The sequence below is a fragment of the Nannobrachium achirus genome (genome assembly GCF_963921795.1).
Source record: "Nannobrachium achirus genome assembly, chromosome: 3".
In the NCBI taxonomy this organism is placed as follows: Eukaryota; Metazoa; Chordata; class Actinopteri; order Myctophiformes; family Myctophidae; genus Nannobrachium; species Nannobrachium achirus.
The window spans coordinates 19371292-19510116 of NC_137812.1; the positions used below are offsets into that span (position 1 = coordinate 19371292).

The 138825-nt window shown below is 42.7% G+C and overlaps 5 protein-coding genes across 7 annotated transcripts; 2 read left to right on the plus strand and 3 right to left on the minus strand.

Annotated features, from left to right (window-relative positions):
* Positions 1 to 23164: 23164 nt before the first annotated feature.
* vps37c (VPS37C subunit of ESCRT-I) lies at positions 23165 to 44068 on the minus strand. The gene is made up of 5 exons (XM_080722272.1): positions 43311 to 44068; positions 42515 to 42624; positions 37126 to 37297; positions 32623 to 32705; positions 23165 to 30967 (listed from the first exon to the last, which is right to left on the minus strand). The coding sequence occupies exons 2-5, from the start codon at positions 42605 to 42607 to the stop codon at positions 30293 to 30295; spliced, it is 1023 nt and encodes a 340-aa protein (XP_080578398.1). The 5' UTR covers positions 42608 to 42624; positions 43311 to 44068; the 3' UTR covers positions 23165 to 30292.
* Positions 44069 to 45296: 1228 nt separating this feature from the next.
* Positions 45297 to 71912, minus strand: LOC308281038 (uncharacterized protein). Its single transcript, XM_080721099.1, has 6 exons — positions 71792 to 71912; positions 50352 to 50442; positions 49632 to 49742; positions 48244 to 48300; positions 47447 to 47620; positions 45297 to 45932 (listed from the first exon to the last, which is right to left on the minus strand). Coding segments are annotated over exons 1-6 (543 nt in total). The 5' UTR covers positions 71794 to 71912; the 3' UTR covers positions 45297 to 45824.
* A 276-nt stretch (positions 71913 to 72188) lies between these two features.
* On the plus strand, positions 72189 to 83241 carry tmem176 (transmembrane protein 176). Of its 2 annotated transcripts, none has more exons than XM_080721298.1 (7): positions 72189 to 72323; positions 74515 to 74717; positions 75997 to 76107; positions 76906 to 76962; positions 78226 to 78372; positions 79407 to 79574; positions 82415 to 83241. In XM_080721298.1, the coding sequence occupies exons 2-7, from the start codon at positions 74595 to 74597 to the stop codon at positions 82472 to 82474; spliced, it is 666 nt and encodes a 221-aa protein (XP_080577424.1). In that variant the 5' UTR covers positions 72189 to 72323; positions 74515 to 74594; the 3' UTR covers positions 82475 to 83241. The 2 variants fall into 2 exon arrangements, with proteins under 2 accessions (XP_080577424.1, XP_080577425.1); XM_080721299.1 differs by having other exon boundaries at positions 79407 to 79523.
* Positions 83242 to 88809: 5568 nt separating this feature from the next.
* Positions 88810 to 95246, plus strand: tmem109 (transmembrane protein 109). Of its 2 annotated transcripts, none has more exons than XM_080721580.1 (3): positions 88810 to 89110; positions 91699 to 91819; positions 93459 to 95246. In XM_080721580.1, exons 1-3 carry the CDS (start codon positions 88841 to 88843, stop codon positions 93857 to 93859), a joined length of 792 nt encoding a protein of 263 aa, XP_080577706.1. In that variant the 5' UTR covers positions 88810 to 88840; the 3' UTR covers positions 93860 to 95246. The 2 variants fall into 2 exon arrangements, with proteins under 2 accessions (XP_080577706.1, XP_080577707.1); XM_080721581.1 differs by having other exon boundaries at positions 91699 to 91801.
* Positions 95247 to 113865: 18619 nt separating this feature from the next.
* LOC308280994 (uncharacterized protein) lies at positions 113866 to 132293 on the minus strand. Its single transcript, XM_080721036.1, has 7 exons — positions 132183 to 132293; positions 127507 to 127590; positions 125250 to 125285; positions 124444 to 124506; positions 124111 to 124245; positions 115438 to 115554; positions 113866 to 114214 (listed from the first exon to the last, which is right to left on the minus strand). Exons 1-7 carry the CDS (start codon positions 132285 to 132287, stop codon positions 114116 to 114118), a joined length of 639 nt encoding a protein of 212 aa, XP_080577162.1. The 5' UTR covers positions 132288 to 132293; the 3' UTR covers positions 113866 to 114115.
* Positions 132294 to 138825: the final 6532 nt, after the last annotated feature.

Below are 138825 nucleotides of genomic sequence, written 5' to 3' on the forward strand. Positions count from 1 at the left end.
GCACTGAACCCCTGGCTCCAGTGGAGCTGCTCAGTGAAGTGAGTTAGTCCACCCACCTGTCATCTACGTACGTAGCATTCTGCAGGATGAGGAGAGTGTGGATATCTGACATGGGAGAAGACCTCAAGAGGCAGTTGTTTGTAGCTACAGTGGATTCAGCACTGCTTCATGGGGCTGAGACATGGACCCTCACAGTGGAGTCAGTACTGCTGTATGGGGCTGAGACATGGACCCTCACAGTGGAGTCAGTACTGCTGTATGGGGCTGAGACATGGACCCTCACAGTGGGGTCAGTACTGCTGTATGGGGCTGAGACATGGACCCTCACAGTGGAGTCAGTACTGCTGTGTGGGGCTGAGACATGGACCCTCACAGTGGAGTCAGTACTGCTGTATGGGGCTGAGACATGGACCCTCACAGTGGAGTCAGTACTGCTGTATGGGGCTGAGACATGGACCCTCACAGTGGGGTCAGTACTGCTGTATGGGGCTGAGACATGGACCCTCACAGTGGGGTCAGTACTGCTGTATGGGGCTGAGACATGGACCTTCACAGTACAACAGGAAAGGGCCATGGATGGAGTCTACACACAAATGGCACTAGGTGTCACATGGACAGACCGCATCAGACATGTGGTCCTCTATGGGGACCTACCAGGGGTCACAGACCAGGTCAGAGACAGAGAGAGAAGGATGAGGATGGCAGGGCGCTGCGTCCAGCTCCCGGAAGTGGCAAGCAAACTGACACTATGGGAGCCAACCCAGGGCAAAGCCATGAAAGTCAAGCCACGCACCACCCTGGTAGATGCACTGCGTGACAGCAGAGCTAACAGCACTGTAGAGCTCAAGAACCTGATGATAGACAGGAGAGTTTGGAGGTCAGCGATTCAGGAGTCTAGAGTTGGTGTTGGCCAGACCACACTAGAGCTGCACTTTGCCGCTTCTATCCCGGATTTGAACCCGGTTTCCTGCATAAGAGCTGAAATCTTGACCATCAAATGTCTCCATAGAAGAGCAGAGAGACAAAATGCAACAGCCCCATTTGTATAAATTCTATTAACATACTCTACCTGACAGATTGGGAAAAATATATATATATTATGTTACATAGTGCCGCTTTAATTCTTCCTAGATGGTTTAACATACATTTTTTTGATTGATTATTTTAATTCCTAGACCCTTAATTCCTAGACCCTTAATTCCTAGATCACTTCCTGTCCACCCTCCCTTCCCTTTGTTTGTTTGTTTTGTACCTCTACCTTGCTCTCCATTTATGTACCCCCCCCCCCCCCCCCTCCTGCATGTCTGTCAATCCCTGGACAGTTAATCTGCAGCTGTAATCTGGAGTCATCTGTCATTGTTTCACTGGACGGGACATTTGCGTCCAGGCCAGATTATCATCTGATGGCGTGACCTGACAGAGGGAGGACAGCACACAATACATCTACTCACACACATACCTGTGACATGCATCACACAATGCATGCATGCCAACAGGATGAATGCAATCTCTCTCTCTCTCACACACACACACACGCACGCCCACACGCGCACACGCATGCATGCATGCACGCAGGACCAGAGTTAGAGGGAGGTTATAGTCTCAGAAATTCTACATATTGAGACGGTATTAGGATTGGTTGTCAACAGTATATCGTTGCTGTGCAGGCAGAGACCTCTTATCTCCATATTTTATTATATTTTTATTTTCATAATCTTTTCGTAAATGAATGCCAAACTTCGTCATACACAAAAATAGCCGATCTACAAGCTCAAAAATGCGTTCCATGTTGAGCTTGTATACATCTGCTTGCAGATCTGATGTCTTTGCATTTAAATTCTGAAAAGTAACAGTTGTGGAGGTTCCAGGTTCCAGCCTTCACCTTTGACCTCTTTACTGATTAAACATATTGCCTCTGTCGGGTGAAAACCTCACATCTCCGAACAACACGTTTTGAGCTTGAGCTGTTTCAGCTTTTGCTGTTTTTGAATTTAAATCCTGACAACCTAGGCCTTGTCAGGAGGTTTGGATATGAGGTTTCCACCAGTGTTGATTTCGTCGACTAAAACTATGACGAAAAATGTTCGTCGACTGAGTTTTTTCACTGACGAAAACTAAATTAAAACAAAATAAAAACTAAGCTGTGATGACTAAAACTAAGACTAAATATTGACAATTTGTCAACAAAATGAAAACTAGACTAAAACGTTAGGGAGAGACTAGTGCTGAAGAGAGTCATTTTATGTTTGGTTGATCTCAGGTGTTGCATGCCTAAAATAGCAGATCTACAAGCTCACAACGCGTCGCGCTGCGACGCAACCAAGTGTAAAATCAGTCATTATGATGCCATCAAGGCAAAATATATTTTTGTTGACTAAATCAACTGTAGATCATATGATATTTATTTGTCTAAAATTAGACTAAAACTAAAACTTTTCAGGTGACTAAATTATGACTAAAACTAAATTACATTTTATTCAAAAGATTATGACTAAAACTAAATCAAAATTTGTTGTCAAAAACAACACTGGTTTCCACCTGACAGAGACTATATTTATAATTGCACAGTATGCAGTATGTACTGTATGTTATGTATTTATATTTCCATCCTATCATTTTATCTGTCCTCTATAGTGCAATATAAATGTGCACCAATTCATTCACTTCACACGTTCCACCACTAAACAAGTTGACAGCTACTGTACTGTACACCACATTCTATTCAACACCCAGGCATTCAACCTGTATAGATGAAAAAAAATGCCATTTTCACTATTCATCATATGGCAAAGTATAGGTGGTTAAGCCCATCGACAATGACCCTGTCCCCTTGCAGGGAATGATAAAGAATCTTTATTTGGAAAGGAGAGAGAGAGCAGAGGAAGAGAATAGGAGGGATTACAGTCAACAGCATGGGCTCACACAAAGACGGTGGAGGTGATGTCTGTCAAGTGGCATCAGTCTAATCTGGGAAGCCATTGGGTAAAGAAAAGGGGACTTTTGGGGGGTCACTACCTCCTGGTTGAGTGGTGAACCGCTCCTATATCTGGCTTTGTCATTATGTACACTGTATGTAGGCCTACTGTATGTATGTCCGTCCCACATTGGCCAAGCTTCATGGGAATCTTAATGTAATTAACTCATAAAAGGCACCACTCACTTCACACTGGGTGCGATTTTTTTCTGTGTGTACCTGGCACAAAATATTTTCAGATGGAGGTCCATGGACAAATACATATTATTTTGATGGTCCTTGACTTGAAAATATTTGAGAACCACATGTGAAGCAAGCCTAAATAAGCAGCTACACTATAGAAACAAGCCCAAAAAACCTGCAATCCGCAAAAAACAATGTTTACAAGCGACTTAACAGAAAAACTTTAAGGCCAAAGTCGCTTATAATAAACAGACTTGGCAAACACCAGAGTGTGTGTGTGTGTGTGTGTGTGTGTGTGTGTGTGTGTGTGTTCTCGGAAAGTGTGTAACCTCTTCAGAGTAGAATGAACACTCTGGATTTGACTGCGTCGAAAGAGAGGGGGAGAGAGAGAGAACAGCGAAAGAAAATAATTCATGGCGACGGTGAGGAAACGAGAGAGTTGAGGGAGAAAAGAAAGAAAGTGAGAGAAGAGATGAAAGGAAGAGGGAGAGAGAGAGAGAGAGAGAGAGAGAGAGAGAGAGAGAGACAGAAATAACACAAACAGGAAGTTGGTGTCAACGGCACAGGAAGCCGCGCGGCTGCGAAAATCTCATACATTGTAACCACCTCCGACTCTCTCTCTCTCTGTCTCTGTCTCTCTCTCTCTCTCTCTCTCTCTCTCTCTCTCTCTCTTCCGAAATGTTTCCAGACTTTCCCCTTACCTGCTCCAACGCAAAGGCGGCAAATAAAACACTCTCTTTATTTACCAAAAATATCAAAGAATTTACAAAATTAAACAAAGAGTCACATTAATGACACAGTAATAATAGTATCCTGTAACAGTTTATCTTTACAAAATTACCCCCAAAAACATATAAAAGTATTAGTGCAAAATGAGTCATGCAATGTCCGGTGAACGTTGCATCAGTGCGGTCGTGGGTGTGTGGAATTTGTTTGGGGATTTATGCCGCTCTTGGTATGAATTTTGTTATTTTCTGTGAAACACAGATTGACATTCCGTGTGACTTGAATTGACTTGCACAGGTTCTTTGTACACTTCGGTGTTGAGCGGTTCTCACAGTGGGGTCCGGGGACCCGCAGGGGTCCGGGGACCCGCAGGGGTCCTTGCGTGATGGGGTTCCAGGGGCAGCCAGCAGAATTAATCAATATAACATCAACATCAGTTTAACCACTTTACACATAATATACATTGGCTATTTTCAAAGAGTTCTTGAGAAAACATGAAAAAATGTTACACATTTTACCAACAGAAATCTTGTATGGGGTTTCTGGCACAACTCTATGTGAGGGCCATGTAGCCCTGAACCTCTACTTTAATTTAAATCCCCTCACAAAAAAACACTGGTCTGAAGATAGCTGAGCCACACCGAGCCACACAGACTGTGGACAGCGTGCATCAAAACAGCCGCCCCCATTATTTTTCAATGAACGTACCCACGCAGGTGCGCGTTCACGCCTCGCCCGCCGCTCCGATACGCCACTGTTCTATTCAGTGCGTTGCCGCACGTTGAATAATGTTCACGTGCCGTCCGCAGCCGGTGTGTGCTAGGAATGGGACAATATGAAAATGTCAATTCATCGATTATTGTGACAAAAGAAATCACGATTTACGATATTATCGCCATAATCAATTATCCTGGGGCGGAACATTTGCCAAAAAATAGCAGATCTACAAGCTCACAATGCGTCACGACACGTTGTGAGCTTGTAGATTGGCTATTTTTTGGCGAAGACATTTGATAGAGAGTGGAAAAAAAGGCTGTATCAAGTACCGGTACGTATATTATAAGTACCTTTTATCAATTATAGAGAGTTTAAGTGGTACCGGATATGCAGCTCTGCAAATAAAAGGTGAATTGATCCCAGTGCATGACGGAGGACGATATCCCGATAAATTAAATCTCCACGATACGATTATCATGAGTGTTTTTTATGCTCCGCATAAGATGTCACAGCTTGGTCATTGACTGTCGTTAGAAAACAAATAAAGAAAATTAACAAACAAGGCTTCAGGCTGGTATACTCACTTCTGGCCAGAAGTTCTAAACATTAAATACATTATGCTCTGCAAGGGATCTGACAATGTCTTTGAGAGAATACTGAGGCTGTCGACAACGATGATGATGATGTTGTCTAGGGCCTGTCAGGGCTCCAAAAGGACCCTAACAGGTCTGTAACTCTGAGAGGGTGCAAATGGAACCATGTTTTATGTTTGGGAACACCAGTCTTCACCGTAAAGTTCTCAGTGTTAACTGAGTTAAGAGTTCAAATGTAACTCTGAGAGTGTACAACTGAAATCAAATGGACCCGTACTGGTCCATTTGGAGCCCTGATGGTCCCCAGACCCAACGTTGAGATCCAGTGATGATGACACGTCAGAAGTGACAGTCGAAGTCGCTGTTCCTATTGGACGAGGGCTCTCTGCTGTTGTTGATGGTCAGCCTCTCCAAAGCTGATTGGACGAAAGACAGGAAGAGGCGTGTCATTGTGCAGCACACAAACACTGTCCTCCTGATGTGTAATGTGTGTTTGTATTCTGAATGCATATTTTATATGTGGGTGAGGGTTTGTGTTTGAGTGTGTGTGTGTGTATGTGTGTGTGTGTGTGTGTGTGTGTGTGTGTGCGTGTGTGTGTGCGTGCGTGCGTGCGTGCGTGCGTGCGTGCATGCGTGCGTGCGTGCGTGCGTGCGTGCGTGTGTGCGTGCGTGCGTGGGTGTGTGTGTGTGTGTGTGTGTGTTTACCAGGGTAGGACAGTCTCTTGTCCGTGTCGTTGTTTTGAACTCCAGTTTTGCCTCTGTGGTAAGACACTGAGAGAAACAGTTAAAAGTCATTACATTGTAACTTAAGAAATGTGCAGATACCCCACTTATACTGTATGTTGGTTTGTTTACTGTTGAGTGAGAAAACAATGTAGCACATTAAGCTAATTATCTGGGGACCCCCAAATAATTTGTGGACCCCCCCCCCCCCCCCCCCCCCCCCTTCGGGCAGAAACCTATCTGCATACTTTTTGTGTTTTATTTCTAAATTAACGTCCTTGTTCATACAGAAGCACACACACAAAAGCATCAAAAGCAGCAGCACTATACGATCTGATCTTTGCTGAATATAGCATATCTACAAGGTCACACAACGCATCCCAACGTGTGTGTGTGTGTGTGTGTGTGTGTGTGTGTGTGTGTGTGTGTGTGTGTGTGTGTGTGTGTGTGTGTGTGTGTGTGTGTGTGCTCACTATACTTGTGGAGAAGACCTGTCCTCACAAGTATAGTAGTATTTCGTAGTTGTCGGGTGGAAACCTTGTAGATCTGCTATTTTCACTAGTTTTGTGTGACAGTCTTGTATGATGTAGCGGGGCTTTACTTTACTTAGAAACGTACACATTTGAAACTTGGAGATTATGAGGTTTCTCCCCGACAGTGACGATTTGAGAGATAGACATTGTGAGGCCAATTGTCTCGCAAGATTATGGTTAAACATGGTTTGGGGGAGTCTCCCACACACTACAAGACTGACAAGATTTCTGAAAGATTTTTAAAAGACTACCCTATCACACAAAGAATGTTTGTGTGTGTGAGTGTGTGTGTGTGTGTGTGTGTGTGTGTGTGTGTGTGTGTGTGTGTGTGTGTGTGTGTGTGTGTGTGTGTGTGTGTGTGTGCGCGCGTTGGACTCACCACTCTGGCTCTGTGTAGGTCCGATCCATCGACTCTGCCTGCGGTCAGACACTGTAGTAGAAACAACACAGACAATCAGCTGTGACACGTCAAGGGTCACAGTTAAACAATATTACACAAGAGGGTGGGCATTATCATGATTATCGACATGCCAGCCTCGCTGTAGGAACGAGCCGAAAGAGAGTTCCGTAGGCGGGTCTGAAGTGTGACCTTCGAGTGTAATTTTGAGATTATACAAGAGTTACCCTTTAAAAAAAACATGTCAACTTCATTTCATTGTAATTAAGACATTCGTTAGAAATGTGTAATTTCTTAATGCCAGATTTCACTACTATGTCCCTGAGCTTCACATGAAAACTGCTGGCGTAGCCGCTAACAAGGCATCGCCTACGGAAATGATAACAGCGAGTCGGCAACCGGCACAGATGAGTTCTTTGTTTGATGAGACCTCATTATTCACACGGGTAGAAAGCTATTTACGTGTTGTTTAAACTACTTTATCGTCACGTCACATGTTTGCAGGTGTACGAAAAAAATAAAAAAGTTGAATCATGGAGACTTCTGGAGGAATCCGTTGGCGTGCCACACTCCCGAGACATGGGCTCTGACCATGGGTTCTGACCGGGAACGCATCCGTGATTTTAACCACTTTAACCATTATGTTATGCTTTAGATCTACGAGCTTGTATTTCTGCTATCTTTCTGCTACATATAATTGTAGTGGTCCTTGACATGAAATGTTTTGGGAACCACTGATATAGAAATAGTTTTTCAGAAATACATATTTTTTTTAGGTATTTTTCAGGTCTTCATGTGCTAAAGAAGAGGACATTCTCTGTGAGCTTCTAAAGCAGCCGTTCACAACTGTATTTCCTTAATGGAGACTTCCAAGTTAGAGACAAAAGCTGTCCACGCTCACACATTAATAACGTTATTATTACCCTTATTATTATTATTATATATTTTTCCCCCATGCAGTCATTGAGCAGAGGGAAGTCTTTACCTGGATTAAAGACATTATCAGCAGAGATTCCTTCCTTTGTTGGAATCTTTAATCTGCTGCCACATGATCTTAATCTGAATATGAGACACTGATGGGGCCTCTACAGTAGACAGACTTCATGCATACTGCATGACTGCACGGGAGCATTTTATCTTTTCATTGCTGCCATGCATTTCCCGCCTGATGTTCCCCCAATAAAGGTCATATTTGCAGAAAACAAGTGCAAGTCTTGCAAGTAATTCCACAAACCATTTCATGGTCATTTTGCAGACATCAATGTATTATTCGATACCATGAAATGTTTGTTTTTTCCAACTCCACTCTGCGTGTCGTCACATTTTTGTGTCAAAACTGTTGAGAGTTGTGTTCTGCTGCTGCACTTGTGTGCCCATGCTTTTATACTGTAAGCGTGATCTGTGCACCGTTGCAATGCATGCAGTAATGTGCCTGCAAACATGCAAGAGTGTGTGTGTGTGTGTGTGTGTGTGTGTGTGTGTGTGCGCGTGCGTGCGTGCGTGCGTGCGTGCGTGCGTGCGTGCGTACGTGCGTGTGTGCGTGTCTGTGTGTGCCTGTGTACTCACGTCTCTTCTGGAAGGTCTTTAGCGTGGGTTTTCCGAAGCGGACCACCAGTATCACCACCACCAGTGTTAACAACAGACCTGTCATTACCTTGTAGCCCTCCCCCGTGTCACACTCCTCCACTGGAGACATTATAGAAAGGTACAATTAAATAAAATACAAATACAAATGTAAACCTTATACCAAAACAAATCTTGTTCTTCTGCCCACACAGGTCATGTCCTACTAGTATGAGCGAATAGGGGAAGGGGATCAACGTCACGTGATTCATTGTTTGGCCCTGGCAAAAACTCTCAAATGATATGATTGTTGGCAGAATCGTGTTTGAGTGTGTGTGTGTGTATGTGTGTGTGTGTGTGTGTGTGTGTGTGTGTGTGCGTGTGTGTGTGCGTGCGTGCGTGCGTGCGTGCATGCGTGCGTGCGTGCGTGCGTGTGTGCGTGCGTGCGTGGGTGTGTGTGTGTGTGTGTGTGTGTTTACCAGGGTAGGACAGTCTCTTGTCCGTGTCGTTGTTTTGAACTCCAGTTTTGCCTCTGTGGTAAGACACTGAGAGAAACAGTTAAAAGTCATTACATTGTAACTTAAGAAATGTGCAGATACCCCACTTAGTTTTGAATATTTGGCGGTCCCGTTTTCATTTTGCACAAAAAATAAATATGACGAAAAATAATAATAACTTTAAACGTAACAACGCGCACGTTCCGTAATGCAATCCAATTTTCATTGGATTGGATTTTCAAAAAATGGGTGTCTCAAAGATTGGGCGTCCCTGGCACAAACTCTTCTTAGATGGGGGTCCCGGGCGAAATACATAAGTTTGGAGTCATTTTAAGGTTAGTTTTTTGGGGGCTTTTATGCCTTGACAGGAAATGGGGAGAGAGATGACACACAGCAAAGGTCAGCGGGATCGGGACTCGAACGCGGGCCACGCTGTCAGGCATCAGAGCCTACAGTATGTGGTATGCGCCTGGACCGCTAGGCCGGCGGGCGCCCACACGCTTGGGTCTTGGGTTAAAAGTTTGAGAACCACTGTGATAATAAACCAACCTTTGCAGCGGACCGTCAGGGACGTGTCCCTGACCTCCCAGGGGGAACGGTCCCGGGGGGAAGGGTCCTGGCTGCAGCCCTTCCTCTCCTCACACACCTTTGGCAGGAGCGTCTGAGCTGCCAGCTTCTGAGCTTCCAGGGTCATGCCGTGGTCGTCACAATCACCAACGGAGTTATTTGAGGACAGGCAGCGGAGGCTGACCGTCCCCTCGCAGGGGCTGACCCAGTGGACAGTGAAGAACACGAGGCGAGGCTGTGGGGGCGGGGTGGTAGGACAGGTGACAGCGGGCGGCTTGTCTGTCTTAGGACAGTGACAGGGGCCGGTGGTGGTGCTGGGGGACTCTGTTGTGTTGGGAGAAGCCACAGTGGCCGGGGAAGGAGGTCTCGTAGAGGGGTGCGAGTCTGAAGCACGGAGAGAGAGAGAGACAGAGACGATTTACATTAAGGATTGGCTGATAAGCTGATTAAATTCACAGCAAGGTTTTGAATGTGTGCAACAATATTTATGTTGGACGCTGAAAAGCAATGGCAGCCTGTTCAACATTAGTAATAGATGACAGAACACGAGCATGGCCTGCTCTTTAAGTGTTATTATATGTGCCACTCATGTAACAATAGCAATCCCAAATTGTATGCATAAATATATTCACAGTAAAACTCTATATTGGAGTAAAAATATTTACTCCACAACACAAATGTCTCATTAATAAGATATTATTGTACCGTTAATACGACCACAGCATTTTAGTTTTCACAATACAGGTGGTGGTGGGGGGGGGGGGGGGGGGGTAAGTACAGTAAATGAGAATGTAAGTATTTTATTTTTGTATTCCTATAATTACCAAGAAGTGCTCTTGTAACATTATTGTAAAAAAACATTCACTCCCAAACACAGGGGAATATACAGTTCGTATCCTGTTGTGAGCTTGATGATCTAATACTTTCTGAAAACCATGACCAAATAATGATTTTCAACAGATTTCTTTATTTTTTTTAAATCTGTAAAGCAAGTCAAGTCTTTTTGGTTAAAATTCAAAGCAATTCTTTGGCAAGCGTCATGGACAATAATACAATCCTTAAGTAAGTTATTTCTCAATATTTCTGCCTACAGTTAATCTGTGTCTCATTTCGTGTTTTTTAATCAATCTCAAGTGGGGGACCCACAATGAAAAGCTGACAGACCTGCATTATATTCTTTCTACGTTGAATCTATATTTCACTGTAGATGAATAACCCTTTCACTAGCTCAATGTGTGTGTCCGTCTGTGACGTGATGTCTCAGCCCACACATCTGAATAAAGACAAAATATTAACCATGTGAATACTGTCCCTAATATTCTGCAAAAACAGACAATCTAACATATCTGTTATTTTTGGCAAAGAGATTTGGTGTTGAGGAAAATACTTGCCAATCTTGAACCATGGGGGATCCCAGTCTGAGTATATATGTTTTTTAGGAAACTAAAGAACACTGAAGTGTGAGGACTGTCTTTTTTTGGAAGTCGATGAAGGCCTGATTTATGCTTCAGAAAGGCACAGTATTTGTGTCTAGTTCTATGTCATACAAACACACTTTGTCACCAAGCATAAATCAAGCTTTAAGCTGTAGGTCTGAAACATATTTAACGTACTGTATGTGAAGGTGAATGCCTTGAGCTTTGCAAAGACGGTTTCACACATTGTTGCAATTCAAAACATGCCACCTGAAAGTCTTAATGGAACTCAGTGATTTCTAGCAGGAAATGACAAGATGACAGTGATGCTGTTTTCTACACTATAGCTTTCAAGATATAGCTGACAATACCTTCAAATTGAACTGAATTATAAGAGGCATTATTACATCCACAGTGACAAGTAGGCTAAGGGCATGTCATGTGCAGCACGGGCCAAGCACGTTTACTTACGTTACTTACAAAAACGTATTTTAATAACTAAAATGCCATTTTAACATATCTGTATGATAGAACATTGATTCTCAACCTCTTCTGGATCACTTGTAAATCTCATAAGTGTTTGTGCCCGCCCATCTGATCACTTAACACGGAAGCCGAATCCGAATGGCTGAAACGTGCATTTTCAAAGGATGTTTATTTGCGTTCCGGCTTGTATCAACTGAACTATCATTACTTTCCTATGTCATCAGTATCACGCTGAAAACTTGAAAAATACCATGATGATGATGATTAATGTTATATCATCATTAAAATATTTATGTTTTGCCAATTAGTTAGGGGTAGAGTAAATCCAATATAACTAGCGCCGCAGTTGTTGGAGGTCGTCTCCCTACTGTTCCTTTGAGACATTTACACACTGGTGTCAGGTTAGGACACCTGGTTAGGTTAGGGTCAGTTTGTAGTGCTGCCTGAATCTCAACACCTTAAGTAAAATGATCTCCCCTGCCAACAGGGGATTCCCACTCAGAGAAGAGAGTTAGGTGCTTGGTCTCTCACACAGGTTCAAAAAGTCATGGTTGGCAGCAACGCAACACATTTTGAGATTGTAGATGTTTTCGTCTAATCGATTTGGTGTAGAGGGGAGAAAGGAATGGACCAATTATAGACCTCTCTGGGGGTCAGCGAAATACGTCATAGCAAAAATAGTTGCTTTACAAGCTCACAGCAGTTGTAGATGTGCTATATTATCTTTAAACATATTATATTGTCATTTTCTTTTATTGTGTTTTATAATGTAGCCTAAAATGCCCAGAAAAGGGACACCCAGATTTAAAGTTTCTTTTAGTTTAGGTTAGTTTATTTTGGTCCCATTTCAGACAATGAATAGAATGCATACAGTAGTTATTAAGCACATTCAAAACTAGTCCAAAAAGGTCCAAAAAGGTATAGGCGGAAGCCGAGGCTTATATTGCCTAACCCATTTAAATAAAAAATATCAAATATTTTGCATATTTGAATTGACAAAACTGAAAAACTTTGTATAATTCTGTTTGCTAATCCAAGAACAAAAAAAGTGATTACAAAAGCATCTTGACTCACCGACTGTCAGCAATAAGAGAGTCCAAATGGAGACAGCGAGCTTTACTTCCATCCTAGAAGACAGCAAACAGACAGAATGACAGAGAGGCACAGAGACAGGCAGAGAGAGACAAAAAAGACGTACGACACACAGAGCACAACGCCAACGACAGGAAAACTGACGAGAGAGGAAATGTGCAGGGGTGTAAAACTTTTGCTGTTGTCTCCTCTTTCCCCATCTCCTCCCTCTCTCTCTCTCTCTCTCTCTCTCATTCTCTCTCTCTCTCTCTCTCTCTCTCTCTCTCTCTCCCTCCCTCAATGCAGTGAATCAGTCCAGCCCCGACCTACTGTCGCTGCTTTTGCAAAAGTGCAGATTTCCTCACTTCAAAGTGAGGTAGAGAGAAGAAGAAAAAAAGGAGAAAAATTAGAGAAATGACAAGAAGGAGAGGAACGAGAGAAGTGGGAGTATGCGTTGAAGAGAAATGCAAAATTCAGAGCGACCCTAAATTGAAATAAATACACTCTTTTGGAAGAACTTTGTGCGTCATGATGGGATGGGGTTGAAGTCAGAATGATGTCAACGTCAAATATTTATATGCAAAAACATACAAAATAGCACAAAGTGAAATTAAAGAATGCTGTATACAAGAAAGTGGATGAAATGTAATTAAATAATACATTATAAGTACAGTATGACCTTCTGTACATATAACCTGTTTTCATAGCAGAGCTGATAATTGTTCTTGTTCTTATTACTAATTTCATATTTCAGATATCATACTTCAGCTGTTAAAGGGTATTGCATCAAAACAGAAAATGTCTGTTATTTTTTTATCATATCTTTGATGGATATTATCTAATATCATTTTAATTATTGACTATCTAGAGACAATAATCTAGAGACAATTTGTGATTCAACACTATCATAAAATCGAAGTTGAATTGAATGCAATGTGGTTTGTTATTAACTGCTGGTCTATATAGAATGCAAACAAATAACTAAAAGTGCAGTATGTGATATTTATAAGTGTTAAATTGCTCTATATTCAGAAAAGAAAACGTTTTGCTAGTGTTTGTTCATAACAGGGGTCTCCATGTCTCTCCAGCTCTTCACTAAACAGAAAAAGACACTTTTGCACTTTGTAAATAATTAGATATGTTTGTATCCCAAGCCTCAACCTTCTCCTGTCAGTATATGTGAGCCTTTTCTGTCTTCTATTATGCTCATTTCACATGGCTTGTAAAATGGCTTGTCATCTCAATATCCATAAAATACTACACTTTTTGCTAAGATAAATTATAGTGTATATTTTGTTGTAACTGTAAAAGTAACTTGCTTGGGTTGTTTTAATTGACTGGAAATAACCTATTTTTTAGCAAAAATGATGTTACTTACACATCAGCATAATTCATGTGAAATGAATGGTTTTGTACAGGATTCAATTCTAACAAATCAGACTTGCATGCATCTCATATTAGAGATGGCTGACTTCACGTTATAATACTTAAACCAAGGTTATTAACTCAAATGAACGCAGACTAAAACTATCAACATCAGAGAACATGTTAGTTAAAGCAGCACTGTGTAACTCTACCTGGTTTCCTGCACAAGTGCTACATTTTTTACCATTGAGCTAATAGAGCCTGCCTGCTTGCTCAGGGGATAAATTGAATCTTGAACATCAGGGCAAAATTCCTGTCATGTTCTGTGTCTATAGGTGAGACATGATTTGACACTACATATCATGACAGGGGTGGCCATAGCTGAATGGTTAGGGAGCCCGCCTGGGGAACCGTTGTCCCAGGTTCAATTCCGTTGTCCCAGGTTCAATTCCAGGCCAGGCCAGCAATGTCGGTGTGTGTGCCTGAGCAAGATTCATAACCCCTAATTGCTCACGCGCTCCTTGTGGGCAGCAAATCAGCTGGGCTGAAAATACTTAATTTCCCTCGCGGAGGTGTAGGTAATTATTATTATTATTAGCAGGGAGGGAGAAATACAACCACCCCAATTGCATAAGTTATATTGTATTAACATACTCTACCATACAGATTGGACTTCATTAGAAAAAAGTTATGCAGCACCTTAAATACAAATTTAAATTAGGCTTTACAGCCTTTCAATATCTTTCAAAACGTATTGAAACTGTTTCCTGACAAATGTAACTAACTATAAGTAATACAACAATAACTAATACATCAAAATAAAAACATATCTAAAACTAAAAACTAAACTAAACAACCAAAACCACTTTAAATACTGAAATTGATTCTAAACTATAATAACCACTTGACTTGATCACAATGTGGTTCACTAATTGATCACAATGTGGTTCACTCATTTACTTATTACACTGAAATCATAACATATCAACACCTGCCTTCCAGTTAAGATGCAGGAGATGTACCTTCAGTGAGGTTAATTTAGCATAAATTGAACATTGAATATTTTATGTATCAGTTGTTCTACAAGTGGGGTTCCTCATAGACCGGCTGGCCACATGAGGGGTTTCTTGCCTTTTGGTTTTGTGGATTGTTAAGAAGCATGTTGTACCTTGTACTTATTCACTCAATTACAAAATAATTATTACAAAACAGAAACCACAGGATTATTGAATCGTCTATTTTGATAATCAACCACAAACAAACAAAATAAAAACTTTCTTTTTCTTTGGGGTGAGAAATACTTTTAACCATTCTAGCATCCCTATTTTGAGGCAAACTGTCAGTCCTGACGCATCACAACGCAAATCATTGTGAGCTTGTATATCGTCATTTGCCGAAGAGGTTTGGTGCTGAGGGGGAAAAAGCGAGCAGACCTAGTAAAGAGCCCTGTGGGATTGTGATTAATTAAGCAAACTAGCCCTTACCCGTTCAAAGATATGAGCTCTGAAATTATGTGCAGTGTGTGGGTTATGGGATGTGCACTGTGCACACAGTATATGAGGGATGGAAAGTAACTTTAACTGGTGCTTGCATGCTAATATGTAGGAGCATCAATGTAAGAAATACCCGTTCCATTTAACGGCTACAGAGATACTGTGTACCGATCTGCATGATTTTTGGACAACATCTGTAACAGGGCCAGACCCCCCCCCCCCCCCCCCCCCCCCCGCCCGCCTGCCTGCACCCCCCCCCCCCCCCCCCCCGTGTGTGTGTGTGTGTGTGTGTGTGTGTGTGTGTGGGTTTGTGTGGGTTTGTGCATGGCCTGAACAACAGCGCCCCTCCCTTAACATGTGTGGTCACAAAAGGTACTGTAGGCTAAATAGATATAGATCCACCATAAAAATGCTAATATACAGCATACGATTCGTGAAAGTGACAAACGGGCTTCACAGTTATGTCAGGTGTGTTCATATGCTGATGGTGATGCGATTTCAGATCAATTGCTCCAGCCACCGAGGAGAAACGCTGTGACAGACAGACAGACACTCACTCACTCACTCAGACATTCGCAAAAGTATAGTATAGATAGGGTTTAAGTGTTTAAAAAAGTTTACAAAGCAGGGAATATCAAATCAGTTGAGAAGCCACATACAGTAAACTGCTTATTGGTTTGCTAAAATAATACGATCAGAAAGGTTCACTGTAGCCTATTTTCAAAACTAAAAACATTTCCTTAATGGTATTTATCCGTCCACTTAATTTAAAGAATTGACAAAATGCAGAGAAATTACTTTTGGAAACCCGGAAGGCAAAGCCTCATCACATCATCACTTCACATCATTAGCTAAATACATGGTTTTAAAACGGTACAATCCTGAGTGTTACTGTAAGGCAGTGGTTCTCAACCTGTATTCTATTTTGGGGGGTCCCCAGATGATTAACTTAATATGCAACGTTGTCTCACTCAACAGTAAACAAACCAACAGTTTAAGTGTATAGGGTTTCTGCACATTTCTGAAGTGACAATTTAAGGACTTTTTAATACCTCTAAAATTACGAATAAAATATTGGTCAAATTGTCAAATTGTTAAAATAGCGAGGCGTTGTGAGCATGTAGATCTGCTATTTTCACAATAGAACCGTGTTATACAAAATGTAATGCCTCAACTCTTAGTGCTCGTCAGGGTGGGGGGTTCCCCAGTTAAAATATGATTATTTTGGGGGTCACGGCTTGAAAAGGTTGAGAACCACTGCTGTAAGTGTCTTGAGACAATTTATGATTCAGCACTATAATAACATTTAATCACTTCAATTCAACGTGGTTACTAACTGGTCTATATATATAACTAGCCCTTACCCGTTCAAAGATATGAGCTCCGAAATGATGTGCAGTGTGTGGATTATGGGATGTGCACTGTGCACACAGTATATGAGGGATGGAAAGTAACTTTAACTGGTGCTTGCATGCTAATATGTAGGAGCATCAATGTAAGAAATACCCGTTCCATTTAACGGCTACAGAGATACTGTCCCCCCCCCCCCCCCCCCCCAGCCCGCCCGCCCACCCGCCTGCACACACACCCGCCTGCCTGCACACACACACACACACACAGAGCTGGTTAAACATTTTGTCTCATGCTAGATGCAGATACTGTGTACCGATCTGCATGATTTTGGACAACATCTGTAACAGGGCCAGAACCCCCCCCCCCCGCCCGCCCGCCCGCACACACACACACTCCCCCCCCCCCCCCCCCCCCGTGTGTGTGTGTGTGTGTGTGTGTGTGTGTGTGTGTGTGTTTGTGTGTGATTGTGCATGGCCTGAACAACAGCGCCCCTCCCTTAACATGTGTGGTCACAAAAGGTACTGTAGGCTAAATAGATACACCATAAAAATGCTATTATACAGCATACGATTTGTGAAAGTGACAAACGGGCTTCACAGTTATGTCAGGTGTGTTCATATGCTGATGGTGATGCGATTTCAGATCAATTGCTCCAGCCACCGAGGAGAAACGCTGAGACAGACAGACAGACACTCACTCAGACATTCGCAAAATTATAGTATAGATGGAAACATAACTAAAGGTGCAGTATTGTGATATGTCTTCGTAACCAAAACAATTGTTTTGGTCAATAGCTCTATATTCAGTTGATAAGCATTGCTAGTGTGTTTGCTCAGTAGCAGGGTAAATCGGCTATTTTCACTGTTGTTTGGGTCCTGGAGCGAGAACATTTCACCCTTGTGTCTTGAGCTAAAAGGTTTGGGGAACCTGTCCTGTCAAACAGGACTCAGTTGAATGTTTTAATCTCTTTGATGCTATTGACGTCCACGCTGTTCTGAAATTGTTCTTCAATGTTTTATGTTTTTATTTTTCTGCTTTATTGTATTCATGTGTATTTTATTTTTTCTGTTAAGCACTTGTGCTTCATTTTCTGCTCTGTAAAGCACTTTGAGCTGCATTTCATGTCATGAAAGGTGCTATACAAATAAAGCTTTATTATTATTATTATTATTACTGTCAGAATACAGCAGGGGTTTCACAAAACCCCTCTTTTTGGCATCTGTCACTTGAATTAAGGTGCCTTGATTGATCAAGAAGGGCTTGTCAGCTCCCTTCATAGCTTCCCAAGTTGTCAAACCCCCCAATGCAATGCTTTGTTTTGTTTTCAAGTATACAATTACAGTAACACTCAGGACTGTGCAACAGGTGGAAAACCATTTTAAAAGCATGTAGTTACCTAATGACGTGGTTGATGATGATGCACATTTTATGGTTCACATTGCTTTCTGGGTTTTTGATTGATCAATATCATTAAGGAATGGTATTGAATATCGGTAATTCATTTCACAGTGAGTAACATAATTATGATGTAAAACCAAATGAGTTACTTACAGTTACAACCTATAATGCTATAATTTATTTTTAGCAAAAAAAGTAATATTTAATGGATGTTGATATGACACGTTTTACAAGCCATGTAAACTGAGAACATAATAGCCACAGAAAAGGCTCACACACTGACAGAAGAAGGTTGAGGCTCTTGGGATGCAAACATATATCTATTTATTTACAAGGTGCAAAAAGTGACAGTGAAGATTTTGGAAAAAAGAGGAGAGGATGTTTTGGTCCTCAGACCATCAGCAGCATCTGAATAAATAGATATATTTCTGCATCCCAAGAGCCTTCTTCTGCCAGAGTTCTTCTGTTCTGTGGCCTTTTTATTACTAGCCTCTCACAGACTCACACCTGGCTCTAACTTTGGAAAGCCTCGAGATTAAATGCAAACCTTTCTACTCAAATATACCAGAAATGACATTTTACGGAAACAAATAATTCACCTACTGTATAGTGAAAATAACAGCTCACAACGCATGTTGTGAATTTTTTGAATATTTTCCATCTATGCCATGGCCAAAAATAGGGCCACCACATTGAAAGTATAGTTAAATGAACGCCTGCAGAACAAGTCAGTAATTGACTTGATCTAACGTGAAACAGATATGGACCAGCAGGTCCCAAGTGTCCCTGCTTGGAGAGAAGTCTTTTGATTTCATTCATTGTATGACTGTGTGTTTTACTCATCTGTTTGTTCATAGACGACACTTTGCTCTCCGCTCTCTCCACACACTCTCGTTTTGTGTCATCTGTCGCCTCTGGGGTTACGGGGCCGTAGATACACTATGTGAAAGAAGCACACAAAAAAATCCCCTGAAGAATTTCACCACCTCTTCTTCTTCATCACTTCTCTCCATCGTTTCATGAGGACTGAATGAAATTTAAAAAAGAGAAGAATCCTGTTGATTTTGTCTTTGAATCGAACCAAACCTGACATGAATTCTCCATCTACAGATGAGCAGCAGTCATGTCATTAGTTTCCCCTCCAAATAAAAGTAAGTCTTCTACGGCTCTACAACTCACAGCAGTGTTCTAAACGTTCTGTTCCTCTTTTTGGTAATTTATGATGAGCTAGTTTTAAATGATTGTGTTATTAACGACTGCTGCAGTGTAGATGAGTGTACCAACATATAATATGTATTACGGTATTGATAAACTAGCAATTTGTGAAGATACTTTTCAAATTGATATTTTACAACATACAGTAGTAGTATAATCCAAACTATATACATATTACATAGCCTAAACAAACCTATTAAGCACCAAACAGTAATATCCTTTATAAATACAAATCTTAAAGGAGTAGTTCACCCCCCAAATGACTTTTTTTCTATTGATTACTCAAGCCATGGAGACTTGAGTTCAATAATATTTTTTGGTATTTGTCGCATTATTTAGACAAACATTTTATTGGGGTAAATTTACTATAATAAAATGTTTGTCTAAATAATGCGACAAATACCAAAAAATATTATTGAACTCAAGTCTCCATGGCTTGAGTAATCAATAGAAAAAAGTCATTTTGGGGGTGAACTACACCTTTAATGATAAAGATTGTATCATATCAAACATTTATAAAAAGTAAATATAAAACACGTTGAGATGCATCATGTAATTATGACCTTCCTTAATTATTGTCTTGACATTGGCCTTTGCAGCGGGTTACAAACAAATATACTGCTCAAAGAAATGAAGGGAACAAAATGTTCCCTTCATTTATTTGAATTTATTTGAGTATAGTATAGTATACTGTGGTACTGCTCAAAGAAAGCTCAAAGAATCAAGGGAACATTTTGTTCCCTTCATTTCTTTGAGCAGTTTTAGTAACCTTATGAACTCGCTACGCTGTGGTACTCACAAGGAATGTATAAAGAATATATTTAGTGTGTGCGTGAGAGAGAGACAGTACAGTATATCTTGTTCTGTGTCCGTATACTGTATAATCAATGCATCCATCCATAACACTATTGGACAAGGTCACACCAAAGTATCGAGTGAACATAAGTCTAGCCGAAGTCTCTTCAACAGGAATGAGGCAGTGCTAAAAAGAGCACATGAAGCATTTCAAATAACATTGTGTGTGTCACACATTGTTTATTAATCCTTAAATTAATAAACAATAACTGGATTTATGTAGGGCATATAACCCATTCTCTTTTTAATACACATCAGCTGTTGTTCATTATGATGTTATTTACATATTTGTCATAAAATGTTTCAATGAATTGAGTACAAAGGAACCCAATGAAACAAGCCATAGGCTTTCTTGGGTTTAAAATCCTCAATAGCAGACCTTGTATTGAACTGTACATTCCTGTACTTTTGTTTTGCAAACGGCTAATAAAGTATTCAATCAAGCAAGGTATGTCCCTGTTCAGGGGCTGCATCTTCCTCTGAGGAAGAATGACTGATTAGCCTTTGAAGGACGCAGCCCGTAACTTGGGAAACATTCATCTTCATGTTAGATTGTCTGTAGTCTTGTGTAGCCTGACAGCTATCCCTCAATCTCTGAGTGATACGTAGAGTCTGGAACTACACCCCGTGAAAGCCATGGAAGGAAGAAGTTTGTCATTTCCACTAACAAAAACGTATATTAAAATATCTTAACATATTTTCTAAATTTCCGTTTCTGCTAGGCAGCAAGTGATTTGAATTTACAGTAGGACAAATTATCACAACTGCAAACAACAGCACTTCCGTCTGAGACTGTATGGCAAAGTTTTAGAAAAGTGTGCAAGTCTAGTTTGTCGAGCTCAAGACAATAGTCCGTACGTAGGAAGCCATTCTAAAGTACCCATCCACACTAATTAAAGACATACTGTGTGCATAGTATACTATCTCCCAATTAACATAACTTGTAATATGACAACAGACTGAAGAACACAGCTTTTTAGATCAACTTCAGTGTTTAATTATTCACAACCCAAAAAATAAAAGAAGAAAAAACAAAACAAAAACAGCTTTTCAACAATCTACAGTCATCATATAATTCGTCACCATCAGAAGAACAGATAAATCCATCTTTGTTATATTTCCCTCTGAATAATATTAATGCTAGACTATATTAGAAAGTATCCCTTGTGCTTCGTCTAAAACACTAATACTAGGACTCCAATCTTGATTTCTTGCCTCTGAGATAGGTTGACTACTTGTCTTCCGTGGCTTGCGAGACCAGGGTTAAGTTCAATTCGACATGGAAGTACAAACTGTAATTAGCTCGCTAAATGATACAGAGCATTCACTCTCGGCTATTCCTTCATCGTTGGCACGTGACAAGTATCTCATGCCAAGTTTGATTTCTGTTTTGATATTTCTAATCCACAAAAAAAATAAAATAAAGGAAGTTAACCTGGCCCTACTTGTATGTGTGTGTGCGCGCGTGCGTTTGGTGCAGAAGGCAAATTTCCATAGTAAATTGATATGCAGACGATGCAGTAGTGTATAGCAAACTGTCTCAGCACCATATCTATTAATGAATGACATGACAAGAGAGCAAAAGGATGAGAAATAATTTCTGTGATTCTGGTTCCCGATTTGACTATTTTTTTTCTCCTCTCTCTCTTTCTCCTTCGACACCACTTTTTACATGTTCAAAAACGTAAGACAGTTATTCAGTGGAGAGACACATTAAATATACATTATTGGACAAGCTCATGACAGATGAATAGTTAATAATCCCAGCAATGCCACCCTTTAAGGAAGGATCTTAACATTAACGATAGAGTACCTCCTAAGTCCTGACGTCACTCATTCATCCCCTGGGTCGGGGAGGTTTTTCTCTATGGAGAGTATCATTGGGTCATCTTAAAAAACCCATTTAGGCCTAGAATTATTTAATGCTTTAACCATTGAAAAATAGCAGATACACAAGCTCACAGCGAACTTGTAGATCTGCCATTTTTGAAAAATCGCAAAGTCTTTGAATACATCTTTTTAAAAGCGACCATTATTAACTCAAATACAACATGGAACAACATATTTTGAGATGGGGGGGGGGGGGGGGGGGGGGGGGTCCTGCGAAATATCAAATACATGTAATTTTGGGGGTCCTTGACAGGAAAAGGTTTGAGAACCACTGAAGGATTTAGAAGACATTTATAGAATCTGGTCAAAAATATTCAAAGACTTGCACAAATGTTCACAATCTTTCAAAGCTTGTCTGCTATTTTGTAATAGTTTAAGCATAAAATAGTGGTTAAAGTGGTTCAAATCAAAAGTGACAGATTTGCGTTCAGATTTAAATGGCTTAAAATCGTCTCAAAAGCACTGAAACAAACTGTCTCTGCGATATTGTTGGTCTGTGTTGTTTACGATAGTCACTCATATTTGATACAGTATGTTTCTGGCGATAATGTATCCAATTCAGCCGGCGGCAGTAACATTAGCGTTTTCTCACCGTCAGAATCTGTAGTTTTTTTGGGGGGGAACAGTTCTTATTCGACGCAATATATATAAAAAGAATATATGGGGAATTCAGAATGTCGGAAAAAAACGTAACCCAGGTAGGATGTGTAAATGACATCAGACTTCGGCGCGCTCTCTCTCTCTCTTGGTTAGCATGGCTGTCACTGGACCAAAGATGTTCTTAGTGCAAAGATACTTCACTGAAAGTGATCACAACACAGTAGCATAAATGGGTGTTGCCTATCTGATACCAGAACATAGGACTGCATTACATTATTTGTCAATTCTCTCCAGCATTTTCGCACCTTGAGGTCAGGACTGATAAGTTTGCTTTGGTTTTCAGTAATGGGAACAGCCTTAGGCAAAATCTGCCAACATTCATAATAAGCAAACGATTTTCCACCAATCTTTTGTTCATTACGGTCCACGTTTAGGCCTAGAATTATTGAATGCTTTAACCAGTGAAAAATAGCAGATATACAAGCTCACAGCGCGGCACAGAGTGCCGCGCTGCGAGCTTGTAGATCTGCTATTTTTGAAAAAAGTCTGTGAAAATGTGTGCAAATCTTTGAATATATGTATTTTCAAAGCGAACGTTTGTAACTAAGATTTTGCTTCTGGGGGTCCCTGGAACTAAATATTTTGAGATGCGGGTCCGTGGCCAAATACATATAATTTTGGGGGTCCTTCACATGAAAAGGTTTGAGAACCACTGACATAGTAGTCTCTCAAGAACAGACCAACTGAGCTCCAGTTAAGTGAAAAGGACCTTTTCTTTGACGATGGCCGGCCAGATTGCTGACATAGAAACATAGGTTTTTCCAAAAATCTTAGGATTCAAAAGACACTTATAGAATCGGGTCAAAATTCAAATTTTCAAGATTTTTCAAAAATAGCAGATCTACAAGCTCGCAGCGCAGCACTCTGAGCTTGTATTTCTGCTATTTTTCAATAGTTAAAGCATAAAATAATGATACACAATATAGTGTACCCGTTCTGAATGGGTTAATGTTTGCTGTCAAACATGCATCAGGAAGTTGCCATCATTTCACAGCATTTAGTGACAAGATGTTGGAGGAAAACTAATCCAGATTGGCAGCTTGGGGCCTCTACCGAGTTCTTTCCACTGCCTTCCAGTGCAGACAAGCAAGTAAGGCAGCGTCAAACAGAGACAACCCCGAATGCATACAGGCAACCAGGACACCAGTCACCAGGGCAGACAGAAGCTTGTTCGAGGACAACTTTACAACGTGTTACTCCGTCGTCACTGACGGGGGTGTGATTGTGGTCTGCATAGAGTTGACACAAAGAGGAAAAGCACAGCTCTTGGCCTACATTAAAATGTAGTGTTAATTTAACTCGGTAAGGGTCCGATTTTAACACTCCCAGAGTTAAACTAACACAGATTCTACAGTGTACTGAAAAAAAAAGAAAAGGAAAAAAAGCAATAAACACATGTCTATCAACATTCTATATATAAGTGCCAATCTACTGTAAGTTGGTCGGGGAGACCCTAAACTTCAAAGTCTTAATAGAGAAAAAGCAAAGCGAAAAAGAGTGAATATGACATGCATCGTCATGAAAGAAAGTTGTACATTAAACATAAGACTAAAACTGGTTGACAATAAATAAAAAGAAAAACATTTGCAGATAGCATGTAGCTTTGTACCTGGTATATTCCCTTAGCCTGGCTAACGTCACACTAGACTGCATGCGTCCAGAACCCATACAGTGCATACAGCAGATGCTGCTTACATGCCGTTAGCGTCAGCCAGTCTAATATTACTCCCTGGCTTCTGAGCACATGTCCCTAATCGGCTTCAATATGTGGCTTCCCTTTCTACTCGTGCATTTCACACTCGCCGACAATTCAACTGTGAAAAGACAAAGCACTGAACTCCTAAATTCACAAGTCAGAGGTTCCCTAAAGTGGGGCCTGGTGGGGACTCCCACAGGTCACTGAGGGGTTTCCCCAAATTAGGAACCAAAATGGACCCTTACAGGTCTAACTCTGAAGGTGTACCAAACTGACCATTACGGGTCCATTTGGTTCCATTTGCACAACCTCAAGAGATAAGGGGGTCTGTGGCCTAAATTAAACAAGTTTGAGAAGTAACTGGAGTGACTCGCTCAGTCATTTGTGACCAACAGATTGTGAAAAGAAACGTCCAGATTGCCGGGACTGGATTTGCTGGGTGTGTGGACATTCTTGCTCGTAAGCGCAATACGTGTGTTGATTTTGGTGACCCCATGGCTGCTCCTCTATAGCGCCACCATCAGGCTAAACATTCAAACTGAATTAAAATCAATTAAAATCACTTATGTCTGTCTGTCTGTATGTGTTTGTTAGCGAGATAACTTGACATCAAACTGAGGGAATGAAGAGCAGGCCGTCCCTCTGAAGGGATAACACAAAGGCCAAGTTCAGAACTGAGAACGGGTGGGTGGATCTCGTTACATTAAGGTGAGAATGATCAGTAGGCTGCCCCGAGAACATGAACAACACTAGACTGCACTCTGTCGAGACCATCAACAGCACAGTAAGGGTTTACTTTGCACCCCCTGGTGCATTTGTTTCACCAAATAAGCCCCATTTTATGTCATAGAGAAAATAGCCGATCCACAAGCATACAACGTGCCACGCGAGCTTGTTTTTCTGTGCCCTCATATTAATGTGGGAAAATGTTTGTGTACTGGCACTTACAAGGGTATATCAATCTGTTTTAGGATAGTCGAAGAAAACTATATTCCTCAACACATTTCCTCCTGTGACTTATAACTGCAAATTGTCCAGATGAGGCTTTTAAAGTGAGGTTCCATTTTGACATAACATTCTCACTTGTCAGAATGTGCACAAGCAAGGATGTTCTAAAGTATTTCAATAAGTGACGCAACAGTTCACCAAACTAGTTTTAAATCAATTATAATAGAAATCCCCAAATTTAGATCTAACGTGACACGTCATGAGCTTGTATATCGTCTCTGTCGGGTGGAAACCTCATGTGTCCCAAAACTGTTCAGGATTGGGGGATGAAAGTAAGAAAGGCACCTTTTTTCCCACGCTCAAAAGACTCCCAAGCTAACACGTCTGTTTGGAGGATTCTTTAGGAGGCAACAGCCACACACGTTGACGACGTCATACACACGCCCGAGATGCCAATCCTTGAGTCGGATTTGTGGCACAGTCTACAGCCTGTAGGAAGTAGGGCTGTTGCAACTGGGCAAACGGAGGCGGTGGAGCCCAGTGTGACGCTGGACGCTCCCATGATGAGCCAGTCAGATTGCTGACATAGAAACATAGGTTTTTCAAAAAACCTTAGGAGGATTCAAAAGACACTTATAGAATCGGGTAAAAATTCTAATTTTCACGATTTTTCAAAAATAGCAGATCTACAAGCTCGCAGCGCGGCACTCGGTGCCGCGCTGTGAGCTTGTATATCTGCTATTTTTCAATAGTTAAAGCAGTCTCCCATGATGAGCCCCAAGATGCCAGACCTCAGCTCTGAAACACTGACCAACGTTCAACATCTGCTGGAACAATCCGAAACTGCAGTAGTGTTGCCAAAACCACAGACCTTCAGGAAAGGAAAACCGAACACTCCAACACCAAAGCAAGATGAACCAGTTCCAGTGGTTGTCCTAAGATAATCTGCACCATCAATTCCTGGTACTGCTTTGTTGCACCTCCTACATTACATTGTTATTATTATAATAATACCAAAATCAAAGAGGAAAAGTACAGCTCTTGGCCTATATTAAAATCTAGTGTTAATTTAACCCGTTAAGGGTCAGATTTGAACACTCCCAGAGTTAAACTAACACAGATTCTACAGTGTTATTATAATAATACCAAAAATAATAGGTGGACATTTGTTTGCGGTCAGCAGGGTATTATTTACCACCATGCGTGAACAGTAGATATGCCTTGAATTGAGAGGGCATAGAATTCTGGATGTAAGCCATGCTGACTCTAACATGGAAGAGACCATCGACACGATACCAATAGAGCTCGCAAGATCAAAAACAAGCCTGTTGTGGTCAACGCTGACCCCAGAGCTGCGGAGCTGAAACGGCAGATTCGGGAGCTGCGTGCGACGCTGCTGAATGCTTGCGTGGACGCGTGGCTCCTGTGTCGTCCGGGCCAGGAGACAGCAGCGGAGAACGTGTCAAAGCTTTTGGAGCAGTGGTCTTCAACTTTTTCAGGCCAAGAACCCCTAAGTTGAGAGAGATGAAGCAGGAACCCCCACAACCTTTTCAAAGATTCCATATAGTTTCATCGTTTGAGAGCACAATCATCAATGTATTTTGGTTTCTGTCAATTAGTTTTTTCAGATATTTAACCACTTGAACAGTCAATACTTAATAAACTTGACATTTCACTCTGTCTGCTCTTTTAGCCCCTCTACACCAAACCTATTTGCCAAAAATAGCCAATCTACAAGCGTACAACGCCTCGCAGCGCAAGGCGTTGTGAGCTTGTAGATCTGCTATTAACAGGTCTCCCGTTAAATTGAGTGTACCAATGGAACCAAATGGACCGGACTAGAGTATCTGTCCAGACCCAGGGTCAGTGAGCCAACCAGGCCAAGCTTAGTGAACAGCGGAGGAATAGGCTACCGCTGTAGGCGCTGGAAGCTCAGATGTCAAGACGCACGTGGCACACGACATCTGAAAGGGATTTCCAGAAACAGACCGATATCCTACAGCACACAACTGAGGAGACTGCAGCAGAGTGGCTGAAAGACACCCTGTGGGCTGTGACAAAGAAATAGCAAAAGCATCACATCTACAAGCTCACTTGTAATACTTTTGCATGAAGCAGTAGTATGATCCGAGTGGGGCATTCGTTTTCAAAAACACACACAAAGTTAAACAATGGAGATAAGAGGTTTCTGCCCGACAGCAACAATAAGCCAGTATTACATTCTAATATCGATTATCTTATTAATCGAAAAAGGCAATCGATAGAATAAATCGCTCTTCCAATACACCGTTACTGCTTGCCGTCTCCACCACTTCTATCCAAAGAGTGAAACCATTTGAAGAAATATTCCCGGGGCATCTACTTCCATTCCGTCATTGAATAATTGAGAACACATAGTCTACCACCAATATTTTAAATTACAAATTATATTATATTATCTATTATATTATCCTTTCGCTTTCGAAATTCACTCTACCGATGCTGAACGGATCACCAAGTCTAACATGTTCAGTCTTTCAGCTTCAACTGTACAAATACCATTACATTCCCATTGACGGTGTGAACTTCTATTTCCTCATCGAGCGTCAGTTTAACTGTTTCGTCATCGAGCGACAGTTTGTTCCAACAGGCAAATGTAGAGGGAAAGAAAGAGTGCGGTGAGAGAAGGCAGAAGAAGAGGGAGGCAGTGGAGAGAGGGAGTTAAAACAGAGCTCTGGGGACAAACGCTCGGAAAGAGAGAGCGACCCGACGAGGGAGAGTGGAAGTCGAGGAACGTCAGGGAATAAAACATAAAAATCATCCTAGGCTCTGACTGACTGCAGTTGATTCGGAACGCTGCTGCTCGAGTAAACTAAAGCCAATTTGACTACAGACTGTGCCGTCACTTCTATTCGAAACATTCAGCAGCAGCTAAATCTTCCATCTCCCGACAAACAGAGAAATAATGAGACCAGGCCACGGTCAATATCAACCCTCAAAATCAGGAAGGACATTTTATTTGGACAGATTTCATTTGAACCCGCCATCCACAGTGGCAGCAGGTGCATTACAATATTTATGCATCTGTCCCCGTGTTTACCTGCCAAACCCATTCCAGGCAGAGCAGAGCCGACAAGCAAAGCAGCCACAGTTTACAATCTGTCAGCATTGGGGCTGTGAAGGAGTAGTGGAAGTATTTTCCTGCATTCACCCAGCAGATGGAACCGGTGGTCTTCTGATTACCCAGACAGACCCACTCAGCTAAGGCCTCGCTACCGCTGTACTGACTAAACTAAACTAAAACCAAAACCTAACCTCTCCCTAAAAGTGACATTGGCAATAAGTGACAAAATCCTTTTATACTTTAAGCTGTACTGGTTTGATTCCAGAGAACACAGGATCATTCACTTTTACTTATACTGACATGAATGACCACATTTGAACTTTGACGTGAAAAAAAACTAAAAAAGACTCATTGTTGTTATGGTCTCCGTCGGGTGGAATCCTCATATTGTCCGAAACTGTTACTTTTCAGCGTTGATATTCAAAAATGGCACCAAAAGAAACCACATCTACAAGGTCAAGACTTTCAAGCTTGCAGATCTGCTACTTTTGACACTTTTGTGTGACGCTAAAATATGGAAATAAGAGCTTTCTCCCCGACAACAACGTTCAGGATTCCCACCCATTTTTACAGATGGATTTCCAAAACGTTTCCCGAATATTTAACCCAATTTACAGGACTATATAACAATCATTCAGCGCAATAACAAGTCTTTTACTCCTATGTGCACTGCCCAAAGACAGGCAGTGTAGCAACAATAAAGCATAGAATCTTGAAGATCTACAAGCACTTTGTGAGCTTGTAGATTTTTGTCAAATATATTAGGCTTCTTTTTATTAACAAAATCAATAACCAAAAACAATGCATTTTTTCCAGGACCTTCCAGGACCCTTGATCAATTCCAAACCTTTTCCAGTACTGAATTTTTTTTGTAATTTCAAAATATTTCCAGGAATTTCATGACCGTGGGAACCCTGAACGTTATGCTTAAACTATAAACTGTTGCACGACAGTGTTGCACGCTGTAAAATACAATAATCCACAAGCTTGCACCTCATCGAGACACATTGTGAGCTTGTAGATCTGCTGCACTTCTTCAGCATGCAACAAGCTATGAAAGGAGGGCTTTAGGAGGTTGCACTGATACAGAGGACTGACTGGAACGGTGACGGTGAATAACACGACTGAAGTGGACAGTTGCTCGTAGAGAAGTGGATTGGAACTGCTGCTCTACAACGATATGGTGTCTTAAAAGAAAATTCCATCTTTAAAAAGAGAACATAAATTAAAAAGATAAAACCGAAAACAAAAAAAAAAGTGTCAAGAAATGGGGAGTGCACTTTGAGACACTTGAGTGTTATAAGGAATTTCTGATTGCCAAATAGCATCTCACACACACACACACACACACACACACACACACGCGCACACAAACACTCGCGCACGCGGAAAGAGGGGAAGGGAGCAAGCAAACGGACTGGAGTGAATGTATGAAGGGCCAAAGACAAGGAGAGGAGTGTTCTTAACACTCAAACACAACACGACAACCTGAGACTAGTGTCATAGATGATGGACTGAGGGTAAGGGGGTCTAGAGGAGGGGGTCGAGTGTGAGAGAAGAGCTGATGATGGGGGCGAGAGAGAGAGAGCGCTAGTGCAGAGCTCAATGGCAATTTCAAGAGAGAGAGAGAGAGAGAGAGAGAGAGAGAGAGAGATGGGGAGAGGAGAAATAGTGCAACAGAGAAATAAGTAAAGCAAGAGACCCTCTTGGATGGGACAAACTGCAGACAGGGTGGGAGAGGAGGAGGGGGACACAAGGAAGGAGGGGGTCTGAGTGGGAGGAGGAGAGCAGAGAAGCTCGTGTAAAGACAGGAGAGACTGAACGAGGGGGTCGAGAAGGATTTCGATAACAGCAACAGAGCGCCAGTGCTTTCAGGAATATGGCTGAGGTACTCCATATCCTGGTCTGTAGACGGGCCGCCCCGTCGGGGAGTGGGAGTTGGAGTAGCCGGGCGCGGCCGGGTAGCTGTATCCGCCGTAGGAGTAGGAGGCCCCGTAGGGCGCTTGCCCAGCCTGGGGCTGGCTGGGGGTGTACTGCCCGAACGCCGAGCCCGGGTGCGGTGCGGGGAAGGTGGGCTGGGTGGGGTAAGGGCAGGCGGGGGCTCTGGGCGGGTGGTAGCCCGCGGTCGGGGTGAAGGGCGAGCCGGGGCTGGGGTAAGGGGGGAACTGGGACGGCGGGTTGGCGGGGGCGGCTGCCGCCGCCGCTGGCATCGGGGGAGGGTTGGAGGGAGCGGCGGGGTAAGGGGCGTAGGGCATGCCGGAGGAGGGGGCGCCCACCCCCGCGCTGGGGTGCGCGGGGCCGGCCGGGTGACCGGGGGGCTGCTTCTGCTGATCCGCCGCCGCCGGCGTCGTCTGCTGCTGACTCTGGTCGGCGCACGTGGATGACGTCATGATGGTGGGGTCGGCGCTCTCGCTCCTCTGCCGCAAGACGTCCTGGAACTTCTCCACCCGCACGCGTCTCCTGTGAGCCAGGGAGCGCAGCGACAGGAAGCGCTCCAGGAAGGAGTCCAGGGGCAGGGAGCCTTCTAGGAACTCGTCAGCTAACGCCTGGGTGGAGGGAGGGACAGAAATGGGTGAGGGGGGGAGACACGGTGACAGTTTGTGAGATTTATTAACACATAATGACCCCGTTATCACGTCCACAGACGTGTTAACTGGTTACCATGGTAACCGATAGCTGCAGCGGCAGCTACATTTCCCATGATTCCTAGCGGAAATAGTATTCTGCAGACTTCCGGCTCTCTTTGCTTTGTATACAAGCTCGATAAAGAAACATGGATATATTTCCACTTCTTTTCCCATATGGCTTGTTTGGTCAAAACAGCCTGTTTTCTATGGACCATAGCTTACACACAGTATTTTTTCTTCTCCGCGTGAAAGAAAATACTCTGATGCATGCACAGAGCCATCGAAAATCTGATCAATACAATAGGAAAAAGCCTGATGGCAGTCAAAGTGTTAATGTTGAACTCACGAAGTTGATCAGCGTTTCCAAGTGCACTTAGTATAAGTGACTTTGGCCTGTTTTTTTTTTTGTAAGGGCGCTTGTAAATATTGGTAGTTCCCGGGGTTTTCCCAATTGTTTCTAAAGTATAGTTGATTATTTGGTACAATTTCTATTTGCATGGCCCAGCCAAGAACTGTGGACAGTGTCATATTACTGTACCCATGATTTGTGTATATGTAACATTATCTGACACTAAAGTAATTTATTCTACTGCTTTCTCATGCCTTCTCATGCCTCACGGCCTTTCAATTATTATTTATTTAAACCTACCTACCTTTATTTACCCAGTTGAAGTTAGCTGAGGAACGCCCTGCTTCACATTCACACACCCATTAAGACCGGGAACGCATCCGTCTCACGTAACCACTTATTACCATTATTTTTTATACTTTGGCTATTCAAAAAATAGCAGATATAGCGTGGCACACTGTCTGGAACAGAGAGCTTGTAGATCTGCTATTTTTGTTGCTCAAGGGCACTTCAGCTATGTTAGGGAGAGGGTTGAGTTTCCCAAACAGTGGGTCGGGAGTCGGGACCCATTTGTGATCTACAAGCTCACAACGCGGTTTGGATCCTGGGCAAACGTTTAATTTCTCTTTTGGGTCACGGACTAAAAGGTTTGAGAAGATGGAGGCCATTCACTTCCCACGCTCAGGAGGTAGAGAGGCCGCAGTTCGATCCCGGGCTCCCCCCAGAGCTGGGGTCCTTGAGCAAGACTCTGAAACCCTAACCTGCTCCCGATGAGCAGGCTGGTGCCATGCATGAATTTCCTCTGCTGTTGGTCTAGGAGTGTGTGCGTGAATGTACCGTAGCGCATATTGTAAAGCCTTTGATAAAAGGTTAAATATAAATACATAATTTATGCTTTTATCATTTGAATTCTTCTTGGTGGTGTTTGTGGAATTGTACCGGGAACCCTTCGGTTACAAACTCGCTCCTCTAATCTGTAGGCCGCCGCTGCCCCATAGCATGGCAAGCCATCTGGACATTGGTTATATTATATGGTATATTTTATATGGTTTAATATTTATTTACAACCATTTAACATTATAACGCGACTTAGGTTGGCTGCCCTCAGCTCTGGCTGCTGACAGAGTGCTCTGAGGGCATCATACTGCCGGTTCAGCAGCCAGCTCCTGTACTAAGAGCTCTGAAACATCCATTTTGATTTGATGGAGACTTTTTAGGTACAGACCTCAGACTCTGCCTCTGTGTTGCTGCCCTCTGTCTGTAGTCTGGAGAACAACGCCTCTGGAGACACCTGGCCTACGATCCCATCTGGAGAGGAGGGGACAAGAAAAGCTGTAAATATCCAACGTTCATGCATGACACAAATATTAGAAATTGTATTAATATTTAGCTTTTAACCACTGAACCCCAATATCAGGGGCCTTCAACGTTTTCAGGCCAAGGACCCCTTAGTTGAGAGAAAGATGATGCAGGGACCCCCACAACCTTATCATAGATTCCATATAGTTTCATTGTTTGACAGCACGATCATCAGTGTATTTTGGATTCATGTTAATGTGGGTTTTAAGATATATAACCACTTGAACCATCAATACTTAATAACCTTGACTTTTCACTGTACTTAGTCTGCTCTTTTCCCCCTCCAATGCTCTTTGACAAGAATAGCCGATCTACAAGCTCACAACGCCTTGTGAGCTTGCTATTTTTGGCTAAAGTTCTCAGAATATGGATGCTGGGGTTCAAGTGGTTAATATATAAAAGGGGGGAAAAACAAGTTACTATCACACAAAGATTTGGAGGACCCCCTGTAGTAACTCTGAGGACCCCCTAGGGGTCCCGGACCCCCTGTTGAAGACCCCTGCCCTATATAAAGCGGGCTAGAGATAGCTGCAGCTAATTATTAAAGTAATGATGTGTCAGTTTGATTCAGATGTGCCGAAGAGCAAGCACTGACAACAGTGTTATTGTCAACTGCTTGCTAACTGGTACACCTAAATCAAATCAACCCATAGTTAACTGCATTAGCACAGTAATAGCACAGTAAACACTGCATTAGCTGCAGTGTTTACTGTGCTATGACACTGATGAAGTCAGCACTTGCAACAGAGCCATTCAGTATAAATGTAAGTAAATCTCAAATACGGTGTTGCTTGCTGACAAAGAACTGATCCACAAGCTTATGGCCATGTCACACCAATGCAACTCCTTGCAACTACCATTGAGGAGAACGGTTGCAAGTAGTTGCATTCAACGGTTTTGTTGCAAGGAGTTACGACCAGTTGCATTGGTGTGGACTGACCTAAGTGTTAAGGCTGCAACTAACGATTCTTTTCATAATTGATTAATATTTTGCCATTACCTTATTAATTCGATTTTAGGTTATTTTAGACTATGTTCTAACTAACAAAAATACATTTAAAGATGAATAATTTAAAATGACGTAATTTACAAAAAAAAATCTCAGCTGCTGATTAGGTTGCCAAATAAATACCTTTTTCTGACCGCATACATTTGATTAAAGAATACACATTTTGTCAGGCTAAAGGGTAACAGTACTCTTTTCATAAAAAGTCATATTTGACCCTATATTCCTGCACGGTATATACAAAAAATATCATAATCGATTCGATTACGATTAATCAATTAATCGTTGCACCCCTACCAAGTGTGCATCATTTTGCTGCTTCCGTGCGTCATTGTTGGTAAAAGAAAAAAAAAAAAAGAAAAAGAAAAAGAGCTAACAAGGAAGCTGTTGGAACCTTTGCTAAAACATCCGAAAACAGATTAATAGCCGATCTACAAGCTACATTATTACAATATTTATCATGTGATGCTTGTAGATAGCTATTTACACTATTGTGTCAAATGTATGGCAGAGTTTACAGAGCTTAGTGGTTAAATAAAGGTTGAAAGCATTAATGAATGAATGACCTAACAAGTAAAACATTGTTTAAATTCCACACTGTTGAGCACACAGTCAGGACAAATGTACAACTGGAAAATCTGGTTTTCTTCATTTACACGAACTGTAGCTGAGGACAGCTTACTGAAGTTATTAAAAAGACAACAGTAATCAGCATGTGTTGATTAACTGCCGGCCATATCGGCTTAAATACTCACTTTGCCACAATCCACAAATGCATGTCACACAACACACATACTGTACACATACTGTACCTAGGCAAGTCGAGTGAAAGACACATTCCTACAACGGACATAATGATCCGGAAGTCCAGAATATCTTTTTTTTTTTTCATGTCAGAAAGGCTGACTGAAGTGTATGATTAAACTGTCCATGGTTTGTATTGTTTAAAGGGGGGAGTCGCAATAGATCTTAATATCATCTAAATATATAGCAATATAATTTAGAATCGTAATGTACGTAAATCGAATTGGCAGATTTGGCACCCTAGGTATCGTACGTTATGTACGTACTGGATCATATTGAATCAGGAGGTAAGTGAATCGTCACACCCTAGCGAGTCGGTTTGCCTGATGGAAGCCAAAAACTAATTAATGGTTCCCTTCCATTGCATAGTCCCGCTGTGGCATGCCACAAGCTCTACCCACATTTTTTGTCTTTCCATTAGTACTTGGCACAGCTGAAACGATACCATAATGGTATGAAAGAATATATAGCAAAAATAGTGATGCGGTGTGAGCTTGTGGATCTGCTATTTTTGCCATCTTTGAAAATCAATTATTTTACTACAATTGAATACATTAATTAGTTCATTAACTGTTGCATCCCTATTATAAAGCTTAGAGACAGGGACAGGGTTTTTCCAGATGCCATTTTTGACCATTCTATGATTCTATTAACTGTAGGGCAACTTTTGCATCAACATCTATTGACAGTTAAATAAAAAAAAGTCGTTATACACATAAAATGTGGGGAAACAAATGAAAATGTCACCCTCTCCCACCACTTAACTTCCAACTGAAACAGATTACATTAGTCTTCATCCAAGTCAAAGTAGCCATGACTTTCTTAGTCAATAGACTGTCAGAGGGCAACGAGGAGATGCATACTGTACGTCAAATCCTATTTCCAAACAAGAGGAGTAATTGTATACGTCTGTGGTCTGGGCCGGGTGCCTTTCCTTCTCCTCTCTCACTTGTGGTCCCATACAGTAAATGGAAAGGGAAAGGGAGATGGAGAACCTCGTCCCGTGGGGGAGACTGGGTTCCCACACATTTTTAACAATGATATTTCAAAAGTATTTTACCCCATTTCCAGGCCTATAGCAATCATATGGCGCAATAATGAGACTCTTAAACCAGTGTACTATAAATGCACCACACAGGGGTCATCGCCATGCTGGCTTGTGGTGGACACTTAGTGAAACTTCACTTTTTGCCAAAGACATAAAAAGATTTAAAACAATAATTACCAGAACCACATCATAAAGAGATGAGCCCTGAATGACCATAACAGGTCTGTAACACAGAGTGTATAAATGCAGCATTACAGGTCCATTTGTACACAGTGTTATGGGAGTCCTTGCAAATAAAATATTTGAGAACAACTAGTACTAGTTTCATAGTAAATCAGTGTCATATTCTGAAGAAACCCTGGAGACCTGACATTCAGTAATTGGGTCTTATGAAAATAAGATAATTATAATGGTATAAAAGAAAATCTAGAATCTGCCACGGACAAAACCAAGTCTTGCCACGGACGCATTTGTCCGTGTACGGACAAGTTGATGACCCCTGGCACCACGGCAGACTGGAGCAAAGGTGTCACGGGAAAAAAGAACAGATCTACAAGCCAACAACATATGAAGTAGCACTGCATTTTACCTTGATACATCTTCCAAGTAATGCTAGACAAAAATAATGTATTCCGTTGCCGCAGAAACCTCCATATTTTAATTCCAGTTTTTTCGTAAATGAATGCCCTACATCAGGGGTAGGCAACCGTAGGCACAGGAGGTGCCAACATTGGCACAGGGGAGGGTGATCACTGGCACACTGGCATAAGTAGGAGAGAGGTGTTTTCTTATGTATTAAAGTTTTGTTTCAGTTACATCTATATACTAATTACATCCTGCACATAATTCCACATTCATTAAAACGCCTGACTGACTGGGGAGGGAGTCTGGGAGAGAGGTGGGTTCTTGCTCAGAGTCTAATGATCATTACATCCGGATGTGAAAAAAATAGAGGTCGTTAGCCTATGGACAATCAAAATATGATGGAAATATTACATTTTGATGTGGTGTCATAAATAAACTGATGTGGCACACTGGCTATCAAGAAAATGAAAACTTAGCACTTCACGTCAAAAGGTTTGACGACCCCTGCCCAACGTGATCATACTACAGCGTCATACAAACACATTGTAGATCTGATACTTCTGCCATTTAAAAAAAAATTTCAGCTCGACCCAGCAGATGACTCCTCAGATGGTTAAGATGAGCACCCGTGGGTGAGCAGTCAGGAACACTTCGATACACAGGCTGGGAGGTGAACCGGCAACCTCCTGATAACCAAATGGCCTCTCAGCCAACTAAGCTACGACTGGCGCATTAACGCCATTATCCATCAACTGTTTATATTCCACTGCACTCCACACTCCATTCCATTATGATTATTCTATCATGGATTACTTTTTTAATTCATTGAATAATTGAGAACCATGTTTCTTTTGATAAATCATTGTATTTTTGATATCAACAATCAAGGGGAGCAGAGCAGAGCACATCTAGTTTCCCTCTCTCACCTCTCATGGCAGAGTGCTGTCTGTATGTGTCTCTGACGCTCTCTAGCTGGGAGTATCTCTCCACCAGGACGTCTCTCTGCATCTCCAGCCGGGGTTTCATGTCCAGGTTCTGCTCGGCTAGACTGCGGTTGGAGGCCAGCGCCATCTCCCTCTCCAGCTGAATGTTCTGGATCTTGGGGAAGAAAAGTGGACAGAATCATTATCATTTTACTTGACGATTTATTGTCATAGATCGGCCCTTTCCGGTATTTTCTTTTTCACTTTTTAGTTTGAAAATGTATGAACAATTTCCACCAGTCAAATTCATACAGATGACTGGAAACAAACCTAACAATTATGCAAAAATGATTGTGATTATCTCATAATTGCAATCAAATGATTAATTTCGACAGACCTAGTAATGTTCAACCGGTCCTTCTAAACATTTGTCCAAACTGCACCAAACTCTGTCCAAAGGCGTGCCAAGAGCCTAGAGATTGTATGATACCAGATTAATTCCTTGATAGTTGTTTGGTGAACGTCATGTATTTTGGACACACCTCAAGTTACAGTCCGTCTGACGGGCTCATTTTATAATCTGTATTAGGGCTGCTCGGTTAATCGAGGAGCAGAGCGGTGTCGTGCACAAAATCTTGAAAATAGCAGCGTTGCGAGCTTGTAGATCAGCTACATTAACGATTGGCTATTATCAGCTTTTTCTTCGTATTCATTTTAATTTTTTTGCCTATAATATCATGCCCAGAATAAGGATTCATTGATTAACCTATTATTGTTATCACCAATTCAACCAATATAGTTTGATATAACTAAATCTGCATTTAGAGTGCATAGTTCTAAGTCAAAGCTCTCTAGCTCTCCCCATTGTGTGACATACAGACACATGAAATAAATGTGGGAATGTGGGAGTTGACCACTGACCGACCGCTACACATTAGGCTCGAGCCTATGGTCAGGTCACCTCCCACATTCCCAAGATGCCCCGCGGACTTTCATGGGATAATGTGACTTATTGGGAACTAGTAGGCCTACACTAAATAGTAATACAGAAATGGCTGGTTTATTGTGTCTAAAAATACATAATTAGCCACTTGTAACACCCGGGATTCGAACCCTGGGTCTCACGCTTGAAAGTCCAACATCTTAACCATTGATCCAAAGGGATATCCTTATGGACTGAGGGAGATACTAGACTTTTGAGGCCATCAGGCTAAGGCAGTGAGTCACTCTGCTACATATGCATGCCCCTACTCAAATAACTCAAATACTCAAACTCAAATAAACAAAAATAGGCAAACATTTGGCAAAAATTGCATTCAGCAAAATGTGCAGATGATGCAACGCAATGTTTTGTGAGACTGCAGATCTGCTATATGAGTGGTTAAAGTGAAACACTTGCACTGTTGTTGTGCATGTCAGTTAATTGTTAATAATTGTCATATACATTCTTTTCCTGCAAAAGGCTAAATACCGTATGTTATAGTCTGAATGTCAGAAGGAACACAGATGGATGGATGGACACAACAATGAACAGAATGTAAAACTAGTGCTTCTTTCCAACATCATGAGTAGTGAAAGTTGGAAGTATCTCTCTTTAAACTAATAAATAAATACTTAGATAGGCAGTGCCTGTTTTCCACTTTCTCTGTCTTTGAGACTGTAGGAAAGTTGATCCGGTATAGGGGACATTTGATACAGGAACACGTGCAGTTCCGGAGACACGCAGGATCTCCTGAACAGTATTTCATATCATGCATAATATCAAGCATTCGTAGCTTTCCCTGCTTGCCGGTCACATTGAAAATAATGCAGACAAGAGTGAACAACATAACCTATGTATGAAAGGATTCTATTTGACTAAATTATTTCTAAACCATGATTTGCTCTAGCACTTCAAATCGTCATCTAAACTTCCATAGGATCATGTGATATAAATACTGGTGCCGATGCCTTTCCAATCCCAACAAGATTTTTTTTTACAAATAAAACATCTTCCTGAAATATATATAATAAGATAAGAATGTTACAGAATGTTGATGTACTGTGAGCTTGTAGAGCGGTTATTCTGTGTTGTTTGTTGTACAACAAAATGACATGGGGCTTATTATCCCATTCAGAACGGGTACACTATATTGTGTATCATTATTTTATGCTTTAACTACCGTGCTGCGAGCTTGTAGATCTGCTATTTTTGAAAAGTCGTGAAAAATTCAATTTTGACCCGATTCTATAAGTGTCTTTTGAATCCTTCTAAGGTTTTTTTGAAAAACCTATGTTTCTATGTCAGCAATCTGGCCAGCCATCGTCAAAGAAAAGGTCCTTTTCACTTAACTGGAGCTCAGTTAGCCTGTTCTTGAGAGACTACCATGTCAGTGGTTCTCAAACCTTTTCATGTCAAGGACCCCCAAAATGATATTTATTTGGCCACGGACCCCCATCTCAAAATATTTAGTTCCAGGGACCACCCAGAAGCAAAATTTGAGTTACAAACGTTCGCTTTGAAAATACACATAGTCAAAGATTTGCACACATTTTCACGTTAAAAAATAGCAGATCTACAAGCTCACAGCGCGGCACTCGGCGCCTGCTAGCAGTAACTTTGTGTTAACCAGGCAGGTTGTGGAACGCTGGTTATTTATAGTAAAGGCCTGTGGGAGTGGTTGCAATTTGTGTGTGTGTGTGTGTGTGTGTGTGGGGGGGGGGGGGGGGGGGGGGGGGCATTACACAACATGATCAGCATATCCACAGTCTTGCAAAGTTGGTCACTGAACAGTTGTTTGACGGTTGGTCTTATGGCACTCTGACTATGGAGACTAGCCGAGAACCTTCCATGAAACTTTCCAGAACCGGTTAAGTTCTGTGATTGATGTTTGTTTATGTTTCCATGACCACCAGAACCAAGCATGAGGAGCGAGGTACAGCACAGAACTACAGCTCACTCTCCATTCAGTTTCTGTCAAATTAAAAACAACCATAAATGCTATGAAAAAGATATACTGTATGTATGAACTACTGTAAATTATCAACTGTCATTATTATTACTGATACTGTACCTAACAAATAAAATTGGCTCATATGCAGAACATTATAGAAATGAATTAAATTACTATTAAAGGACCGGTTCACCTCTGGGACAACCAGATCTTATTTTATTGTTGTTTGGGACACGATCAACACAATCCCGAGTTATTTTTTGTGTTCAATCTGTGTTTTTAGATATTTTAGTATTTCAGCATGCTACAACATGCATGACAACATGGTCATATGATGCATTTTGCATCATATGATGCATTAGATGATGCAATATCATGCTACAAAGCATCATATGACCAGTTGTAGCATGCTGAAATACTAAAATATCTAAAAACACAGATTGATCCCAAAAAATAACTCAAGATTGTGTTGATCGTGTCCCAAAGAACAATAAAATAAGATCTGGTTGTCCCAGAGGTGAACCGGTCCTTTAAAGTAAAGCTGCACTATTTTCTTCTTCTACCCCGGTTTCCTGCCCAAGTGCTGAATGTGTTACCAGTGAGCTAATATGACCTGCCTGCTTGCTCAGGAGATAAATTGAATCATGACCATTAGGTCAAAATTTGGGTCAGATCCTGTGTCTAGGTGGGACATCACCTTTGACACGATCTGAATGTCTCAATAGAAGAGCAGGGAGACAAAATACCAAATACCACCCTGGCCCAATTGTAATGTAATGTATTAACATGTGAAAAGAAAATACAATTCAGTTGTAAGCTGGCTGTCCTCTGCAGTTGCTGTCAATATAATAACTGTAGATTATGTATAACTGGGTTCACACTTGGCAGTTGTGTTAATGGCAGCGTTGTGTTGCTCAAGCATCTGTTTGCAGTGTTGTCATCTCGGTTTGACCAAAAAATAGCACTGCTAGCTGCTTGGTTAACACATTGGTTAGCACTTTGATTAACATGTTGTCACTTTGTTAAATGTACTGATTCACATACTACAGTGCAGTCACCGCTCAACGCAATACCATATGACATGATGAAGTAATGGCGGTATGTCATTTTCCGAGTATCCATATGCCATTTCAGCCAATCAGGTGAAGCTATCTGACTGTTGACAGGTATGTCACCTTCGGGAAACTGGGACTACAGAGCAACACAGAGCCTATTTTGGGGTTCAAAAAGGCAGTGTTCTGGTCTTAGGTGCATTTATTTTCTGGCAATCATTATAATTGTGTCCTGCACTCAGCCAGTGAGCCAGACAGGCTCATCATGCAGGCTCATGGGAGGTCATGAAGCACTTAATTGCGTCCAGAGTACAAACCTGGTCCTGGTCTGGACATGTCACATGTCATCTCTCCTCGATACTCATGTCTCTCTCTCTATTGTAATATACATAAACATGAAAGATTCCATAACATAATCTCTTAAAGATCTTTGTCAGATAAACTAATATTTCCATTCGTTATAGCCATCTGGTGGGGCGGGACTCTGCTATTTGAGTGGGGGGCGCTCACTTAACAAAGCTCTAACATCACACAATGTTATCCAGCTGAAAACATCACCATGTCACTCCTGATTTATACTTGGTTGTGCGACACTGCTATGTACCAAAAATAGCATAACCTGGCATTGTGAGCTTGCAGATCTTCTGTGCACAACGCTGGTGCCCAAATGCGTATAGAAATCACCACAAGAAGCTGGTGATCTATCTGTGTCACTTTTACATTTTAACCACTTTAACCTTTATTTTATATTTTAGCCATTGAAAAATAGCAGATATACAGGAGCGTGTTGATATTGCGACATAGCATCTGTTCGACGGTCCATTCTTTCGACGCGGGTGAATGTTAACCCGGTGAAAAGCTAACCTCCCGACGCGGGTGAATGTTATCCTCTATGCCTAAACCTAACCCATCGCTAACCTCAGTAACCGTGACACGGGTGAGTATTTAACCTGCCGACGTGGTTGTCGAAAGAATGACACATCGAAAGAGCGATATTTCCCCCAGATATACAAGCTCATAGCGCGGCACTGAGCTTGTAGATCTGCAATTTTTGAAAAATGTTGAACATTTGTGCAGATCTTTGAATATGTATTCTTCTAAAGCAAACATTTTTTAACTGATATATTTTATTCTGGGGGTCCCTGGAACAACATACTTTGAGATGGGGGTCTGTGGCCGAATACAAATACTGTTTGAGCACCTACTGAGCACAACAGGTTTTTTAGAATCTCACACACACACACACACACACACACACACACACACACACACACACACACACACACACACACACACACACACACACACACACACACACACACACACACACACACACACACACACACACACACACACCGCGAGAGAGAGAGAGACATTTTCATAATAGCAGGTCTTATTATTTATTACCTCATCAGACTCCAGAGCCATGGACTCCACCCTCTCCGTGTTGTCCAGGAGCTCCTGCAGCTCTGATTGGCTGAGGTCCTGGAGCTTCTCCATTTGATTGGCCAGGATGGCTGCCCGTCATCCAAGGAACCAGGAAATAAAAGTTAAAAACACAGTCTTGTGTAAAGGAATCAGAATAAACGTCCAATCACGTTATGTCCCACACTAGCCTGTTTACACAACAGTCTAGTTATTAATGATTAAACTTATTGTAAATAGTAACAACACAGATTACAATTTAACTGTGCCGTTCAGTGCCCCAGTTTTTCCCTGCAGTGATAAGCCGACTAATAATATATGAGATAAAAGGATAACGTTGTTAATACGCATATTATTAATGCGTCTATTAGGCATTTATACTCCGCCGTACGACGGCGTCGCTTGCCGAAAACACCATAACCTCGAGCGGTTCTTTTTGGCGAGCGACACCGCTGTACGAGCCGAATATTAGGCTTTTAAACGTCAGGAATGGTTGAGTTTCCCAGCTAACGTGCGTGTAGCTACTAAATGTTAGCATCTCCACACAGACACGGTGTAATAGATAAGATATCGATAGACAGGCCACAACACATCATCAACATGCCTATCATGTTATTATCCTCAGTAGAACAGCGGGGGAACTAAAGGGGCAAAAGGAGAGGGGTAAAAAAAATGCAGATCTCCAAGCTCACAGCGCGTAGCACCCGCGATATCTTATGAGCTTGGAGATCTGCCTTTAAAAAATAAAAAATAAAGCACTTGATTTACTTCCACATACCGGAACGCTAGCAAACCAGGCCTAACGTGGTGAGCGTGGTGGCGGTGTCACCAAGCAGCGGTCGCGGCATTCAACAACAACAACACCACGGGGATATCAGGTGGTGGTGGTGGTGGCACCCAGACCAGGTGACAGCGTCCGTCCAGCCGCCTGGTGGTGACCCTCCCTGGCCGGCTGGCTGGGCTGGGCTGACTGCTGCGGGCTTGGCCTTGAATTCCTTCCTTTCTTTTCCCCGACTAGAACGACAACAACCTGCCCGTGAAGGAGAGGACAAGACCCCGGGTATAGGGCCGAGCAGGGGCGGCCTCCTCGGCGTGGCCCGGGCTGGTGTGGTGCTGCTGGTGGATATAAAGGTATCCGCTTTGTTTTTTAGCGCTATAATAGGTGGCAGTTTGGTGGCAACGGCAGTCCGTAGGTATGACAAAGCTGCTCGCTAAAATAGCCGTCAACTCTTCTTTTCCTTGGGAGTCGGGACAGACAGACTGACAGCCAGGGAGAGCCTGAATGGAATGAAGCCCGTGTTGAGTCAGACCAAGACGGCTTGCCCTTTTTTTATGGTGGGGAGCCGAGGCGAGCAGCAGCAATAAAACGTCCGTTGCTGAGGCTTAACGGCGGCCGCGCCACGCGGTCCCGACGACGGCCGGAGAGCCTGACGGCGTTTATTCGAGGAGAACACGTACTAAAAAACACGGCAAAACGCGTCTATTTTGTCGCCAAATGTGGTGGAAAGTTTCTTCTCGTCACACTGGTGGCAGGAACCGCCGCCATTTCTTTTGGACTGGTCCATGTTTTGTCTCTCCGTTTGCGTTTTTCCTTTCATGGGGAATGACTTGGGGTTAAACGTGAAATAACGTCGACAGCAACTGGATATAACCGTGTCCTTGATATCGCCGCCGTTCGCGTTTGTTGTTATAACGTTATGTTGAATTATGTTTGTGTTTTAAATGGCAATTAAACAGTTGAGGCCCCCTGTTTGCTGCCGTAGTGGTACAGTCCTGCGCTCAGCTGATTCCAAGGGAAACCCCTGCGTGACAGCAATATTCCATCTACTGCTGCCAGCCTGGAATACTGGTGTCACTGGCAAATATTGTCACTTTAGGGCAGGGAATTATGTTTCTTTCCTAATAAAATATAGTTGGCTGTGTAGAAAGTTGTCTGAAACGGTATTTAGACCCTAATAGCTAAACCTCTTGATGAGGGCGTTGAGGGGGCTCATAATTAGATTTTTTGGGGGCGGTGGCAGCTGTACAGTTTTATGTGTTTGGCCTACCCCAGTCTGTCCATCATAGTCAAAGTATTCTTGTCGGCTAGAAAAGTGTTTGAAAGATCCATTAAAAAAAGATCACAGTTTGGAAAACCTCAGTATCAAAATATGTTCTTATTTATTTGTAAGTACAAAATATGACAAGACACATCATGAATATACAATATTCCATAATACATCAATGTGTGATTATTAGTAAGTACTAAGTAGGCTATTATCATTGTTATTGCAAATTGTTTACTTGCAGGATGCTGTAGTAGACTAACTCATATTCCACTGAAAGTAATAGGCTATATGACCTAATTTGATTGTTCATTTCATAGCCTAGCGATACAATGTAAAAAGTAAACATTTTACAGTCACTGAATACACAATTATATGATGAAAGCTTGTGTTTAGCTGTCATATTGTCTTAGCGTCAACAGCTCAGCAAAGTCATTTTGAGTGATGCAATTCATTTAACTACACAAATCATAGTCCCCAGTAGAGGGCCATAATGGAACCATAGACATCTGACTTGATATTTAAAAGAATATTGTACACACTGTCTCCGTTGCTGACCACTTACTCCGTTAAAAGAGGGTCCTATCTACACCGTGTGAGCCTAGTGAATCCTCCAGGGCCCTGCACTGTACCTGACGCGCAATTGGAAATCCCACCACAGCTCCAGGCGGAGCCGCTCGTTTCGTTTCACCAGCGTCGACAGATAGGGTTAGGTTTAGGCATAGTTTTACTGAGGTTAAGGTTAGGTTTAGGCATAGTTTTACGTAGGTTAGGTTTAGGGTTAGTTAGGCATAGTTTTACTGAGGTTAGGGTTGGGGTTAAGGTTAGGTTTAGGTGGTCGGACCACCCGGCACCTCCGCACGGTGCAAAAGAAGCGCTCCCTAGCTCCGATTCAGCCAATCAAAAGCTTCCATGGGCGAGGTTTGCCTGGAGCAGCTACAAGCCCACATGACACATTGTTGTGGGCTTCTAGATCTGCTGTTTTTTCTGAACGTTATTTTCACCAAATGTCCGCCTATTATGATCACTAGAATCAGGACACAATAGGGTTAAATTTGGTTTAAGCCCTAATACTTTTACCGTACCAAAAATAGCTCAAATAGCCAATTTGTGAGTTTGTAGATCCGTTATTTTAGCTACTTATGAACAAAAATAAAATCGGGACGCCAGGGTTCACGTGGTTAAAGTGAACCTCAGCGACCACCGTGGAGAGCTGTGTTCATTCTGGGTGTGTGTGTGTTCCGTAATTAGTTTCCTCTGAGTGCTTTGAGGGCGGAGACGGAGATGAGGGAGTGCAGGACAGCAGCCAGGACGTCATAGACCAGCAGCAGCACGGTTACGGACCAGACCATGGCCTGCAGGAGAGAAGGAATGACTTGTCTTTACAATAATACTAACCAGTAAGACTCCCTAATCGGGAGATAAGCGACCGTTGGTCGCTTATCTCCACAAATATCACAACCTCCACCTCTCACAATCCCTTTTATGCCCATATATGGAGATCCCTAACATAATCCCTTTCATGCCCATATATGGAGATCCCTAACAGAATCCCTTTTATGCCCATATATGGAGATCCTTAACAGCATCCCTTTTATGCCCATATATGGAGATCACTAACAGCTAACAGAATCCCTTTTATGCCCATATATGGAGATCCCTAACAGAATCCCTTTTATGCCCATATATGGAGATCCCTAACAGAATCCCTTTTATGCCCATATATGGAGATCCCTAACAGAATCCCTTTTATGCCCATATATGGAGATCCCTAACAGAATCCCTTTTATGCCCAGTTGGTTGCTAGGGTAAAAAAACATGGTTGCTATGGTAAACAGTTGGTTGCTAGGGTAAACAGTTGGTTGCTAGGGTAAAACCATGGTTGCTAAGGTGGTTGCTAACGTACACTAACAGACCAGCAACAACAGACTGTTGCCACAGCAACGTACACAAAGGTTTGTGTACACATGTGGTGTGATGTCATACTGAAGATATATGACATCACACCGTACACAAACAAAGGTGTGACGTGTGACGGACGGACGGACGGACGGACGGCCGGTGGAGGTTTTCATAGTAAACTGCTCCCTGACGGTCGCAATTACATGTACGACACCTCCATACCTCCAAAGCCTGATCGATCCCTTCTACAACCCCACCCGTTCACTCAGATCAGCTAACACAGGGATGCTGACAGAACCCTCGCTAAAAACCCCAGGACAGCAATCCACTCGTCCTTGACTCTTTGCCCTCTTGGCCCCCAAACTGTGGAATAAACTCCCTGTTGCACTTAACGGCAGACTCACTCCCTCGCTTCCGCCGTGGTCTGACGACTCACCTCTTCAGACTCCACCTTGGCCCCCATAGCACTTACCCTAGATTTTGTAGATTTTTGTTCCACAAATACATATCGTGAAAATAGCGATCTACAAGCTCACAATGCCTTGCGTATGACACTTTTGGCCATTTTCTGTAATATAGTTTGCTGATTACTTTTCATGCAGAAATGGTCCTATTTCTTTTTTTAGGCATTAAAAATATCTTAAAATTCCTTAAATTGTCACTTAACAGGGGGGCCCCCAAAATCATTTGGGGACCCCCCTGGAGTTCTGAACCCACAGGTTGAGAACCGTTGGTATAGAACAATAACAATAGCGGATCTGACTACAAGCTTGCAATGTATTATGCTGCGAATCTCAATCTGATGGATCATTTAAACATAATTGCTAAATAAGGCAGGTTATTTATTTTTACAATTTAAAACATTTTCACATGGAATTATGGCATGGACCGCTAGTTGTCCGTGGACCACTGTTTGAGAAACAGTGGTATAGAATACTGTTGGCTTAATATACACATAAACACTGACCTTCATGACCGCCATGGGACATTTGAAATGATAAGAGTGATGGTAATCACTGGAGTCATGAGAACGACCTTCACAGTTCTCTGGCCCAATGGAACTGATGGAGTAAGAGTAGAGACACAAGGCCACCAGCGCCCCCAGCAGGCCAGCCACGTTACTGACAGCACATCCTTTAAGCTGAGGGAATAACAGACACAACAGAAACAGATGGATATCTTTGTTGTCGGGTGGAAAGCATGTCCAAAACCTTCCGTCTTCTGTTATTTTAAATAAAAAAATAACCGATCTACAAGTACACAATGCCTCGCATCGGGAGGCGTTGTGTGCTTGTAGATCAGCTATTTTCACTAGTTTTGTGCGACAGTCTTGTATGATGAAGCAGGGCTTTACTTTACAAAAGAAACGTACAAATGTGAAACTTGGAGATACGAGGTTTCTGCCCGACAGTGACAATATTAACACTGAGGAATGCTAGTCAAATAAGTGGGTTTGAAAAAGGCAAATTTCTGATATCAATTAGACTAGACGTGCAACACTCAATGGAACCAATTTAATTAATCAATTATGACAAATAATCAACGATCAGAGATTTGCGCCACTGACACACCTGGGGAAATCTAAAAAATAAAAGAGTTAGAATAGTAGTCTTTGAATTGGTTACAGAATGCCTTTTCTCTAAAATTGATTCCACACAGTTTTTAGCCCATACATAGAATTCATTCATTTATCACCAGTCGTATCAGCTGGCGGAGATCTTTGATTGCCTGGCGATGAGGTTTGGTTTTACATGATTTACCTACCAACTGTCTGCTGGGAGCCTTTTCACTGGCCATGGTCAATGATCCTCCCGCCACAATCTGCAATAGGAAAGAGTTTTTATTTTTATTTAATAACTTTTTTGTCAAAAAAATGTAAACAGCACGTGCTACAGTCAGACATTAAAGGAATAGTTCACCCCCAAAAATATGTATTTTCTATAAATTACACACCACCCCATGAAGTCTTGAATCTATGGAGATTTTTTTATTTTACTTTGTTTTTGTGGCATTTCAAAGCCAATAATTTGATGACGGCATAGTCTCCGGAAGGAGACTCAATAGAGACTCAGAGTTTCCTACCAGAGATTCCACTTTTCATCAAGTTATTGGCTTAGGAATGCGACAAAAGAAGAAAAATAAAATCTCCTCGAATTCAAGGCTCCATGGGGGTCATCTTGGGTGTGAACTATCCCCTTGAGGACACAACACATTCCCGGGGACTTGTTTCCATTGTGGTCCCATGTATTTCAATGCGTCAACGCCAGAGAACATCGCATGATATCATTCCCATCGGGCTTAGTTGCGCTTTAATGGTTGTTTTCCCAAATCCAGTGGTTACTTGTCGTGGAATTCTGGATCAATCGACCGGTAATCGATGAGGCAATAGGAGTCGAGACAATATTCTCGGTCATCATGGGGAGAAGTACAATAACACTAAGGTCAGTGGTACGGCAGTTCTGCCAACAACCACAGGGCAGAGATGGTTGTACTGTAGCTGCTTCAAGGACAAACTGAACCATAACAAGATAGCGTGTGTAACATAAACAGTAGCTATCAGGCCTAGTGGAGACATCTAGGCCAGGGGTCTTCAAACTGTATTGACTCAGGGCACCCCTGTAAATAACGTTTTCATCCACGGCACCCCTGAATTACACTGTTCATTTTTTAAATCTTACATCATATTGGAGAATTATCCATTTCCATCAGAACTGACTGAAAACGTTATACTTGATGTTTAACCACTTGAACCCCAGCATATCCCTATTCTGGGGGGAAGGTTCACCAAAGATAGCAAGCTCACAATGTGTCACAGCATGACACGTTGTGAGCTTGTAGATCAGCTAATTTTTGGTGAAGAGATTTGGCCATAGATGGAAAAATAATTCATCAAGTGCAGTGCAAATCAGGTATGTTTTACTAAGCATAGTGAAGTGATATAGATCAAGTGATATTGATGAATTCCAAATGTTATCAAATTATTCTGCGGCACCCCTGAACTGGCATCGCGGCACCCACTTTTTTTAAACCCTGATCTAGGCTCTTACAAGCTGCCAAATATCATAATGTATTGTAGAAGTGTTATAAGTTATGGTAAAATATAAAGGTTCAATAAAAGCAGACATATAATAGAAATAGAATAGAATACATACAAGAAGTCCTACAACTATCGGCAGTTGGAACAGTTTGGGTAAACTGGAATCCAGGTAGTAGAGACATGCTGCCAACAAGAGCTGAAAGCATCCTGACAGGATGGTCACCACCTACACACACACGCACGCACGCACGCACGCACGCACGCACGCACGCACGCACGCACGCACGCACGCACGCACGCACGCACGCACACACACACACACACACACACACACACACACACACACACACACACACACACACACACACACACACACACACACACACACACACACACACACACACACACACACACACACACACACACACACACACACACACACACACACACACACACACACAAAACATGAATGGATCCAGGCAGATTAAAGTTATAGGTAATGAATGATCAATTAAGCAATGCAGGTCATTGGTCTCCATCCTGTGGCCACAGCTTGGTATTACGCCTCAGAATTCCTTGCGTGTCCTCTCTTTGCCCTAGATTTCCTAAACTTTACCTGGCTGTCTACACTCTACTATCTAAATAAAGCACAACATGTCAAGAAAAACAACGAAAATGATACCTGTCTGTCTGTCTGTCTGTCTGTCTGTCTGTCTGTCTGTCTGTCTGTCTGTCTGTCTGTCTGTCTGTCTGTCTGTCTGTCTGTCTGTCTGTCTGTCTGTCTGACTGACTGACTGACTGACTGACTGACTGACTGGTACAGTATCGAACTCACCGCGACAGCCTCAGGGTCGAACAAGGGGAAGAAACGATGTAATCTGGGTCCAACTGCTGGCTCTGGCCCCGCTCTTTCCGAAGACATGTCCCTGGAAAAAACAAACTGAATTAATTTACAATCAAATACTATAGTATAACAAAGCATAATAGTTCTGTAGCATAATGGGATACAGTGTAAGGGTCCAGGGGCCCTTGAAGGGGTTCCAGTTTTAACACATAAGCTTTTTTTTGTATGGCTATTTAAAAATAGCGGATCTACAAGCTCACGACACATTGCAATGCGAGCAAGTTGTGAGTTATTTTCAAACAATCTTGAAAAATCACAAATCACAAATTCTCTTCTCTTATTTGGGTCCCTGGCACAAAATGTGTCAGATGTCATAGATGTCATAGGACTTTCACATAACGAATAACTGAGTAATCATGTTGGGCTCTCACAGCATATCTCCATATACAGTACATGGATCTCCATATACGGGACGGGTACATATATGGGTAACTTGTCCAATATACATCACTGGCCAGACGGCCAAGAATTGGCGCCCTGAGGCGTCTTAGTCGCAGTTTAGTATGTGAATGGTCACAGCTTGTCTGTATATGTATCTCTGTCTGTCTGTCTATCACGCCTGACACTGTGGTTCTATGGGTTTGTCGCTCTGACATTATGCTCTGATGTCAGGGGAACCACTCTTAACAGAATGGGTTTTCCGCTCTGACATCATGTTCTGGCTTCACTGTGATATCACACTAACAGAATCTCTTTTATGTCCATATATGGAGTTCCCTGATGTCATCAAATCTAACAGGACTTCATCAGCCACCTCATGGCCTCCCCTAAGTAACAAGAAATCTTGTGAAATAGAATGTCGCCAACCAATCATCAAGGACGATGATACACGAAAGAAGAAGTAGAAGACAGGACTTCATATGGGAATGCGCATATATGGAGGCCACATCGGCCACATACCACAATAACGGCTTGTTCTACAGACAGGGATCTCGTTGTATGGGCATAACAGGGTATGATGTCAGATGTCATAGACATCATAGGACTTTCACATAAAATAACTGAGTAAGCATGTTTGGGCTCTCACAGCATATCTCCATACACAGTATATGGATCTCCATATATGGGTACCAGTGGTCCATATATGGGTAAATGGTCCGATATACATCACTGGCCAGATGGCCAAGACATGGCGCGGCCTTGTGTTATACTGTATAAGCCTAGAATTATTGAATGCTTTAACCAGTGAAAAATAGCAGATATACAAGCTCACAGCACGGCACCGAGTGCCGCTCTGTGAGCTTGTAGAATTGCTATTTTTGAAAAAGTCGTGAAAATGTGTGCAAATCTTTGAATATATGTATTTTCAAAGCGAACGTTTGTAACTCAAATTTTGCTTCTGGGTGGTCCCTGGAACTAAATATTTTGAGATGCGGGTCCGTGGCCAAATAAATATCATTTTGGGGGTCCTTCACATGAAAAAGCTTGAGAACCACTGACATAGTAGTCTCTCAAGAACAGACTAACTGAGTCCAGATAAGTGAAAAGGACCTTTTCTTTGACGATGACTGGCCAGATTGCTGACATTTCAAAAAACCTTAGAAGGATTCAAAAGACACTTATAGAATCGGGTAAAAATTCAAATTTTCACGATTTTTCAAAAATAACAAGCTCGCTGTGAGCTTGATTATCTGCTATTTTTCAATAGTTAAAGCATAAAATAATGACACACAATAATGTGTACCCGTTCTGAATGGGTTAAAGTGGTTAGTGTACTAACTGTACTGTAATGTAATATGGTTCACTTGTGTTATACCGTATTAATGTGATTAGTGCACTCACTGTACTGTAATGTAATGTAATATGGTTAACCAAAATGTTCCCATGGAAGTGAGAGCTTCCTGGGAGAGGGCAGCAGCGTTGAAACAGAAACATACACATGAACAGACAGACAGACGAACGGACGGATGAGAAGAGGGAGAGAACAACAGCCTGCCAAACCACACACTACAGAGCAACAGACAGCAGGAAGCTACATAAAACTAAGTGGTGTGTATGTGCATGTGAGTGGGTGGGTGGGTGCGTGCGCGTGTGTGCATATGTGCGTGTGTTCGTGTGCGTGTGTGTGTTTGTGTGTGTATATCTATATACAGTACGTCAGGGGTCTGGCCCTGTTACAGATGTTGTCCAAAAATCATGCAGATCGGTACACAGTATCTCTATAGCCATTAAACGAAACGGGTATTTCTTACATTGATGCTCCTACATATTATCATGCAAGCACCAGTTAAAGTTACTTTCCATCCCTCATATACTGTGTGCACAGTGCACACCCCATAACCCACACACTGCACATCATTTCGGAGCTCATATCTTTGAACGGGTAAGGGCTAGTTTTTGGTAAAGAGGGGAAAAAGATCAGACTAAGTACATAGTGAAAGATCAAGTTTTATAAGTATTGACGGTTCAAGTGGTTAAATATTTGAAAACACAAATTGACATGAATGCAAAATACACTGTTGATCGTGCTGTCAAACAATGATGGAATCTATGAACAGGTTGTGGGGGTCCCTGCTTCATCTCTCTCTCAACTAAGGGGTCCTTGGCCTGAAAACGTTGAAGACCCCTGCAGTACGTTTAAAGAGGTGGTGCTATGGTTTTGTACATTTTCTGGTTTGTATGTGTCTATGGAGTTAACATTACTCTAATAGACCCCCAGGTGTGGCCATACCCAATGCGTCCAACACTTGAAACAGCAGGCATACCCAAAGTGTCCCCTTGTCCGACAGTTGTCTGACGCTTTGGAGGTGAGAATATGTTGGGTTATAATATGCAAATATATCTTCCTTGTGTATTTTTGGTTATACTTACGGAAAGCTGAAAGCCTCTGGGACAAAATGCCCAATTGAAATACACCGATTTAATTAGCCTACATCATAAAATCCTCCCCTCCCCTTTTTTACCATACAGCAACTCTGTGGGTGTGGCTAGCCCTTCAGGCGATGGGATTTAAAATCTGAGTAATGGGAGTAATGGGAGCCAGCAATGGGAAACAAACAGGTGAATTTCTGTTCACAGGAAGTAATTAAGAATGGCCTATTTAGGGACCTTTTATACAAATATACACAAAAATTGTTTATTTTCAATTTTTTGGCATCTAGTTAGGTATGGCCATATTATCACTACAGATATGCTCTAAAAGTGTGAAAACATGTTTTTGATTTCACCCTGTCGTTAAACATAACTAAAGTGGGGGGGGACTAATAAGGCATAAGAAAGAAACAGAGATTGTGAAACAGAGTGGGAGTGTGCGCGAGCACGTGTGCGCGAGCACGTGCATGCTTGCGTGCGTGCGTGTGTGTGTGAGAGAGAGAGAGAGAAAGAGAGCATTAGTTCATGAAAAACACATGTCCGAATCCCCCCGAGGAAACAACGGAATGCAGCTGGATGGGAAACAGATGTGTGGAGGAAAAAGACAGAGCCGAGAGGCAGGAGGAGGAGCCGACCGTTGGACAGTGAAATCCATAAATGATGGGCAGAGGAAGTGGAGAGAGCTTTTATTCTCCGGGATATTGTAAATCGGAGTGGTTTAAATTAGTCATAGGATAAACTAAAATCATTCAACTGAAAAACACGAGTATGAGCCCCCATCCCAGTCTCTAGTATTTATATAGCGATCTCATCTGTGCTTGATTTGTTCAAATGTAACATTGTCATTGGTGGAGGTCTACTTTAACTTATACCCAAAGAGCCCCATTTTGAAGCGAACATTAGGTGCAAATCACAGATCTACAAGGTCACGACAAGTAACACGTTGAAAAGTGACCCGATATTAGCCTGTTGGCATGTTCGTCACAGAAATGTTGTGTAGCCTATTGAGTATAAACCAAGTATAGGGCCAGCCCTGCTATGTATTTATGAGGGTTTTAGTGTTTAAGTAAGCCTAAACCAGTCGGAACGCCAAAGTGGGTTGTGAAATGTTTTGACAGGCTCTCAGACCAACAACAGCTTCAACTGAGGGGAATTGTGTTATTTAATAGGCTATATTTTGACTATTAGTGGTCAGTGGTTCTTGACCTTTTCTGGATCAGGGCCCACTTCAAAAGCTCAAAAGCGTTTGCTTTTATATACAACAACCAGGGACGTGCTGGCCATTGGGAAAAGCGGAACAACTCCCGAACGGCCGGTTCATTCCCGGCCAGTCCACGGGTCCAGGCCGGCCATTAGGAAAATAATAAAAATTAAATTGGGGGCTGGGCGGCCAACAATTTTGGGGGCTGGGCGGCCAACAAAGTAAATCGTCACTGTCGGGCAGAAACCTTGTATCTCCAAGTTTCAAATTTGTACATTTTTTTCGCAAAGCAAAGCCTTGCTTCATCATACAAGGCCGTCGCACAAAAGTAGTGAAAACAGCAGATCTACAAGCACACAATGCGAGGCGTTGTGTGCTTGTAGATCGGCTGTTTTCACTAGTTTAAATCATTTTTAAAATGATAAATACAAAACAAATGGTTTTGGACATACAAGGTTTCCACCCGACAACGACGAAATATAAATCATGTACAGTAATTGGCCCACTGGCTTGTCACTTGTCATGATCTGAAATGGCAAATCTTTGAGTAGCAGCAGCGCTATAGAGAGAGATGTCTCTCTATAGCGCGCAATGAGGGCCTCTCCAACTCTTTTTTCCCGGGCTGAATGAATCAGGGGCCGGTAACACTTTCTCATAACCTCCAAAAAAAACTAGTAAGTAATACTTTACTAATACATTAGTTAAGTATTACTATTACATTACTTAGACATTACTTAAGCATTTATTAAGCTTCAATTCATGATGAAGTACCATGAAGTACCATGAATTGATCATTACTTCCTGCTTTAGTAACACTATTAGTTAAGGGTGTTACTTAATATATATTAATTCATATGAGCCTACATAGGGGGGTTTGTAGATCTACTTTTTTCTGTAAATGTTATGCCCAGCACGAGTGCTCATATTAGGGGAAGGATACCAAGGCTCCAGGGCTAGAGGGGGAAATTGGGACTTGGGAACCAGGTGCAAGGGGCCTTCATTGCTCCACTCGCATCCGACTCTGGGGCCTCGGCCTCGGACCGCAGAGTGGGGACCACCCCCGGGGACTACCTCCAGGGACCCCTAGCAATATGATGACTGTGGACTATATGGCTCTGGAGAAACAGGCGGCCGCCGCTCTGCTCCTATCCGACTTCGGGGCCTCGGCCTGGGACTGCAGGTGGCACGAGCTCAGGGACCCCCTCCAGGGACCCCTGGAGGTATCGCAGAGCTCTGGGGACCCCCTGGCTGCACCGCGCCGCCTCCTGCTGGAAAAAGTACCTCTCCAACGGAGCTGCTCACGGGGGATTCTCAGGGACCACCGCTCCGGGGACCCCCAGGACGGAAGCAAAAGTGGTTGCACCTAGTGGAGGACCCCTGCAGCCCGCTAAAAAGGCCGTAACTCAGCCCCTGACGCTGGTTGGTCCAACTGTTACTTAATAGTTAGTTACTAGTTACTTAATAGTTAGTTAATAGTTACTTAATAGTTAGTTAATAGTTAGGTGGAGTTTGAAGTAAAGTGACACATTATTATTATTAACTAATGAGGTACTAATGAGGAACTAATACTTACTTGGAGCCCCAAGTAAAGTGACACACTATGCATTATTAAGTAATGTTGAAAGTCATTAAGTAATGAATAAACAAGACAACATTTGCTTCTCAATGATTTATTCTCAATTTATTCACAAAGGAAAAAAATACAAAAAGTTGACCGTAATATCATTGTAAACACAAGGCAGCTATTGCAGAACTAACCATTGTAAACCCAAAGAAATATGAAGAATTAAAGGGATATTCCACTTAAAAAAAAAAAACATTTGGTAATTTTATCGTCTAATCAGGCTTTTATGAACACCCTGAACAATTTTTAATTTGCTTCATTCAATATTTAGAAATCTGATGTAAATGTTATCAGGCCCTCCAGGCCCAGGTTCTCTCCCCACACACCCATTGTAACTTCAAACTCCATTTTAACCATGATAGATTCTTTAAAAACACCCATTATTTTTCTGGTGACTCATACTACCCTCCTAATACGTGAGCAGGCCGTGTTTTTCAATAACTTTTCATTTATTTGTAATAAAATATTGTATTACATTTTTTTCATTTTCCAGAAGAATTATTAAAAACAAATACAGTGCACACACAAGTAGATAAAACGGTACTTAAAAAGAAAAACAGATGGAAGGTGGTGAAGCTTGTACAAAAAGGAAGGAGCAAGACCAGTGCTTACATCAAGGCTAAAGTTGACCATAATACCATTGTAAACCAGGAAGCTATTACAGAAATAGCCCAATACCTTTACTTTCTTACTTGGAATCAATATATTACATCAAAAAGATGTAGGTACTTTGAAGTTAAAGGGAGGAACAACCTTTATTTCATTATTCTAAAAAGCCGACATGTTTCGACCAGAAGCTGGTCATCATCAGGGCATACTGAGATATGCCCTGATGCCCAGTATGCCCTGATGATGACCAGCTTCTGGTCGAAACATGTCGGCTTTTTAGAATAATGAAATAAAGGTTGTTCCTCCCTTTTTAACTTCTGAGTGCCTGGATCACTTTTTTCTTTTTGATGACTTGATCCCGTCGATCCACGAGCACCATATTGACTTGTTTTTACTAGTCGTATTCTCCGAAGAGCACCTGGTTTTCTCTCCCTCTCTATATATTACATATTGCTTTCTCCCCCACCCACCCCCACCAGCAAAAAAAATAAAAAAAGGGAGATGCACAATAACACAACCTGTTTAGCCAGTTCCTTTTTAAACTGAATAATTTCTTTGAATAATAATCATAATAAGAATCACCAATCAACCAAAATGTCTATAAAATGTAGAAGCACTCCTGGCCTTTAAAACAGGCAGTCGACAAAAAGTAATACGTAATATTATAATAAAGTATATTTTTTTCAAAGTAATATGGTATGATATTACTGTTTTGGCAGCGGAATCACTTACTGTACTCATTACTGGCTAAAGTAATAATATTATAGTAATATATTAGGCTACTAGTAACTAGTACTGCCCAACATTGAAAATGAGAAATTAATAATAGTCTTTTTCAGTTTGCCCAACTCTGCTACACTGTGCTAAATAACCACATGCCAGTGCTATTAAGGGTCTGAAAAAGAGCTTCTTGATATAAACAAGATGTAGTTTTTCTTGATTTCACATCGTTTGACATGGATAGGGGCAAGGGTGGCAGAGATCTGAGTAGGTCAAAAGTGTGACATAACGGACAGACTGACTCACTGACAGCCGGTGGATACAACAACTTGAGTATTTAAAATAAAAAATAAAAAGCCGGCAAAAAAGAAAACTGTATTTCCCAAAGTTTTAGGTTTTGATCGATCTAGATGGGGCCCTTTAATTCTGTATCTGACATTGTTCTGATTGTTTTTATGTCCTACTACACAGTATGTGAGGGAGGAGGGGAATCAACATTGCACCATCAGTGTTCCCTGTGTTAGCTCACCACCCAGTATGCCCTGGGAATCTATAGATCTGGGGAACGTTGCTAGGTCGTGAGGAATGGAGAATGTGGACCCTCACATACACCTGGGCTCCTCAGTGAATGGGAAGGGATGTGCTGTCCTTTTCTCCATGTGAAGCACTCCAGGGGATGATGGTAGTTGGAATCTTCACCACCTAATAATTAAACCCAAAATACACACTTAGACAAATGACATGTTCCTCCACTAACAAAACAATAATATAATCATTGTTTCAGCATGTAAAATAAATCCTGACAACATTTTGGCTATTACATCTATAAACATAACCAGTAGTTTGTTAAATCAACCCAACAGTTACAGTGTCTAACTCACCGATAATCAATGACACAGACTGCAAGTCACCTAGCATTGAGAATATCAAAATGTACTGAAAAGTATCAAGTAAAAAACAAAGTTTGAAAATAGCCGATCGACAAGCTCACAACGTGTCGCGATACGCGTTGTGAGCTTGTAGATCGCTATTTTCAAACAGCCAAGGTATAAAATAGGGTTACATTTTATGTATGTTTTGTTATATTATACATTTTATCTGCAAAGTAATTAGTAACCAAAGTTTTCAAATGAATGTAGTGGAGTAAAAGTACAATATTTAGATCTGAGATGTAGTGGAGTAGAAGTGAAAATTGGAAATACTCAAGTAAAGTACATACTAAGTAAATGTACTTAGTTACTTTACAACACACACACTGCACTTGGCACAGTAACATTGGTGTGGTCTAAACAGGAAATAATAATGTCAATAAAAGGTACAAAACAAAGATAGGGATAATATTCTATATGCATATACAATCAACTTAAACATAAATCAGTTAGATAAAACAACTACCAATTGATATCAAATGCTCACAGCATTAGTGTAGGCTAGGAAATGGCATAGCTCACAAACATTTCCTTCAAATACAACCAAGGTATAAATTACTCCTGTCAGCTAACATTTAACCAAAAACATAAGAAACTTACAGGTGGAAGAGGAGAAAAGTCCTGGTGAGGTGGAAATGTCTCTTGAGCAGAACTGAGAGTGACTGGCTTCTGTGTAGAAAGTTGCTAAGTGCTGACTCTAATCAGAATACAGGTGTAGGGATTTAACAGGTGCAGCGAGTTCACCTAATCAGGCCTAGGCTGGGGTTGCCATGGCAATCAATTGGCACAGTACTTTTCCACTGCCATAGTCTTAAGCCTTGTCTACAGCAATCACAGAGCAAATCTCCATTTTCTATTATAATTCAGGCATGGTAATTACTAGTTTCAATGAACATGCCTGAATTATAATAGAAAATGGAGTGAATACATTTTCTGTTGATTTATAAAGTGCTAAAAACGATCTAAAGGTGCTTTTAAAAATAATATGTTTACGTTCTATGAATGCACTTTGCTCTACTGTCTTCAAGTTGTTTAAAGTGACTATCTATGTACATAGAAGGGAAAACGTTGGAAAAACAAACAAACAGGGTGTCTCACAGGTGTCTGCAAAGGTTAAAATTACCTGGCTCTGTGATTGACACCCTAAGTGGCCAATCAGTGAGCCTCTGTGCCTTTTAGGTCCATCCCAGTAGTATTCTACTTCCTGTACTATATAAGCAGACAACTTCCTGTTTCCTGTCAAAACACATGCTGCATTTCATGTACATGTGCTGACATACAGAGAGAAGTACAATCCTTTGCAATCCGCTTGGTAAGACTAAAAAATAATCTTCCAATTCCAATCATCCACATTCTTAATGTTGTTAGACAACTCCTGGTGTGTATATTGTATCATTTTTAACTTTGTAGAGCAGTGTGTGACCGGGTGTTGCAGATCACTAACCAGACAAGTGATTTGCAGTCTGTGCCATTGAATCCATTGATCAGTGGTGAGTTAGACAATGTGTAACTGTTAGGTTGAATTAACTGATTATTATGTTTATGGATGTTACATGCTGAAACATTGTTTTGTTACTGGAGGAACATTCATTAAGTGTGTATTTTGGGTCTAGTGATTGAAGAGGTACATTTTAGCTCTCACCTGTTGGCACCCAGGGAGAGATATTAAACCTGTTTGAGCCATTAATGGCTCCGAGTTACTGCACAATAACACTCTTTTGGACAAATTATGGTGCACAATACACAATTTACCTAATTTAATTGTAAATTAAGGAAGAATTTTATAGAATTAGATTTTTGGTTAAAAAGAACAGTTCATTGATTATTTTAATATATGTTAAAGAAAATAAGTGCTTTGATCACTTTTGAATGATTTTCAGTGTACTTTGACAGTACACGATTACAACAAAAGAAGACCTAATGAAGCCAATTAATCCAAGTTAAAAGGTGTTAATTCATGCCAATTCAGAGATTTTATAACATTGTGTGTGTGTGTGTGTGTGTGTGTGTGTGTGTGTGTGTGTGTGTGTGTGTGTGTGTGTGTGTGTGTGAATAACACTTGCTATTAGGTCCTGTCTGATCTACTTCAGGTCAGGTTTAATTATTGGGTTATGAAGATTCCGACCACCATCATCCCCTGGAGGGTTTTATGTGGAGAAGAGGACAGCGCCCTTCCCATGAGGAGCCCAGGTGTATGTGAGGGTCCACATTCTCCATTCCTCACGACCCAGCAACGTTCCCCAGATCGGTAGGTTCCGTACGGAACCATTGTTTACTTAGATATGGAAGGATGACCTCCCACTTGGGTAATGACGCCCCCTGGCGATCATTCAGAGAAACTACTTCAGCTCCCGTACTAACGTAGGTAGGAAGGGCCTGTCACTCAAACCGGAGTGACCCGCCTCCAGGCTATATAAGCCCCCGGAGGCGGAAGTAACATCCTCTTAATACCACTCTCTGCCACATTCAGTGAAACAGAGGGGCATTACGTGGGAGGTCATCCTTCCATATCTAAGTAAACAATGGTTCCGTACGGAACCTACCGTTTACTGTCAATATTCCAGGATGACCTCCCACTTGGGATTCTTAAACTCCCCTCTAAGCCACAACCTACTCTCATACCCCCACACACCCCTCATACGGGTGAGCACAGCCCAAACGGGCGTGACCCATCACCCAGAAGGTCCCAGGCCCACCGGACCTGGGTGTGAAGGCATGAGAAAATAAGGAGAGACCCTGACAGACCGAAGTCCGCCTCATTCAACTAAATGAAAAGGACAAGTCCGCCTTATAAGTAAGACACACTATATAAGGAAAACACAGGGTCCCCCCCAAAACACCCCAGGTGGCTACATGCCCACCTGTGGGAGGGGAAGATCCGACTCCTCTATGACGTAGAGGAGGCAACTGCACCCAGAACCGAATGCGCTAGCGAAGAGGATTCGATATCCAGGTGATAGTAGGCTGCAAAGGTAGAAGGCGAAGACCAATTCGCCGAAACACAAATCTCCTGAACGGAGACTCCCTTTGCCAGTGCCCACGAAGTAGCCACACCTCTAGTGCTATGGGCTTTAAGTGCCGCCGGCACTTCCACACCCGCACTAGAGTAAGCCAGCCTAATAGCATCCACAATCCACCTCGAAAGAGTGGGTCTAGACACCGGCTTTCTGACAAGAACATTGCCCATTTCCACGAAGAGCTGAGAAGAAGCTCTAGAACCAGCAGTCCTGTCACAGTAGGCCTTCAATGCCCTGACAGGACAAAGGCAATTCAGCCGTTCATCCTCCACCGAGACAAACGGAGGAGGATGAAAAGCCAGAAGAACAACAGGCTCCTTAGGAACCACCATGTTCTTAGGAACAAACTTAAGATGAGGCTTGAGCAACACCTTGAGATCATTGTTCATAAACTGCATGCACTCCGCAGACACCGAGAGAGCTTGCAGGTCACCAACTCTTTTAGCCGTGGCCAAAGCCAGCAAAAGAGCCGTCTTGAAACTCAAAAGTTTCAAAGGCATCCCTACAAGCGGCTCAAAGGGAGCCCGACATAGGCCCCCTAGAACCACCTGCAGATCCCAAACTGGGAACAAAGACCTAGTCACCGGCCTCAAACGTTCAACTCCTTGCATGAACTTGATGACCTCCGGGACTTTAGAAGGTGCCTTGCCCGCCACCCCCAGGTGACAGGCATTAATAGCCGCCAAATACCCCCTAAGGGTAGAAAATGCAAGACCACTTCTCAAGCGGTCCTGCATAAATTCCAGAATTTCCTGGGCTGACGCCACATGGGCCACCACCGGTGGAACACGCGACTCACACCAGTCCTCAAAGGCATTCCACCTTCCATCATAAGACGCCCTCGTAGAAGGCGCCTTAGCACTCTGAATGGTAGCAACCACTTCAGAAGAAAAACCAGCCGCCAGCAGGTTTAACCTTTCACGTGCCAAACCCACAGGTCTAGGACCTGCAGGTCTTGGTGGAAGATCTCCCCCCTGGCCTGACTCAACAGATCCCTGCACTGAGGCAGCTGCCAACCCGGTTCGCAAAGGAGAGGGGCGATCGCCGACCTCCACGTGCCCTTGTAGGGAGCCACCAGGAGCATCTCCAGACCGAACCTCCTGACTCTCTCCAGAGTGGGTCGGATTAAGTCGAAGGGGGGAAACGCGTACAGTAGACCTCTCGGCCACGTGTGCGCTAAGGCGTCCAACCCCAAGGGAGGACTGCCCTTCACCGCGAAGAACAACGGACACTTCGTATTCTCCGCTGACGCAAACAGGTCCGCCACTGGCTGACCGAACTTGCGAAAAATCTGGTTCGCCACCCTGGGGTGGAGAGACCAATCCTCGTAGCGAGAACCTCCCCTGGACAGGAGATCTGCTCCGCTGTTGAGGAGACCTGGGACGTGTAAGGCCCTGATCGACTTGAGGCGCGACAAGCACCAAACCGTCAATTCTCGAGCCAGACGGTCCAGTGGCAACGACGACAGGCCCCCCTGTTTGTTGACATAAAACATGGCCGTCGTATTGTCTGTCCTGACCAGGACGTGACAATGCAAAATCCAAGGCTCGAAATGCTTGAGCGCCAGGAGTATAGCCATCAACTCCAAATAGTTGATGTGACGACCCCTCATCTCCAGAGGCCAAAGCCCCTGCGCTGTGCGCCCCTCGAAAGTGGCTCCCCATCCACTGAGACTGGCGTCTGTCGTGATCGACTTGCGGGAAACCACCTCGCCAATCGAGACTCCGCTGGTGAGGAACCCCTCCACCAGCCACGGAGACAGGGCGATCGCGCAGGAAGGGGAAACCGTAACCTTCTTGTACTTCAAGGAGGGCGGGATCCCGAGGGATAACATCCATCTTTGAAAAGGTCTCATATGAAACCTGCCCAAACGCAACAGATGTACTGCGGAAGCCATCATTCCCGTCAGTACCATGCAACTCCTGTAAGTGACCTCCTGGCCCACTTGAAAGGAGTCGAGACATTCCCGAAACCTGTCCACCCTCTCCTCTGAGAGACGGGCCGACATGTCGGATGAGTCCAGAAGGACCCCAATGAATGTAAGACGACTTGCTGGAGTCAGCATGCTCTTGCCGTGGTTGACTATGAAACCTAAGGCCTTCAGGTGAGCCAAAACCACTTGTGTGTGACGCGCCACTTCGTGGGCGGAGCTCGCTGAAATCATCCAATCGTCGATGTACGTCGCCAACCTGACGCCCTGCTGTCTCAGCGGGGCGATGGCTGCTTCGGTCACTTTCACGAAAACCCTCGGGCTCAGTGACAGACCGAAAGGGAGTACTGTGTACTCGTACAGGCGACCCTCGAAGGCGAACCGTAGGAATTTCCTGTGTGGGGGATAAATCTGGACGTGCTGATAAGCATCCTTCAGATCCACTGAACAGTGGAAATCCCCTTGCCTGACCGACCGTAACATGGTGGGTACAGTTAGCATCCTGAAAACGTATTTCTTCAGGTACACGTTTAGTGCCTTTAGGTCCAGGATGGGACGTAGCCCCCCCCCCTTTTTGGGCACCAGGAAATAACGGCTCCAAAATCCCATGCGGGATTGGGTCCTGTCCAGCTCCACTATAGCACCCTTGCTTAGCAAGGAGCTGATCTCTTCTCTCAAAAGATTTGCTTTTAAACCACGCGCCCTGGTATGAATAACCCTGCTCGAAAGCGGGGGTATGTCTGCGAACTGTAACCTGTAACCCCTGGTTATCGTTCGAAATACCCAATGGCTCGGGTTGCATAACCTCCACTGGCGCGCGCAGCGTGCTAGCGTGTTTTGAGCGAGAGAAACCCCACCACTGTGCTTCCGTGACGGCGGAGCTTTTTGGCGGCCGGACCGGAAGTGGGGAACCTGTGTATCCGTATCCGGAACGACCGGATGCGGAGCGCAAGGGTTCAATAGGCCGCATGGCGGAAACACCTTCTGGTTGTACCGCTTGACTAGCGGAGCTATTTTGCGGCGGGACCGGAAGTGGGGAACCTGCGTATCCGTATCCGGAACACCCGGATGCGGAGCGCAGGGGTTCAATAGGCCGCAAGGCGGGAACACCTTCTGATTGTACCGCTTGACTAGCGGAGCTTTTTTGCGGCCGGACCGGAAGCGGGGAGCTAGCGAATCCGTATCCGGTGAAACCGGAAGCGTTCGGTTTTCGCTTGTTAGAGCAACAGGAAGAGCAGAGCGATTCGACTGATAAACAGACTCGCCCACAACTAAAGCATTCTCCCCTGACAGGAGAGGAACTTTTACGTTTAATACCTGCTCTAAGGCCTTTATGCTTGTCCCTTGACCCGGGCTCATAGTAGGCCGACAGAATTTCTGACTCAAAGTTAAATTCATAGCATCGCTCACGCGAGGGAAAATCCACTCGCGCGCATGAGGAACCACATAATTGTTTGACGTTAACATTACTGGTTGCTGATAAAACCTGTGACTGATTAAAGAGTCCTGACGGGACTCCATCATTCTTACAGGAGGCATGCATAAAGGAGTCATATTGTCGACGCGAGGGATATCCCACTCGCGCGCTTGAGGAACCACATAATTGTTTGACAATAACATTACTGGTTGCTGATAAAACCTGTGATTGATTATCGAGTCCTGACAGGACTTCATCATTACTACAGGAGGCATGCACGATGGGGTCGTCTGTGCTAGTGCGAGAGAGTTGGACAGAGACAGACTTTGCTCTTTCAACATATTTATTGCCGACACAGGAGGCATCAAATTCAACATTTTCATTTCCCCGACACGGGGTACAGAAAAACGCCCTCGTTTGGGGGGAGGGGGACCGAGAGACACCTCGGACCCCCGCCCCAGCACAATCCCCCTCTTCCGAGTGTCATTTGCGCTGTCCCCTACCGCGGCCACCGCGGTAGGAAGACTGCTGCCTGCCATCCTTGGACGGGCGGCGCGGCTGAGCGCGCTCGGGAACCACAACCTTGCTGCGGGGCCTGTCAGGCGCCCTGGCTGCAGAGGCTCCCCTGGAGGAAGACGAGTGCTTCTTAAAAGAAGCAGAGCGGCCCCTTTCCTTGACGCGGGAGGAGCGGGACGCCCTCCTAGCTTGCTGCGGTTCTTCCTGTGGCACTGTGGTGGACTCGACAATGTCCTTAGCAGCCTTAAAGAACGTGACTCTGCCCTGCAGCAGCTCCAAACCGCCGCCCATGAGGGTGGTGGGACTGTTCTCCATGTTGATGAGGGATTTATACATCTCCCCGCGAGGACCCACAGGCTTCTCGCCCACGTCCCTCTTAGGCTCGAGGTCGACATAGTCGAGCCAGCGGGCTCTCTCAGCTTGGAGGTTATAATCCATGGACCTGCCCATCCACTTGACCGCATGCCAATTGACCTTCAGCATGATGTCGAATAGGGTGTTTAGCTCCGCAGTGTGCTCCCCCGTGGGCAGACCTTTGACCAGGTCTTTGGTGGAAGCTAGCAAGAGCTGGATAAGATTAAGGTCCTTAGCAGCCAGAGCAGCGGACCGGTAGGCGTTACGAGCCCTGTCCGACTGCAGCTTGTCCTCCAGGACAGTGAACCCCGGCGGGTTGGTGCCGACGGGGCCGACAAACGGCCCGTTTTTAGCCGTGCCAACATCCTTGTACTGGGGTCTGACGGAACCCAGAAAGGATTGTGCCAACAGGTGGTCCAGGTTAGGGCAGGTGGACATGCCTGCCTCCGCACCGCCAACCAAATCCAACACAGAAAAAGGCAGCTTCCTGGGGTCTTTGTGTGTCTTCCATGAGGAATGGAGGGCCTTGGTGAATCCTTTCACCAGCGGCAGCCTGGAGAGGACATACGGGGCGGGAACCGAAGGCTCCTGCCCGGGCATTTCGTCATCATCCTCGGCCTCTTCAGAGGGGAGAGGAGGTGGCAACTCCTCTCCAACTCTGGCAAGAGCTCTCATGTAGACCGTGAGATGATCCAGCATTTCTGCTGCAGAATCGACGTCCTCTGCTCCCGCTTCACCCGCTTGACTGGCGGGTGGAGGGGCAGTGGTGCCTGAGGAGGACTGGGAGCTCCCTGCTGCGTCCAGTTGACGTGCTGGAGCCGCAGGGGCATTACCTTTCACTGTGACCGTGAGTCGAGAACCATCGTCCTCGACGGAGTCCTCCTCCTCCTCGGCCGTGTATCCAGAGTATTCAGAACCAGAACCCTCGCTCTGACAGGAGCTCAGGTCCGACTCTCGCCTGAAAGTCTGGACTGTTTTGGTGATGCTCACGTTGAGGGGAACGTCCCCGACGGTCACATCCGAGCGTTTCTTTTTGGGCACCGCGCCCGAAGGGGAAAAGGCTACCGGAGGGATGTTAGCCTTCTTGGTCGCCTTCTTAGCGGCGACTTCACCAGACCCGCCAGCTCCAGTGACAGTGGAGCTAGCTGCGGTCGGTTGCGCGGCAGGCGGTGTCTCATGTAGCACGGCGCCATCTTGACTTGGAATGGCGCGCTGTTTGCCAAACGTATCTCCGGAAGGCAGCGCCGCACCTTGACCAACGGTGCGGGCCGCCTGGGGAAGGAAAGACTGGGCTGTGGGGTTGAGAGCAGTGGACCCACCTGGTGGAGCGCAGGCCCCGAGGCCTGCCCTGGCTAGGTAGAACCGGTGTACCAGTAGATCGTGGTCGTAGGCCACGCAGAAGTCACAGAAGGGTCCTGCTCTCCCCTGAGGACTCAGTGCAGAGAAGGCGTGTGCAACGCCCATGCAGCCGACACAGAGAGGGTGAAGATCCTGTCCGTCGATGAGTCCTGGACAGCCTGGACATTGCCTCGGCAGGAAGGCCAGAGGATCCATGGCGAAGCACTGTAGCTAGAGTTAACAAGAAGCAGACGAGCTAACAAGCTAACGGCTAAGGCTAGGCCACGCTTGATTCGGGCAGGGCCTGAACAAGCGGTAAGCAGTGTAGCTAACGTTAACAAAGAGCAGACGAGCTAACAAGCTAACGGCTAATGCTATGCCACGCTTGCTTCGGCGGAGGCCTGAACAAGCAGTAATAATCCTTTGTTATAGAAGGAAATAACCGTTGTTTTAGGACGGGACAAGAATAAGTATTCTTAAGTACGGGTTAATTCAACACTCGCCGGTGGGCGACTCCAATGCCACCGCTTTAGGCTAATGCGCGAAGAATAATAATACAAAGGCTGAGTTTCAACTTATCTGAATGTGATATCGCAGAGAGTGAAAAGAGGATGTTACTTCCGCCTCCGGGGGCTTATATAGCCTGGAGGCGGGTCACTCCGGTTTGAGTGACAGGCCCTTCCTACCTACGTTAGTACGGGAGCTGAAGTAGTTTCTCTGAATGATCGCCAGGGGGCGTCATTACCCAAGTGGGAGGTCATCCTGGAATATTGACAGTAAACTATAGATTCCCAGTGCATACTGGGTGGTGAGCTAACCCAGGGAACACTGATGGTGCAATGTTGATTCCCCTCCTCCCTCACATACTGTGTAGTAGGACACTGTCAGATGTCAGATACAGAATTAAAGGGCCCCATCTAGATCGATCAAAACCTAAAACTTTGGGAAATACAGTTTTCTTTTTTGCCGGCTTTTTATTTTTTATTTTAAATACTCAAGTTGTTGTATCCACCGGCTGTCAGTGAGTCAGTCTGTCCGTCATGTCACACTTTTGACCTACTCAGATCTCCGCCACCCTTGCCCCTGTCCATGTCAAACGATGTGAAATCAAGTACTAGTTACTAGTAGCCTAATATATTACTATAATATTATTACTTTAGCCAGTAATGAGTACAGTAAGGGATTCCGCTGACAAAACAGTAATATCATACCATATTACTTTGAAAAAAATATACTTTTATTATAATATTACGTATTACTTTTTGTCGACTGCCTGTTGTGTTAAAGGCCAGGAGTGCTTCTACATTTTATAGACATTTTGGCTGATTGGTGATTCTTATTATGATTATTATTCAAAGAAATTGTTCAGTTTAAAAAGGAACTGGCTAAACAGGTTGTGTTATTGTACATCTCCCTTTTTTTTATTTTTTTTGCTGGTGGGGGTGGGTGGGGGAGAAAGCAATATGTAATATATAGAGAGGGAGAGAAAACCAGGTGCTCTTCGGAGAATACGACTAGTAAAAACAAGTCAATATGGTGCTCTTGGATCGACGGGATCAAGTCATCAAAAAGAAAAAAGTGATCCAGGCACTCAGAAGTTAAAAAGGGAGGAACAACCTTTATTTCATTATTCTAAAAAGCCGACATGTTTCGACCAGAAGCTGGTCATCATCAGGGCATACTGGGCATCAGGGCATATCTCAGTATGCCCTGATGATGACCAGCTTCTGTCGGCTTTTTAGAATAATGAAATAAAGGTTGTTCCTCCCTTTAACTTCAAAGTGCCTACATCTTTTTGATGTAATATATTGATTCCAAGTAAGAAAGTAAAGGTATTAGGCTAGTTCTGTAATAGCTTCCTGGTTTACAATTGTATTATGGTCAACTTTAGCCTTGATTTAAGCGCTGGTCTTGCTCCTTCCTTTTTGTACAAGCTTCACCACCTTCTGTCTGTTTTTTTTAAGTACCGTTTTATCTACTTGTGTGTGTGCACTGTATTTGTTTTTAATAATTCTTCTGGAAAATGAAAAAAATGTAATACAATATTTTATTACAAATAAATGAAAAGTTATTGGAAAAAACACGGCCTGCTCACTTATTAGGAGGGTAGTAAAACTGTTCAGGGTGTTCATAAAAGCCTGATTAGACTATAAAATTACCAAATGTTTTTTTTTTAAGTGGAATATCCCTTTAATTCTTCATATTTCTTTGAGTTTACAATGGTTAGTTCGGCAATAGCTGCCTTGTGTTTACAATGATATTACGGTCAACTTTTTGTCTTTTTTTCCTTTTTGAATAAATTGAGAATAAATCATTGAGAAGCAAATGTTGTCTTGTTTATTCATTACTTAATGACTTTCAACATTACTTAATAATGCATAGTGTGTCACTTTACTTGGGGCTCCAAGTAAGTATTAGTTCCTCATTAGTACCTCATTAGTTAATAATAATAATGTGTCACTTTACTTCAAACTCCACCTAACTATTAACTAACTATTAAGTAACTATTAACTAACTATTAAGTAACAGTTGGACCAACCAGCGTCAGGGGCTGAGTTACGGCCTTTTTAGCGGGCTGCAGGGGTCCTCCACTAGGTGCAACCACTTTTGCTTCCGTCCTGGGGGTCCCCGGAGCGGTGGTCCCTGAGAATCCCCCGTGAGCAGCTCCGTTGGAGAGGTACTTTTTCCAGCAGGAGGCGGCGCGGTGCAGCCAGGGGGTCCCCAGAGCTCTGCGATACCTCCAGGGGTCCCTGGAGGGGGTCCCTGAGCGTGTGCCACCTGCAGTCCCAGGCCGAGGCCCCGAAGTCGGATAGGAGCAGAGCGGCGGCCGCCTGTTTCTCCAGAGCCATATAGTCCACAGTCATCATATTGCTAGGGGTCCCTGGAGGTAGTCCCCGGGGGTGGTCCCCACTCTGCGGTCCGAGGCCGAGGCCCCAGAGTCGGATGCGAGTGGAGCAATGAAGGCCCCTTGCACCTGGTTCCCAAGTCCCAATTTCCCCCTCTAGCCCTGGAGCCTTGGTATCCTTCCCCTAATGTGAGCACTCGTGCTGGGCATAAAATTTACAGAAAAAAGTAGATCTACAAACCCCCCTATGTAGGCTCATATGAATTAATATATATTAAGTAACACCCTTAACTAATAGTGTTACTAAAGCAGGAAGTAATGATCAATTCATGGTACTTCATCATGAATTGAAGCTTAATAAATGCTTAAGTAATGTAATAGTAATACTTAACTAATGTATTAGTAAAGTATTACTTACTAGTTTTTTTTGGAGGTTATGAGAAAGTGTTACCCAGGGGCCCAGCATGTCCTGAGGCGTTATTATGATTCACAACACAGCAACCACTGTAATTGAGAGTCACTGCTAGCAAGGCCAGGTTGACAGCTCCAGCAGGGGGCGCCATTCTGCAGTACTTTAATCTGGAATGACCTGTAGCCAACTATCCAGTGGACCCACAGTTTGTGGCCCATTAGGGCCACAGACCGCTAATACCTCATAGTGTACAAATGGTTCCATCTGTGCACTCTATACAGACCTGCTGGCAGGGTCCATTTAGTTCCTGTACTACTCTCAACTATTTAGCTGGGGACCCCTTGGAGTATTCTGATTCCATATGGAACCCTTCAACTTGAAGGAGGGGCCCCAGCTAAGGCTGAGTGCCTCAAGGACCCCTGGAGGTCACTAGACCCCACTTTGAGAACCACTGGACACTAGTAAACACCTTGTGAACTTGATCAGTCAATGTTTTGAGATTTTTGAAAATAATGAAAAGAAGAATCCCCAATAGGCTAATATCATGCAAGGAGGTTGGAACTGAAAGTGTTTTGGGAATCATACACAGCAATGCGATACAACTTTTTGGTATCTAATCAAAAGGGTTTTAAGGTTGAGTTAATGCAAGACACCTGCATGAACCATGCTTAAACTCTACAGCAGCACGTGAATGAATACAATATAGGCCTACCAATTTCAACCAATCTGGATCAGATTGGTTCAAATATGGTATAACTTAACTTTTTCCAACAGAATGTAATGTTAAATAATTATGGTAACCAGAACAATGGGCCCCTGAGAACACTGGGCACCATTTTTTTTCTTTTTTTTTTTGCAATTGAGGGGACACATAGCCTACCGTAGGCTACATGATAGACTGTCACTAGTATATTTATATATTTTAATTAGCCTACATTTAAGGCGAAATATTTCGACAATTGCTCCAAATCCTGTGATTATGGGACAAGAAGTTGAAAGTCTGATGTAATGATGTAGGCCTACCGTGCACGTTAGTTGATCATGTATTAGGCTATAGTATTTATGACCATTTTCCAAAGCATAATTATCTTAAAGGGAGGGGGTCCTGTATAGCCTACTACTCTTCCATTGAGACATTTAGGCTGATGGCGGTAGGACACCCAGTTGGACATGCTGTATTAAGCTTTATAATAAGCGCAATAACGGGATGGCAACTTATGAGTGGTAGGCCTACTGCTTATTCAGACGGTAGTCCTGAGTTCGAACTTCGAATAAAAGTAGGCTACCTAACCTAGACCTTAGGTTGCCTAAAAGTTATGGATTGCAAGTTTAGTAGGCCTAGCCTACTTTTAGACTACTAGCCTACTACGGCTGGCCGCCGGCGTCGCTTGCCAAAACTGATCAACACTAACGTGCGATATCCTCGCGCGATAAATTAAACTATCCGTGTCAAAGTGATGAAAAACCCTCAATAAGATAACCACGCAATCTAACAGTGCTGGCAGTATTTTAACAAAGAATAATTCATTTGCATAACCGTTTCAATCATTAATCTATGCCTATATGAAGAAAAATGCCCAATCTAGATTTCATTCGAAAAATATCATTATTAGGCTATCAGATATCTTGAAACAAATCTGGTACTTACATGGAGTAGGGGGAAAAACGTTTAGCAGAAATAATTATGCAGAAATCTTTGGTGCAAAAACAGGGTGTCTCCTTCACACATCAAAGTAGGCCTACTCCTCCGTGCGTGAGATCAACTTTGCTGTAATATCCCGTAAACTAAAGAAAAGGCGAAGATGGGAGGACCGTCCACTCCACACAAGGAGGATGGGTTAGGTTTTCACCACCTGGCTCTCCGCCGAGCGCGCCGTGCGTGCGTTGATCCATGGATTCCATGCGCTCCAGCAAAGCGCACGACGGCAAAACGAGCGCACCTTGATCATCACATCAGCGCGGCTGTCTGACTCACGCGCACGCGCGCACGCACGGCACGCAGACAAACGCAAACAAAAGTAGAGTCGTTTTACACACTCACACACGGGACACGGATCTGGTCTAGAGGTTGTGAAATCTAACCAAAATTCCTAAGGAGTGGCCCGTCCTAAATGTATAGCGGTGTATGGTCCTGACTCCTTCTACAACTGTTTGACTGGTCAGGATCAGGAAAAAAAGAGGTAGGTTTCTTTTTATTGACGACCTGGCGTCCCTATTTTTGGACAAACTTTCCCCAAAAGTTAAATAGCGACAATAGCACAGCATCTACAAGCTCACAACATGATTTTTCGTTCTTCATCCATGGTGAAGTAGGTTAGATGTAGAGTGGCAGCACTGGTTAATACCGTGCAAATGATGCATGCATGTTAGAATATATTTGTGTCGTTTGTGCATGCGACTTTTAGTTCAGTGGGTATAGAGGACGCGATGGGGAAACTAGTAGGCTATTCACTGTCAAAAGTTTCAATGAGGAATGTCTGTGTTCTATTAGTGGGACATTCGTTTTTTGGACTAGCGTTTGGCATCGCATCAATATAGGCTTTTAGATCCCATTATAATAAAGGGTTTGGGTTAGTAATCCCACAAGAGAAATGCACTTACATCACATGGCCTTGCAGGCTAAAAGCAGCTGGCAAGTGCAAACAATCTATGAAACACGCACGCGCGCGCACACACACGCACGCACGCGCAGGCGCGCACACACACACACACACACACACACACACACACACACACACACACACACACACACACACACACAAAACAGAGCAATGTCAAGGCAGTGCATAGCCTACACAATATAGCTACTATATGCCTACAATGCAAGCATGCACATATGAATAAAACAGTTGTTCTCAAAGTGGGGTCCGGAAACCCCCATGGATCCTTGAGGGAGTTAAAGGGGAGGACCACCAGTTTTCAACATTGAACTATATGTCTGTCATTAATATACCTTTGAGTTGTTATGTGGAAATAAGAAAAAAGTCCCAGCATGATAGTGCTATCAAACAAGTCTACTGTATGATCAAATCTATTAGAAAACTGCAACAAATCTAGTGGGAGTCCCTGCTTCATCTCTCTCTCAGCTAGGAGGCTCCTTGGGCTGAAAAAAGTTGAAGATCCCTGTTCCATACTGCTTAAACTGATCTGTGTGCAGGACCAGGGATGTACAGAGAATGTAAGAGAGGCAGGGGCTGAAATTTCTAAAATAGCAGACCTCTAAGCTCACAACATGCCGCGTTGCTATTTTCGGTGCTTGATACCACACTGAAGTCAATACTGGAGATGTGGCGTACCGCATGTATTTCTTCACAGAGGGTGCAATTCTTGCAACATAATATGCTTCGCCTGCGTTCAAGTACTGGAGAGTTTTGAATGCCGCCTTCAGGTATGGCATGGATAGAGGGCATTTGCATTTCTTTCACCATAGTAAAAACTGCATTCATGGTCTGGAGAGGGCACGTTTTTAAGGACAGATAAAAGGGCAGGGGCTCAAGCCCCCATTGATGTCTATGTGTGCACGTGCCTGTCCAGGACGCTGGGGAGAGAGAGAGAGTGGTGAGAAATATAAATCTGCAAGAAATCTGCAATTTGTGCAAATCTTTGAATATATGTATTTTTAAAGCGAACATTTTGTAACTCAAATTTTGCTTCTGGGGGTCCCTGGAACTAAATATTTTTGAGATGGGGTCCGTGGCCAAATACTATAATAATTTTGGGGGTCCTTGACATGAAAACGTTTCAGAACCACTGACATAGAAACATGCAATTTTCAAAAACCTTAGAAGGATTTAGAAGACATTTATAGAATCGGGTCAAAAATACTTCAAAGACTTGCACAGATGTTGATGCTTTTTACAAAATAGCAGATCTACAAGCACACAGCGCGGCACTCAGTGCCGCGCTGTGAGCTTGTATATCTGCTATTTTTCACTATTTAGCATAAAATAATGGTTAAAGAGGTGGTGCCATAGTTTTGTTCTTTTTCTGGTTTTCATGTGTCTATGAGGTTGACAGTACTACATTAGAGCCCCTGGTGGGGTTGTTATGAGCAATTATGTATTCCCTTTGTATTTTGTATTTCTTCCTGGAGGCTGACACCTTCAGCTGGGTCACCACCCACCTGAACAACCAGGCATACTTAATGAACTGGTGGGTGTGGCCACATAAAAACCTAATTTTAACTCTTTCTGTACACTCTTTTGGAAAAAGTCCTCCTCCTAGTATAATCATAATACCTGATAATCATGTTTTATGGGGGAAATAAATCATGGCACTGCATCTTTAAAGTAATAATGCGTAATAATGCGTTGCCGGTCTAAATTGGTTAAACGGACTGACATATAGCTGTGGTATGTCTGTCTCCACCAGGTCCAGGTCAGGACGCGAGAAGGCGGCCCAGGCTGGGGGTTTATTTATCTGGAGCCGAGCAGAGAGAGTGAGAGGCCACCATGGTGTCAGTGTCCCGGGACCTGTCGGTCCAAGTCATCCAGGACGAGAACGCTGGCAAGCTCATGGACCGACAGGAAGCGCTGAGGGCCAGCGTCCGCAAGGGAGACCCCAAGGCCCTGGGGGTGAGGACTGTGTGTGTGTGTGTGTGTGTGTGTGTGTGTGTGTGTGTGTGTGTGTGTGTGTGTGTGTGTGTGTGTGTGTGTGTGTGTGTGTGTGCGTGCGTGTGTTGGGAGAAGAGCCTTGTTGTTTCCATTACAGGCAGAAATGTTTACACATTTTCACATATTTCTGTGCAGTTTCTTCCTGCTCGCAGATCGCCCGTTTCTCCACTATTTGTTGTGGATCATTTTGTTTAGCATCTTCCTTTGCTTTTTTTAGGCACACTGAGCTACCCACTATTACTCCTACACCCACCAACAGTACTACTCCTAATACCATAATAATGATATGTGGTGATTGTCATGACTATTGAAATCATGTTATTATTTGTACAGTCATGACAATCAACACTGTATCTTTGCCCTCCATTGTACCTGTATATGACAAATGGTGTTCACCAGTGGTTGTAGTCCAGTGATAGTGTGTTCTAGATCAAGGGTTTTTAAAGTGGATGACGGGGCACCCTGGGGTGCCGCGATGGCAGTCCAGGGGTGCCGCGAGATAATTTGATAATATTTGGAATTTATTTGAATTTTTTATTTTTTATTACTTGAAAAAATATTTAGTATCATTTTAAACTTGAAGTACAAAGTTATTTTCAGTCAGTTCTAACCAAAGTTTTCCTCGCAACATAATCACTAGAATATCGTCACGGTCGGGCAGAAACCTTGTATCTCCAAGTTTCAAATGTGTGCGTCTTTTGGTAAAGCAAAGCCCTGCTTCATCATACAAGACTGTCACACAAAACTAGTGAAAACAGACGAAAGCACACAACGCCTCCCGATGCGAGGCGTTGTGTGCTTGTAGATCTGCTGTTTTCACTACTTTAGTATATTTTATAGATGATAAACACATAACAAACGGTTTTGGACATAGGTTTCCACCCGACAACGATGATATGCTATAAATATAAGGAGCTGGGAGTGAAAATTATAATGTAGGGGTGCCTCGGATTAAAAAAATATTTATGGGGTGCCAAAAAAAAAGAAGAAAGTTTGGGAACCACTGTTCTAGATATTTCTTTTGGATGATCTACAATTCCCTCCCATACACGCACGTCACTTGCACATGCCTGTGTATACGCACGCGCATATACTACGTATAATTGCGTATCACAGTAGATAACACATCACAGGTGTGGTCATGACTATTGGTAATATGGAGCACACCTGACACTGAAAGGTTCCTTATACTTGCATGCATGACTGAATGAGTGTTTGTGTTGTGTATCTGCATGTTTAGGTGACCCAGGTGATGCTGGGGGTGATGGTCATCGTCTACTCCATTCCTCTGCACTGCACAGAGTTCACGGAGGTGGTGACCCTGGGAGTGCCGTGGTGGAGCGGCATGTCGGTGGGTGAGCCCTGCTAAACCACTGCTTCTCAACCTTTTTCAGGCAGAGGCCCCCAAAATAATCATATTTTAACTGGGGAAAGCACCCACACCTCTTCAGACTCCAGGGGGTCCTTGGGCTAAAAAAGAAAAAAAAAAAAAAAAACGTTGAAGATCTTTTCATTTGAAGGACTCCCAAAATTATATGTATTTGGCCACGGACCCCCATCTCAAAACATTTCGTTTAGTTCTAGGAACCCCCCCCCCCCCCAAAGCAAAAGTTGAGTTACAAATGTTTGCTTGAAAAATACATATTTTCAAAGATTTCCACACATTTTCACAACTTTTCAAAAATAGCAGATCTACAAGCTCACAGTGCGGCACTCGGTGCCACGCTGTGAGCTTGTATGTCTGCTATTTTTCAATAGCTAAAGTATAAAATAATTAAGGCCCCTCCACCTTAGGTCCTTGTAACTCTTTCCCCCCGCTTGTGACGCCCCAAGGTGGGGCAACAGGTCCTGGTGGAGGTTGGGTGGGTGGGAGGTTGCTGGGTGCATGCATGTGACAGGGGAAATTAATGAGGCACTATACCGTATGTCAAAATGCACTTTTAAAAACGTAGCGTCCCATTCTTTATGTTACTCTCGTCTGCGGCCCAAGGTACTCTAAAGCAGTGTTCTCAACCTTTTAAGGCTGCGACCCCCAAAATAACCATATTTATACTGGGTACCCCCCCACCCCCACCCTGACGAGCAGTAAAAGTTTACCTATGCTATCCTAAGCTACCAATGCTCTGCTATAACATTTGTTTATCTACAGTTCATTGCAGCGGGAGTTGTTGCCATCATATTGGACAAATACTGCAGCATGAAAACTGTGAGTTTGAACACGCACGCACACACGCACGCACGCACGCACGCACGCACGCACGCACACACGCGCACACACACACACACACACACACACACACACACACACACCACCTGCTTCTAATGATATCAACGCACTTAATGCGAAATATTCACGTGCTTTCAGACTCTTCAATGCAGAAAGTATCCAGGATACTTGGATATTCAGTATCCAATAACTCACCAATGCAGAGATATTAGTAGTAAAATGTCGACATCTAGTGGTCAACCTCAGAGGAGCGCAAAAATAAAACCTGAGGTGACTCCCAGCCTCGAACCAGATGCCAAGTGTGCTCTGTTCCCCAGTGTAATGCTCCACGCCACTGACCGACGGAGCGGCGCCCAATCCCACTCAGCCGCGTTACCGAGTTATGTGCCGTTATGGACAGAATAGTAAATATTCAGTCCCTCACTATCAACATCTACCCCACTATCCACGTCATAGATATCCACGTCATAGATAAATGCACAAAAAAGGAGTCACTTCATCCGTTCATTAGCTCAGTCAGTAGAGCACGGATGCAACAAACCCACGGTTTGGGTTCGATTCCCCTGAGGGGACTAATATTCAAGGCGAGAGATATCGGCGCATGCGTACTTCAAAGTATCCACCGTGGATACCCAGTGCATATTCTCTGCATTCAAACGTCTGAGAAATGGTGAAAAAGTCGGATTGAATGCGAAGAGAGCAGTCGAAGCCGGTGCACACACACACACTTACTGTATGTCATGCTCATCACCTACTTTATAACTTACCCATCTACAAGCTCTCAACGCCTCACGCTGCGAGGCGTTGAGAGCTTGTAGATCAGCTATTTTTGGCAAATAGGTTTAGTGTGGAGGTAAAAAAAGAGCAGACCAAGTACAGAGTGAAAGGTCAAGTTTACTAAGTATCGACGATTTAAGATTCTAAGTGGTCAAACAAGTCTATGAATCCATCTATGAAATCGATGAGAATCTCCATCACAACATTTATACAATATGTAGAGGGGGTCCCTGCCTCATCTCCCTCTCAGCTAAGGGGTCCTTGGCCTGAAAACGTTGAAGACCCCTGATCTACTGTATGAACATGTAAATCAAATATGGCTTTGTTTAAACGGTTCCACATTTTGCTGGGGACCCCTTTGAACCCCCTCAAGAGGACCACTGGACCCCACTCTGAGAACCACTGCTATTATCCTGTCATTCCAACACGTGATGGTTTTGACATTGATCCTGTCCTTGTGGTCAGCTGGGGGTGTGTCTGGTGGCCAGCATGGTGTCCGTGGCCCTGGCTGTGCTGGCGTTGATCATCTACTCCGTGGACCTGGGGAAGAACGGCGAGTCGCCGTGTGTCATGACGGAGCACAACACCTGTGAAGAGAAACACCACGCCGTGGCAAGTAGACACGCATACATGCCACACACTGTCACCAAACACCACACCATAGCAAGTAGACATGCATACACGCCACACACTGTCACCAAACACCACACCATAGCAAGTAGACATGCATACACGCCACACACTGTCACCAAACTCCACACCATAGCAAGTAGACATGCATACACGCCACACACTGTCACCAAACTCCACACCATAGCAAGTAGACATGCATACACGCCACACACTGTCACCAAACACCACACCATAGCAAGTAGACACGCTCACACGCCACACACTGTCCCCAAACTCCACACCATAGCAAGTAGACATGCATACACGCCACACACTGTCACCAAACACCACACCATAGCAAGCATACTCACTCACACCCCACACAATGTCACCAAACTCCACACCATAGCAAGCATACACACGCACACGCTGTCCCCAAACACCACGCTGTGGCAAGTAGACATGCATACACGCCACACACTGTCACCAAACTCCACACCATAGCAAGCATACTCACTGACACCCCACACAATGTCACCAAACTCCACGCTGTGGTAAGTAGACACGCACACACACCAAACACTGTTCCTAGGGATGGGACAATACCTGATATTATCGTTTATCCTGATATAAAACACTAGATAGAATGTATCGTGATATCGTCCTCTCTCATACACTGGGATCAATTAACCTTTTATTTGCCGAGCTGCATGCATATCCACTTAAACCTTCTATAATTGGTAAAAAGGTACTTATAATATAGACTACGTACTTGATACAGTATTTTCTTCACTCTTTATCAAATGTCTTTGCCAAAAAATAGCTGATCCACAAGCTCACAACGCATTGTGAGCTTGTAGATCTGCTATTTTTTGGCAAGTGCTTGTGTCTCTCCTGTCCTCTCCTGAGGACAGTGTGCATGTAATGTGTGTCTCTGTCCTCTCCAGAGGACAGTAGGTATGTAATGTGTCTCTCCTGTCCTCTCCTGAGGACAAGTGTGTATGTGAGTAACATTAGGCGTGTCTCTCCTCCAGAGGCTGAGCAGAGGAGTGAAGTCCTCTCTTCTTCTCTTCACCTTGGTACAGACGGTCGTCTCCTCCGTCCTCTGCTTCCTCCTCCACCGAGAGAGACGCAGCTTTGGAGACTATGCTGTAAGAAAACACTGCACACACAGAGAGAGACGCAGCTTTGGAGACTATGCTGTAAGAAAACACTGCACACTGATATCGTCCGTCCATCCGTCACATGTCACGCTGGGGCATGATCCCTGATGTCATCGATACATGTCCTTGTCCCCTTTATGCCCATATATGGATATCTCTGATGTCATCAATATTAAGCTCATATCTGGAATGGACATATTGTATTGTCTCATAGGCCTATGATTCATGACATCAGACATCTATGATATCAGACGTCGGTCATCTCCATATTTGGGAAAATATGACCTCATTTTGGCCACGTTTGTCCAACTTAAACCACCAACCAGGTCTGTGCATTTTTTTGGAGATCAACTGTGCAGTTGATCCCGTGCCAAAGTGCCAGCGCTCGCCCAGCAGCCTGCCATCACCCAGGTGGATGCGTGTACGCGCCCATGTGCGTGGTTCTCGCCCTTAGGGCGTCTTACTAGTATTACTAAAAGGGGTATTTTCTTGTTAGAATAAGTGTTAAATACCTCTATATTCTGATAGTACTCTTTGCTATAGTGTTCATTCAGTAACAGGGGTCTCCCCGTCTCACCAGCTCAACACTCTATATAATCTATATACTTTCAACACATGTAATCTTCTAGTCATATTTACTTACTTACTTCTACTTCTAATTGAGTAGGACATCCCGGCACTGTACTGTATCTACCCCGGTAATAAGGTCTGTTACTGTGAGGCGGCGCTACCGTTGGTTAGTGGTGTTGAAGTCTGCACTGTGTCATTAGAAGCAAATTGGGAATCGCAAAGCCCTTCAGTTTCATCATCCATATCGATATTTCACATGGGAACATGACAATGTGCCACTTTCAGACGCCCATTTTTAAGTTAAGATACATCTGCTGTTAATTTCCAACACAGCTGCTGTACAAGCTTGAGTTGCTGTTAGCACGTCCTCAGCATTCGCTGAGGTTTCGCGGAGGTTTTACAGAAACGTGATGAATGTTGTCCCTAATTCAGCGATGCCCAACATGTGGGGCTGGGGCCCAATCGTGGGCTACCGTTGGGATATTGCAAGTGGGCTCCTAAATGATTGGCAAAACATTTATTGGTAGGATAAAATGTATAATAATATAGTTTTTAATAGGTTTTTTTTGGCTTTACAAGATACTATACAGTAGTCTGACAGGGAATGGGGAGAGATGGAGGGTGACACGCAGGAAAGGTAGTCGGGATCGGGATTAGAACCCACAACCCGCTGTCAAGCAGCCTCAGTGCCCGGGACCAGGGGCGTCACAAGGGGTAGGAAAGTGGGACTGAGTTACCAGGGCCCAAGGTGGAGGGGCCCTAGTAACTTTAGCTATTGAAAAATAGCAGATATACAAGCTCACAGCATGGCACCGAGTGTCGCGCTGCAAGCTTGTAGATCTGCTATTTTTGAAAAGTCATGAAAATGGGCGCAAATCTTTGAATATATGTATTTTTTAAGCGAACATTTGTAACTCAAATTTTGCTTCCGGGGGGGGGGGGGGTCCCTGCAACTAAATATTTTGAGATGGGGGTCCTTCACATGAAAAGGTTTGAGCATCACTGACATGGAAACATGGGTTTCTTGCACACATTTTCACAATTTTTCAAAAATAGCAGATCTACAAGCTCGCAGCGCTGTGAGCTTGTATATCTGCTATTTTTCAATAGTTAACATTCATGGGGGGCCCGCAGTGAATCCTTGTACCCAGGGCCCAGAATTTGGTGTGACGCCCCTGCCCGGACCACTACCATAGCCATCTGGGCATTTTCATTTTGATATACGATAAACAGGAATTAAAAGTATACTACATCAGTTCCGTTGATCCAAGCTGGAACCCAATCATCGATTGATTGATCATTAGAATAAACATGCTCTGAAATGCTTGCGGCTCGCCCATTTGGCGTGTTAAGTGGCCAGATGGGTGGGCCCCGAATGCTTCTGAGATTTTCTTAAGTGGGCCATGATCCAGAAAGGGGTTTGGGAACCACTGCACTGAACTGAATGCTTCTGTGTTCCCATTGACACACAGGGGAGCCGAGCGGCGCCTAAAGCAGGTTTTTCCAAAGCTGGAGCTTTTGCCGTGACCAGTTCCAAAATCATCAAACAGGCCATCCTAACCCAGAGCTCTTAATCATAACAATGACCACATTGTTTTAATCAATAAGAAGAAACATTGTTTCCTTTGTTGATTTCTTTCCCCTGTGCTGATATTAGTGTGCAGATTGAACACAACTGCTGTGTTGTGAAACTTTTCTGTCATGGTGGTAACATGACACTAGTCTGACTCCAGCGTGATTCAGTCTGTGTGGCAGACATCTGACACTTTCAGTTTTTTTGGGGGGTCTTTTCCCTTATTTGGAACAGCTGCACTATTAAAATACTAACAACTAGACGCCTTGGAGGAACAACTAAATGTCTTTCTTCTCACCAATGTATGCCAATTACACACGCCAAGAAGCCTTGAACCCTTGAACCCTTGTTTGTGTCACATTACTTCACCCGTTAATGAAGAATCCAAAACTTAAGACAATACTGTAAGAAAATAGAGCTCAGCTGGGGCTGATATGGCATTTACAGTCCACACAGAAGTACACTTTAGTACATTTCTGATGGGTCCTACATCCATGCACGCACATACAGCTGACGTTATCAATATAGCACTCAAAGCTCACGTTAACACATCGCTGGTGCTTTGTTCACAAACTGCACACCTAATTCACTATCCACATATACAAACACTCAAGTAGTACAAGTACAGATACTCTAGTACAGAACAAAGGGGTAAACAATAATAATAATAATAACGATAATAACATCATGGCTTACTCTTTTCTTTTGTCTGTCTCTCTCTCCCTCTCTCTCGTAGACTCTCATTCCAAGTGCTCCAACGACCCCCACCTCACTCACGCCCCCTGACCTGAACTGAACCATCATTGGACGACGAAGTGTATGTCAGTGTATGTCTTTTATTTTACATAATGTGGGTCAATATTCAGTTTGGACTCTGAGCAGCGCTCCTACGCATGCCTCCTGATGGTATACCGTATCAGTGTGGTTTTGTAGCTCCGCTCTGGTTTCAATCCTCATTTCTTTGAACTGTCAAATCGTCATCTTTTTTGGATGGATAGATTTATATTTCTCAGCACATTATAGAGTAGCTCAGTGGTTCTCAAGGTTTTCAGGCCGCGAACCCCAAAACAATCATATTTTAACTGGGGACCCCTCCCACCCTGACGAGCACTAAGAGTTGAGGCATTACATTTTGTATAATACGGTTCTATTGTGAAAATAGCCGTGTGAGCATGTAGATCGGCTATGTTCACAATTTCTGCCTCTAATATTTGACAATTTGACTAATGTTTAATTTGTCATTTTAGAGGTACAGTATTAAAAAGTCCTCAAATTGTCACTTTAGAAATATGCAGATACCCTCTACACACTTAAACTTCATGTTGGTTTGTTTACTGTTGAGTGAGAAAACAATCTTGCACATTAAGCTAATCATCTGGGGACCCCCCCAAAATTATTTGGGGACCCCCCTGGGGGTCCCGACCCACAGGTTGAGAACCACTGGAATAGCTGACACCAACATCAAACCAACTTCCAGTGAGCTGGGGCAGAGATTCTCAAATTCATCATCAAGGACCCCCAGTTTGACATGCATTATTTAGGCCACGGACCAATATACAGGGTACACTGTAAGATCCCAAGTGTTCATTTAACCCAGAGAGTGTACAGATGGAACCAAATGGACCCATAAAGGTCTATTTGGTTCCATTTGTACACTGTAGCCGTTATAGACTTATTAGGGTCAACAACATGGTTCCTCTCTATAAGTCATTTAGCCGGGGATCCCCTGGAACCCCCTCAAGGACCACTGGGGGAGACATGTCTCTGGGCCACCCTTCCTCCAAACATATAAGAAAATCTTTTATATAACTGACTACTGTATGTTTGCACAGTGTTAGCCTCAAAAGATATGCACAGCAATTTTGTACTAATTCCTTCATATATTTGTATATTTTTTACTAAATAAAATCTTGTGTATATATTAAAAGACATTTTGTTGGGTTCCAACTCCTTTTTGTCTGCACCAGGCCGGATGGCCGATAGGCCGGAGACGTATATTTTGGCTCCTGCCCATACGTGCATGTCTGTGTGTCTGTGAGCAGCTAATTGCGAAGCCTTGTGAGCTTGTATATCTGCTATTTTAGCAGATATTTTTTTTTATAGAGATAGGGCTTAAGTATTCATAATGTACTTTTTTCCTTTTCTGGTAGTGAAGTCAACAGCACAGTACCTGTCTTTGAAAAGTAGTGGAGTGAAAGTCAGTAAACAAAAAATCACGAGAGCAACAACAACATTGCACAGTATAACACCCTAGGAACATTCTTCTAGATTTAGTCTACTTATTCTGCAAACGAACTAACGTAATTAGTATGGACATGCAGAGAATGTTAGAGAGGCTGACATTTCTAAAAGGGCCTTTTGGTGAAAATATAGAAAATAACAGACACGCTGCGAGCTTGGAGGTCTGCTATTGTTGGTGCTTGATACCACACTGAACTAAGCATAATCAAGTCATTACCGTAGATGTGGCATACGGCATGTATTTCTACACAGAGAGGGCAATTCTTTCAACATTGCTGCATTCAAGTTCAGGAGAGCTTGGACAAGGCAATTCCCTTGAATGCTGCCTTCAGGTATGGCATGAAAAGAGGGCATTTGCATTTCTTTCGCCATAGTAAATGCTGCATTCATGGGTCTGGAGAGGACACTTTTTACAGACGGATAAAAGGGCAGGGGCTCAAGACCCCTTTGATGTCTATATGTGCACGTGCCTGGTAATTAGTACAGTATTAAGTAAATGTACTTAATCACTGTCTGCCACTGACTTAAAGTACACTGTGATGTAAGTAATACAGCTGCAGCTAATCAAATAAATGCATGGGTGTGTTAGATTTAGGTTGACAGTACTATGGTTTCACACCGGCACACCCATGGCTCTGGGCACACCTCCATACACCCATTATTAATTTCATTGCAGCTGTGTTGCATAGCATGCCATGTATTATTAATATTATTATTATTATTAACATGCTTTCCTTTTTTAACCTCAATCTAGAAAAACAAGAGTGCACTAAAGACTAGCTGGAAACAAATCCCTGAGACCCTTTTTGTGTCATCCTTTGTGTTACTTTACTAATAAAGTATTCAATCAATCAATCAATCAATACAAACTATACATAATCAGCAATGAATCAAGTACAGTATGGTTATTGTAGATTTTAAAATGATCATTCCGTGGCTGCAAAACGCTGCAGTAAAAGTAAAACTTGTGACAATCCATTTCATGAAGGGGTACTGTACATCTTAAAGATATGAAAGAACAATGTCCCATTTTGTTCTAGGGTTAGCCTGATCCTAATTTGGGAGTTTGGTCCCTGAACTAATTATTAGGCCGAGTGGGGATTCCGTCTTGGAAGAGAAGAAGAGGATTGTGTGTGCATGCACGCATGCATAGGCGTATATATGTGTGTGTGCGTGTGTGACAGCTCAGCATCCGGGTTATTGCACTTTAAAACTCGGGAGGTCAGACAAATCTGGAACTTTGCAATCCAATAACTGTTTCTTCCTTAACCAAACACACCAAACAACTGTTTTCGCCATGGGTGATTTATGGGTGCTAATCGTGATGCTAAAATTGTCTTGTGAGCATTTCTGACAGGCGTGACAGCATTGTGGACAAAGAACATGCTGAATAAACAAACCACTGCTACAACAAAGTAACATGACCATATCGTACTGTATGGGATTTGGTTGAGTCAATGCAAGCTGAAATGGCTCCACTGGGAATCAGATTTCAAGAGGGAGAACACAGGGTTTGTACAGAGTGGCCTGTCAGTAGTGCAGTATAGGCGGAAACCCCTTATGTCCATATTTGAACTTTTGTATGTTTTCTCATAAATGAATGTCCTACTTTGTCATGCAAGAGCCTTGCACAATTAAGTAGTGAAAATAGCAAATCTACAAAGTCACAGCGCATCGTGACATATTGTAAGCTTATTTTCTGGTATTTTGGGGGGGTTTTGGACATGTGAGGTTTCCTCCCTGATGATAAGCTCTCTCTCTCTTTGATTGTGTACAAGGCTGACTGCCTGAGAGAGCCTGTTCTGAGCAGGGGCGTCACAAGGGGAGGGGAAGTGGGACTGAGTTACTAGGGCCCAAGGTGGAGGGGCCTTAATTATTTTATGCTTTAACTATTGAAGAATAGCAGATATACAAGCTCACAGCGCGGCACCGAGTGCCGCGCTGCAAGCTTGTACATCTGCTATTTTTGAAAAGTCGTGAAAATTTGGGCAAATCGAACATTTGTAACTCAAATTTTGCTTATGGGGGGGGGGGGGGGGGGACACCCCGGAACTATATTTTGAGATGGGGGTCCGTGGCCAAATACATATCATTTTGGGGGTCCTTGACATGAAAAAGTTTGAGCACCACTGACATAGAAATATAATAGAATATGTGAGTGAATCCTTGTACCCAAGGCCCAGAATATGGTGCGACACCCCTGGTTCTGAGTGTCTGAAGGGGGGGATCGACCCACAACAACCCCCCCAAATCAACCCCTCTTCCTGTGCCTCCACAGAGCGGACTTTATCTCTTTGTGGTCTGTCTCTGGACTCCCACACACTCTGTCTGTTCTCTTATTCCCAGCCTCAGTGAAGTAGGCCACTAGTATTGTTTTTTACTTGAGGAAAAGCAATACAGCAATACACCACAATGTAGAAATACAAGTAAAAGTTACAATAAAAGGCCCATATTCCAGAAGAGTAAAAGTGCAAAGGTATTGGCATCAAAATATCCTTCTAGTGCCAAACGTAAAAGTACTAATTTTGTGTGTGTGTTTAAAATGTGCCAAAATCTTTCGAAGAGAGCAGATCTACAAGCCGATGCGACGCGTTGTGAGCGTGTAGATCCGCCCAGTTTAAAATAGCTGAAGCAAAATAGCAGAGTCAAAACCAACAAAGGGTCAAACTCGTTTTTCTGCTATACCACCAAAATGTGGAAAGCCTTACCGAAGGCCATAAAGGAGTGTGGATCACTAGCATCCTTTAAAATTGCCCTGAAAAACCACTTACAGGCAGCAGCCGTTCGCAACTGGTAAAAAATGAACCTAGCCCAACCCTACCCTCCCCTGCCCCTTCTTTGTATATACTGTTTGTTTAGACTTACTGTTTTCTTTTTTCTTTTTCTCTACATATCTACTGCATAGTACTGTGTTCTATTTGTCTGTCATTCAATGTTATATGAGATACTTCAATGGTTTCCAGTGGAAATAAGCTTAGTCTTTTCATGGATCTCCTTTTAGTAGACCTTGTACCAGTGAACTGTACCGTCATGAAACTGTACCTTTTCCTATGCAAACTTCTAATAAAGTCTTCAATCAATCAATCAAAGAATAAAATAGGGCTTAAGTGGTTGATACATGTCTTGTATTAATACTAATAGAAATAGCAGATCGACAAGCTCACAATATGTGTTGTGCTGCGACACATTGTGAGCTTGTTCAACGAAAGCTTTCCCCAAACAGAAAATACACCGGCATAGAGCCCTGAGGGACTCCGTTCAACTATAGGATGGGGTTTAAGTGCATAAGAGAGTAAATCGAGTACTTTGTAGTTTATTATTTCCAGCACTGCTCCCACACACGTACTCTCTGTTCTCTCCATCCCAGCCAGACATGCTGTCCTCACTTCCTCCAAAGTACAAACCTCTTCAGTTTGTTTGTCCGTAATTTAATCTGGTCTCCACAAGATGGAGGGTGGGGTGGGGTTTGTCTGCAAGGCTCTTTCCCCATATAGCTCAGGAACAGTGGTGGAGGATTAGAAGCACTCTAGATGTTTCACTTTACTGTACAAGAAAGCAATAGCACAATACTCTGTAGTTAAAGTTCAAGTCCTGCATTCGAAATGTTACCCATATTTCGAGTGTAAACGTAACAAATGTAATAGCCAGGCCTCATCTTAAAGTAGTCTTATATATATAGCATATATATGCAACAAACTCGTATCACAACACTTTGTGTGCTTTTAGATTAATGTAGTACAAAACTATGTGTGTGTGTGTGTGTGTGTGTGTGTGTGTGTGTGTGTGTGTGTGTGTGTGTGTGTGTGCGTGCGCGTGTGCGTGTGTTGTGCACATGTAAGGGAAAAATGAGAAAAACATGAACTCCAGTCAGACTTCCTTACAGTGAAGAATTCTGTTTTTCTTCTGACCAACATCCTCTCTCTCTCTCTCTCTCTCAGAGGTCTTCAAAAGGCTTTTGTTGGTATAAGGGGATAGTTTTGATCGAACAAAATAAATCCTAAACACATGAAGCTCTCTGGTTACACAAACAATGCCAACAGGTCATTTTATTACAACCCTAGAATGTTTAGTTACAGTTTTGGGAATGGTCACAGTGTTGACCTGAATAAGGCACAGCTCCTTTTCTCTGTGAAACCCTGTTGTCCATGCAATGATTGACTCACTTTACAGTTTATATTAAGAAGAATGTTGCCCTCTGGTGTGCATTTAGCCTTATTACAAGGCTAATTCGATTCATGAATGAAATCCAAATAACTGATGAACTCATCAGATTTTTAGTAGAAACGTATTTAATGATTTATTTATTTTTTACAAATGAGGGGCCAAATATTGTTTTGGCCCCTCATTAACTTATAATATTGTAAAATATAAATGAATCCTATTTTATACCTTGGCAAGGCCTATTTGAAAATTGCAGATCTGCTATTTTCAAACATTTCTGTAGGCTACTTTTAAGAAGTACATTTTTATGCTAAAACTTTCATACTTTTACTCAATTACATTTTGAATTCCGGACTTTTACTTTCCAACAGAGTATTTCTACATTGTACATTGCTACATAATTGCACTTTTGTACAAAATGCGATTACTTTTTCCACCTCTGATAATTCCCTTGCAGGAATCACGTGGTGGGAAAGGCTGGCCCATACATTTACGCGACATCGCCAGCAGGGGGCAGACATTCCCTTTCAATGAGTGGAAGTTTTCTAAACAGGATATGGAAAATGTTACTATTCCTCCTCTGCACAGCCTATGTTGTTGTTGTGCCTCACACATGAGGTGAAGACTGTATTATTATCATTATGACGCGTTTATAGCACATTTCAAACGCCTTTTACCTCGTTTAGATTCAAACCTTCTTCTCCACCTCGAGTCACAGACAAGCCTCCAGTCTGTTGTTGTGGAGATTCAAGTTACAGTCATGTTTCCAGGTGGTCGTTGTAAAGGCAGCAGCAGAGACTCTGTACACACAACAGCGCTGCTGCTGCTGCTGCTGCTGCTGTGTGTGTGGGTAACGTCATGTGTGTGTGGTGGTGGAGGTACTGGTGGTGGTGCTGACTTTGAGAAGGTGTCAGAGGAATCGGACGGTCTGATCCAGAGGCTCAGGACAGCTCTGTCCAACCTGGACGAGGAGGCCAAGAGCTACCTGGGCAAGGTGGCCGGCGAGCAGACTGTCATCTCTGTGCAGAAGGTAGGAGAATATAGGCGAGCAGACTGTCATCTCTGTGCAGAAGGTATGAGAATATAGGCGAGCAGACTGTCATCTCTGTGCAGAAGGTATGAGAATATAGGGGAGCAGACTGTCATCTCTGTGCAGAAGGTAGGAGATGGTGGTGAGATACCACTAGTGGTGGGAAAAGTACAACCCCTAATGGGGGGCAGACCTCCATTCAGAAACACCCCCACTTAGAAACATCCCCATTCAGAAATACCCCCACTGAGGTTAGGTTCATGAGATGTGTAACCACTCTAATGTTTTACTTAAGTCAATGTAGAAATACTCAATACTCATAGTCCAAAATTCTAAATGTGGGCCTACTTGAGTAAATAAAGTACAAATGTAATGGCATCAAATATATATAGAGAGATACTTACTCAAAGTACCAAAAGTACAAAATGTTTGAACATAGTAGATCTACAAGCTCACAACGTGTCGCAATCTTTTAGATCTGCTATTTTCAAATAGCCTTGGTATAACATAGGGCTAAAGTGGTTAATATATGTTTTATAATATAGTCATTTATATCTGCAAAGTAACTAGTAACTAAAGTTTTCAAATAAATGTAGTGGAGTAAAAGTATAATATTTGCCTCTGAGATGTAGTGGAGTAGAAGTGCTGAAAACTGGAAATACTCAAGTAAAGTACGAATAACTCAAAACTGTACTTAAGTACAGTTTTGAGTTAGTTACTTTACACCACTGGGAAACTATAGGGGAGCAGACCGTCATATCTGTGCAGAAGGTAGGAGATAGTAGTGAGATACAATAGGAACTGGTGATATGCCATCAGTGGTGGAAAAAGTACTCGGATTCTTTTTCACTTAAAGTAAAAGTATCAATAGTGGAATGTAGAAATAGGATATAGCCTACCAAGTGAAAGTCTGGAATTCTAAATGTAGGCCTACTTGAGTGAAAGTGTACCAAAAGTTAGAAAGTAGGCCAACTCTTTTTTCTTTTTCCTAAATAATTATTTTAAATAAATGAAAAAGGTAGTAGAAAAAAAAAAACACGACCAGCTCACGTATTGTATGAGTAGCCTATGAATCATCAGAAGTAAGAAGGGGTGTTTTTGATATATCTAGTATATACCATGCATCAAAATGGAGTTTGAAGTTACAATGGGTTTGTATAGGAAGGGGGCGTGTCTGATAAAATGGATCTCAAATATGAAATATCCCTTAACTCGGAGTGTAGCCTACAAATGTGTCCAATTGGTCAAATTCGTACACTTTGAGTTACAGACTTCCATATTTTGGTTCCTAACTATCGATCATTTAGCTGGACCCCCCAAGGCCCCCAAACCCCCGATTTGAGATTTTTGATGAAAAGTATTAATGCCCCCGAAAGTACAGTACAGATTACAGTAGTCATTATGCAGAATGGCCCATTTCACCATCATATTATTGGATTATAATAGCAATGCATTCATGTGTTTATCACTTAAACTTTGTAGCTAGTAAAGGTGGTCTGACCTCAATTGAAACAAGCCATAGGCTTTTTTGGGCGTATCCTAGTTGACCTTGTACCAGTGAACTGTACTGTCATGAAACTGTACTTTTTCCTATGCAAACTTCTAATAGTCTTCAATCAATCAATCAATCAATCAATCAGTCAGTCAGTCAGTCAGTCAGTCAGTCAGTCATAACTCCTGGTAGATTAAACGATACATAACCTTTTTTGTTTTGTATTGATAAATAATTGATAAATATGCAAAGTAACTAAACTTGCACTTAGGGGTGAGCGATATGGTGATAAATATCGTTGAGACGATACAATGTCTCCATGATATGCCTTTTCAGAGATATCGTCTGTATCGTGATCGTGATACAATGAGGGAGCCTTATAAAAAAATCCTGTTGAATTGATAATACAGATTCATTGCAGAATTCATTTAAACCTGCATTTTTGTCTAAACCAGTAGTTCTCAAATTTTAAGATGTCAAGGTCTCCCCTTAACTCTGACAGTATACAAATGAATTACGGGTTCATTTGGTTTCATTTGTATACTGTCAGAGTTACATACTTGTAAGGATCAATTTAGACCTCCCAAAAGGAACCCAGAGAGTCCCTGGACTCCCTGGACCCCACTTTGAGGACCACTGGTCTAAATGGTCTGTTACTCCTTTTTCTTTTAGTTTGTGTTACCTTGTACTGTAGGTGGTTGTACTGTTAAGTAACTCGAAAAGGAATTGTGATAAGAAGATCGTGTATCGTGATACAGCTTGGAAAAATATTGTGATATTGTATTTTTCCATATTGCCCACCCCTACTTGCACTTTACCGTACAACACAACGTGTCACCATGCAAAGCATTGTGAGGGGGGTCCCTAGACCCCACTTAGAGAACACGTGTACTGTGTAGTAGTCTAGTCTATTCTGTAAGTCGGCAAGTACACGAAAGTTTTCTTTACAGGGACTATAACTAATCCAGAATAAAAAAGCAACAACTGCAGCCAAATCAAAGGTTTCTATGCCACACTAATGCACACCACTGACCACACACTTTCTCTCTCTTATTTCCACACACGCGACCTCCCCTGGTCCTCTCCCTGCCTCCAGGCGTTCTCTCAGGTCCTGGGTGTGTTCGCTGCAGGAGTGGCCGGCGGCGTCAACGTCCTGACCCAGTACCTGGCACACTTCCTCAACGCTGCTGGACTAGATGGTAATCTAGATGGTGAAGGTTAGACTCCTCTTATGGCATGGTGTGGAGGACTGTCACCACGATTATAACATTTTACATGACGATTAATTGTCACTCAAATAATTGCAATTAACAATTTAATTGTGTATTTGTCGTTGACAATTACATTTCTGTTTGGCTTTTAGGCTTTGACGTTGCACATGGCAATCATGACACATAACTTAAATATACAAGAAAGAAATTACTGACATATTTGACAATGTTATATTTTTTTATACTAAAAAGAACATTGATAGTGGAAATAACCGATCTACAAGCTTTTGATGCCTATCTACAAGCTTGTGAGCTTGTAGAATAGGCTATTTTATGTTATTTAAAGCGAAAGAGCATTTGAAGTGGTCAAACTAGCAATAGATTAAAGAAAGGGTGTTTGAATCTGTCCTACTAGCATACTTGCATGGAAACCAGGCTATAGTATCCCAAATTGGGACTGACGAAAGTTGTTGTGAGATTGAATTTTTTGCTTTAATCCGTGAAAATGAATAAAAAATGAATGAATTTGAGACCTCTTAGTAATCCTCATCTGTACAGAGCATTATCCAGGTAAATAACACTTTTAGGGGTAATGTATCCAGATTTCCAGGGCTGGGGCTTTTAAGCCGTGACATCATTTTGTAGGCAGAGGAGAATCTGCCCCCAGAGCATTTTCTGTCCCTCGCTATTTAAAAAAACGACTAAAAAATAACGACTAAAGTATAATTCTAACACTTTCCTTTCAACAACAAAGAGAAGAAAAATGTGTAAATAGTAAAAATAGTAAAAAGATTCACGGAAACTGGGGGCAGAAATTCTCCTCTGCCTACAAAATGATGTCATACTCAATGTGGCGAAAGGAACACCCTGTAAACAAAAGATCTACTGTATATTACAATGGATTATCAATGGTAGGTGTACGGTATCATGTGATCATCAGTCTTTTTACTAGGGATGGGACGATAAGCGATATTATCGTTTGTGATAAAAAAAAAACACTTTTTTTAACTATCAGATGTCTTTGCCAAAGAAATAGCTGATCTACAAGCTCACAACGCGTCACTTTTGAGCTTGTAGATCTGCTATTTCTTTGCCAAATGTTCCGCCCCGGGATAATGGATTTGATTATCGCGATAATATGGGCACTGGGCATCGTGATATGACATTTTTATATCGTCCCATCCCTACTGTGTACTCCGGCAACATGGAAATAGAAGGCTTTGTTCTTGTTTTTTGGGGGGTTAAAATAAGTGTTAAATAGCTCTCTGTTTGTCCAGCAGAGAGAGGTCTCCCTGTAACAGAAAAGGTTGGGATACCAATTTCATCCAATCAGGAGAGAGAACTTGGAAGTGATAGTGAAATTGGAAGTGATGTAACACACAAACAAACAGAAAACAAAAATGTAAGCTGATTGTATAAAATCGTTATCCTTCCTGACCGGAATAATGCATTTTCTGTTCATATCACTTGCACCGCCTTTAAAGGAGTAGTTCACCCCCAAAATGTCATTTTTTTCTAGTGATTACTCACGCCATGGAGACTTGAGTTCAATAATATGTTTTGGTTTTTGTGGCAGACAAAAATTTGATTATAGTAAGTTTAGCCCCATTATAACAAAAAAACGTTGATTTCTCCCCCTACCCAGTGTCCCTCCCCTTCGACCACGTCACCCCGGAGGGCGTGATCTTCGTGGGCCAGTGGGTGGCGCTGGCCCTGGTGGGCTACTGGCTGATCTCGCTGGCCTTCCGCCTGGTGGCGTCCACGGTGAAGCGGGCGCTGTGGCTTCTGAAGCTGGGCGTGGCGCTGGCCACGTTCGGGCTGATCCTGAGCGACCGCAGCGTGGGCACCGAGACCATGGCGGTGCGCCTGGCCGCCCTGGTGTGCGTGTGCGTGCTGCTGGGCATCGGCCCTTCCTCCTCCTCCTCTTCTTCGCAGAGCGGCGGAGCGGCGGGACTCTTAGATAAGACGGCCCAGCTGGAAGAGACCGTAAGGATCCTGGATAGACGAGTGAAGGAGATGGAGAGGTGGAGGCGGATAGACGAGTGAAGGAGATGGAGAGGTGGAGGCGGATAGACGAGTGAAGGAGATGGAGAGGTGGAGGCGGATAGACGAGTGAAGGAGATGGAGAGGTGGAGGCGGATAGACGAGTGAGAGGTGGAGGTGGGAGCTCAAGGCCAGTCCATACTCTCTCCGATACTGTACTTTTCGTCAGAGAGTTCCGACTTTTCGACGTGCAGCTTTCCGAACTCTAATTCAGGGTAATGCTTTTCAGAAGTTCCGAGTGACGTCATTTTGTAGTTGAACCGGACCTTTCCAATGAAAAGTTCAGTTTCGGAGAGAGTATGGACAGACCTTCAGTCGTATCCCTCTGGCACTGGCAGCTTTATCAAACCACCCCCCCATTATTTTCATTGGTTATTATGCCACTGTTTGTCATGTGTCATGTCTAGGATTGGGATCCTTATGGATTTTAACGATGCCTTAACGGTTCCCTTTAACGATTCCTATATTTTATACTTGTTCTTAAAGTGAGTTTACATTACAGTCGCTGGAATAGCTAGCTGGCTAACATTAGCTAGCCATAACATGTACTGTACGCTATTTTGGAATCCGTAGGAGACGCTTGTGGAAGGAGCGCTTGTTTTTGGTGATGACGACAGGCGCGCCGTCTCAGGCAACCATGAGTCACGCGAGACACCGTGTCGAGAGTTGCGAAGGTCGCATGATCTGACTCAGCGCCGTCCGAGTTACATCTACTGGGGTACAGAATAGTAAATCTTCATAACCCCGACTTTCGGCACCTCCGCGAGGTCCAAGTGAACACAGTGGAGCGCTCCCGACCTCAGCCAATCACAAGCCGCGGATTCACATTTATTCAGCCCGTATCCTACGGATTCCATTATCGTGTACTGTACGCCATTATTGTGTCCGACGGCAATGCCTTGCCGGCCGCGGCTTGTGATTGGCTGAACCAGCGGTAGGAAGTGCTCTGCAACTCTCAACACTGTGACTTGCTTGCTTTAGCTCGCTCGGCGGTGTCTCACGTGGATCAAGTCTGCATGAGACGGCGCGCCTTGGTCGTCTCCACCGAAAACAAGTGCTCCTTTACAAGGCATCTCCTACGGAAACAATAATACTGTACATCAAGAGTCTTCAACAGGCGGTTACTACAGGGGGTCCTCCAAATCTTTATTTTAACCACTTGTACCCTACCGTCCATATTCTGAGACTTTTAGCCAAAAATAGCTGCTCTACAAGCTCACACACCTCATGCTGTGAGGAGTTGTGAGCTTGTAGATCGTCTGTTTTCGGCAAAGAGGTTTGCTGTAGAGGGGAAAAAGAGCAGACTACGTACAGAGTAAAAGGTCAAGTTTATTAAAGGGGGAGACCACCCATTTTCAATATTGAACTGTCATTAATATACCTTAGAGGAGTTGTGTGGAAAGAGAAAAAAAAGTTCCCCCTCTTCTGTGTTGCCTAGAACTGGAGGATTGATTTTGGGGTTTGTATTGTAAAGTACAACTTGATGACATCACACATTGTACTTTACAATACAAACCCCAAAATCAATCCTCCAGTTCTAGACAACACAGAAGGGGGGGAACTTTTTTTTAATTTCCACACAACTCCTCTAAGGTATATTAATGACATAGTTCAATATTGAACATGGGTGGTCTTCCCCTTTAAGTATTGACGGTTCAAGTGGTTAAATATCTGAAAACACAAACTGACATGAATCCAAAATACACGGTGGATGATTGTGCTGTCAAACAATGAAACTATTATGGAATCTATGAAAAGGTTGTGGGGGTCCCTGCTTGATCGCTCTCTCAACTAAAGGGTCCTTGGCCTGAAAACGTTAAGACCCCTGCTGTACATCATTGTCATACTATGTACTATGTACAGGGTTGATTAACTATTCCGTCCACCTCGGCTTGCCAAATGGGGGCGTGGTTTTCTGAAATGTGCTGGTAAACATGGAGCGATGCTGTGGGGATATAGAATACGAAAATGAGGACTGTGGGTGAGAGAATGCATTCTCTTTTTTTCTTGCCGTTACTGTTCCGATCTATGCTGTCTCTACCTTTTGGGTGTTGGGACTTCGGGGGTCGTCGTTTATTTGCTAGCAACCATTTAAAGTGTTAGTTCAGATTCTTTGACATAAAGCTGTAGGAAATACTTGCCATTAATATAGTGGTTGCAAAGGTATCAATTGATTGCCAGAGTCCCATGGGCAGAGATCTGGTCAGTTTCTGATGAATATAAAGTAGTTCCAATGGGGTGAGGGCCATTTGGCGTGGCCCACTAACTAAACTAGCGTCATTTGTATTGTTGAACTATTTCTACCATATAGAGCGAGGTTTTGTTCTGTAGCGGCGTAGTTTTACACAAAAAATACTACCATGTGACAGAGGGGTCAAAGTTGAACGAAATCTCGCTCTATATGGTAGAAATACGTCAACAATGACGCTAGTTTTGTGGAGTAATCTATTTTTAATGAGTGGGCCATGGGCCCTGCCAAATCAAATCAAACTACGTTATATTCATCAGAAACTGACCAGAACTCCGCCAATGGGACTCTGGCAATCAATTAATACCTTTGCAACAACTATATTAATGGCAAGTATTTCCTACAGTCAAAAACATCTGAACTAACACTTTAAATGGTTGCTAGCAAATAAATAAGTCAATTTTATAATGACTTCATATATTTCATAAATGAATGTAAAAAAAAAAAAACGGTAGCTCAAATAGTTGATCTATGGGTCTGTAGATCGTCTATTTCCACTATTTTGCCCTACAATGACGTATGTATGGTTTAAGTGGCTTAAGCTAGATTTCTAGCAAATACGTTGAAATAACTTGCCAAATGTCTGTGAACTCCCTTTCCATTCATGCACCAGACCAGCTACTAATTCGTCCATGCCTTGTTGAAAACACTGATCTGGGCATTATGACAAGGAATGGGGTTCATTTCAACATAATACATATCCACATATACACATCCGTTTCTTGAAAAGAAAAAGCATGTTTGTAACAAATCATATTGCAAACGTAGCCGGCCGAGTTACGTGTTCTAGTCAGATAGGTGGGCCGTGTGCACTGCATTCTCAGAGCATGTTTATTTTAATCATAATCATTCGATTGTGTGTTTGTGCGTGGATCAGTGGAACAAACGTATACTTTTAAGTTAGTTCCGACAAGGTTTTAAAGAAGAAGAAAAAATAATGTCATGACATTTTTTCTTTACATTGTTTATATTAATGTTATATTACCAATACAAATCGTATAAATGCCAGATCTTTGCGTCCGGTCCGTTCCCGGGTTTTGGAGAGTCCTAGGCCGCAGATTACAGATGTTTTCTTTCCAAATCAATATTTTCACGGCCCACAGGTTGGCAATGGCTGCTATCTCAACAGATGTCTCAGGATATTTTAGTAGCTTAAAGATGTTTTTTTTTAAATCGCTGGAAGAAAGTCAAGAAACCTCTGCTCTTTGAATCCTGAAAAGGAACAGTTTTGGACATGATGAGGTTTCCACCCAACAGAGAAGAAATGTTGGTTGTTACACTTTTGTAATCGAAGGTACTAAAGATTCAAATACTTGTTTACCAGGCACCTGCCTACTTTACAATGAGGGTGCGTTCACACACACCGAACTTTAATTCTGCCTATGAGGGAGGAATCTGCCAATGCTCTTCAATGTGAAAGGAGTGCTTTCTTGTCATTCGCGTATTTCTGCAAAAATCCACTCCGTTCCCATTGAGAAGCATCTGCCCTCATGGGTAGAAGTAAACTTGGGTGACCGTACCCTAAAGCTTTTAGTGCCTCTAGTCTAGAGCAGTAATGGCTCTGAAATGACATGACTTGGGATTTTGCTCAAATGTAATAAAGACATTAAATAAAGTGAAATATTACATAATCTAATGCAAAATGAATGAATAGTCTTCCATGTTTCATTGTCTCATTGTGTTGTTTGTTAGCCTCCTTGGCACGATTAGGCAATTCTAGATTTCACCATTTCACTGAAATATCCCACACCACTATAGTAAAATTAACTTCTGATACAGAGATTTTTTTTTGTGTGTAAAATCCTATACCCATTGCCAAACATCAGCAACCATCAAAAACCCAGTCTCTCCAGCGCTTTACATACAATTTCAGGTAGGGATACCAATTTAATCCATTCAGGAGAGAGGACTCATACTGGATAATCAAGTTAAATTAGAAGTGATCGAACAAGCAGACAACATTTGCAACTGGAACGTTTTAAAACTGAAGCTGATCTGATAAATATCTTTATAGGATAAAATTGATATCCCGACCCCTGAAAATGATTTTTTGGTTCGTTAAAAGAGCTGGAGAGAGGGGAAACCCCCATTAGGGTGTAGCTGTAGTCACACCAAACCTTTATTCTGCAAAATGCTTTTCAATGGGGGGTGTTTTTTTGGGCAACAAACCACTCCTTTCCCATTGAAAAGCACAGCCAGAATAATCTGCATAGGCAGAATAAGCCTTTGGTGTGATGGCACCCTTACACTATAATATACTGTAGCAATTTACTATCAGAATTCCCACACGTCGCTTGGGTGTTTCTGTTTCAGTGGTAAAGTCCCTGCCCACCAACACAGAGGTTGTCGGTTGAAATCCACTGGCCTCCTGGAGGACCAGGCTCCGTACCTGGGGCGACGGGGCCTTCTCAGTGGCTGCCCCCTCCCTGTCTACACCAAACATCTGAGACCATCCCTAACCGCCCTGAAAACCCACCTGTTTAGAATAGCCTTTCCGAGTTGACTTTGATTTCAACAAGTTATTTTTTGTGTTTAATTCTTATCTTTTGCAAATCAGTTTTCCTAATAAAGTAGTTTTGTCCTCCCCCCTGCCCCCCCACACATAAAGAGTCTTTCAGTACTCAGACAAGCCCTATACATCCCAGATATTAAAGATAAAAGGTTAAAGTTATTAAATAATTCCTACACACAAGGGGGAAATATTTGTATTTTTTTCTTTTTTTTAATTAAGTTTGAAGTGCACCTACAGTATGAAGACTATCTGAGAAGTTAATCAAAAGGCTACAAGCTCACAACCATATAGTCTAACAACGCATTGTGAGCTTGTAGATTTGCTATTTTTGGCCAATTACACCCAGAATGGGGCTGTTAAGTATGACATCATTTTGTAGGCAGAGGAGAATTTCTGCCCCCAGTTTCCGTGAATCTTTTTACTATTTACACATTTTTCTTCACTTTGTTGTTGAGAGGAAAGTGTTAGAATTATACTTTAGTCGTTATTTTTGTCTCGGATCTGTTGAAATAGCGAGGGACAGAAAATGCTCTGGGGGCAGAGTTCTCCTCTGCTTACAAAATGATGTCACGGCTTAAAAGCCGGATAGGGATGCTGGGGTTCAAGTGGTTAAAAGGTTTGTATTCTCTTCATAGTAGGATGCAACGAAAGTCCTCTACTAACTACAGTACCATTGCACCACCTTGTGGTGGAGCATTGCACAGCAACAGGCTGACAAGTTACCTTCACTAGCCCTTACCCGTTCAAAGATATGAGCTCCAAAATGATGTGCAGTGTGTGGGTTATGGGATGTGCACTGTGCATACAGTATATGAGGGATGGAAAGTAACTTTAACTGGTGCTTGCATGATAATATGTAGGAGCATCAATGTAAGAAATACCCGTTTCGTTTAATGGCTACCCCCCCCCCCCCCAGCCCGCCCGCCCACCCGCCTGCACACACACCCGCCTGCCTGCACACACACACACACACACACACACACACACACACACACACACAGAGCTGGTTAAACATGTTGCCTCAAGCTAGATGCAGAATAGATGTGCCTCATGCTAGATGCAGAATAGATATAGATACAGCATAAAAATGCTAATATACAGCATAGGATTTGTGAAAGTGACAAACGGGCTTCACAGTTATGTCAGGTGTGTTCATATGCTAATGGTGATGCGATTTCAGATCAATTGCTCCAGCCACTGAGGAGAAACGCTGTTTCAGACAGACAGACACTCACTCAGACAGACATTCGCAAAATTATAGTATAGATGGACACCAACCAAATAACTTATTTTGTCTAATAGCAAGGAACTCCTTCACAATGGTATATAGGCCCTTTGTTTAAATATTATACATTATATCATTTCAGTTTTATGTTCAAGTGACATTTTAGCAATACCTTGTGTTTTAAAGCTGTGGTGCCGCTCTGTTTCTAGGACAAATTACGGATAATGTTTCTCTGTTTCAACAACCACAACAAGGCTTTGAGTTTAAAAATACCCATGTAAGTCCAGGCTAATATATTGATGACATTCCTCATCAACAAAACACAGTGCTACATCACAGCTGCACCGGATAACTCAGTGGTTGTCAAATTAGGCGTCACAAATACAAAAATAAAAATATCACCACTATGAATCTATTTATCATGTAGCCTACCATTATGACATCTAGACATAGTAACTTTAACTCATTTTCATATCAAGGCTTTTAGGACAGAATCATTTAAAATTGGAATCAATCCACAAGAAAATCTATTAGGTGGTCCTTAGTTTTTGATATGATGTACCGGTATTCGCCTGGAAACCCCTTTATCTAGCCCCTACTACTACACCCCCACACGCACACACAAGACGTTCAGTTGTTTTAAACACTACATACGTGAGCTGCGTTTTATTTTAAGCAAAAAGAAAGTCCTTCAGTACAAAATGTGCAAAGCAAAATGAACTACTTTGATGTATTTGGTTGAGCCAGGATGGTTTGGCTGGACAGGTGACTGTTGTGGCGCTCCCCCAGTCCCAGGGCGCTAGAACCATACTCGCTTTGGTGATGGAGGGAGTTGGTATCATTTCTGACGGAAACCTTGTACATATATTTGAAGCTCTTAATACTTGTTTTAAAATATTTATAAAACCCACAGACAGACTCAACCGCATGGTTAAGATTTGAGTGTACAAACTCTGCACATTTTTGCTACTTCTGCCTGCCATACCACAAAGTATACAATAAATAAAGATATGATATATGGACATATAGGGCTGTCACGATATGACATTTTACATGACGATTAATTGTCACTCAAACAATTGGCGATTAACGATTTTTAATTGTGTTTTTGTCGTTGATAATTACATTTCTGTTTGGCTTTTAGGCTTTGAAGTTGTACATGGTAGATAACCTAAATATACAAAGAAATTACTGACATATTTGACAACTTACTTAAAAAAATAACTTTGATAGTGGAAATAGCCGATCTACAAGCTCACAACGCGTCGCGATGCGACGCTTTGTGAGCTTGTAGATCTGCTATTTCCACTATTTCGGACATTTTTCAACATTCACGATTATGACGATTATGACAAAATAATTGCGATAATGTCAAATAATCACGATTAGACGATTATGTAATAATTGTGACAGCCCTATGGACATACAAGGTTTCTGTCTGACAGCGCCTGGTGCCTGGGGAAGCCTCTTATGGTTGGCACAATATGAAAATGACATGTCACGATTATTGTGGCAAAAAAAAAAAAAAAGATTACAAATGCTGCTGCTTGCAGCTCAACAAAAGCTAATTCATCCTCGGACATGATGACGGAGGAAAGTTTCACGATAAATTTAAATCTCCATGATATGATTATTGTGAGTGTTTTTTTTATATCACGATAAACAATAATAACGATTATCATCATTATATTCATTATAATTGAACCTCCCTGCTCAACCAAGTACCAAAGTATCGCAAACATCTTCCATTTATATTTCCAAGTTAGATACAAAGCAAACACATCGTTTTCTCAAGTACAATTACAATAATATATAGTTCCTAAAACCTACTTGGCATTTTTTACATAGCTTCAAAAGGGCAGTGCACAAACAATGAAAAAAAGAAAGAAAGGAAGAAAAAACTCAACATACAACATTCCCAGTTTCACCAGTAACGGACGGACAACATAGTTGCAGGTTCAACAATTATCTCAGCAAACGAAAAGGCTTCATAGTCATACCAGGCAGCAGCATAGAAGGAAAATCAGAGATGAGTATTAGGTATTAGGATTGACACGTAACTGAGTTGACAAGCATAGACATGAATGTAAAGTAAGAGCAGTGACACTAAACAGAGTTGACAAGCTTACCACTATCTAAGAGAGGTACTCATTGAAGGATCATTTAAACCAGCGGTTCCCAAACTTTGTAGCTCAAGACCCAAAGGAGAAATTTCCCCGGGACCCAAACTAGTGAAAATAGGAGATTTAGAAGCTCACAACACGTCGCTTATAGCACCGCATTGTAAGCTTCCATATCGGCTATTTTCACTACTTCTTAAACATTTGTTTTCCAATTATGGAATTTCTTTGATTTTGATTTTATATCTTATTATTACTGAAGAAAATTCTTGAGTTATTTTTTTAAATTGAAAATGTTTTGAAATGATAATGAAAAATGTAGGAAACGAAAAATAAAGGGACCCATAAAAATGTGTCCACGACCCACAAATAGGTCCCGACCCAGTGTTTGGGAACCAGTGATTTAAACAGGCTGTGGCGTATGAGCTATGAGACAATTCTTTCTACCTCGTTAAACAGAACCAATCGGATTGCCCCAAGAATGTGTACTGTATATACACACCACCCATCCCATACTCAAGGCAGGCAATAGGAAAAAAACGTAAAGCGGATAAGAGATTATAATAATTAAACTTCCCCCAATATTTTTGATAGTTATCCACCCAGCATGGTATCAAATCAAGCGCAGCAATTCATCACGCGTGCCATTGTATGCTTCAACCATTCAAGAGATTGACGGAAAAAGGTTTACGGCGCAGACTACAGGATGAATTCAAGTGCAAAACGATTTTTGTTCCCAACATTTTGCTGTAAAAAAACAAGGCTTATTTTTTATTAAGAGCTAAAAAACAAATCCCATAAAACGATTTGACTGACATCACAATTTTCAGGGAAAATAATACAATAATTTCTTCATTTTTTGTGTCAATGTGGTGCAGCCCTAAAATGTTTAAATGCACTTGTTCTGTTATTAGTATTAGCTTTAGTAAACCTGCCCTACAAGAAAATATTTCATTGAGTTGACAGACTCAGGGCCACAAGACTAAACAACATGAACCCATGACAAAGTGACACATGACATACAGTTTAAAATGCAGCCAGTGAACTCATATTAACGATTAAAAGCTATTTGTTACGTTGCTGAAATGTGTATTTTCTGAGGTATAGCATTGTCACATTCTGGCTCTAGTCTACATAGCTGTTCAGCTATTCAGTAGTGGCCCTTGGAATTTGAGAGGTGAGGTACAGAATATTCAACTAAACGATTCAGGTAACTCAAACATTAACAAAAGGCAGCCCTCCTGTTCTATCGACGGGTCCAACTGGTCTTTAACAGTAAACTAAAGACAACAAGGAGGGTATTTACTACTGACAACTGCTGGCTAGCCATGTGAATAAGCAAACAATAAACAGGCCATCTGGAACAGGGTTTGTTTGTACACACATGTATACACGTCTGCCCACGCAAAAGTATAGGCCAATTACAGCTCAACTGAAACTTTACTCACTGTAGCGGAGAACGGACGTATGCACAGCATGAACGGCACTAAAGGACGCCCACCACAAACTTCCCATTCACATCTAGTAACTTGCTATCCATTGCTAAAGATCGGACAAAGTCAGAGACCAAAGTCAACTTGACACTGAGCAATTGATGCAATGTCATTTTTCAAAACCATTGATTCAGCCACTTCTAACCACCTTCAACTTGGCATCCCCATTTTAGGCATGTCATTATGGGTGAAATCCCTTTAGAACATAGCATATCTACAAGCTTTTAGATTGGCATTCTTTAGCTGTTCATCATACAACAAAGTATATGCAGCTAGGCTTCAGTGGTTATTAACAACCGGTAGATAGCATTTGACTTAGATACAGTAATACTACATTTTGGGTTTCTTTGCTACTCTATGTGTGAGTCACGCTGGAGCCTACGAAGCGTGCTTGGCAAGCGCACACACACGCACACAAAGTATTGTGATCAGAATGTGACTGCATGTGCCACAGCATGCCCTGGGTGGTATGGGCTGGCAATCTGGCAAGCATTTACCTTGGATCTCAGCCAGAGTCAGACAGCAGTAAATGCCATGCGTACAGTCTGCACACATTTGGCAGAACATGTCTTTTCTGGTTTATAAACAACGTCACCTCAGCTCTCCTGTCACCAAGGCTGAAATTGTCAAGTTAGCCAATGTATGAAAGGTTGGCTAACAAAAACACTCCACTCTGTCACACCGTGTGGCCATGTGCCCTATTATGCTTTGGTATGCGTTGACATCACAGACTGGGGAGCGGTCACAAGTGCAACCAAGTGGAAACTAACTTTCACAGGGGTCAGTGTGCAACACAGTGCTCTGGTGTTTCATCACTCCCTCAAGTCTAACATATAAGCAGCCGCTGAAAGCTAAAGCTTGCTTAGATAAAGGTGAGTTAACTTGACAAGGAAGTGCAAGAAAAGACCCCGTCCATCATGGGTGAACAAAGCATGAGTTGGGCTTTAACCTAGTACCACACCTCCAGGGTTACGGGATCACATTCTAAAAGCCTGTACAAAAATCACCTAATATAAGAACTGTGTTAAAAAAGAAAAAGAAAGAAAAATAATCCAGGCATTTTACTCAAAATGTGAGACCATATTATGGTTACAAATCAACATACAATTTTTTATTAACGTCAACATGAGTTAAAACCAGACTTTGGTAAAGAAAAGCATTTTGTTGATGCTTGCCACTGCTTGCTTACATTACATTCAAGGGAACTCTAGAGGGAGTGAACCATAAATAAAGATTAACACAAATTGTTGTATTGACCACTCTGTCTACGAGTTGAACCGACTGTACCTGTCAAAGTGTGCAACGAGACTATGGGACCAGACAATGGACCTGTAGCCACCAGGAGCCCATACGCTAAAAGCAAGCAAGAAATATGTACATTCTTTGAATTTACAGTACATTACTCAATAGATATGCAGAGTAACAGTGTAAGTGAAGTGGTGATCATCTATTAAAAAATATATACATAGGTGACTCGTGTGTTTCATTTGTTCTGCACTGGTGAGGTCTTCCAACCCAGCTCGTTTACATGCACATAAAACAGCAATCCAGGGACCCAAAACAAGGCTCAGGACCTAGTAGCCCGGAAATAAATGCTGGGTGGCTCGGCAGAAGAGGCCAATTCTCCATAGGGAGCTGGTAATATCTGCAGCCACTTTTTCCACAAAACATTTCTACATGGAGACTATACATAGTTAAGTGATGAACCCTGTAAAATTGTCATGTTCTTGGTACTGATGTCGTTTGTTGTTAAGACAATGACCTATCCTTTATTATTAAATGTTGCTAGCTGTAATGTAACGGACTAACGTTGACTGACGCTGTAGCACTTGCCAGTGGCCACAATGCAAAAAACACGGCCCAAGACTTCTGACAGAACTCCGAAGGTCGGTCCCATTGAACAACCCGAGATGCTTTATGTGTTTGCCACAACGAGTTCATTTTGTCTATTGTACAGTATGTATTCACTAAAAGGACACACATTTGAGGGACTCTGGAAGAGCTGACATTTTCTTTTTTTGCTTTAAGTTAGGGGGCGTGAAGCCACCCTAAGAGGCAGCGTTTGTTTTGATACCATTCTGACGGTAGAGATTATAAAAACAGTGTAAGGCTGAACAGTTGTATACAACACTATATGCTGACCTATGAAGTGGCTTTCATTGCCTTGTTCCCCAAGGGTGTTTGTTCCACTGGTCTTAATTAACCTTTGGACAGTTTGTATAAGCATATTTTTGACCTCTTATTTGTTTCCTTTGCACTGCAACCTCTGAAACAGACATATCCCAAAAAAAGAGTGACTTCTCTTTACCCATCAATGTTTTAAAACCCATTTAGTGCTCCAGACATGAACGGGTTAAAATGTCCATGCTGCCGTTCGCTTGCTCCGTCCGTGGCCAGTCTCTTATTTTGAAGGCCGAAAGTAGATTGCGCAAACAATTCCTACTTGACGACATTTAGAAATTTACCCGGAAGTGATGTCGTCCCATGCGGTAACAGTAATGGCGGATCGATGCCTTTCAGCTTGTACTATTTTAGCGAGAATCTAATGCCATCCTTGGCATCAAAAGTGTTTTTTTGGAGAAAATGGACATCAAAGATGAGAATGACCGTTGGCTTCCATGTTAAGGGATCACTATTGTGTGCACGTGGATGCGCGATGATGATGAATCGGCGAGTCCACCCGTGCCAGCACTTTCCAACGGACGGTACGTAGCCCTTGCCAGCTTTACTGTATATACAGTATATTTCTCGAGTATACGCGGGATCGGCACTCTAAATACTCGAGTATTTTTTTGCGAGTATACTCGGGATCGGCTACAAATGAGTTAAGAAGGGACCAAGTAGAGGAGAGAGAACTCGATGGGTCAAAGAGAAGTCACGACAAGCGACACACAAAGTTCAGCTTCAGTTCAGCTTCAGTTCAGTCAACTCAGGATAGAAAACTAGAACTCTTTGCTATCAACTGAGAATTCTGTTTCACTCGTTATTTCTTTCTCACAATTTGGATATGAATTGATTGAACTGATGGCTTGCTGAACCCAGGCTTGATCGATTATGAAATCACCTTCTGACATTAGTAACAAAATACTTCATTCCCTACACATGTGCAGCTTCCAATCTACTTCCAAACACGTACACAACAGGCCTTCTTTCCTTTGTCTCCTTGCCTCTACTGTAAAGGCGGCTGTATGCTATTGCCAGAATACATTTTAGTTCGTTTGTGTGAACACAACAGGCTATAGCTATCCGATTCTATCCTGTTCCCAGACAGCGCAGGAAGCATCGCTCTTTATCTTTATTGTAAATTATTTCAGATATTGTTGCAACTACCACTCTCCGCTGGGAGGTGGAGACAACAGACATTACACTTTTGTACTGATTGTTGCTTTAAAATATACAGCCGCCTTTTAAAGTTTTCTTAGACACAGGGTGCATTTTTTTCCTGGTGATAATTTGCCAGAAAAAAACGTTCAAACTGTTGTTTGTTTCAAGTATTACGAGACGATAAAGTGACACGATTCGTATTCTACATTTTTCACCGCGAATTGAATGAGGCATGAATGAGGCATCGACAATTCATATTGTGAATAGCTTAATGCGACATGTTCGCTGGCACATTTGTTGTAATGTTTATTCGTCACGCTCCCGGTGTGTAAAAGAACTTAAGCATTGAAACCCAAACCCCATATAATGACTCAAGGACTCTTATACGTACATATTTAGAGTCAACGTTCATGACTTTAAAGGAATATTTCACCCCAAAAACATTATCAATTACTCACCCCATGAAGACTTGAATTCATGAAGATTGTTCTGTTTTTTGCTGCACTCCTGAGCCAAAAATCCAATATTGGACTAATTTAAGTTAATAGCAGACCAATCTTTTTTTTTTTTTTTTTTTTTTTTTCATTTATGTTTTATTGTATTTTTCATATAAATCACAAAAACAAAGCAAACATAATCATAAAATAAAAAAATAAAACACTTATAGAAATACACACACATATCCAAGGGGGAGGTATCTGCCACTCTACACATTAGTTACTCTCTATACATATAGCACATTCATTTCAAAATGCACGGTCCGCTATGGGGCGAACTCAAACCACATCTCTTAACAGGAGGTCAAAATATACATAGAATAAATGTCATATAAAAGAAAAAATTAAATCAGGCCTTATATTAGCGACATGAGCAAGCCATTTAGACCAGTTGTCGATGAAAATCTCCCCTTGACCCCTAAAGTTAAATGTGATTCTCTCCATAATATATATATTATAGATTAAATCAATCCATTCATCTATAGTTGGTATAACATTAGTGAGCCATTTTTTTGTTATGGCCTTTTTAGATGCTACTAATAGTACCCTTAGCAAATATTGATCCTGCTTTGAACAGTGAAGTTCTTCTATATCAGCTAGGTACAAGGTTTTGAAATCAAATTCAATTGTAACTCTGAAAACTGCTTCCAGGACACTGTGAACACTTCTCCAAAATGGAACCACAGAAGGGCAACCCCAGAAAATATGAAAATGGTTCGCCAACGTCTCTCCACATGATCTCCAGCAGTCAGTCTGAATAGAGTATTTGCTTTTCTGTGCTGGAGTACAGAAGAAACGAGACACATTTTTCCAGCTGAATTCTCTCCATGTGGGAGAACAAGTCATTTTCCATTGCTGTTCGCATATCCTGCCCCATTCTTCTGTTGTTATTGTAAGGTTGCCCTCTGTTTCCCATCTTGCTTTAATATTCAAAGTATTCTCGTCTTTCAAATTTTGAAGAAGCGCATATATTGTCGAAACTATCTTTTGGTAGGTATAGTCTTCATATGCATTTCGGAAAAGCCAAATGATCTCTACTCCCAGGTCAGAGTTTCTTCTTAGTAATTTTGTGTTAATAAAGTCTCTAATTTGTAGGTACCTAAAGTGGTCCTGATTCTGTAATTTAAAACGTTTTTTCAGGTCCTGGAAGCTCATAACATTACCCTGCTTTAACAGTGTACAATATGTAGTAAGACCATTCCCAACCCATCTTTTAAACGTCATGTCTTGTGTACTAGGTACGAAATCCGAATCATATGCAAACCACTTCAAAATTCCAATTTTGTCCCTCAGCTGATACCTCTTAATTAATTCTCTCCACACTCTCAATGAACCTGTTATCATCATATTATTGGGGTCTGACAGATGTTTAACTAAAGATGGGTCTCCAATCAACATATTAATTGGTAGGTCCCTCCCCATCGAGCATTCTATATCTTTCCATCTTGATTCGTAACTTGGTTTACACCATCCAATCAAAGGTCTAATTTGAGCTGCTCTGTAATAATCTCTCAAACATGGAAGACCCAGACCCCCTCTTTCCTTTGATAGTTGTAATATTTTAAACCTCACCCTAGGTTTTTTCCCTGCCCAAATAAATCGAGAAATAATTCTGTCCCAATCAGAAAAGTACTGTTCTGGTTTCTCAATAGGAACTGATAGAAATAAATATAAAAGTCTTGGTAAAATGTTCATTTTTACAGATTCTATGCGAGAACTTATGTTTAAATATGGAATTAAATTCCATCTATCAATATCAGCTAGTATTTCTCTTCTTAGGGGGTTATAATTTAACTCTTCTAACTTGGACAAATCTGTTGGTAATATAATACCTAGATATTTAACAGATTGTTTATCCCACCCAATTTCATACCTAGAGCGAAGATGTTGAGGAGGATCATAATACATGCTAAGAGCTTGTGTTTTCTGTTCATTTACTTTGTAGCCTGAATAAGACCCATATTCCTCCAACACAGACATCAGCGCTGGCAAGGATTCAGTTGGGCTTGAAATATACACCAGCACATCGTCCGCAAATAAGGCCAATTTTTGTTCACCTGCTGGCATTAATATACCTTTAATTGAATTATTCTGCCTAATCCATTGTGCCAAAGGCTCGATGAAAATCGCGAACAGTACTGGAGATATTGGACAGCCCTGTCTTGTGGACCTCTCCAGCAAGAAAGTGTCAGTGAGCTCACCATTAATTTTCAGTCTAGCTGATGGTTTACTGTAAAGGGATTCCACTGTCTTAATAAAGGCCTGATGAAATCCAAACTTTTCCATAACTCCAAATAAAAACTTCCAGCGAACAGAATCAAAAGCTTTAAACGCATCTAGGCTTATCAACATAGCTGGTATCTTATTCTGATTTATGTGACTAATAACATGAATGGATCTTCTAATATTATCATGTGTTTGGCGTGATAAAACAAAGCCTGTTTGGTCTAAATTTAGAATCTTTGGAACAATATTTTCAAGTCTTCTAGCCAATATTGATGTGAACAGTTTATAATCCAGATTTAATACACTAATTGGTCTATAATTTCCACAGTCCAATTTGTCTTTACCTCCTTTAGGTATGACCGAAATAATTGCTTCATTCCATGATATTGGAATCTCATTTTCTTCCAAAATCCAGTTGAAAGTTTTTTGTAAAATAGGTGTCAAAACCTCTTTCAGGGCCTTGTAGTACTCGGAACTAAAGCCGTCGGTTCCCGGTGATTTATTGGCTTTCAACCTGGCTATAGCCGAGTAAATCTCTTCTTCTGATATCGGTGACATTAAGCTCGTATTTTGATCATCTGTGAGAGTCGGTAGATGCAATGAATCGAGTAATGTATGCATCTGTTCATCATTGGTAACAGGAGGCTGAGAGTATAATCTTTTGTAGTAGTCTGTAAAACTGTTTTTAATTTCCTCTAGTCCATGATGAGTAGCTTTAGTACTCGGATCCGTTATTTTATATATTGTATTATCGGCTTGTTGTTTTCTGAGTTTATATGCCAATAATTTTGTATATTTGCTACCTCCCTCATAATATTTTTGTTTAGTATACATCATTTTCTTCTGGATTTCTTGGTTATATAGTTGGTCAATCTGATTTCTTTTGGCTGCTAATTCCACTTTGGTTCTGGGGTCAATTGAATCTTTATGTTTAATTTCAAGATTTTTTAATTCTATTTGTAGTGTATTGAGCCTTTCTGTTCTTTGTTTTTTAAGGAAGGATGCTAATGCAATAACCTTTCCCCGCATTACAGCTTTACACGTGTCCCATAAGACGGAAGGGGACACCCCATCTTTATCATTAAATTCTAGAAAATCTGTTATATCTTTTGTAAACTGTTCTATTCGCTGTTCATTCAATATACTAGGGTTAAATCGCCACAGGGTGTTTCTCTTTCCATTTGTAGTAGACAGAGAAAGGTACACTGGAGAGTGATCAGAAAAGTCCATTGTTCCAATGTGACATTTTTGCACCTTATTTATATCTGTTCCAAATAGTAAGTAATAATCTAATCTACTGTAGCTCGAATGTGGGGATGAAAAGTGGGTATAATCTCTAAGTGATGGATTCCTATGTCTCCAAACATCCAGCAACCCTAATTCTGAGATCAACACGTTTATCTTCTTTGTTATTTTATTAGATTGAGCTGGTCTCCGTCCTGAGGAGTCAAGGGGTCCCAGCGTTGTGTTCAGATCCCCCGAACACACCAGGACCCCCTGTGCTTCTGTTGCTATCCTGTCAAATATTTGCTTATAAAAATCTAAATCTGAATTTGGGGGAATATAGACATTATAAAAGGTAAATATATTTCCATCAATTCTTCCTTTAATCATTACAAACCTACCCTCTCTATCTTTAATGGTTGAGATATGATCATACATTACTTTCCCAGAAATTATTATAGCCACTCCTCTAGTGTGTCTTAAACCATTTGAAGATGCATACACATATTTAAATCCCTGTCTTTTAAGTTTTTCATGTTCCAATCCTGTCATATGCGTTTCTTGAAGGAAAGCTACATCTATATTTTCTTTTTTTAATTTTGAGATAATCTTCCTCTGTTTAACTGGATTGAGAAGCCCATTAACATTCAAAGAAATAAAATTAATCATGTTATATCTGTACACAGATTAAGAGATATATCCAGTGCTACACTGTATAGGACAGCAACATCATGAATATTAATCACGTTAGACAGAAAAAAACAATAAGACAGAACTCCCCCTGGTATAACATAAAACAAAAACACACCAAAACAACACACAACTTCCTTAAATGATTGGTTACTAAACCAATCCAAGTCCCTGTTGGAGGGAGGAGGGGGAAAACCCATCCAAAGGCTTGGGGCCCTCCCTAGTGGTGGAATGTTGAAAGCACACATACATTCCATTCCTACTAGAAATGTCCAACTAAACTAATGAAAAATGCCGTTCCACTCAATCAGTAATAAAACAAAAAATATATAGCAAAGGTTATATTGCTTTACTTAACATTACCATGCAGGAAACAGGTAAGGTGTTGTTTTACGCTTAAACTCCAAAATCTTCAGACTCCCGGCCATTATGTTGATCCTCCAGCAGCTGCAACCTGTTGCCATGGAAACGCCTTCCGTATGACCTCTTCCACATCGTTGTCTGGGTCATCCACTGGAACGGTCACGTTGAGCCCTCTAGCTCTCATCTCTTGCGCTGCAGCCCTGGCGTCTTCGTATGTCCGTGTTCCATCACTCCATTTGATGCGGATTTTTGTGAATGGGGTTTGGAATCCTATGGACTTTGCTTTGAGGGCTTTTTTAATTTCTCCATAAGATCTGCGTTTAACCATGACGTCATATGGATAGTCATGGTCCAGGAAGCACTGCTTGTCATTTACTTTGACTTTATTCTTCCAAGCCAGCTGCAGGACAGCCTCCTTAACCTCGAACTGCAGGAAATTCACAATAATAGACCTTGGACTGGCACCCGGCGCTGGCTTCTTTCCCAGAGAGCGATGAGCACGTTGTATCTGAAGAGGTATGTCTGTCAATGGAAGCTGTGTAGTTAACATATTTTCCACGAATTTGATCATTGATTGGCCATTTTCTGCGTCCTCATCTACAGAAAAAATTCTTATGTTGTTCCTCATTTGTCTGCCCTGTAAATCTGTGAGCCTTTGCTGTAGCCTGCGTTGCTCTTTTACCAGACCCAGGAGCACGTTTTTGGTAACAGTACCACTGGTTTCCACATCGGAGACGCGCTGCTCCACCTCAGCTATTGATTTCCCTTGTGACTGTATCGTCTCTTTCACCTCAGTGAGCTTGCTGTTGATATCTTGTTTTAGAGCAGCCATCTCCTCCTTAAAGTCCTTTCTCAGATCTCCTTTCAGCTCAGAGATTGATGCTTGTAGGTCTTTTTTGAAGTCACGGAGATCTTTAGAGAAGGAAGCCATTTCACTACCTTGCTCAATGTTCTCTCCACCTGCTGATCCGGCGGCGGCGTCCACGCTTTCTGGTGTTATCTCCATTTGGGTTTTCGACGGAGTTACATGTCCAGTTAACCACTGTTTCACATTCCTTTGACTTTTCCTTGATTTATCCCCACTCATGTCTTTAATTCAAAAGTTTTTAGTCATAAATATTCGAGTGAGGAGGTTAAATATAACTTGATTGAGGGAGAGCAAACGATCACACGTCTAACTCAAACATGGCTGGTACGGAAGCCTCCAATAGCAGACCAATCTTAACAAGAGCAAAACCACATTTAACAATGGATTGCATTTTTCTAAGTTTTAACTCATTTAGGCTTAGGATTATTGACTGCTTTAACTATTGAAAAATAGCAGATATACAAGCCCACAGCGCGGCACCGAGTGCCGCGCTGCAAGCTTGTAGATCTGCTATTTTTGTATTTTTCTAAGCACTCAAAGCACTTTACAATGGTCCATTCATTCATACATTGGGAGGTGAAGCGGTGAACAGTTCAGTTCACTTCCCACATTTCCACACCAATGGGGGCAAGCTGACACCGGCCGACTCATTGGAGGCAATGTGGGGTTCAGTGTCTTGCCCAAGGACACTTCGACACGTGGACAGGAGGAACCGGGATTCGAACCGCCAATCCCAGATCATTGGACAGCCGCCCCCCATTTAAACCAAACCCATATTTAAAACATTCTCTTTGAACCTGGATCATCAGTAGGCTCATCAGTGACTACACTGTGAGAGTAGAGTGGTAATAGTTTTGCACTTGTCTCCGCAGCAGACACAGCAAATATTTTATTATTGGCCCAGGAATGCGACAAAAACTAAAATTAATTGAGAGGGGGAAAAGAATATTCTTGTGTGAATTATTCCTTTAAGACTAGTAAATGCTTTACATTTTACTTGTTGGCTCTCACAGTCCTAAAACTAAAATCTTTTGTAAACCAATTATTGGTTTACAAAGGTTTTAGTTTTAGGAATGTGGGGGCTGAAAAAACGTCCGCTCATGAACCCAATAGCCAAGCCGGCAGCGACTATGCCAAAAAACTGGCAATTACAGCCCCATTTATCAGGACTTAAGGCTTGAGAATCCCGTTTTGTTTTGGACTCGGCAGCAGCGGTCAGTAAAACCCATTAATCGCCACTTACATGAGGCTTGTTGGAACACAGTGCGAGGCGAGGAGACGAGGAAACAAGGCCGTCGGAAACGCTACCAACTGCTTTTCACTTATCGCCAGGTTGCCTCCCTCCCTCCCGCGATGGAACGGAGACGTACGGAACGCTTCCTAGCAGGGAGGCAACATGACCACAGCCCAGTTGACAGGGAGGAGGGACACAGGGGAGGCTGCTGGTTACGACGGGAACCCCGCCACCCTTAAAGGAAGTTGGTGGTGGTGGCGGAAGTGGTGCTGGTGGTGGAGCTGATTTGGAAGGTGTAGGCCTCGTCTGTGGGGGCGGCAGGAGAGCCCTCCGGCTGCCCGGGGGGAGAGGGGGAGAGAGAGAGAGAGAGAGAGAGAGAGAGAGAGAGAGAGAGAGAGAGTCTTTCAAAGGTTTTCAAAGTGGTGTGCGGGAGTGGTGTGGAACAGTTTACTTCCACTATAATTCAATTCACTTGAAATTATTCTGTTCCAATATCACCACCACTGTGATATTGTTCTATATATATACACACACACGCACACACGCACACACACACACACACACACACACACACACACACACACACACACACACACACACACACACACACACACACACACACACACACACACACACACACACACAAAATCGATTAGTCTGATTAAAGGGATATTTCATTCGACTGTTTGTACTTCCTGGATAGTCTTGCAAAATGAGATTTCACATGTGATTTCATCCAAAGACCCCTTTGGGCCACGCAACGGAACTACACATTGGAAAGTATTTAGTCATTATGAACATTATCTACAAAAGAAATACATTTTCGAGCGATAAAAACAAGCGATTTACCGCAGAACCCCACCGCTCACGCTCGGAGCTGCATCAGAGTCGGATGGAGTTATGAGAATTCTTCACCTTTAGCACTCGTTCTGGGATATAACTAGTAAGACGCCCTAAGGGCGAGAAGCGACCTCGCCCATATAACTCCATACATGTTCTTAACTCCATATATGGGCATAAAAGTGACAGGGACGGAATTCTTTTGCAAGTGTGACTTGAGTCACGCAACCACATGGTTATCATGAGACTGACACAATATGTCCATATATGGGCATTCCGAGATATGTGCTTAATATTGATGACATCAGCGATGTCCATAAATAGGCATAAAAGGGACAAAGACAGAATGGTGTGGTTGCTGTGAGGCGAGTCACACTTGCAAATTAATTCTGTCTGAATTTTCCCCATTCAAGTCAATGGAAAAAATGGATTCACTAATAAATCAATGGCCATATATTGACATAAGGTGTGACTGACTGACTCACTCACTGACATGAGGCGCAGGTCTTGATACTAAGTGCTCCCTACGGTCGTGATAACATCAGATTACGTAAAAGAAACTGCTAGTCCGGAATCCTCCTCGAAACCCCGTATGATGCAGACAGATGTACAAACTCACAACGCACGACATCACATTATGAGCTTGTACATCTGCTGCCTTGGAACAGCATTGATTTGATGCCGCGCGGCCCCAGCCCTGGCGTTGACGTAGCGTACCTTGGGGGCGCTGAGCAGAGGATCAGCGGGGGAGGAGGCCACGTTGTCCATTTTGAGCTCCTCTTTGACAGGTTCGCTGGCCGTGGGAGGGGGAGCGCTGTACTGCACCGGAGCTGCCTGCAATCACAAGCACACAAACACACACGGATATTAACCCATTTAGGCCTAGGATTATTGACCGCTTTAACAGTTGAAAAAATAGCAGATATACAAGCTCACAGCGCGGCACCGAGTGCCGCGCTGCGAGCTTGTAGATCTGCTATTTTTTTTGAAAAAATCATGATATTTTCTTTGCAAGTCTTTGAATATATCTATTTAAAAGCGAACGTTTGCAACTCAAATATTTGCTTCTGGGCGGTCCCTGGAACAACGTATTTTGAGATGGGGGGTCCGCGGCCAAATACCTGTAATTTTGGGGGTCCTTGACGTGAAAAGGTTTGAGAACAGCATGATTTAGAGGAAGGACTTAGAAGTCGGGTCAAAGATCGGGTCAAAGATATTCAAAGATTTGCACACATGTTCACGATTTTTCAAAAATAGCAGATCTACAAGCTCGCAGCGCGGCACTCGGTGCCGCGCTGTGAGCTTGTAGATCTGCTATTTTTCAATAGTTAAAGCATAAAATAATGGTTAAAGTGGTTAAAATCTAGCGCGACTCGGGCGCGTTCCAGGTATTTGAGAGTTAAAAGGTACTACAGACAGCGTTCGCGCCACTAGATTTCACACTCCGCTCCACAACAACACCCGGGAAATAAGAACCTATAAGGTTCCTATTTCGCTGACTCATGCCCTATAAGGCAGCACTCATGCAGTTTGCAGCATGCATTGTAACATGGTCGTTACAATGTGGTTGAGTAGAAGTAACATGTACTTTTGGATTACTCCAGTGAAGTAAAACAATTTAAATTAAAAAACAACAACATTTTACTTAAAGGAAAGTTCACCCCTAGAATGACTTTCTTTCCTATTGATTACTCACCCCATGGAGACATGAGTTCAATATTTGTTTTAGTTTTTTGAGACAAAAATTCCTAAGACAAAAATGTGATTATAGTAAATGTATCCCCATTGATTCTGGATGGGGTCCATTTGGGGTCCCCATCCGGAATCAATGGGGGTACATACATTTATTGTAATCAAATTATTGTCTTAGGAATGCGACAAAAAACTCAAAATATTGTTGAACTCAAGTGTCCATGGGGTGAGTAATCAATAGGGGGTGAACTACTCCTTTAAGTAAAGTACTTGAGTTACTTTACAGCACCATGGCTACACAGAGCTGGATTTTTCATATATCCCGGTTTTTCAGATATCCACATAGAAAAATACCTAGGTCCACACGACAAAGATATCTAGGTCTAACAAGCACACACACAGTAAAGTCTTCAGAGATATCCGGGTTCCCTGTCTACACGGATCCAGTGAATCGGATATTTTATCTCTCCACTTATTTATCCGGTTTAAAAAATATCCAGCTTCGTGCCTGAAATATCCAGCTTCATGTGGCTGCAAGCCCCAACAGCACAAAAAAATGTCTAGCTTCAGAAATATCCAGCTCTGTGTAGCCATGGCCTTAGTCTGTGTCTGACGCTTCAGAGCTGTTCTCCTGGGGGCGCCCACTGGCCTAGCGGTCCAGGCGCTTTAACACATAGGCTCTGATGCCCGACAGCGTGTCGCGGGTCACTCCCCATTTCCTGTCAGTCTACTGCAGGGTTCCCCAATTAGTTTTCCCCAAGGGCCGAATTATGTCTTGGGTACCAAGCCGAGGGCCACAACATTGCAGGGGGCGACGGTGGCGTTCCCACCACTCCAGCAACAGTTTTCGCCGTTGTCGGGTGAAAATATTGTATGTCCAAAACCGTTCGTTTTGAATTTATCGTTTTAAAAATGATTTAAACTAGTGAAAACGGCCGATCTACAAGCACACAACGGTGCGAGGCATTGTGTGCTTGTAGATCTGCTGTTTTCACTACTTTTGTGCGACGGCCTTGTATGATTTGCGATGATTTGCAAATTTGGAGATATGAGATTTCCACCCGACAACGACGATCTACTAGTGATGTTGCTGCTCTTATACTACCATTATTACTGTGGTTGGTGTGGGCCAGACAGTAGCCCCCCGTGGGCCGCAAATGGCCCGCGGGCCGCCTATTGGGGAACCCTGGTCTACTGTCCTTTCAATAAAGGCATAAACACCCCAAAAACAAATCATTATTATTAGGCGTCCTCAAAAACGTGCTACACAGGAATACTGTTGTAGCATCGGGACGCCTTGACCAAGTGTCAACATACAGGTACAGGTACAGTACTACTGTTTGACAAGCTGGGAGTGGGAATGTGTTTAGAAAACTGAAAGTCAAACGTTAAATAAACAATATTCTGTGCTGCTGGGTGAGCATAACTGAACGGAACCACAGGACACGCTGGACGCTGTGATTCACGTGGCTTCAGCCGTCAAGTAATGGATGAGGAATGAGAACATTAAAGCGAATGAGAATAGAAATGGATGAAAAATGTACTTTTGGATTTTGAGAATAAAGTCGTAACCGCAATGAATTTGCAACTTGGAAAGTTGCGGCAAATTGTTATCGGTGTCTGGTTTCTTTTCTTGAATTCTACTTTTGACTTTATTCTCGAAATACAAAAAAAAAATGATTCTCCTCTTCAGGGGAAACTACTACACAACTACAATCTACACAAGACTACAAACTACACAAGACTACACTACCAGACATATAGTGTACATATCAGACGAGGACAGTGTATTACATCAAAACTACATGACACGTCTACAAGTAGAGTCCGCTTGTGTAGAAACATACCATAGGCACTCCTGGGTAGTACTGGTTGAATGGGGATAGACAACAGTAGCGTTAATAAAGCTGCCATGCAAAGGAGCTTAACTGTGTAGCACCAAGGTGGCCTCTGGGCATTGTGTTAGGACATCATGACATTTTGAATTTAAAAACGTTAAAACGTACAGTACAGTATGTGCTTTAGTAACCTCAGAAACACCTTGTTAGTTAGCTAGCTGCCAAGCTGAAGCGTTACCATTTCCTGTGGCTAACATCACTTTGGATTGTCCTGGTCAACTTGCGTCTGTTGGGCGTTCCCTTTTCTTTGACTATGGCTAGCCAGATGGATTGATAGCAGAGGCGGAGCTGGCAATCCAGGAGCCTATGCGTTCATATTAAGGGATAGGGGTCGAGGGAGGAGAGACCCACCTCCATAGAAATAACTTGAAACAAGAAAATCAATAGTCTGAGCTTATCAATACTGCTATCGAGACTATAGCTGGTCCAATAATGTGACGCTTGAGAGGCGAGTCATGTCATTTTAATCAAATCACTCGTGCACAAACACATCGATTGTCTAATTAAGTTTTGTGAATTCAATTGAATTGCCTGACAAAGGTCGTTAACACAAACTCTGCCATCAAAATACCCCTTTGTACCCCTTCTCTGCCATGCCCGTAGAACCCGTAAATGTAATAAAAATTAATTAAAAAACATTTTTTTATCGAAGCGCAACTAAAATAGGCCGGAACTAATGCTCCGTGATCGGTTTCTACACGGACACATTATTGAGCGGACAACTTTAACATTGGAGTCCCTGAACCGGAAGCGGAAGTCCGTCCTCTATTTTGGCCCAGCTTACTGTCTGAGCTCCGTGGCTTACAGATGGAGAACTTATTGATCAATTGAAAAAGTTTCAACGGATTTGAGAAGCTGAACTACGCGAACACACGAGCAGTGTCCGATCACGCACGATGGGAACTGGACGAGCGCCCACGTTAACAGGTAGGACTCGGAGAAGCCGGCAGTGAAAGACATAGAGAAATTAACGGGCTTTACGGCCGTAAACTACGAATGAGTTAAGCTAAACAAATAAGAATAATTCAATTTCCTCACACCCTCGTTAACTCCATTTCTCGCTTGGTCATTTGATTGCTTAGGATGTCTGAATGAGCAAAGCGGTCAAAGAAGGCGTGGCTACCAGTCACAGATAAGGCAGAAGCGAAATGCCATTCAAGTTTAAGGTTGAATTCTTGTAAGCACCAAAGCTAAAGCACCCCAACGTTGCGTCTCATGCAGTACCTTCGGCTGTCTCCACGTAGGAACGCCACCAACTCTGGCTGCCGTTGTGGGTGCAGGACAATCATCTTCCGCCACCCAAAGGTACGCATGGGGCGCGCACCCCGACTTTGTGCCAAGTCCCGTTCGTTGGCAATAATAATTCACTTGATAGTAAAAATGGGTTTAACATCCCCCAAAAATTGGTTTAACATCCTCCAACTTCATTCGTTGTGATGGTTGGTCACATCTCCCCAGCTCCATACACCAAACCCACTTAGTAATTTAATTATATAGTTTTACTATTCTCATAGTTAGATATGAGATGTTATATATGTTATTGTTGGGGCTCTGCCTATTCATTGTAAATGTCCAGCATCTACTGTTTATTGAAGGCTAGGTCAATTTAATTCTGCTCACAAATCAAACAGTCACAGACTAATAGTAGTTTGAGAGCAATACCAGTTCTGTAATTTACTGTACTCTATTCAACTACATAATAGAAAGGCATTGATGGCGCTATCATTAACCAAACAGATCGTTGAGCAGTCTCGAAAACAGTATCATTAAACTCACCCACTGCATAGGACGAGTTTGACAAGCTATATTTATGGGTCCACTCTGCTTATGACGAATATGACGAGTTATCAATTAGCTTTAATAACTATAAAACAAAAAAGTATGATCGCCGATTCGCCGTCCATAGCGCTCTATGGACCGGCCCTATTCACAAAAAACGGATCTGGATGTTCCAGAACGGAAATGGGGGGGCGGGACAACGACGCCTGTATCCTGTCTGCCGAAATGTCATCCGGTTCAATGTTACACAACACCAGCGTGGCGCTCCGTAGGTTTCGCTTTGAGCGATGGAAGGCTGTAGTGTTTTGTTGCTTACCGTACCTGGATCGTATTGTGAATGCAATCGGTGAACCATCGCGCAATGGATTCGCGCGCGCGCCCACGTTAAAGGTAGGCAAAATCCTGGCAGTGTGGACCATTAGAAGGGTCTTAAAAATAGAGGTGGGTGAGTTAAAATGAACCATCCCTGTTGAGCTGTGACAATGTGCAAACATTTGACATACATTTTGGTTGTAAAATAAGTTGAGAACAGATGAGCCAGTAACTGTGTTTTAAACAATTATAGTTTCAATTGTACAGAAAGTATTTTTTTTAGATGCATGTCAACTTGTTTAGACACATGCTAGGTTCGCTGTTGACCTGGTATCCTGGTTTCTTTGAGACACTACATGGTTTGCTCTGCACTCTACTTATGTGATTATTTACCTTGTTTATTAAATAGACGTAATGCTTACTCTGCTTATTCTGATCCTGTAATTACAATTAAACCTGTAATTGCTTCATTAACATAATGATAAATGGATTGAGTATTGATTGGAAGTCAATACAAGCCATCATTGGGCCACACACGTGACTATAGTAACACATAAACGTTGAAAGTAAAACAGGGAATTCTTAAATTCAAAATGTCATGGAATCCTTTTATGAATTTTAAAACAGACAATTGTAACACAAGTTTAGAAGAACCTTCAGCCAACCACAACACAGAGTAAAAATGTCCAGTTGAGAGAATAAAACAATGTACAGTATTGAAGAATTAGCGGGAAAACATCAGAGGTAAACGGAACAGAAACAGAAATGGCCACGAGACATACAGTACATGCCATAAGGCAGGGGTCTTCAACGTTGTCAGGCCAAGGACCCCTTAGCTGAGAGAGACATGAAGCAGGGACCCCTCTACATATTGTATAAATGTGTGATACAGATTTTCATCTATTTCATCGACAGATTCATAAACTTGTTTGACAGCACTGTCATCAGTCTGTTAGATTTGTGTTGATGTGTTTTTCTTTCAGACTTTAAATCGTTGTTACTTACTAAACTTGACCTTTCACTCTGTACTTGTTCAGCTCTTTTTTTTACGTCTACACCAAACCTATTTGCCAGAAATAGCCGATCTACAAGCTTGCTTGTAGATCTGCTATTTTTGGCTAAAGTTCTCCTCAGAATTGGGTGCGAGGGTTCAAGTTGTTGATTTTAAAATAATTATCCTATCACACAAAGATTTGGAGGACACCCTGTAGTAACTCTGAGGACCCCCTGGGGGTCCCGGACCCCCTGTTGAAGACCTCTGCCATAGGGATTTACATGTAGGTACCATGGAATAGTTTCCTCAATAACTACAAAACAGATGATATACTTTGATAAACATCAACACTAACCATAGTAGCACAAGGTTATTGGTAAGAAAAGGATTAAAAAGTGTGAAGGATTCCCACACTGTTTCTCAACGTCTTACGGGTCTGTTAAGGGCTGTTGCCACCAAGCAATATAACTATAACTGCAACCCATTAACTCTTTGAGTGCCAGCGCCCTCTAGGGGCCAAATAATGCCAGCGCATCTCTCATAGGCGAGCGCTTTAGCTTCCAGGACTTCACCTTCCAGGACCTGACGTGCTCACGTTCATGCACGGCATGGAAATGTCCCGGATGAAGATGCTAACAGAATGGCTATTCCCATTTTGTCATCTAAAAGATCATTTTTGGGCGATTTCGCCGTAAATAAACCTCGCGCCGCTTCCCTAAAACACAAAAAAGAGATATAAGCCTTTAAAGATGCGGTCTTTCATTGGATTAGGCGGAGATTGGCGATTGCGTTCGCAAATTACGGCCGGCCGGGAGGTTGCTAGCTTTCGGCTAGTAGCTAGAAAAATCAGGCCAGGCTTCAGAAGGCCTCTTATCATTTTATTCATTTAATTAAATAAAGCCGAACTACTTCGGGATCGGCACACTCGTGTACTCATCGGAAGCGGCGCCGAACATCGGGTGAACATTGGGGAGCTCAAAAATGTATTTTAAACCATTTTTAATGGAATATATCGTCGGACAGAGTAGAACGGCTAGCTGGCTAGCGGCTAGCGAGCCAGGACCACCCACGACTCTACAAGCAGCTCGGGGTAAGTGAATTAATAAAAAAAAGATTGTATTGGATTGAAATAAAGCCGAACTAGTTCGGGATCGGCACCAGATGAGTTAAGACCTGGAACCACTTTAAGCATTATTCTTTGCTTTAACCATTAAAAAATAGCAGATATACAAGCTCACAACAAGGCACCGAGCGCTATTTTTTTTAAATCGTGAAATCTTTTGCAAATCTTTTATTTTTTAAAGCGAACATTTGGAACTCAAATCTTTGATTTTTAATTTGCTTCTGGGGGGTCCCTGATACATAATATTTCGAGATGGGGGTCGGTGGCCAAATACATATAATTCTAGGGGTCCTTGACATGAAAAGGTTTGAGAACCACTGAAAACCACACAAAAAACCTTAGAAGTTTATAGGTAGAAGACATTTATAGAATCGTGTCAAAATATTCAAAGACACATTTTGTAGATTTTTCAAAAATAGCAGATCTACAAGCACGCAGTGCGAGTGCGGCAAGCTTGTATATCTGCTATTTTTTTTTTTAAGTTAAAGCATCAAATAATGGTCAAAGTAATAATGCATTCCAGGTAATGGGGTTAACTAAGGATAATTATGTGAGTGCCCACACTGATGAACGAAGGTTCTGTAAACAGTGGCACAGAGCACAAACTGTACAGTCCAGCTGTGTCACAGAGAGAGGGAGAGAGAGAGAGAGTTCTCTGCCTCTGTGGAGCTGAAAGACACATGCAGGACATTATGGATAAGGTGACTCAGATGATTAATTATACAGAGGTGAGATAGCTGTCTGAGGTAATGCCAGCTAGCCTACCAGCTAGCGTTAGCTATTCATAAATGTCTCCTCATCTCCGTTCACTGATTCAGATGGCGAGTAAGACCAATTGCATCGCAGATGTCCTTCTGGTGGATTTTGAATGGTTGTGTTTCAAATGGCTGTGTTTCTATCCTTCAATAAATCACTGCTCGTTGTTGTTGTTGTAGTTGCGGTATGGCCATCTTTTTTTTTTTCTTCAGGATTTTAAAACAAGATTATATATAGTTATCGTGCTTTGTGTGAACATCATAAGGGTCCTTTTGGTTCTATTTGTACAACACCGCCTCACCCCCAAAATTCATATTGTGACTTATTGACCAAACGTCAAACGCTGACTTGAGTAAATCTTAAAGTCTAACGGTGACTTCCCAGGCACTTCTGCTCTCCAGGAATTCCAGTTCTCAGAACCAAGACCGTCAAAAAACTGTTGCCACGGGAGGCATCGCCGAGTGAGCCGTCAGGCAAGTCAGACGCCGTGCCGAGCGCTGCGAAGTCCAATTGAGCCGACTCAGTGCTGTTCGAGCTATGCCCCGATAGGGACGGAAGCGTAACTCATATTCCCCAAAAGTCTACATGTGCCCCCCCACCCCCTTCAAGTCACAGTTTGACGTTTGGTCACATTTGGCACAGCAAGTCGCAATATGCCTTTTGGGGGTGAGACAGCATTGATTTGTACACTCTCAGAGTTGAATTAACGCTGAAGATTTTACAGTGTACATTGGGCTTCCCAGAGATGACAGATCAAACGGGGGTCCGTGGCCTAGTGCACATCAAACCGGGGGTCCTTGAAATGAAAAGAAGGGTTGAGAATCACTGGACTATACCATTGGAGCGCCAGGCCCGGGGCCGTACTGGCCAGGTGGTGGACCGTTCCACTGCGGAGGCTGGGCAGGGGCGTACATGGCCGGACCGGCAGGGGGGTAGGCGGGGTTCTGGGGCGGATAGGCCGGGTTGAAACCCTACAGACACACAAGACACAGAGATAGAGAGAGGTTCGTCAAACATTAGTCATAACGTATGCCTAAAAAAGTATTAGCCATCAGTAGAGCCAGGTCACATTGTAGACATAAAACTAAGACATATGATGCACTGTATGTGTAGGCAGTAGAATAGACAAAATTGGGGAACCGAGACGCTGACGCTACAGTGTTACTAACCGGGCTGGGGGGAGGGCCGTTCCACTGTCCCTGTCCACCTGGCGGAGGGTGTACCATTGGTCCCTATATCAGAACACACACACACCCGCCCACACACACACACACCCACACACACACACACACACACACACACACACACACACACACACCCACACCCACACCCACACCCACACCCACACACACACAATTTAGGCATTTAGCAGATGCACTTATAAACAGTGACTTACACTAAGCAAGGTAATCACACTCATAGAATGCAGAGAGACAGCATAGTGCCTTGAGAAACGCAGTCTATAAACAATATACTGTATTATCACAATAACAAACTCTTACATTGAAACTATAGGAAACCAGATAAAACCAGAAAACCAATTTGTACACTAAAGTATAATGCCATTACAGTCCCGTAGGTCAGTGGTCGTCAACCTGTGAGTTGAGGGGTCCCTAAATTATTTTGGGATGATTAACTTTTCTCACTCAACAGTAAACAAACCAACATAGAGTTTAAGTGTATAGAGTGGTATCTGCACATTTTTAAAGTGACAATTTAAGGACTTTTTAATACCTCTAATATGAGAAACATTAGCCAAATTGTCAAATATTAGAGGCAGAAATTGTGAAAATAGCCGATCTACATGCTCACAACGCGGTTATTTTCACAATAGCACCACCGCGTTATACAAAATGTAATTCCTCAACTCTAAGTGCTCATCAGGGAGGGGGGGGGGGGGGGGGTCCAGTTAAAATATTGTTATTTTGGGGGTCGCGTCCTGAAAAGGCTGTAGGTAATGCTAAGTGTTGCATACCGTTACGTTAGGGTCAGGGCCTCCGTGGTAGTACATCTATAAAACACAGAGAAACAGCAGCAACATTAATGATTCCATGAATCCATATTGTAACTTCAGTCAGTGTGTTTCAATCAAACACAACACATTGTCCATCAATCCATCAACCCCTCCTTCCCTTTGTCTCCCTCTCCATCATGCCTTGTTCATCTCATTCCCTCAACTCCTACACATTCTCTCTTTCTCTCTCTCTCTTTCTCTCTCTCTCTCTCTCTCTCTCTCTCTCTCTCTGTCTCTCAGTCTCTCTCGCCCTCCTTTCTGAAAGGAGCCTGCGTGGGAGGCTGATGTGCAGTCATCTCAATGCAATGCTCGGCATCCATCAATCTGTCGGCGTTTTGACCCGAGCGTAGCCGACGATCATCACATCTCACGTCAAGCGTGCAAATATCTGTTTGTCAGCGTGGACTTAGAGTCAGGGTGCAGCATTATAGTCGAGGATCTTACAGGCATCTAAACATTATGCATGGAAAGGAGGGTAGTGCACGCACATCCAAGTGCATCTACTGCAGGTGCAGGACAAACGACGATGTTTATTGCTTGATTTCGAACACAAGGATCTTCATCGGGAGGTTTTATTTAATTTAATCTAAATTCCTGATTAAGATCCGTGTGTGTGAGCGAAACGTTGACTCAAGCAATAAACAGTGGAGCTTATTTTGCCAGTGTGTGGACTTTATTTTATATAAATATGAAGCCAAAGAAATATGCAACCTATGTCAAAATAAAGGCCTACATTGATATATTTATATACAGTATTATATATCCCATAATAGTTTTTACAGGATTAACAGTTGACATAATTACAATCAATTAAAATCCCTCTTCCTCTCCCAGACGAAATCTCTCCCTATCCTCCACACAACCTCTTGAAGCCCTTCTTTCCTCACTTCAATTCCTCCTCTCCATCCTTCTCTGAAGGAACGTACAGAGAATGTTAGAGAGGCAGGGGCTGAAATTTCTAAAAGGGCCTTTTGGTTGAAAATATCGAAAATAGCAGACCTCCAAGCTCACAACGCTGTTTTCAGTGCTTGATCCCACACTAATCTAGCCAATATGTGATGTGGCGGAACGGCATGGATTTCTACAGAGATGGCAAGTCTTTCAACATAAGATGCTGCATTCAAGTTCAGGTGAGTTTGGAGAGGGCAATTCTCTTGAATTCTGCCTTCAGGTATGGCATGGAAAGGGGGGATTTTGTATTTATTTCACCATAGTAAAAACTGCATTCATGGTCTGGAGAGGGCACCTTTTTCAGACGGGTAAAAGGGCAGGGGCTCAAGCCCCCTTTGATGTCTATGTGAGCACGTGCATGCTTCTGTCCACAGATATAAAGAGCTAGATGCCTCGGTCGCCTCTGCAATTAATTGGAGCGATGTGCAAAAGATCTAGTCCGGACTTCCTGGAAAAACCAAGGGAACGCTGTCAGTCAAAGTGACTACTGGCCATTCACAGCGCGACTTTTCCGGGACTTATCCAAGCACCACAATTCAATTCAACAGAGCCAGTTCCGATGTTGCACGGCTCAGCTGTTCTCACAGGCTGCGTACGTAAAGACCCGCCCCCACCTGCCTCTGATTGGCCTGGCAACTTCCCTATGTGTGACGCACGCGGAAGCATTGAACACAGAAGTGATGAAGATTCCCTTGGTTGCTAAATGCATACGCCCTCTAGCCGAAGGAGGCGTCTACCTTTCTATGTCTATGCTTCTGTCTGCCATACACCATTTCACCATTCCTTAACCCCCACCCCCCGCCTAGGGGTGGGCGATATGGAAAAATACAATGTCACGACATTTTCCCAAGCTGTATCACGATACACGATTTTATCACAATTCTTTTTCACGTTGGTTTTTATGGTTATTTTTCACGTTACTTGACAAAAACTAGACTCTCTGGGTTCCTTTTGGTAGGTCTAAATTGAACTTTACAAGTATGTAACTCTAACAGTATACCAATTATTACGGGTCCATTTGGTTTCATTAGTGTCAGTTAAGTGGAGACCTTGACATTTTAAAGTAACTGATTTATACCAAAATGCAGGTTTAAACTGAATTCTGCAATGAATCTATGTATTAACGATTAAACAGGATTTTTTTACAAGGCTCCCTCAGTTGTATCACGATATATATGATATATCTGAAAAGGCATATCGCGGAGACATTGTATCGTCTCAACGATAATTATCACCATATCGCCCACCCCTACCCCCGCCCCCTTACCGCTCCGGGTCCTCCAGGAGTGCTGTAGTCAGGTGGAGGCCCACCTGGGCCATGGGGGTCCGGGTGCACCATCTCACCACCACTCTGTTGGGAGAGAAGAACAGGGAGAACAGGGAGACAGCTGCCTTTAGTATTCGGTAATGTAAGTGAAGTAATACAAGCTCACAACGCAACGTGTTGTGAACTTGTAGACGTTTTTTGGCGACAACATTTGGAGTTGACCGGAAAAAAAAGGAGCAGATCAAGTACAGAGCCAACTCGGGTCATGTTTACCAAGTGTAGGATATTAGGCCTGAGATTATTGAATGCTTTAACTATTGAAAAATAGCAGATATACAAGCTCACAGTGTGGCACCGAGTGCCGCGCTGCGAGCTTGTAGATCTGCTATTTTTGAAAACTTTTGCTTCAGGGGGGTCCCTGGAACTAAATATTTTGTGATGGCGTCCGTGGCCAAATACATATCATTTTGGGGGTCCTTCACATGAAAAGGTTTGAGAACCACTGACATAGTAGTCTCTCAAGAACAGACTAACTGAGCTCCAGTTAAGTGAAAAGGACCTTTTCTTTGACGATGGCTAGCCAGATTGACATAGAAACATAGGTTTTTCAAAAAAAACCTTCAAAGGATTCAAAAGACACTTATAGAATCGGGTAAAAATTGAAATTTTCACGATTTATTCAAAAATAGCCGATCTATAAGCTCGCAGCGCGGCACTCGGTGCTGCGCTGTGAGCTTGTATATCTGCTATTTTTCAATAGTTGAAGCATAAAATAATAATACACAATAATGTGTACCCGTTCTGAATGGGTTAAGTGGTTATGGTCATTTCAGGGAGACAGTGACACTACGCCTGCGTACTCACATCCGCAGGGTCTCACTGCACTCCTCTGGCTGTGAATAGATGCATTTTTTTTTTACGCATCACATAGACAAAAGCGGTTAAACACTTGTCAACTCTGGCAGCAGGTGGATGTGTGTGTGTGTGTGAGACAAGCATGAACATGGCACTTTCACGGGATGGTGCACGCCTGTCAAGCGATCCTGTCAAAACTGACAGGAATAGCTCCTGTCACATTTTCTCAGTGTCCTTTAAACGGGATGACGTAATACAACTGTGCCAGACATTTCAAGACAACAATTGATGTATCAATGCAGCTATTCAAGCAGCTCCCAATAGAATCAAAGGAATAACAAACATAGATTGCATATTTACTAATCGCCCCTTGATTTTCTTCATGCATATTACAGGTTTTCACTAAATTAATCGTATCATATCGTCGGTGTCGGGTGGAAACCCTGTATGTCCAAAAACGTTTTGTACATTTTACAAATGAGAAAATGTGAAAATAGCCGATCTACAAGCACACAACGAGGTATTGTACACTCCAGTGTACTATAAATGCACCAAGACAGACTCGAACTCCACACAGGGCACACAAATAACAGATCTACAAGCCTACAATCTATCACGGTGCACGTTGTTAGCTTGTAAATCTATTCTATTGCTTTGGTCACGTGACAGCCTGTATAAATCAGGCCGCAGCTCTTGCAGCGCAGCACTGCATTTTACCATTTTACATATTTCATGTATATGGTAGACAAAAATAATGCAAGCCTAAACATTTTCCAAAACATTTGATCAATTCCAAAACCTTTTCCAAGCCTGGAAAACAGTTTCACTCATTTCAAGAAAATCACTTTATACTTAATGACTTTTAACCACCATCAGCATCCCTATCCTGGGGGGAAGATTAACCAACAATAGCAGATCTACAAGCCCAGAACGCTCATAGATCCTACAAGATTTTGGTGTAGATCGGAAAAAAAAAAAAAAAAAAGAATGCACCAGGCACAGCGCAACTCAGGTCTGTTTTATTAAGTATGGAGGGTCTAAGCCAGGGGTTAAACAGATCAATTCCAAATATTAAAGTATTACGGAGCCACCCCTGGACTCGCGCCACTTTGAGAAACACTGCACTAGGAACGGTTAGCCACTTTTCCTGAAGGTTTCATGTCATTCTGTGCAAAGCTGCAGAGTTTTCCTGCACAGCTCTAGCCTGTCTGATTTCCTGTCAAACAGAGCAGGGCAGACAGACAACAGCAGACGATAACAATACCCTCTCCATCTGGGCGGGGTGAGATAGTGGAGCAGATCGTCTTTGTCCGGTGGAAACCTTGTACAGTATGTCCAAAAACGAGTGAAAATAGACGATCTACAGTACAAGCACACAACGCTGCGTTGTGTGCATGTAGATCTGCCATTTTCACTCGTTTTGTGCAAAAGCCTTGTATGATGAAGCAGGGCTTTACTTTACAAACAAACGTACAAATTTGAAACTTGGAGATACGAGGTTTCTGCCCGACAGTGACGAAATCCTTTCCGTATTGAATTTGAAAGATTACATCTTCGGTTGATGTGAGTCAGCACTAGACTGGCTAAAGCCAGATTTATATTTTGTTGTACGATGATGTCACACACCGAAAATAGCCAACATAGAAGCTCTACATCGAGCTTGTAGATCAGCTATGTTGTCGTATACTGTATATACAATGGAGCACAAATCACACATGAGGCCGTTAGACGACACAACAATACACCAGCCTTCCACTTGCATATAAATATATACACAGGTAAATGCCGGTGGGGGATCTGTGCTACACAGTCAGATCGGAATGCCATCCACACATTTTCTTCATGCAACGCTCCAAAAAATGTATTTTATTTCCCATTATTTTTTTTGGCATTGTGGGTAGAACGGTACAGAATGTTTTGTGTCTTTTGCATCAGCATTGCAGCAGCAATGTTGTCGTAGTGAGGAATAGACATGGAGAACCAACACAAGAACCAGTGATGTAGGAGGTGGGTGTAGCACACTGTGGAACAGTGGTGTAGTAGGAGGTGGGTGTAGCACACTGTGGAACAGTGGTGTAGGAGGTGGGTGTAGCACACTGTGGAACAGTGGTGTAGGAGGTGGGTGTAGCACACTGTGGAACAGTGGTGTAGGAGGTGGGTGTAGCACACTGTGGAACAGTGGTGTAGTAGGAGGTGGGTGTAGCACACTGTGGAACAGTGGTGTAGGAGGTGGGTGTAGCACACTGTGGAACAGTGGTGTAGTAGGTGGGTGTAGCACACTGTGGAACAGTGGTGTAGTAGGAGTTGGGTGTAGCACACTGTGGAACAGTGGTGTAGGAGGTGGGTGTAGCACACTGTGGAACAGTGGTGTAGTAGGAGTTGGGTGTAGCACACTGTGGAACAGTGGTGTAGGAGGTGGGTGTAGCACACTGTGGAACAGTGGTGTAGTAGGAGTTGGGTGTAGCACACTGTGGAACAGTGGTGTAGGAGGTGGGTGTAGCACACTGTGGAACAGTGGTGTAGTAGGAGGTGGGTGTAGCACACTGTGGAACAGTGGTGTAGTAGGAGTTGGGTGTAGCACACTGTGGAACAGTGGTGTAGGAGGTGGGTGTAGCACACTGTGGAACAGTGGTGTAGGAGGTGGGTGTAGCACACTGTGGAACAGTGGTGTAGGAGGTGGGTGTAGCACACCGTGGAACAGTGGTATAGGAGGTGGGTGTAGCACCTGAGGGTCCCACTGGAGGGAGGGTGGGTCACCACATGACAGTAAAGTGTCAATTTAAAGGTGATACACCGTGAAATTTCACTTTTCCTATTTTAAAACCTTTTTTTGGGGTCCCACTAGCACCTTCGATCCTCACAAAGTCCCATTTCAGACCGATGTGTCTTTCTCTGGTTTTGAGAAGGCGAAGGTTAAAAGTATCCCACGGGTTCTCAAAACAGGCTGTCCAGATTTGCTGCCGATTGTGACGTCATCTGCCGATTGTGACGTCATCATATATATATATATATTCAAAAGGATTTGGGGGGGGGGGGTGGCGCAGTTCAGGCCAAAGGTGGTACTGCAGCTGAAATGCTCTGAGAGCCATTCAAAAATGAGAGAGGCTCTCTATTCAGGAGTGGTAATTTAGCCTCAAACCTTTTGAAAAACGTTTTTGGGACATAAGAAATTTGACATAAATACATGGTGTATCACCTTTAAAGACGAGTTGCCATAGTTTTGTGCTTTTTCTGTTTTGTATGTGTCTATGGAGTTAACATTACTCTAAAATAGTATACGTTATAATATGCAAATGTGTCTTCCCTGTGTATTTTTGGTTTCTTCCTGGAAGCTGAAAGCCTTCGAGTCAAAAGGCCAGATCAAAATACACCGCTTTAGTGACACACCAAAATCATCCCGTCCCCTTATTATCATACAACAACAAGGTGGGTGGTGCTAAAGTGAAAACCAGGTATATTTAATGAATTGGTGGGTGTGGCCACATAAAAACTTAATTTTAACACTTTCTGTACACTTTTTTTGAAAGATCTTCCTACTATACCTCCTACTATAATCATAATACCTGATGATCATCATGTTTTGTGTATTAAATTGTCTGAGCGGATATAGAAAGATGTCGGATTTGCAATTGCTGAACACAATGGTGTCACGTTGTCCATTTATTTTTTAACAGTCTACAGGTATGTGTAGTACAATTGTGGTGTGTGGTGGTGGAGGACTGTAGTACCTGTATAACTGTGTGGGTGGTGCTGGTGGAGGACTGTAGTACCTGTATAACTGTGTGGGTGGTGCTGGTGGTGCTGGTGGAGGACTGTAGTACCTGTATAACTGTGTGGGTAGTGGTGGTGGACTTCTGCTTGAAGATCTTCTTCCGACAGCAGCAGCAGATTCCAGCTGGGATCCCCAGGAGCAAGAGGAGGGCCATGAGAGGGTTACCCCCTAACCCCTCATGGTGGTCTGAGGAGGAAACATAGAATGAGAGGGTTACGCCCTACCCCCTCATGGTGGATTGGGGAGGAAACATAGAATGTACTGTAAGGCAGTGGTTCTCAAAGTGGGGGTCCCAGGGGGTCTCCAGCAAAAAATAGCAGATCTACTTTGAGCCGTGAAATGTTTTGAAAAATATGGAAAATGTTTCAAACATAAATCTTCTCTTCTGTGGGTCCCTGGTACAAAACATTTTCAGTTCCGGGTCTGCGGCCAAATACATATCTTGAAAGATCGGCTTAGAACCACGGTCCACCCATCTGGGCGGGCCGTGGGCGCTGTCAAGATCAAGTGGGCACTGATCCAGAATGGCTTGGGAACCAGTGGTGTAGCATTTGATCTAGATCAATTCTCATAATGTGGTCCATATGTTTCCCAAGACTGCGGTGTCTCCTTTGATCCCGGCTTAAACTTGTAAAGCCACATAAACAAACTAGTTCAGACATGTTTTTTTATCACCTGAGTAACATCCATGATCAGATGATTCAACTTTTAAAGACACTCATGGGGAGCCAATCAGATAGGGGGAAAAGGATGACATCACGATATCAGGGTATCGTGATGTCTGATTGGGTGAAGGGTTACATCAGATGACGAGTAAAATAGACAAGACCGATGTCTGGTTCAGAGCCCTAGAAACAGAGAGTTACGACACTTCCGTCAACTCCCATAGTAAACGTGGAAAGCCTATTTACTCTATGGTGGGAAGCTAACTTAGCCTAGCTTACGCATGCGCACGCATGGAGCCTGTCTCATTCCTAGCAAGTCTCTGCCCCGTCCGCCCCCATTCATTTTCACTCGCTGGTAAGTAGACTAAATCACGTCTTTTTCACCCTTTTAATAATGTTATCTACCTTAGAGAGGCCCGTGAATGCGTTAAAATTGTGAAAAAGATGTGACTTGGTCTACTTCCAGCTAGTGAAAATGCCTCGGCTAGAAAGGGGGCGGACGAGGCAGAGGCTCGCTAAGAATGAGACAGGCTCCAAGCGAAGCCACTTCCGGTCTGCGGCGAGTTCAAAGCGTGTCGTCACTCTGCTTACACTGCTCTGGTCTGGTTGCGGGGCAACCACACTATCTAGAAAGAAGTGTGGTTGCCGTGACACTTGCAAATATCACTGTCAGTCCTTGTCCCTGTTTGAGCGGTGCTAACCATTCCGTCCTTGTCCCTTTTATGCCCATATATTGAGATCCCTGATGTCATCAATATTAAGCCCATATCTTGGAATGCCCATATATGGACATACTTTGTCAGTCTTGTGTCAACAGCATATTTTGGAAAAGTTCCATTTTTAATTAAAGTCAATGGAGAAAATTAATTCACAAATAAATATATATAAATTAAACTATGTGACTATTAGCAAAATGCAAGGAATCGATTCACACAATTGACTCCTGATGTCACTTCCCTGATTGCTTGCCTATCTGTTTTGGGAAGGAACTTCATGGCCTGGTCCAGTAATTACAGTCATTAACTCCTTATGAGTCAGTATGCAGCCTGAGATCCTCTTTGCTGTCAGGGTTCCTCGACTCTTTAACATCACTGTCTTTTTTTTATCACTTCTTAAACACTTAAAGCTATACTGTGTAAGTTGCTCAACTAGTGGTCTGTAGCAGTACAGACCACCGCGCCCGCCTCGCCGAGACGCATCCATAGAGGTCTCTTGTGTCCCTCTACGAGCAGCGGTTGGGGAGTTACATGCTAGACTTCTAGACCAGCGTAAACAAAGCTGTTGAAGCAAGCCATTTCCTGAAGAGACGCAAGATGCACTGTAATTGGCCGGTAGTGTATCATGTGTGTATGATCCGCAATGTGATTGGCCAACGTATACACAACGTATACGGATGATGCAGATGACGTAATTTTTCCCCGGCAAGGATCATAGAAAACATATAAAGAGAAGAAGCTGAAAATAACGGAGTGGGTGTTCTAAAACTTTAGCGATTTAACAGTTAGGACAATTTTAAGATTTGTTTTATAAAAAAAGTTACATGGTATAACTTTAAACCCTGTATACGTAAGTAAAAGAGACCTGAGTTGCCAGTGTACTTTTTGTGCTTTTCCCCCTTCTAAGCCAGATCTCTTTGCTGAATATATACACATATCTACAAGCTCAACTCACAATGTGTCATGTTGCGATACGTTGTCAGCTTGTAGATTGGCTATATTTTCTGTGAATGTCCTACCTCAAAATATAGGGATGCTAGTGGTTAAAACTAGGGATGCCCCGATCAGGGTTTTTTTGCTCCCGATCCGATACCGATCAAATATTATTGCTTCCGATTCGATCCCGATCTTTCCCGATCCGATCTTTTGGCAAGGCATTAAGAAAAAAAAATTCTATTCATTCTATCACTTAGTGCAGCACTGAATCAACAAATTAAAAACAAAGCTTATGAGTAGTGTATAGTGATATAGGCCTACTAGTGCAGTGTTTCTCAATCATTGTGCAGCGGACCTTTGGTGTGGCCTTTGAAATTTGGCATTGAAGTCACGATTTAAGGACTTTTAAAACCCGTTTAATATCTCAAAGAATTTTATAAAATAGACCATTACAACATAAAAAATAATCAACAAACTATATAAAAAATGGTAAAACATTGGCCATTTTTAAAGTTGAAACAAAATAAGTTAAGAACCAATTAACCAGTCTGCTTGAAAAGTATGCATCTGTAGCAGCTAGTGTGCAGAGAGACATAATTGCCTTCCTTTGATCCATTAACAAGGGGCCAATTACTACTTATTGGCATCAGCTGCCAGCTGGACACAGAGTCTGACACAATCACCTTCCCTCTGCAGTGCTGTCTGTCTCATTTCTCCAAAAGCCCTTGAATATGATTGAAAATGATTAAGGATTACTGTGATTATGGTAAGCTTACATTTCATATCGCATTCACCTTACCTGTAACTTTCAGTACTCCCAGAAAAAAAAAAAATTGAAAAAAAAAAAAAAAAAAAAAAAAATTCGATATTTTTTTCCCGATCTCCGATCTTATAAAAACGGCCATATCGGCGGCCGATCCGATCACGTGATCGGGATCGGGCAACACTAGTTAAAACTAATTTTCTTAATGTCTAGTGTGTTTGAGGGAATTCCCGTTAACTTCGTGGAGGTCTGCATGGACGTGAGAAAAGCAGATATAATAGATATTTACCACCTAGTTCATAATTTCTTTGTATACACGAGCGTGCTCATTTTCTGTTGAGGCATGTTACTGTAGTTAGCTCATTGCAGTGGTGTGGGAGGGGGCTTACAGACACGTAGGGAATTTGTTTTGGGTATTTTCAATCACATATTGCATTCCAACATGCTTCTTCTAATCCTATAGTCAAACTGGAACTGGAAGCTCTTTAAGCTGAAACTTTACAAGCGTCTATATGCGTACTGGTGTGTTAAAGCCCACATGTCACTGTCACTTAATGGCAATTATTGTCTCCACCAGCCGAAGGCTGAGGGAGAGTATGTTTTCCCCTCCGTCCGTCCGTCCGTCCGTCCGTGCGTCCGTGCGTCCGTCCGTGCGTCCGTGCGTCCTCGCAGTTTGTGAACAGCTAATCTCAGTCACCGTTGGCCCGATCGCTGCCAAACTGAGCACACACACTCCCTGGATGCCAATCTAGAACCTCTGCCCCACATTTTTCAAATCAGCCTCATGGTGGCGCTATAACAGGCCGATTTGTGTGGCCTGGTTGTTACCAGCTAATCTCCGGCGCCGTTGGCCCGATCGCTGCCAAACTGAGCACACACACTCCCTGGATGCTAATTCAGAACCTCTGCCCCACATTTTTTAAATCAGCCTCATGGTGGCGCTATAACAGGCCGATTTGTGTGGCCTGGTGGAGACCTGTGCTCGGAAGAGCACTGCTTCTAGTTGTCAGTGTGCAGTCCTCTGGCGACAGGCGGTAAGGTTTAGGGGGAAGAGAGGGAGAAAGAGAGAGAGAGAGAGAGAGAAAGAATTGAATTGAATAGAAGAAAGAGAGAGAGGGAGGGAGGGAGAGGGAGTTAGGGGGCACAAATACTGTGGGTGAGAGAAGGGGACAGTGGAACCCAGGGGTGTCACACCAAATTCTGGGCCCTGGGTACAAGGATTCACTGTGGGCCCCCCATGAATGTTAACTATTGGAAAAATAGCAGATATACAAGCTCACAGCGCGGCACCGAGTGCCGCGCTGTGAGCTTGTAGATCTGCTATTTTTGAAAAATCGTGAAAATGTGTGCAAGAAACTTATGTTTCTTATGTCAGTGGTGCTCAAACGTTTTCATGTGAAGGACCCCCAAGATGATATGTATTTGGCCACAGCTAGACCCCCATCTCAAAATATTTAGATTTGCGCACATTTTTACGACTTTTCAAAAATAGCAGATCTACAAGCTCGCAGCGCGGCACTCGGTGCCGCGCTGTGAGCTTGTATATCTGCTATTTTTCAATAGCTAAAGTTACTATAGGGCCCCTCCACCTTGGGCCCTGGTAACTCAGTCCCACTTCCCTACCCCTTGTGACGCCCCTGGTGGAACCAAATGTCAAACCCTTACCTTGCAACTCTGGAATTGCACGAATGGTGCCAGGTTCCATTTTTGCACTCCCAGGGTTAATTTAACACTCAGGAAAACGGCGTGAGAGACTAGGGTAGTAGGGTACGTAGCCAGAGGGGGGAAAAGAGAGAGTGCGGTGCAGGAAAGCTAAATATAGGCCGGTTTATTGGCTTTAGATCCCACTGTAGATTTATCGTTAAAAATAGATCTAGCCATGGCACTCTGTCAAGACAACTGTCCACCAACAGTGCAGGCAGTGTCATTCTCAAAATAAGGCTAATTCAATACCCACATGTGACTCCTAAATTCAATTTGAGATCAAGTTCGTTTTTGATAGGGAGGTCTCAAAGAATGACACCAACAACCACGCTGATCTTGGTCCCCAAGGCCTGTTCGATTTGGACAGAATGTTAGGGCCATGGCTAACAAAACCTTTATGTGCAAATGTGCCATGCTTGAGTATTTGTATTTTTGGATACTTGTGACAAGCACTCATTGCAAAGACAAATATTGTACTTTTCACAATGTGAAAATAACTGCAACATGGTAGATCTTGTAGATATGCTATTTAATGTCTGGAAGTTGTATTTTGGACTTTTGAATACTTAGCATTTTTAAACTCTTGTTCTCTAGGTCGGTTCACCTCTGTGTCATACAGCATCACATTCGGGAATTTAAATCTTTTTTTATAAATATATATTTTTTCACAAATCGTCTTGTGTCCCTATTGTGCTATTTTTTGTGTGTGACATGCTTTCAAAGAAGATAAGCTGGCTTCTATGGAATCCTGATGACTTTAATCCAGGTGTAAATTGTGTATAGCAGCGATGAGCGCAACCAAGCATAACATGACTTGTCGTTTAGTTCTACTGGATCTCTTCTCCACTAGTCCCTCCCTGACATGTTTTTATTTGTTGACGAAATTGTAAATATATTTCGTCATCGTTTTTATTTCATTTTCGTCATCTTCCGTCATAGTTTTAGTCGATGAAATTAACACTGGGGTATAGCAGAAATGCCCACAAGCGAGAGTCAGAATCGAGTCTCAAGCCTTCGGTCAAGAGTCCAAGTCAAGTGTTGTGTCGACTTGTGTGTCTAGAAAAAAAGAAAGTGTCCCTGGCACCAAATCTTTTCAGATAAATACATAACAATTTGGGGATCCTTGACATGAGAACGTTTGAGGACCACTGCTTTAGCTGTTCCAGACAGAGCTTTTAACTCATTTAAAGTCTTATGTTTTGCTAAAACACACAGGCATGTGGTTCTGTTTAAGTCATTGCGTGTGCGCGTGTGTCAGTGGTGGAGAGAGTACTCACATTTTGTACTTGAGTAGAAGTATCAATACTGCAATGTAGAAATACTCTGAAATAGGTCTGGTATTCAAAATTTACTTGAGTAAAAGTACAAAGGGGGCGGCATAGCTCAGGGGTAGAGAAACCGTTATTAGAGCATGAAGGGTTCCCGAAGGGTTCCCAGTTCGAATCCGGGCTCCGCCTGAGTGAATGTCGAAGAGTCCTTGAGCAAGACTCTGGACCCCTCCTAGTTGCTCCCGGTGAGTAGGTTGGTGCCTTGCATGGTTTCCTCCGCCACTGGTGTATGAATGTGTGTGTACGGGTGAATGTAATGCACAATGTAAAGCGCTTTGGATAAAAGCGCTATATAAATGCACCATTTACCATTTACAAAAGTATTGGCATCAAGATGTACTTAAAGTATCAAAAGTAGAAAGCACTCATTATGCAGAATGTTTCATTTCAAAATGTTTAAAATATATGAAATGTATAAGAATCTTTTGAAAATAGCAGATATTTTCAAATGTGCATAGGGCTGAAGTGGTTAATGTATGTTTTGTGATAATCAGACAGAATCTACAACAACAACTCAAGTCTTTAAATAATTGTAGTGGAGTAAAAGGAGATGTAGTGGAGTTGAAGTAGAAGTACTAAA

Coding starts and splice junctions, on each gene's coding strand:
- vps37c (XM_080722272.1), bottom strand. CDS start 42,607: ATGGAGAAGCTCCAGGACCTCAGCCAATCAGAGCTGCAGGAGCTCCTG. Junction 37,298..42,514: donor TGGCTCTGGAGTCTGATGAG/GTAATAAATAAT, acceptor TTCTTCCCCAAG/ATCCAGAACATTCAGCTGGA. Junction 32,706..37,125: donor ACAGCACTCTGCCATGAGAG/GTGAGAGAGGGA, acceptor CCTCCTCTCCAG/ATGGGATCGTAGGCCAGGTG.
- LOC308281038 (XM_080721099.1), bottom strand. Junction 48,301..49,631: donor CGATAGTTGTAGGACTTCTT/GTATGTATTCTA, acceptor TTCCTATTGCAG/ATTGTGGCGGGAGGATCATT. Junction 47,621..48,243: donor AGGCTCCCAGCAGACAGTTG/GTAGGTAAATCA, acceptor TTATTCCCTCAG/CTTAAAGGATGTGCTGTCAG.
- tmem176 (XM_080721298.1), top strand. CDS start 74,595: ATGGTGTCAGTGTCCCGGGACCTGTCGGTCCAAGTCATCCAGGACGAG. Junction 76,963..78,225: donor AATACTGCAGCATGAAAACT/GTGAGTTTGAAC, acceptor CCTTGTGGTCAG/CTGGGGGTGTGTCTGGTGGC. Junction 78,373..79,406: donor AAGAGAAACACCACGCCGTG/GCAAGTAGACAC, acceptor TCTCTCCTCCAG/AGGCTGAGCAGAGGAGTGAA.
- tmem109 (XM_080721580.1), top strand. CDS start 88,841: ATGTTTCCAGGTGGTCGTTGTAAAGGCAGCAGCAGAGACTCTGTACAC. Junction 89,111..91,698: donor CTGTCATCTCTGTGCAGAAG/GTAGGAGAATAT, acceptor CCCTGCCTCCAG/GCGTTCTCTCAGGTCCTGGG. Junction 91,820..93,458: donor TGGTAATCTAGATGGTGAAG/GTTAGACTCCTC, acceptor CCCCCTACCCAG/TGTCCCTCCCCTTCGACCAC.
- LOC308280994 (XM_080721036.1), bottom strand. CDS start 132,287: ATGGCCCTCCTCTTGCTCCTGGGGATCCCAGCTGGAATCTGCTGCTGC. Junction 124,246..124,443: donor ACGGCCCTCCCCCCAGCCCG/GTTAGTAACACT, acceptor GTGTGTCTGTAG/GGTTTCAACCCGGCCTATCC. Junction 114,215..115,437: donor CTCTGCTCAGCGCCCCCAAG/GTACGCTACGTC, acceptor CCCCCCGGGCAG/CCGGAGGGCTCTCCTGCCGC.